The 144,179-nt window shown below is 44.4% G+C and overlaps 1 protein-coding gene and 1 pseudogene across 2 annotated transcripts; both read right to left on the reverse strand.

The window, feature by feature from the left end:
- Positions 1-10,761: 10,761 nt before the first annotated feature.
- On the reverse strand, positions 10,762-109,753 carry LOC120017569 (echinoderm microtubule-associated protein-like 4). 2 transcript variants are annotated; one of them, XM_038960411.1, is made up of 24 exons: positions 109,202-109,753; positions 42,800-42,982; positions 30,687-30,828; positions 29,823-30,044; positions 27,287-27,427; positions 26,901-26,926; positions 26,501-26,536; positions 24,735-24,858; positions 24,302-24,451; positions 23,517-23,586; positions 22,315-22,425; positions 21,343-21,438; positions 21,076-21,210; positions 20,621-20,756; positions 18,262-18,413; positions 17,896-18,021; positions 17,109-17,240; positions 16,819-16,886; positions 16,608-16,696; positions 16,382-16,479; positions 14,073-14,160; positions 13,768-13,866; positions 12,243-12,373; positions 10,762-11,917 (listed from the first exon to the last, which is right to left on the reverse strand). In XM_038960411.1, the coding sequence occupies exons 1-24, from the start codon at positions 109,224-109,226 to the stop codon at positions 11,390-11,392; spliced, it is 3,108 nt and encodes a 1,035-aa protein (XP_038816339.1). In that variant the 5' UTR covers positions 109,227-109,753; the 3' UTR covers positions 10,762-11,389. The 2 variants fall into 2 exon arrangements, with proteins under 2 accessions (XP_038816339.1, XP_038816338.1); XM_038960410.1 differs by lacking the exon at positions 109,202-109,753 and adding an exon at positions 64,909-65,402.
- Positions 65,532-76,018, reverse strand: LOC120017874 (annotated as a pseudogene).
- Positions 109,754-144,179: the final 34,426 nt, after the last annotated feature.

Raw genomic sequence — 144,179 nt, forward strand, 5'->3', positions numbered from 1 at the left:
ATAGTTGAATTCAAGAAGTTTAACTTCTACTTGGTACTCATCCCGGATCCGGGAGCATCCTCATCAGTAAAAAGCTGACTAGCATAGCCTAGCATAGCGCCACAAGTAAATACTAGCATATAAATATCATGAAATCACAAGTCCAAGACACCAAATGAAAGATACACATCTTGTGAATCTAGCCATCATTTCCGATTTTTAAAATGTTTTACAGCGAAAACACAATATGTATTTCTATTAGCTAACCACAATAGCAAAAGACTCAACCGCATATTTTCACAATTTTTTTACCGCATAGGTAGCTATCACAAAACCGACCAAATAGAGATATAATTAGTCACTAACCAAGAAACAACTTCATCAGATGACAGTCTTATAACATGTTATACAATAAATCTATGTTTTGTTCGAAAATGTGCATATTTGAGGTATAAAATCATAGTTTTACATTGCAGCTACAATCACCAATAGCACCGAAGCAGCAAGAATAATTACAGAGAGCAACGTGAAATACCTAAATACTCATCATAAAACATTTATGAAAAATACATGGTGTACAGCAAATGAAAGATAAACATCTTTTGAATCCAGCCAATATTTCAGATTTTTTAAGTGTTTTACAGCGAAAACACAATATAGCATTATATTAGCTTACCACAATAGCCAAACACACAACCGCATTCATTCACCGCAAAGGTAGCGATCGCAAAAAAACAGCAAAAGATATAAAATTATTCACTAACCTTGACCAACTTCATCAGATGACAGTCCTATAACATCAGGTTATACAATACACTTATGTTTTGTTCGAAAATGTGCATATTTTGAGCTGAAAACCGTGGTTATACATTGTGAAAATGTAGCAACATTTTCCCAGAATCTCCGGATATATTTCTGACACTCACCTAATCTGACCAAATAACTCATCATAAACTTTACTAAAAAATACATGTTGGACAGCAAATGAAAGATACACTAGTTCTTAATGCAATCGCCGTGTTAGATTTTTAAAAATAACTTTACCATAACAAACAGCTTACGTTATAGCGAGACAGCGCCCGCAATAAGGGCGGAAAATAGAACTAAACATTTTCCACAGAAATACGAAATAACATCATAAATGGTTCCTACTTTTGCTGAGCTTCCATCAGAATCTTGTACAAGGAGTCCTTGGTCCAGAATAATCGTTGTTTGGTTTTAGAATGTCCTCCTCTCCTGTCGAATTAGCAACCATAGCTAGCCATGTGGCGCAAACGTGCCCAACTTCACCTCACGCAAAGAAAAGAAAATTCCAAAACTCGCAATTAACGTTCAATAAACTGATACAACTCGGTTGAAAAAAACTACTTTATGATGTTTTTATCACATCTATCAAATAAAATCAGAGCCGGAGATATCTACCGTGTATACCGAAAGCTTTTCAGAAGGCAATCTGGAGTTCCTTCTCGCGCCTTCGAAGACAATGAAATTTCCAGACACGTCATTCCAAAAGCTCTTGTTCGACCTCAGATCAAGCTAGACACCCCATTCCACCTCCCACTGCCTGTTGACATCTAGTGGAAGGCGTATGAAGTGCATGTATATCCATAGATTTCAAGCAAATTAATAGGAAGGCCCTGGAACAGAGACTCGATTTCAGATTTTTCACTTCCTGTCAGGAAGTTTGCTGCAAAATGAGTTCTGTTTTACTCACAGATATAATTCAAACGGTTTTAGAAACTTGACAGTGTTTTCTATCCAATAGTAATAATAATATGCATATTGTACGAGCTAGAATAGAGTACGAGGCAGTTTAATTTGGGCACGATTTTTTACAAAGTGAAAACAGCGCCCCCCTATTGAGAAAAGGTTTTAAGCTGCCTATCAATCATTGTTTTTGAAACCAGTGGACAGCCAGTGAAAAATGCGCTCTTCAACAGTTGCGTAGTGCGGATCCCATTCTATGGGGAAAAAAGTAGGTATTTTATTGCTCAATCTAATTCAGTCTGGTAAAAAATAAATCCATAGACGTAATGGACACAAGCTCAAAAGGCAATCTGTAGTTGCTACATCCATTTTTGGACTTATAAATTATATATATAATATCCATTGATTCTTGAAGAATATAACTTATGTCTTATGAGCTTAGTTCAACTGTCACGCTCCATGAAAACCCAAAATATAGGCTTGTTTAACTCCAATGTTTGTAAACATTGTAATGTAAACAAACAATGTATAGCCTCATAACATGGTTAAAACAATAATTGTGATATCATGGATGGTCAGTCCTTGCATCCATAGCTCTGTCTGTTAATCCGAGAGTGGTTACATTTCTCTAGGCCCATCACTCTTTACCAAAACAGAGGCGGGGAAATCGTTTTGTTTTATCTGTGGATTTGCCCTTTAAACAGCTGCATATTGTCAAGATATCAAAGTGTCACCAACAAAAAGGTAACAATAGGCCTATAGTAAATGTAGCATATGACATTCATTTTTCATACGTAAATAGCACTTTTCAGTAGTGCTCAAACATGCCATTCCATGAGAGCAGCATTTATTTTTCAACTGGAATCAATGAGTCCAATCAGTCCTCCATGACAACAAAATCTTAAACAACAGAGTAGGGATGGCTAATAAGTCCTTAGATTTGAGGTTATGCTTAAGTAAAACAATTTGGCTAATCTAGACTTCCATATTTACAAGTCATATTCTTTAAGATCAAGGGGTATAACATTTATTGGAATGACTGGAATTCTGACAGACTTTGGCTTTTAATGTGAAGATATAATGTAATCATATTATTTTATGTAGTAGAAAGTTATGGATTAGAAGAAGCCTAAATTACCAACCAATAAAGTAAAATTGAACATCCATATACGGCCAGCTATGTAAACTTTAACATTGATTTATCACGCAATAGATGTCATTGAATTGGTAACATACATTGTCTTCTTCTAAGGGGAAAGTAATCTAAAAGTAACTTAATGTAATCAGATTACGTTACTGAGTCTGGGTAATCTAAAAGTGACGTTACTGATTACAATTTTGGACAGGTAACTAACGGATAACGTTTAGAAAGTAACCTATCCAACCCTGCACTTCTCAAACCGGCCTAATGTTCTGTTTTTCATCCACCACCATCCTATAGTATAGGTGGATGTGATTGAACACTTCCTGGTGTTGACCAACATTATCCTGAGGTAGCTTTTACACTCTCTTAGGTCTCCTTTCTTCTGTATTTTGAGGTCTAACACACAACCCAAAGACACACACACACACACACACACACACACACACACACACACACACACACACACACACACACACACACACACACACACACACACACACACACACACACACACACACACACACACACACACGCACACTCCCATTACTGAAGTCCTGCTCTGCATCATTCATAACTGTGCTGGCAAGAGATTGAAGTACTTCCTCAGACCACATCATTATGCCATTGCGTTTGCTGTCTCCAGTGATCTGTGAACCAGCCCAAAACATACCTTGGTCATTGATGAGATGTAACCCTGACCCTCTTCCCTCTCCCTTGTCATAGCCGACTACAACATTGAGTGTTACGGCGAGGACTTCCTGATGCTGAGGAACCAGGTCCTACAGTGCTCAAGCAAAACACAGCAGGCCTGCTACACCAGGAGTGAGTATCACCACCAATAGTCCTTCACTTGGCTCCTGCTACACAAGGGCCGTGTTCATCCCTCTCTCTCATGAGCTCATTGGAGAGGAGAGAAAGGGCCCTCCCCTCGGACTTCCTTCACCAATAACCTTTCGAAAGGGAGGCGAGGAATTCGGAAACGAGGACGGAGGAATCAAGTATTTGACAGCTAGTCACGTTTTCAGACAGCCCAGGACTGAGCAATATGACTTGTTCTTGGCAAGGCTGGTTCTCTGGATCAATTGGTAGATTGATGACATTAACTGTCACACATTCCCATAATTACGTACAATGATAGTAAAATCATTGATCCTAGTACATCTTCTGATAAAGACCTTCATCCTACTACATCTCCTAATGTTTTGTGTCTCCTCTACAGAGACCGGGGAGAAGGGCTGTGCTAGGCTGGAGTTTTGCTCTCGACCAGGCTGGAAGTGCTGCTATCAGGACCGCTGCAATGCCTAGAACTGATTCCAGCGGACACTAACCCCACGGCCCAGGACAGGCAGGGGAAGAAGAGCAGGACAGATGAGAAATGATCTGTGATATCAGCTGACAGTGACCTGCTGTTTAACACTTGGTGATTGAATGTGTTTGTATAAATAACTTTAATTTGATGTAAAATCACATGAAATAAAGTCCTACGATATTGTAACCATCTATCTCGAGTCTGAAATGCTGCTATAGTATACATCATTTCATCAGTGTTTTGTTTTGTAAGCATGGAGAACTATTCAAACAGGTTTTACAGGGTCACTTTACTCAAGTTATTCTTTCAAATGTGGGATGCTGAGTCATGCTGCTCATAGGGACACTCATGCATTTTTCCCTTTGCGGTACAGACGGACAGAATTTTCTCCTGTGTGTGTGTGGTGCCTGGCAGTCTGGGACTTTCTATCTATGTGGCAGTCAGTCAGCAAGATCTGCTGAATCAGAATGACACCACTCCTTGGTTTACCTACAGTCTAATACCACAGTCAGAGACCTCTGTCCACTGTTTACTCACAATATGTAATACCACAGAGACCTCTGTCCACTGTTTACTCACAATATGTAATACCACAGAGACCTCTGTCCACTGTTTACTCACAATATGTAATACCACAGAGACCTCTGTCCACTGTTTACTCACAATGTCTAATACCACAGAGACCTCTGTCCACTGTTTACTCACAATATGTAATACCACAGAGACCTCTGTCCACTGTTTACTCACAATGTCTAATACCACAGAGACCTCTGTCCACTGTTTACTCACAATGTCTAATACCACAGAGACCTCTGTCCACTGTTTACTCACAATGTCTAATACCACAGAGACCTCTGTCCACTGTTTACTCACAATGTCTAATACCACGGTCAGAGACCTCTGTCCACTGTTTACTCACAATATATAATACCACAGAGACCTCTGTCCACTGTTTACTCACAATATGTAATACCACAGAAACCTCTGTCCACTGTTTACTCACAATGTCTAATACCACAGAGACCTCTGTCCGCTGTTAACCCACAAAGTCAAATACCACGGTCAGAGACCTCTGTCCACTGTTTACTCACAATGTCTAATACCACAGAGACCTCTGTCCACTGTTTACTCACAATGTCTAATACCACAGAGACCTCTGTCCACTGTTTACTCACAATGTCTAATACCACGGTCAGAGACCTCTGTCCACTGTTTACTCACAATGTCTAATACCACAGAGACCTCTGTCCACTGTTTACTCACAATGTCTAACACCACAGCCAGAGACCTCTGTCCACTGTTTACTCACAATGTCTAATACCACGGCCAGAGACCTCTGTCCACTGTTTACTCACAATGTCTAATACCACAGAGACCTCTGTCCACTGTTTACTCACAATGTCTAATACCACAGAGACCTCTGTCCACTGTTTACTCACAATGTCAAATACCACAGAGACCTCTGTCCACTGTTTACTCACAATGTCAAATACCACAGAGACCTCTGTCCACTGTTTACTCACAATGTCTAATACCACGGCCAGAGACCTCTGTCCACTGTTTACTCACAATGTCTAATACCACAGCCAGAGACCTCTGTCCACTGTTTACTCACAATGTCTAATACCACAGAGACCTCTGTCCACTGTTTACTCACAATGTCTAATACCACAGAGACCTCTGTCCACTGTTTACTCACAATGTCTAATACCACGGTCAGAGACCTCTGTCCACTGTTTACTCACAATGTCTAATACCACAGAGACCTCTGTCCACTGTTTACTCACAATGTCTAACACCACAGCCAGAGACCTCTGTCCACTGTTTACTCACAATGTCTAATACCACGGCCAGAGACCTCTGTCCACTGTTTACTCACAATGTCTAATACCACAGAGACCTCTGTCCACTGTTTACTCACAATGTCTAATACCACAGAGACCTCTGTCCACTGTTTACTCACAATGTCTAATACCACAGAGACCTCTGTCCACTGTTTACTCACAATGTCAAATACCACAGAGACCTCTGTCCACTGTTTACTCACAATGTCTAATACCACGGCCAGAGACCTCTGTCCACTGTTTACTCACAATGTCTAATACCACAGCCAGAGACCTCTGTCCACTGTTTACTCACAATGTCTAATACCACGGCCAGAGACCTCTGTCCACTGTTTACTCACAATGTCTAATACCACGGTCAGAGACCTCTGTCCACTGTTTACTCACAATGTCTAATACCACAGAGACCTCTGTCCACTGTTTACTCACAATGTCTAATACCACGGTCAGAGACCTCTGTCCACTGTTTACTCACAATGTCTAATACCACGGCCAGAGATCTCTGTCCACTGTTTACTCACAATGTCTAATACCACGGTCAGAGACCTCTGTCCACTGTTTACTCACAATGTCTAGTACCACAGAGACCTCTGTCCACTGTTTACTCAATGTCTAATACCACGGCCAGAGACCTCTGTCCACTGTTTACTCACAATGTCTAATACCACGGTCAGAGACCTGTCCACTGTTTACTCACAATGTCTAATACCACAGAGACCTCTGTCCACTGTTTACTCACAATGTCTAATACCACGGTCAGAGACCTCTGTCCACTGTTTACTCACAATGTGTAATACCACAGAGACCTCTGTCCACTGTTTACTCACAATATCTAATACCACAGAGACCTCTGTCCACTGTTTACTCACAATGTCTAATACCACAGCCAGAGATCTCTGTCCACTGTTTACTCACAGTGTCTAATACCACAGAGACCTCTGTCCACTGTTTACTCACAGTGTCTAATACCACAGAGACCTCTGTCCACTGTTTACTCACAGTGTCTAATACCACAGTCAGAGACCTCTGTCCACTGTTTACTCACAGTGTCTAATACCACAGAGACCTCTGTCCACTGTTTACTCACAGTGTCTAATACCACAGTCAGAGACCTCTGTCCACTGTTTACTCACAATGTCTAATACCACGGTCAGAGACCTCTGTCCACTGTTTACTCACAATGTCTAATACCACGGTCAGAGACCTCTGTCCACTGTTTACTCACAATGTCTAATACCACAGAGACCTCTGTCCACTGTTTACTCACAATGTCTAATACCACGGCCAGAGACCTCTGTCCACTGTTTACTCACAATGTCTAATACCACAGAGACCTCTGTCCACTGTTTACTCACAGTGTCTAATACCACGGCCAGAGACCTCTGTCCACTGTTTACTCACAATGTCTAATACCACAGAGACCTCTGTCCACTGTTTACTCACAATGTCTAATACCACGGTCAGAGACCTCTGTCCACTGTTTACTCACAATGTCTAATACCACGGCCAGAGACCTCTGTCCACTGTTTACTCACAATGTCTAATACCACAGAGACCTCTGTCCACTGTTTACTCACAGTGTCTAATACCACAGAGACCTCTGTCCACTGTTTACTCACAATGTCTAATACCACAGCCAGAGAACTGTCCACTTAACGGACCCAACTAGAGACTGAAACATCCAGAATTGACTAGGGAAGACCGTGAAATGAATAACCTCTCCACTATACAGACACACACATACACATGGACGCATGCGTGCGTGCCCACATACACACTCAGCAGGTCAGGTATCAGAGGATTCAGATTGACACAAAATCTCGTCACAGTTTGGTTTTCAGTGACTCAGTGACTTGTCGCCAGAGCTTGACAAAGTCCACATTTAATCCTTCCTCAAACATCTATGTCCCTGAGCCTGTTTCAGGGACATAGAGATGTTTGAGGAAGGATTAAAAGGTGGACTTTGTCACGCTCCGTCAACAACTCAATGTTCCTGAAAACACAACAGTGACTCAATGTAAACTGAAATGATGTATTGAAGCAAACCCTTTCATACCACAAAACATGCAGAGCAAGATCAACACATAGATCAGTGGAAATACTCAAACATCACAGCTTCTCTCTGTTTTAAAATGTTTATTTGCATTTTTTTATTTTTTTTAAATCTTCAGTATTTTTCTAGAGACAGAGCGTCTCAAACATTGTCACATGAAACATGTTTTTTCGTTGTTGTCATTCATACAGTATCTCATCACCATCAAATCATTTCAACATTTTATCAGCATCCCCGTCATCGTGGATGGTCATAATCATGTTTATTTTGAATATCGCAAAAGGTTGTACATGTCTGTGCCCCCCCCCCCCCACGCTCCTTTATGCCCTCCCCCATTCCAACCACGGTGTCACAGCTGTTTTGTTCAAGGAGTGTTGGTGAGACAACCCCAATGTACCCATCTCCCTACCTCCCCCATTCCCGCCCCAGGACACTTAGACATTCATTCACAAGGCTGAGGTTTCAGACCAGTCAAGGAGCTTTGTGTTTTCAACTCACTTCTCTCCTTCCCTTTTTCCTTTGTGTGTTTTGGATACTAGCCATCTAACTCAAAAACATGATTCTATACAAGCCCTTCAGAAAAACTTCTCCTACAAATATGGTTGAATAGAAATAATGGCCCTCTACCTCTCAAAATCCTTAGATCCTTGTCAGGGCCCAGTACACGGGATGCCCTGGTGTCCAAATCCTCCACACCTTACTAATCCGCCCTATCTTAAAAAACATTTTCCCTCCCTTTAACCAACACAGGCAAAACCTACCGAACCCCCACCCCTGAACCCCTCTCAACGTGGACACTAAGTCAAGGCCATTCGTCAGAGCAACATTCAAAGTACATAACGGCTGTAGGCCCCCGATTGGTAGACCACTAACCAAGTCTACATGGGCGAGGTGATTGGCCATGAATACACTGTAAAAACAAGAGGTGTGACACCCCCAGAAAGCCAGTTCACTGTCCCCCACCATAACAACCTGTCATGGTAAGAAGAGCACATTATGCGGACTCGAGAGAGACATTATTTCACACTGTATTGTACGTGCATGGCCTGTGGATGAGCTGGAGGAGTGTGCCCCCTAGTGGTAAAAGAAAGCAATGACAAATGGTTCAGAGGGTCTATCTATATCTCAAGATGAAGAGACCAGATATATACACACAGGCATACCATTATATACATAAAGTAGCCACACCTGAAAGTACAAAATAAATGAGTATGGGAGGGGAAGATCTAGCAAGACCACATGCCCCCCGGGAAAACTGCTTTGTAGCGTTCAGGAAAGACTCCAGATATCGTAAGGTACGAGTTAGTTTATAGATTGACACCTGTCATTGTACGGGGTTCAAAAAGTGTGTTCACGTTCCATGCACTCAGCATTCTGGGAAGGAAATCCCATGTTCACTACAACTACAGAACCACAGGGGGAAAAACTACAGGACAAACTACAGAGAGAAAATCTACCGATAGTAAAGCATTCCCAAGAAGGAAAAAAACTGTTGATTTGCAAGGACAAAAGAAATCTGAAAATACTCATAATATAAAAAGAGAAAGAGGTTCTTTGTGGGCCAGCTGGAAGTCTACATATTTGAGGACAACGCTAGAATAACATCAGCATAACATCGACACAACCATGCCCTCATGCAGTCTTTCACTACGATTGATAACGTCTCTAACCTCTTCACTACAACCCTGTCAATGCCACATTACCGACCTTAGTACACCATCACCGACATGCACCTTACCTCCACAGTCCCGTGTTCACGACAACTACACCTTTCTACACCACATACCTTTTTACAAAGTCCTCTCTCTTCCTTCTGATAATGACAAACCTGGACAATTACTATACTTACTATCAAAGTCTTTACTGTGCATTGCCACATATGCCTTAGTCATGGGTATACATATCCCTTCTATCGTCCTTCAAGCTTCCTTGCTGTAGAAAGCCTCCACTTTCTCTCTCTAGTCACGGACGGACAATTAAAAAGCAATCTCTCAATTCTCTATCCTCTACTTCCAGCCGATAAACAGAAGAGAGTCTCGCTCTCTCTCTAGATGTACCAGCACATTCCCACCGACGGGAGACAGAGAGGGTTGTATAGAAGAAGACAGAGGGGGCTCTCTCCCTCCCTCTGCTGGCTGCGTATTCCTGTGAGAGTGATCCAGTCCTGATTTCTGCAGAAGGGGGGGGGGGGGGGGGGGGGATGACACAAATGTAGAAAACGGCCTAGCAGACACTTAAGACTTTTTTTTTTTCTTTTTTTTTTTCTTCTTAAAAACATCTCAGTCCATTCCAGCAGAGAAGGAACAGTCCCCAGGATAAGATTTTAAAAGGTATAAATCCAAAAGGGAAATAAAAAAAAACAGAAAAAAATGGCAGCATGTTATTGTAGGGCGAGCAGGTGAGAGTCTGCTGGGTACTGGTGGCTGGTGGTTCAGTGCGGTCACTGTGTCCATGGCCACAGGATATCCTATGGCTCATTATTAACCTTTCTGGCCGTTACAACGAGGCTGGATGGATGAGTTTCCTGCAGGGACTCTGGTAGAGAGAACAGCTTATTGCCATGGAAAGGCCGTCTGCACGCACGCACGCACGCACACACACACGCACACACACACACACACACGTCTTGCGCAGCTAACTTTGTTGGGACATACAATTCAGTCCCATTCAAAATCCAATTTTCCTTAACCCCTAACCCTAACCTGTTCCCTTACCTTAACCCAAAAACCTAACCTTAACCCTAACCTAACCCTAGCTGCTACCTCTAAACCTAATTCTAACCCTGACACTAATTCTAACCTTAACCCCCCCACACACACATGTTTGAAAGCCCAGAGTGATGGAGTATGTTTTCATCAGCTGTATGTGATGGTGTGTTACTGGTTGTGTGTGGTCGCAAATGATGCTATGGTGTGTTATTGCAGGTTGTTGCATTATGGAGTAAGGATTAGATTAGTATATACGTTTCTATGGCAACATAGTTTAGACATGTGATCAATATTGAATAAGGGCTGGACTGAGGAGTGAGCATTAGCAGGCACGACTTAACCGTATGAACCAGAACAACACAACGTTCTCTCCTCACGCTCTCACAACGTTGGCTGATCATTTTAAAAACAACATAAACCACTAATATCACTGCCTTGTCTCACGTACATCCTCCATTCTTTTCCAAATAACGCAGACATCAAAAAGAAACAAAAAGAAGAGCATGAAGACACACTAAAACTGAAAACAAAAAGAGACCTGGACAGAGATGGAACCCCCCCGAGAGACGCAGCGACATCGAGGCGCCTCCAGGGGGAGTGCTGAGCAGGAGCGAGAGCGCTGGGCTGCATCACAACCGAGGCTCTTCACAAGGGTGGGGTGAAAGGGCGGCCCTCGTCGCTAGGCGTGGCCGTGTCGTCGCTGGGGTCCAGGCTGTCCTTGAGGCTCAGCGTGCTGTCAGAGGGGGGCGGGGTTAGCTCGGCGGGGGGAGGGGTTTCGGGGGAGCTCTCCTGCCGTCCGTTGGTCGTGGGGGAGGTTGGTGTGGGGGGAGGTGTGACAAGAGCCACTCCCCCGCAGTGCGCCGCTGTGGGGTCAGAGGTCAGGTCGAGGACGGTGGGCGGGGTAGGGGTTGCGGTTGGCGTCGGGGCTGGCTCGGTGGGGGTGGGCGTCAGAGGCACCGCTGGGATGGCGGCACGGAGGATGGAGTTATGTAGGAGCCCCTCCCCTAGAGAGAGGGAGGAGTCACTGGGGACCAATGAGGGGGTCTTCTCCACCAGACGCCACTGCATGACACTGGTATCCTTCCCGCCCGTGGACACCAGGTGACTGTCGTTGTGCATGAAGGTCACATTGGTCACGTGACTGCTGTGGGCGCTGTATTTGTGGCTAGGTGCCTGTGGAGGAAGGAGACATGTGAGCACATTATATTAGGATTTGAAGCTAATATTACAGAAGGCTATACTATATACAGTATGTATACCACAGGAGGTTGGTGGTACCTTAATTGGGGAGAACGGGCTTGACGTAATGGCTGGAGTGGAATGGAATAAATTACATCAAACACACGGTTTCCATTATTTGATGCCACGCCATTCGCTCCGTTCCAGCCATTATTATGAGCCGTCCTCCCCCCACCAGCCTCCACAGATGTATACCGGGACAGTATTGTTGAGCAGTAAGCGGACTCTGCTGGTGCTCAGGGGCCAGGGTCCGGCTTACCTTGGGTCTTGCGCAGGGGTACTGGAAGAGGTGCACTTTGCAGAAGTCATCAGCCAGAGCGATCACCTTCCTGTTGTGGGACCTAATCAGGGCGTTGATGTCTGTACCATCGGAACCCTCAGGCCACACTCCTGGAAGACACACACACACACTGGTTGTTTTGCCCTGCTATCATAGCAGTGAAACCTGCCCTGAACTTTAGCTCCTGTTACTAGCCAGCTATCAACCGGTACTCTACCCTGCACCTTAGAGACTGCTGCCATATGTACATAGTCATTGAACACTGGTCACTTTGATAGTGTTTACATACTGTTTTACCCACTTTATATGTAAATACTGTGTTCTAGTCCAGTGTTATCCTATATAACTACTGCTGTACACAGATTTTCTATTCATGTACTGTCCCTACTGTCTATACACACACCATCATATACATTTATATTCAGGACTTTGACATTTTAATATGTGTATATTTCTTATTTCCTTTCTTACATTTTGGGGGATTTGCGTGTATTGTTTTGTATTGTTAGGTATTACTTTTATTATTACACTGTCGGAGAACATAAACATTTCACAACACCCAAAATAAGTGTACACAACCAATTGGATTTGATTTCGTGTCCTATCCACATGTTCAAGTACGTGAAGCCGTGTGAAAAGCATACCACCAGGGGGCAGACCAACACTATAGGGGCCTTCAGCCACACTAACGTGCACAGTACACACTCCCTATCTTACCTTCTCTCTCTCTCACAGGGAGATATAGGCACATAGAAATGAATAGTGATCACTTCACACACACATGCGATCTCCATTCCCCTGGGTCTTATCAGTTCCAGCCTAGGCGAGGGACAATCTACTGGCTGAGAACTGAGGAATCTGAAAGTCGAGAGAGAACTATTTTTCCAGACTCCTAAAGAACTAAAATATGTGGAGTCGGGGGCTGATGTTGGGCTCTATTTTTTCTGGGCCTGTCCCTCCCGAGACAATGAGAGAAGAACGGGGCAGGGAGCGACAGAAAGAGATGGACAGAGAGAGAAAAAAGAAAGAGGGAGGGAGACAAATAAAGACGGAGATAGAGAGAGATGTGGGGAAGCACTGCAGATACCACGACATGCCGTACTGCAGTGGGACAAAACCAGTAGTGAAACAGAGCAGGGTCAATATTGGGTAGCAGAGTTCAAATGGAAAGGACATGCGTTGCTGTTACGCGCCCGTTACAAACTTGCGTAATACGGATGACATTTTTTTTTTTTTTTTAAGATTGAGAAAGAGAGCAGAGAAAGACAGGATGAATGAGGGAGGGGGAAGAAGAAAAAAAATAGGGAAAGGCGGAAAGTCAAGAGTGCGTAGGACGAGTCCCAAACCACACGTTCTGTTCAGTAGCAGGTCTCACACCCACAGAGGCTTTATACACCCACAGCAGTGGAAATAAAAACCCACTCTACACAGATCCGGCATAGCACAGCCACGAACAGAGCCAAAGCATTCCCGCCATATCCCTATTGCCCAAGTAGATACTGACCGAAGACATGGTAGCCTAGCACACAGGTATAGGTGGTCCAGTCGATGTCCTTACACTCGGAGCGGTTACGGATGTACTTGCAGCCGTTTGGAATGTCCCCTGCAAAGAGGATAGAACCAGGGCATAGGTTAAGGAAATACTTCACAACAGCAGTGTCGGCTATTACGCAGGTTGTTTAAGAAAAAGTGAATGAAATAATGATTTGTCTGATTGCTAAACATCTGTAATTCAGCGCCATGCTCCATCAATGAAGCTGCTGCAACCTTACTACGACACGACACTCATTCGAAGGTGTGTTTACGCACAGTAGAGGATCTCGTAGTCTCCTGAGTTGGACATGATGAACTTGTTGTCGGGGGACCAGTCAAGATGTGTGATGTAGCTGGAATGTCCCTGTTAAACCACACAGAGTCAGAAGGCTGGGCAGGTGATTTAGGAGGAGAGATGAAACAGTTCACAGGTACATTCATGGAGCTAGTGACAGGCACAGCATGTACAGCGCGGGCTAGCTTCGTTTGGCTAATCGTTTCAGAGGAGATCGTTGCCTTTATTAAAACTAGCCCACGCAGCGGTTAAGGGCACTATCCCGGGAGCGAGCTCCAGTCTTCCATCACAGCCCATTGGAGGAGACACTGTGTGTGTCTGTCCTCCCCCTACACTCAGAGTCAGGGAGGGAATCTATGTTTGCCTATCTTGGCACTTTGTTTGATTTCCTTCAGGTCTGCAGGCTTCCATCCAACACACAGACCCATACACACATGCAATCATATCATACACACAACATGGAATCATACATACATACACACACACACACACACACACACACACACACACACACACACACACACACACACACACACACACACACACACACACACACACACACACACACACACACACACACACACGTCTCTGACATCCTGCCAAGTTAAGGCTAGTCACTCCAGAGCTGCTGAGCTCACTTTCTCACACAAACGCATACAAATCTGAATCCCATACTGAACGAAAACACACACACAAAAAGTAGATGTATTTCTGTCTTTATGCATTTCCCTAATTATACACACAATCCTAGGCACTTCCTTATCTGAACAAGAGGACTCGTATACATATTTGCATGTGTCCCTAGAAATCCCTACAAATAAATTCATATACTTATACTGTATATCAGCGTGTCTCGCTGCTTTGCTGTGGAGCTGTGGTTACAGACAGGGGCCCAGTCCTCTGCCAACGCCAATAAAACCTCAAACCAACCTTCCCACAATGTCTTTATTCCCTCTGGCGCCCTGAGCCTTTGAACCGTACCAAATGAGAATCTGGCTTTTAATACTCTCTCATGCAACCCCAAGCTTGTTTTTCAAACATCTCAAATGTAACTGCTGTGCTTCTGATCTCTGATCTGTTATTAAACTACCCAACCCAACGCACTATACCGCCGCATGCTCTGCTGTGGCTGCCAGGCTATGTACGGTAAGTTGCCTGTGGGTTAACATTGGTAACGTTTAGGGTACCAAGACCATAGTGGTCAAGCACCAGAAGCAATGACCGTGACCACAACCTGAGCACCGTGGTCCTGGCCATTGGCATCCAACGCACAGTTGACCAGAGCTCCACAGGCATGGTGGGAAGAGAGAGAGAGAGCGAGAGAGAAAGAGCGAGAGAGTGCGAGAGAGGAGAACGAGTTAGACGGACGAAAAGAGAGACGACATGAATGAGAGGGACATGAAAGAGGGGGAGAAGAGTGAAACGGGGGAGAAAGAGAGTAAGAGAGAGGCGGGAGCCACGAGTGAGAGACACTACATACAGAGAAAGAGAGAGGGAGACAACATTGAAAGAGAAACAGAGAGATCGCAGACTGAGCAGCAGCCAAGCGGAGGCCAAAGGAGGTGTAAAACACCAGTGTGTTTAACAGTGGAGTGATTCACACTGGCCCTGTGGGTCTCCAGTTGACCTATTGGAGTCACAACACAGCGTACCGATCACTCTCTGTATACAGCTACCTCTACCCTGCTGGGGTCGCGTCTTTCTCTCGGTGTATGTCTCGCTCTCCTTTCAAAACAATTCAAGTCAATTAAAACGAGCTTCGTTGGCGTAAAAGGAGCAAGCCGACCGGTGCCAAGGCAATACAAAATGTATTAATAATTCACTCTCTCTCTCCCTCTCGGTTTCTCTCCTGTTGCTTTTCCTGTGATTAATACACTGTGAAAGCACTGATCATATCCATCTCTCCAGCTGCAGGGAGACAGCACTCCCTAGGGCCTCCCACACACATACACACACACACACACATCATTCAACACACCACAGCAGTCTGCATAACTCACTTGGATGAAATGCCTTTACTATGGCTATATTTCTACGCTAAAGGCCTCTTCCCGTGCTGGGTACTGAACTGCTCCCTTTCCTGTCATCACAGGTTCACTGAGGAGGTCAAATATACAGTCAGTAGACAAAGACAGAGTCTCTTTAAGGACAATTATCTTCACACATGCATATAGGCACACACACACACACACACACACACACACACACACACACACACACACACACACACACACACACACACACACACACACACACACACACACACACACACAAATGGTGCTGTACTCACAATGCACTTCCCGCATCTGGTGTACTTGCGGCCTTTCTCCGACACGGTGTGGAGGTAAATGAAGTTGTCATGCGATCCCACTGCCAGCAGGGTGCCATCTGAGGAGGGAGTGAACAGGATTGTGGGTAAATGATCCACCGCGTTCTATTCTGTGTTGAATGAACACAGCGCTTCCATCAAATCCAATTCCACGGTCTGGATAGGGTGTAAGACCAGCTCCACCCACCTACGGAGAAGCGCATGACTGACAGCTGCTCGTTGCCGTCGGTGTGAATGGCCACCAGGTCTCTGGTCTCTGCATCCAGAGCGTACCACCTGGGACACACGGGGAGGGGAGAGAACAACACAGGATTCATAAGAATGGACTTTTCCCATACAGGAGGGAGAGATGGGACAGATCGACACTGAGTTAGAGAAGGGGGTTCTGCTGAACTTACTTTCCCGAGTGAGTACCGATGGCCACAACAGCACCACTGGGGTGAAAGTCCGCACAGTGGCCATGCTCCTGAGAGAAAAAAAGAGCAAGGGAGAGAGAGATTCGCTAAATAAATGTATGTTTGAAATGTAAGGCCTGATTCCTAACTTGAGATTTGTTTGCATCTCAACTGGAGAACTTGGATCAACATTTCAATTTTGTCTGTTAATAAAACCGAAAGGTTAGTGGATGAGTGTGGATTCTTAATCTGCTGTATAGAATAGTTCCCGAAAGGGAGGTATTAGTTCTTACATCCAGGAGCCTGGTCCATTCCAGGGAGTGATCCACAGAGTTCCACAGGCACACCTGCCTGTCCTGGGCACAGGTTAGGAACAGGTCCTTGAAGGGGTGCGACGCCAGCCCCCATAGCTCGTCTGTGTGACCCTGGGGCAAAAGGTCAGAGGTTAGAATATAATGCTGATGGGGTTATGCTTTCATTTTGAACAAACTGACACGACCTACTGAGTAGTAAACGCATATTCTGTATATTCTGTACGTTGCCCATTTAAAGTGGGAATCAAAACCCAGAACTCCAGCGTTTACAATGAAAGTACCCTGCTCGAACCCACTGAGCCATTGGAAACACACCACCAAAAATCTCAGATGACCTCCTTCACACGGGGCTAGCGCGCCTCAGAGGACAGAAGAGGGTGGGATCAGTTGGGCACCCTCAAAAGACGGGAGAAATACCTCCGCCCGGCTGTTTATACAGCGTTCAAATCACCGGGGGAAAATGAAGCCAGTTATACAACACGGGCTCTCTGGAAAATAGCAGCGTCTCGCCCGCTCTGCTCTCCCTCACAGGGAGGAAAGGATTGGGAAAGCAGCTAGTGAGGGGGCCGACACTGGCATCCTTACAACAGGGCTGATCTGGCAGGGCCCTGCAGTCCTGAGATGCCTTTAGCCATGTAGCTGACCCCCCTGGATGTTTCCCCCCTGGATGTTTCACACCAGGAATATTTAGCGGTGGTGGTCAGCTAGTCAGCAGTGAGAGAGAGAGAGAGAGGACGAGAGAGCGACATAGAGTGAAACCTCTCACCTGCACTTCCACCTGGAAACCGTCATTAAACGTCCCCCGCAGGATGAAGTTACGTGAAGTGCCCACCAGAAACTGCTCCCCTTTGCCCTCGGCCACAGCGCGAATGGTTCCATATTGATCGGGGACCTGCAGTGGAACAGATACATTGAGATGTATAACAAACATCTTCCCAAAACAGTTCCAAAATCTGATCAACATTGAATGCTAGGTTTATCATCCTATTGAACATGTGATATTTGACATATATGATACACAGTATATCAGTAAGTGTATATGTCTGTGCATGGTGTACTGGTGTATATGTGCCTGTGTCGTATTCTGTATGGCTGTGACTGGCAGCATTATGTTCTGTATGGCCCACTGCACCTCTATGTCCCTCTCTGGGTTGAGGTCGTGGTCCCAAAGAATGATCTTGTGGTCCTTGCCCCCTCCGGTCAGCAGGGTCCCGTTCCTCATCTGACACAGAGTGAACACACTGCCGTCATGGGCCTTGATCTGACGGCTGATCTGGTACGCACCTACAGGGGGAACGAACAGAGGGGAGGGGAGGGGAGAGAGAGAGAGAGAGAGAGGAGAAAGAGAATTGCCCAGAAGGAAAGAAGAGGGAGAGAGGAATGAGAAAGGGAGTGGGTGGTCGTAAAACAGCTCACAGCGGAGATTTCTGGGAATAGGATACAACAGATATTTGACATTTGCTAATGTACTTTATGTGCCACGGTACAGGCCAACTCGTTGTTCCCTCAGGGGAGCATTTGAGGTGGAAGTGAGAGAGAGAGTGCGTGTCTGTGTGTGTGTGTGTGTGTGTGTGTGTGTGTGTGTGTGTGTGTGTGTGTGTGTGTGTGTGTGTGTGTGTGTTAGCACAATTACAGTACAATCGAGTAACTGACGATTATGGATGAAGAACGTCACTAAACTAAAATAACGGTTTCATTATTATTTATTTTTTTGGAACTAACAGCTGACTGAAGCTGGGACGGCCGGGCATTCGTGCGGTTGAGTCCGTTTCCGCAGTAACATGGACTCTTTACAACGTGATAAAACTCAGTTGCTCCTTGCCGAACCAAGCAAGGTGTTGTAGCAAATGCCCAAATGCATAGTGCCGTCTGTAAAGTTTGGTGGAGGAGGAATAATGTCTGGGGCTGTTTTTCATGGTTCGGCTTAGGCTCCTTAGTTCCAGTGAAGGGAAATCTTAATGCTACAGCATACAATGACATTCTAGACTATTCTGTGATTCCAACTTTGTGGCAACAGTTTGGGGAATGCCCTTTCCTGTTTCAGCATGACAATGCCCCTGTGCACAAAGCGAGGTCAATACAGAAATGGTTTGTCGAGATAGGTGTGGAAGAACTTGACTGGCCTGCACAGAGCCCTGACTTCAACCCAATCAAACACCTTTGGGAAAAATTGTAAGGCAGACTGAGAGCCAGGCCTAATCGCCCAACATCAGTGCCCAACCTCACTAATGCTCGAGGCTGAATGGAAGCAAGTCGCCGCAGCAATGTTCCAACATCTAGTGGAAAGCCTTCCCAGAAGAGTGGAGGCTGTTATAGCAGCAAAGGGGGACCAACTCCATAATAATGCTTGACGAGCAGGTGTCCACATACTTTTGTAGTGTACTTGCAGATTATCACTCCTCCTGTAATAATACTAAATTCTATGCTAATAACACAGACAGATGCACAGCAAGAGGCCCATTCCTCAAGGCTAGCCAGACTGAACCTGAGGCAGTGGAATTCTCAATGGAGGTAATATTGAGTGGCAGAGGGAGGGTATGTGTTAGAATGAATATGCATCAGATGGCGTTTCTGTCTCTGTATCGCTTCTGCTCCCCCACATTGGCATGACCTCCATCCCTGCAGAGCTCAGACAGATGTGGACACACACGCACACAAGCGTTCACACATGCACGCTCAAGCAGATGCACACACACAAACACTCCCACCATCTAACCAGCAGGGGGCACTGTGGCCCAGCTCCACCACAGCAACTTGAGAGCAGAGCAGGTAAATAAAGAGATGAACAGTTTATCCCTGGCATCTGGCCAAAGTTCTGTTCATCCAGTTCGGTAGCATGCCAAGCAAAACCATTACTGCTCAAAACCCCAACACCGTCCCCCCCAGGCACTCTGGCCTGCCAACAATCACACCCACTATTCCTCTTCTCTGCTCCACTTTTCTTTCTACTTTTCTTCCCCGTCTTTCTCTTTCTGTGTCTTCCCGTGTCTCCTTCGAGGCGGTTTTCTTCTCTCCGGTCTCGAATCGCCTCTTTCAGTTGCTCTTCTCTGTGTCTTTGAGACTCACTGAGAAGGTAAGCGCTTGGGATTACTCATTTGGGTATGGCTGATACGGTCAGACGGTTTACCCAAAGTGACTAAGTTTAACACACAAATATTCATATATACGTGGATCATGAGGGACAGCACCATGGTCCAACCAACTGTGCCATCAGTAGCACTATACGGGCGGGTGAAGGGATTGTGTGAGGTATAAAGTACATTGTATTGTGTAAGATGCTGGCTCCACTACGGGTTGGCTCCATTAGAGGCCTGTTTGTGAGGTTTAAAGGTCCAATGCAGCCATTTTTATCTCAATATCAAATCATTTATGGGTAACAATTCAGTACCTTACTGTGATTTATTTCTATTTTATTACAATGATAAACATAAATAGCTTCTTAGCTAAGAGCAATTTCTCAAGCTAGAAGGTATACAAGGTGTGTAGTGTACCTTTGGGTCCCTTCCCTGGGGTCGGCTCCACTGTGCTCCTGCTCCATATCAACATGATGCCTCCAGAGTCTCCCGTCAGGATGTCCCCGTTGTTGAGGAAGGCCAGACACTGAACAAACTTGGGTTTTTCATATTTCTGAGCAGGAAGACAAGTTGAACGAGTTATTTGGTAATAATTGCATTGTGGATGTGTTTAAGGGAGACTAGAGAAAGAGCAGGTGCACGTGTATGGGTAATGTTAAATTACGTAAAGGATACATCATTTTTTGACATCACACCATTATTCAAGGCACTTAAGGTGACACGGTTATTGTGACGCCAATGTGTAAAAACAACCATTAAGTGCACTTCTCTGTTTTGCTTGGCTCAAGCAGATCTTTACACGCTTTTAAGTCCTGAACAAGTGAAGTACTTTACAAGTCCTTTTAAAAGAGTATTACGGTGTGTGTCCTCACCCCGAAGATGCCCTGCTTGCGTGCCAGTGAGGTGCCAGCCCAGGTCCAGAAGAAGATGTGGGACTTGCCACAGGTTACTATGGTGTTGGCATCAGTAGGGTGGAACTCTACCGCAAGCACCACCTCATTTGTAGACTAGAGGAGGTGAAACGGAGATCATATACAGTTAAAAAGAAGATCCCTTTTTATAACCCAATCGTCAAAAGGCAATGATTTACGTATTTTACGCAGAATTACACAGTATAAAACACCCCAGGTATCTCTGACCTTGATTTCAGCGATCTTGGATTTCTTCTGCCAGTCCCAGACAGTCAACATGTGGTCGTTACAATCATCAATCACCGCCAGGTGTGTGCCCGAGTCCTGTAGGAGACACCCAGGAGGAAGCAAGGTGTCTTCATGTCAGTAAAGCTTGTATGAAACACAGATCCTATTGTCTGCAATTCAATAAATCTGCCATAACATAATTCCAGTTTATGCCTGCTATTCTTTGATAGTGCATATTAACTGTTATATACTGTAGGTCGATGAGAGGGCATGGAAAATTCTAAACATGAATCAACCTGTTGCATAAATGGCCATAAAGCTAGCAGGAATAACCAATAAACTTCTAAGCGGTTAGCCATTAAGTCGACTTGGCATATGGTATCAGCAACGACATACGATGATGTGTCATCATCCTTCATTCGGGATGTACTCATCTTTAATAAAGCAAATCCACTGCTTAGCTAGACCTCTGATAGCATAAGAGGATAATGATTCACTTAACCTAGAATGCGTGTGTGTGTGCTCGTTTTTATGGAAATGGGTCATGGCGTATGTGTGTGAGTGTGTGCGTGCGTAGTTCGCTTGTGAAGGGAGCCAGACAGTAAAAGCAGAGTTCTGGAATGTGCTAACGGAAGACAGGGAGAGAATAGTAACGGTAAACTACTACTGATTAGAGAGCATATGAGGTGCTCAACACCACGACGACACCACTCGGGACCCGAGAGCCTGATCACGAAAGGGCTCGGTTCAGAAACACACAGCACCTAGAACCCCATACCTGATTCTAGAACATCTTATCTAGACTCACTAACCACTGGCTGCGATGTGATTACGTAGAACACTAATATGTAGGATCTGTACACTTCCCAGGATGGGGTCTCACATGAATTACTACACTATAGTACCCATATTTCCCATAATGACTAAAACGTCCTGGATTATATCATTAGAGGTGTTAGGAGGGGTGCCCACCGCTTTGGAGAAGGCCAGGGAGCCCACCCCTCTCTCGAAGGTGCCCAGGCCGATGACCTGCAGGGTGGACAGGCTGACCGAATCCCACACTCTCACATGGGGCTGCAGTGGCTGCAGGGGGAGAAGAAGAGAACACGTCATTGAACTCTCAGCGTAGCCAAACTCAGACACTATGGTTGCATTTACAGTGTATTCTTCTTGACAGCATCCTTTCCTTGTTTCCTTCCCTTCACAATCAGTGGCAGATGAGGAGAGGCTAACACAACATTTGACCGGCTCTCAGCTTTTCACTGTGTTTCCTAACCAGAAACGTGCATGTCTGTGTCTCGGTTGGGTCGCGATACTCTTTTCCAACTTCCTTTGCTTGTCTCCTCGTCTTCACAAGCACTGGTAGACAAAATAACTAGATTGAATCCCACCCAATTGCTTTTTACCTATCGCATCCTCTAAAGATCAGTGATCATTAAGGAAAAGGGGAAGGAGGTGAGGAAAAGAAGCCATTTTGAAGACTTGAGAAAGCATTCAACAGTTATAGTCAGTAAGTTGTAAAATATCTGGCTCACTGACAGACAGGATCCTCTTCTACGGACTCATTTCGAGGAAGGTTAGAGCCAGTTTGACATGTTTGCAACCAGAGAGCTTAAATATAATGAGTTGCATTAGAGTATGGATTATTGGTATGCTTGAGTAAATATGAGGCACCGGTGTCTGGATGTGCCTGTCAAAGACATGAGTGAGCCTGATTGTGCAACGCAAGCAGAAATACTCATACTGTACACAAGAAGAGACATTGTGCAAACAAGGATTATGCTTTTATAACCACAGATAGTCATGTCATTCTGTATTTGGCAGGCTGGTATAAGAGGACTTAAAGGAAAACTCTCACTTATTTTGGTATTTGTTTCGTTAGTCCGTTGTTGACATAGTCCCAAAACATTTTGGGACTATGTCAACAACGGACTAACGGAACAAATACCAAAATATCGTTTTTGAGGTGGAGTTTTCCTTTAAGTTCCTTGGAAAACCCCTTGGTGTCACCTATGTGACATTTGAAGCCCTGTGACTTGCCCAGTTGCCTGTGTGGATGTATGACGGGGAAGAAAACAGGTTGAACAAACATGAAATGTCACACCGCCGATCATATTATTAAAAGATTTGGCTAGCAGAAAGTTGAGGGGTGAGGAGGTGGGACAGTGACTCACCCGCCCATCCTTATCCACTCCTGCAATCTGTCCCGTGGCAATGCGGATCTTATCAGGGTGAACAGCAAGGCTGAGAGAGACACAAAGAGAACGAGATCAAAAAACAATGAAACGTGTCTGGTGCGTAGGAAACTACCTCCCTACTGAAAACACCTACAGTCAGCAACAATCCGTAGTAATAAGTGGAGTATGTCAGGTGTGAAACGAAGCTAGATGAGAGGTAGCTGTTTGACTGAGCAGGCCTGTGTGCATGTCTGGCCCACGGCCTGGTGGGAAGAAGTGAGGCGTATCGTTTCAAACATAATACAGGTTTGAGTCAGCACGCCGCTATCGCACAGACTCATTTGACTCTCCCACTTCTCGCTCACCTAAACAGAAGACATTTACATCTCATTTGCATAGTATGTTGATCTTAAGAGGCTCCTGAGTGGATGGAAGCCGGAGACAGTTGAGCGGGAGATGTCAGTTACACGGCGGTTAGTGTAGGAACCATTGTGTCTGTGACAAGTATTTGCTTAATCCGGATGAAAGGTTTTGTATGAAGTGTTATATACAGTATTCAGACACTTGGGGACATATTATACTACCTTCTGTATCTAGTGTATCTTATCTACTATCTCCACGATACACAGCCCATGGTACTGCGTAGGTTACCGTATGAAATCAACACCATACTACACAACCAAGTCTGACCAAAACTCCCAGTTGCCACCAACTCACCGTTTTGTGTAAAACAATAAATACAAAACAAAACAAAATGACAGTAGAACAGGATACCAGCTCACCATTTGACACTGTCTGTGTGGCCGAGGTAGTGGCGCTGTGTCCTCTCCTCATAGTTGAAGAGCACTACCACAGAGGCAATAAAGTAAACACTCTCCCCTGTCGGGAGCAGGTACACGTTGGCTCGGCAGTCTTTCCCCCTGTAGCCATACCTGACATTGGGAGTCAAGGAAACACAACAGAACACACAGAAGGAAACCCATTGGGGGAAACACAAGAGACCTCAAACGGGACCTCTTAATAGTATAACTGGCTCATTCTACCAGTCTCTTTTTCTTCATCTGCAATGTGAAAACAACTGGAAAGGTGAAAGTGAAGACCTAGAAGACATCCACCATTTTGCTTTGCTCCACAGACAGACAACAGAAGGACCGAGGTCAGGGACATACAGAGTGAGAGCGTTCGGGACCAGGCCCTGCTGAGACGAAAGGATACACCCACTCCAGTTTGAGTCTCTCTGGAGGAAGCTCTGTACGCACGTCCTCGTAGTTCTCCACGTCCGCGGGGATGAACATGGTGATGGGTCGACCTCGCATGAACATCTTGATGTAGTCTCCCTCTGCGGAGGAGACCGACAAAAGAAAGTCGCTAGCTTGCTAAATCACGATCGCCATTTTGACTTGTTATATACAGAGGAGATCTGTTGGATACTAAACCCATGCTTTTGCACACACATTCAACATTCAGTATCGGCACAGGGTAAACATATTAGCAGGGGCAGACCTGGGTTCAAATACTATCAGAAATGATTGAAAATACTTTTTAAGTATTCAGGCAGGCGAGAGCAAACACTCAAATAAGTATTTGTACCCAGGTTGGGGTAGTATTTCTCACACAAGAAAACCCTGTTAAGGTAATAAAGGTTAATATGTCATGAGACTGAGACTGTATGACATGAGTTTAGTCCATTAACAGAAGAATTTCAGCAGCCTGACTGCTCACCACCCTCCCCACCGGCACACATAATCACTTGCTTTGAGAACACTTTTTTTTTTTTTACATAAACACCTCAAAAATCCTAGAAAAGCCTTATGAGTTTGGTTGATTTATTTTTTGTATTATTATTGTATATACTGTTCAGTTAGTGTGCTGCACATGCTTTCCACTCGTCGAGGGATGAGATACTGTACAGACAGACGAGGAGACAGACATGGACAGACTGAGAGAAGCGTTGGGTGCCGTGCACCGGCGCAAAGCAGTGAGTCAGCAACACCAAACCCAGCTGAAATAAGAAAACGTGATAGGGGCATAGAAGAACGAAGAGAAGAGGAGGAAGAGAGAGAGAGAGCAAAAAGAGGGGGGAGGTAAGATTTGTGGGAGACTGGGATCAGTGGAATGTGTGCGTTTCCCTCGTCCGCTCTTCCAGCGCTGTGGGTTTAGGGCTCTACTCTCCAAGTGAGAAGACAATAGGGGGAGAGGGAGATTTGGTGGAGAGGCACAGAATTTCAACATTGCTCATAAAATAGTGAGGGCTTTCTTCCAGTTTTCTCAAATTGAGGGGGAGGATACAGTAGATCCCAGCACTGAAAGTTCAGAATCCATCACAGGAATTACGTAGCTATGACTAGCTAGCATTTACTGGTACAAAGGGACACAAATAAGTGCCTTGTGGACACAAATAAGTGTAGCCATGGTCTGCAATATTCTTATTTAACTGATGGTCCCCCTCTATATCTGTGTCAATTAATGCTGGTAAAAGGCCCGAATTAGCTGAATTTTAGTCCTAAGTGTCGGTCTGTCTGTGGAGCTAATCGAGTTAGCTAGCGCCCCGCCCAGCCATCTCGGAACCAACCACATTCCTCACATGACCTGCCTGAGCCAAGAGAAGGACACTTTTAGCCGGACGACACTATGTTAAGTGGCAACGGGGCACAGTGGGGCGTGGCATACTGGCAAAGCTATGCCCTTTATTTAGGCTGGGCATCGCCTGAGGACAATGGCATGGAGGAGGGTGAGAAGGTATGGGGGGGGGGGGGGGGGTATTTCTGTATTTGAGGGAGTGATAGAGGACAGAGAATGATGGAGAGAAATAGGCGGGTGAGGGTGCAGAGGGGAGAGAAAGATCATGTCTGTACTTGACCCGATGAAGGGAGCGGCAAAGAAAGATAGATAGAGGAAGAGGTAAATCAGCCGAAAAAAGCGGAGGGTTGAGAAGCGCTCGCTCCAAGGCTGCTAGCTCTCGCTCTCTGTTGTCAACTTACCAGCTTGGCTGTTTTTCTCACGGGTTGACATTTTGGCTGGTCATGAGACAGAAACAACATCACTCAAAACACACGCGCACACAATGACAGTACACGGGGGCGAAGATGAATGATCTGAAGAAGACAACGCTGACTAGTTGGGTCGACACAATAGGATGAGGACACGTTGGAAAGAGCCACAAGAGGCACTCTAAAACAGAAATACTACAGTGTCGCATTTTCATAAAGGCCAATGAGAACATACTTTAGTTTACGTTGTATCATATTGTACAAAGTTCCAATTGTTCCAAAAAGGGCCAAGTATGTGGCTATACTACAGTGCATAGGTCTAGTGGTTCTATTATGTGGTGGTGGATGGTTTACATGGAAAAGACAGTAAACGATATGGGAGTGTGTTCACCTTGGCTGATCACTGGGTCTTTGTGCCTGGAAGAGAATGGAGAAATAGCAATTAGGTCAGCCCGTGACTTGTGTCGACAAAAACAAAGTGACAGGTTGACAGTCTGACAGTTGGGTCAATTTAGCAGCATCCTATATTAGGGAGGGACTTTGGATGAAAACAATATAGGGAATTAAGGGGTTGTCATAGTGATTGGAGGATAGTGTCATGTCTGAAAGGTACAGTACTCTCATATACCCCATAACACGTATGCAGGCCAGTTTCAGCTCTTAATTCAAAACAGAAGCAGAATTCAATTCTGATGTACCACTGTATCTGGATTACACTGCCACTCAGACGTTTACACTGTATAAGAGTTGCGAAGGTGGGTCCCATCAGCCACTCACTTGTCTGCGTTCTTCACCACCTTGGCCAGCAGCTTGGAGGTGGAAGCAGCCTTCACCAGCTTGTTCCTGCTCTCCTCGCCACTCTCCCACGTGCTGCTCTGAGAACGCTCTATCCCCGTGCCCCGCTTCGCACTGTGACCCCTACACACACACACGGAGGAACGCACATGAAAAACAAAACAGGTGTATACCACACAGATGGATCAAGAGAGGAAGAGAGTTAGCTAGACAGAGAGAAAATAAGGAGTATGGAGAAGTGCCATGGTGATAAGGGAGACTGCTTTGAATTGGCTATTATTACTAATTTTCGATATGTTCAACTGGAAAAAGTGCATTGGAAGTGTGTAACTGTGTTATTTTTTGCAATCTACATTATAGTTACGGCCCAGAGTTTAAACTTGACCAGGCCACCATGTAAACCTGACAAGGAAAAACTCTGTACCCTTAATGAACATTCATTTCACCCATGGCAACCCTCCTGTTGGGTTAATCTGGACCTGAAGCACACACACACACACACACACACAGAGATATTGTGCCTCAAAGAGCCACCCAGGTGAGCAGTACGCATTACGCAACCCCTCAGTGCCACAGTCACTGCACCCCAAGCACAGGTTAGTACACATTGGCTGGCCGTCCAACTCAAGCCCCAGGGTTCAGGAGACAGAGAAGGCCGAAATGTTAAGAACCACACTGCAAGCGTGAAGTTATAGGAGGAGGAGGTTGGGTAACATTGCAGAATGAAAGGTTTTGGAGAATGGCTCGAGAAGAGAAGAAAGAGGGAGAGAGAGAGAGAGAGTGAAGAATACCACTCCTCGTGCGAAGCTGTGAGACGGAAGGGTTATTTGCGAGACGTAATGTTTTGGATCACCTCTGCGTGGCGGCTGCTCAACCTCCAGGGGGCAGTCGTGACGCTGAGGGGCAGACGGTTGGGGGGAGGGCTGGTTTAATGATGCGTTACACCGCCACTTTTACAGAGTCTGTACTCTGTCCTTATCTACAACACAATATACGTGATTCAGCAGCCGATTTGATCCAAAGAGACTTACAGTCATGCGTGCATACATTTTACATACGGGTGGTCCCGGGAATCAAACCCACTACAAGCACTATGCTCTACCAACTGAGCTATAGAGGACCCTGGAGACGGAGTGACAGGGACGGCGAGGGAAAGACACCTAGGGATCCTCTGCTGATTTTAACTGCCTGCGTGGAATTTGACAGGAAAAGAACAGCCTAGACTGAACAGAAGTGATCCATAACCCCACCACAAACACGCGCACACACACACACACACACACAAAGGCCTGGGGAGGGCAAGAAGAGCACACACAGGGTTAAACACATAGACCCCAGCACCAGCCTGCTGGGGCCCTCAGGAGAGGAGTGAGGGGCGAGCGAGAGGAAAGCTAACAGTCCCACGACTGTGGTATAGTATCATTGCTATACAGCACATACGTAACGTTGGTTAAAAGCCCTGAATGGTGCACTCACTGCATCTCAAGACTTTATTCCAGCTAAGTGAGTGTGAATTCAAGCCTGTTTGAGACTCCCATGCTATCCATTCCCCTGGTTAGATTGGAAAGGGACCATTTAATAGGTAAAAACCACCCTATAATACTCGCATGCCTCTCCTGCCCTGCATGTGCACTGCGCTGCTCAGAAGCCTGGTCCATTTCATATTGGGTGGACACACGCACAATTGCTAGCAGATGAGTTTTCCAGCAAATGTGTCTGGCACGTCAGCGGTCCTGACTAATAACCTGATACTGCCTAGTCTAATGAGCAGGGATGTGTCACCGGGGTGCTCTTTGTGAAACTGAATTGATTTTCAATGTTTCTGAGAATAATTGATGTTGATCTATGGTATGGGCCATGAGTGTGAGGCTGACCAGTGCTTTGATTAGTGAGTGCAGTCGATCTGTGGGCTGGAGCGTGTGTGTGTGTGTGTGTGTGTGTGTGTGTGTGTGTGTGTGTGTGTGTGTGTGTGTGTGTGTGTGTGTGTGTGTGTGTGTGTGTGTGTGTGTGTGTGTGTGTGTGTGTGTGTGTGTGTGTGTGTGTGTGTGTGTGTGTGTGTGTGTGCAGAATGAGTCTCAATGCTCAATGAGTCACAATGCTCACAGCTGGTACATGACAGACGGGGCCTCCTATCCCTAACGATACAGTGAGAGGCCTCACACTGTTGCGGATGAGTGCAGAAGGGACATCTGCAAACCGTTCCACTCCTCTCTTCTACTTTCCTCTCGTCTCGTCTGAATGAAAGGGCTGTGCTACAAGTAGCCTAAAAGGAAAAAAGGTAAGTAGTGTTGAGAGCAGGTCGAGAAGCGAAGGTCTGCAGTGGCGGGGTCTGTACGTGGAAAGATAGCTGAACGTACAGGTGAGAGACGGCGACAGACGGGAGGCGGTTAATAATGTGAGTGATCTGAGAAGCAGGCCAACCCCGCCCACAGTGAAAGGTAAGCTAGGGGCAAGAGCGTTCAGAGTGTCGGCAGAGCATTGGGTTGGTAAGGGAGATCAAAGTGTGCGTCGGCGGAACCTTTTGGCTGGGGAAGTGCCCTTGCTCTCCGGGGCCTGCCTTTGGGACTGAGGGGGGTGTGGGGAGAGGGGGTGGCTGGAGCTGGAGGGGGACGGCGAGGACTGCATGGGGCGGGCAGGGGGGGCTTTATCGTTAGCCTGGTTGGGCTGGGAGGGCCCCTCCTGCTTCTCCTTGATGCCCTCCATCGGAGGGGTGTCCTTTTTCCTCTCTGCTGTCTGACCGCTGTGGAGACAACCAGGGGGTTAACAAAACAGGGGGACACAACCAGTGAAGACAGGGGGACAGAAACAATTCTAAGAGGACAAGCTGGTCCTAACTCTGTGCCTATGCGAGCAACTTCACTACTGCGAAGACTTGCAAAGCCCCGACTTCCTCAATAGGCAGTGCAAAGCCGACTCAGCATATTTGATTAATGTCTAGTTAGTCATTGAGGAAGTGCTCAGCAATGCTTAGCCATAGGCGTACATACAGGCTGTGACATGTACCCCATCACAACATTAAAGTCCTGAAAGAACCAGGGTAAATTTACAAGCTTTATTCTGTTGAATCACTGCAAGCTGGAAGGTAGAAAGTTAAACACGTGATGAACATTAAAACAGGTTGAAACATTAAACACATTAAAACAGGTTGACAAATGAGATGAATGTGGCGTTTCAGAGCAAAACCTCATGTCAACACAGGCAATGGCTGCCGATCAGATATGAGCAGGTCTAGAGTTGAGCAATGACTGTTTTTGAATGGGAAGTGTGTGTGTGTGTGTGTGTGTGTGTGTGTGTGTGTGTGTGTGTGTGTGTGTGTGTGTGTGTGTGTGTGTGTGTGTGTGTGTGTGTGTGTGTGTGTGTGTGTGTGTGTGTGGTACAGTACCTCTTGGCTGCTGAGGAGAAGGTATCCTTCCTGGCGACGGACACTGTGGAGCTCTCTCGGTCTCTATGGCTGGGCTTACGGCTGCTGGAGCTGCCGTTGGGGATGCAGGACATCGAGTAGGCCTCGCGCAGGGGATTATGGCCTACAGGGAGCAGGAGAGAGCACATTCAGAAGGGACAACTATAAGATATACACTGAGTGTACAAAACATTATGCTCTTTGCATGACGAGACATCAAAATTGGCCAGCATCGCTATGGAACGCATTCGACACCTTGTAGAGTCCATGCCCAGACGAACTGATAGCTGTCCTGAAGGCAAGGGGAGGGGGGTGTCAAGGGGTCAGAATGTTTCATTGCTAGGTGTTACTGCACTGTTGGAGCTAGAAACACAAACATTTCCCTGCAATAACATCCGCAAATCTGTGTATACGACCGATAAACATTGATTTTGATTTGAGCAAAGGGGAGATGAGTATAGGGGACGGGGAGGGGTTGAACAAGGGAGCATGACTGCTTGACAGACAGACAAACAAACAAGGGTTACGAGTCTGATCCGAGGGAGGACAAAGGAAGGATTAGGGAGGGCAGATTCCTGGCTAATCCCATCTCACCCCCCTCCCTCACCCCGTTAACCAGACAGCCTAATTGGATAAGGAGGGAAGAGGGAGCTCATAAGACAGAGAGTAGGCGTCTCGTTGAGATAAACCATCGATTAACGGTCCTCATGCAGAGAGCCGGAACACACGCTAGATACACCATAAACAGCAGTATGGGCACCATGATGCAACACACCGTAGGAAACACACTCATATGAGTTTCATAAGTAAAGTGAATGATGAGTATTTGAGTCAATACAGCCAAGATTCTAATGGATGATGACACAAACAAATGCTGTGCCATCTTGGAGAGAAGATTAGATGAATGCACTCTTCTATGCTTGGGTTTTAATTTAACAAATACACTCAGTCCTTTCTAAGCACTTCTGTAAGAAGTACTGTGTGTAGAGTAAGTCTGTGCACTGACTGGATGGACGGGTGAGGGGCGGAGTTATGTTTGGGGGCGCGTGGTGTCCCAGGAGAGGCCAGATCCCGTGTCGGAGACACATGGCCCAGTTTCACGGCCCATTACCCCCCCAGTTCAAACACACACAGCATGGTGGAGGATCTGGTCTCCCTCTGCAGGGCCGGGTTGGGGGATACCCCATCCACCAACACCCCCACCGCCACCTCCCTGCTCTCTCCTGTCTCATCCCCTCCCCCATCATTATCAAGGCAGAAGACAGCTGGAGACTAATTAGGAGAAGACTGGCAATGCTGGTACACAAGGCCTGAGGGAGAGTCAATGAGTCTGACGAATAAATAGTCAAGCAAAATCAATCCTGTCCTATTCTAAGGGCTTTGTATTAATAATGATTTATGCCTTGCAAGAGGCAGAGTCTTCCTCCATCAACCTGGCTTCCTGATCGTATAGGCCTATTTATCTCTCCCATCGAACTGCTGTGATTGACAGGTGTGTGTGTGTGTGTGTGTGTGTGTGTGTGTGTGTGTGTGTGTGTGTGTGTGTGTGTGTGTGTGTGTGTGTGTGTGTGTGTGTGTGTGTGTGTGTGTGTGTGTGTGTGTGTGTGTGTGTAGAATGAGTCTCAATGCTCACACAGTCTTACAACATGACAATCTCCCTATGGATTAGCTTCCTCATTCCTGATAATAAATGATTTGGAAAAGAGGAAGAAAGGGTGGGAAAAAAACTGGAGCTGGAAAGTTAAAGATAAGAGGCAGGAAAAAGAGAAAAGTGAATGAGAGAAAGGGATACAGTGCTGAGCAGATCAATCAATCAAATGTATTTATAAAGCCCTTCTTACATCAGCGGATGTCACAAAGTGCTGTACAGAAACCCAGCCTAAAACCCCAAAAGATGTCAGATTATCAGATGTCTGATAAAAACCCAAGACTGTACGAAGTAGAGGGGAAAGAAAGACTGAACAAGAGACAGAAAGAGAGGAAGAGATTTCTGGTAGTTGAGTAAGGAAACGGGGGTCTCAGGAGCAGGAAGGGGCCCTGTTTGGGGGGGGGGGGGGGGGGTGCCTGCTCCAAGTGTGTGTATGTGGGGCGGAGGTGGTTTGCAGACTCTCTGCAGAGTTGGCCTTGCAGTCAGAGCATGGGTGTCTGAAGAGAAACTGAACTGAACCATGTGATTTCCTTTGCTTCCTGTCTGCTTCAGTCCCGGATTACTGCCCACGTCACTGAGAGAGCAGGACAACAGAGCTAAAATATTCAAAGCACCACCGTTGTATGTGTCAAACTGCCAGTGCTGTAACACATCAGCTCAATAACCTCTTAATTGCATCCATGTCAATTTCCCAGGAGTGCTGACTAACCCACTACAATAGGACGCACACACACACACACACACACACACACACACACACACACACACACACACACACACACACACACACACACACACACACACACACACACACACACACACACACACACACACACACACACACACAGCAGGGGTTGCCAGGAGCCATCGCTATGGCAATAGATGGAATTAAATAGGAGAGTGATGTCATAATGAGATAAAAAGGTGACCAGCCGAATGGAAAGATGACCGGAACGAGGGATCAGAGGGTGTGAGAGGGAGGAGAGACGGATGATGGATAGAGGGATGTGTAACGAAAAGGCTAAGCAAGGGTGACACAGGGAGAGCACTTCAATTAGGGCTGTGGCGGTCATTACATTATGTCAGCCGGTTATTGTCATGCAAAAGCCTGCCGGCCTCACGGTAACTGATCGTTAATTAGCATTAACACGTTTAGCATCTCCAGGCCTCCCCACATACAAGCCGCTGATGCGTGCCTTTGGAACATCTATACTGAACCAAAATAGAAAACGCAACATGTAAAGTGTTGGCCCCATGTTTCATGAGCTGAAATAAAAGATCCCAGAAATGTTGCATACGCACAAAAAACGTATTTCTCTCAGGTGTGGCATATCAAGAAGCTGATTAAAGAGCATGATCATTACACAGGTGCACCTTGTGCTGGGGACGAGAAAAAGGCCACTCTAAAATGTGCCGTTTTGTCACACAATACAATACCGCAGATGCCTCATGTTTTGAGGGAGCGTGCAATTGGCATGCTGACTGCAGGAATGTCCACCAGAGCTGTTGCCAGAGAATATTATGTCAATTTCTCTACCATAGGCCGCCTCCAATGTCGTTTTAGAGAATTTGGCAGTATGTCCAACCGGTCTCACAACCGCAGCCCACTTGTAACCACACCAGCCCATGTCCTGGCTCCCAAGAGATGGCTTCGCCCTTGTCCTGTCATGTAAAATCCACAAAGGTCCTATTTTCTAGATTTAGAGTTATTTGGCAACTTTAGTTGTGAGTGATACAAACCTCAGAATGTCTTAGAAATCAAAACATATATGGGCTGCATGGTGAGACTACAGTCTATTGAGGATTTGGGCAAGTAGCAAAAAAAAAAAGCTTCCGCTCCGTTCCTCGCCTCAGGCTGCACAGCTGTTCTCTCATCAAGTGATCATATTTTCACCCATCAGACTATTCTCAATTTAATCTTGTCCTCACTAATATGAACAATTAGTTTTAATTTAGAATGACCATTATTAAATGGGCAGGAACAGGGACAGGAGAAAAAAATACTTGTCCTCTGTACAGTGCATTCAGAAAATATTCAGACCCCTTGACTTTCCCCACATTTTGTTATGTTACAGACTTATTCTAAAATTGATTAAATCGGGTTTATTTCTCGCTCATCCATCTACACACAATACCCCATAATGACAAAGCAAAAACAGGTTTCTATACATTTTTGCACATTTATAAAAATGCAAAACTTAAATATAACATTTACATAATTATTCAGACTCTTTCCTGAGCACTTTATTGAAGCACCTTTGGCAGCAATTACAGCCTCAAGTCTTCTTGGGTATGACACTACAAGCTTGGCACACCTGGATTTGGGGAGTTTCTACCATTCTTCTATGCAGATCCTCTCAAGCTCTGTCAGGTGGATGGGGAGCGTCGCTGCACAGCTATTTTCAGGCCTCTCCAGAGATGTTCGATCGGGTTCAAGTCCGGGCTCTGGCTGGGCCACTCGAGGACATTCAGATACTTGTCCCGAAGCCACTCCAGCATTGTCTTGGCTGTGTGCTTAGGATCGCTGTCCTGTTGGAAGGTGAACCTTCGCCCCAGTCTGAGGTCCTGAGTGCTCTGGAGCAGGTTTTCATCAAGGCTCTCTCTGTTCTTTGCTTCGTTCATCATTCCCTTGACCCTGACTAGTCTCCCATTCCCTGCCACTTTTTATTTTTTATTTACTTAACCTTTATTTAACCAGACAAGTCAGTTAAGAACAAATTCTTATTTACAATGACCGCCTACACTGAAGAACATCCCCACAGCATGATGCTGCCACCACCATGCTTTACCGTAGGCATGGTGCCAGGTTTCCTCCAGACGCATTCTGGCGAAAGAGTTCAATCTTGGTTTTTATTCAGACCAGAGAATCATGTTTCTCATGGTCTGAGTCCTTTAGGTGCCTTTTGGAAAACTCCAAGTGGGCTATCGTGTGTCTTATATTCAGGAGTATCTTTCGTCTGGCCACTCTACAATAAAGGCCTGGTTGGTGGAGTGCTGCAGAGATGGTTGTCCTTCTTGAAAGTTCTCCCATCTCCACAGAGGAACTCTGGAGCTCTTTCAGAGTGACCACCGGTTTCTTGGTCACCTCCCTAACCAAGGCCCTTCTCCCCCAATTGCTCAGTTTGGCCAGGCGGCCAGCTCTAGGAAGAGTCTTGGTGGTTCCAAACATCTTCCACTGAAGAAGGATGGAGGCCACTGTGTTCTTGGGGAACCTTCAATGCTGCAGAAATGTGTTGGTACTCTTCCCCAGATCTGTGCCTCAACACAATCCTGTCTCAGAGCTCTACGGACAATTCCTTCAACCTCATGGCTTGTATTTTGCTCTGACATGCACTGTCAACTGTGGGACCTTATATAGACAGGTGTGTGCCTTTCCAGATCATGTCCAATCAATTGAATTTACCACGGGTGGACTCCAATCAAGTTGTAGAAACATCAAGGATGATCAATGGAAACAGGATGCACCGGAGCTCAATTTTGCGTCTCATAGCAAAGGGTCTGAATACTTATGTAAATAAGGTTTTTCTTTTTTTATACATTTGCATGCCATGGGCTCTCAGACCTTGTTCCTGTACCTACCCAGTGCTTAATTTGGGAGACAAGTGAAATCTGTTCCTGAACATCAATAGTAACGTTTTCGCAACGACACATATTTCACTAAACTGTTGACAGCCCGTCTACGCACTGAAGAAAGGAATATAGGAGAGAGAGGAGATGGAAATGCATGGTGGTGAGATATTCTGCACAGATGAAGGAAATGTGTCACTCACTTCATTACGAAAATATGAAACAAATCCTGATTACTAGGATATTCAAAATCAAATGCAAATTCACTAACTGTAGGCAAACTGTAAGCCGCCCTGCATAATCAATGAAGCAACAGCATCGCCTAGGGCTATATGACCTCTCCCAGACTCATGGATAGAACGTTTGGGGTGTAGCATAAGGTAACCAGTCCATCCAGTATGCATAATAATAAAGTCCACACTCAACTGCGATTACTTGAGTTTGTTTACTTTTGGAGTATAGGTTAGACCAAGTATGTACCAAAGACATCTTAAATCAGTTTTGTTTTACGTTTTTCTTCCATGGATAATATGCGGTAGGCAATGTATTGTATAACGGCACAACCATCCTTCTAATTCAGGGTTTTTTCAGGCTTGGGCTCATAAGCATTTTGATTGAATCATCACCGTAGAAAGCGCTGTCCATTTCGTTGTGTTAGGCTTTAAAACAGCATCCACCACAACCATGTTTTACACTGCCTTAAAAGTATGATAGACCTACTGTTCTGATGATAACTGTTTGATGTGATTTTCCATTGTATTTGCATTGATGTTAGTGGTTAGAGGGACAATAGAGCCCTGAGTACCAGGCCATTAGGACCTGATGGTAACAATAGAGCCCTGAGTATCAGGCCATTAGGACCTGGTGGTAACAATAGAGCTCTGAGTACCAGGCCATTAGGACCTGATGGTAACAATAGAGCCCTGACTACCAGACCATTAGGACCTGATGGTAACAATAGAGCCCTGACTACCAGACCATTAGGACCTGATGGTAACAATAGAGCCCTGAGTATCAGGCCATTAGGACCTGATGGTAACAATAGAGCTCTGAGTACCAGGCCATTAGGACCTGATGTTAACAATAGAGCCCTGACTACCAGACCATTAGGACCTGATGGTAACAATAGAGCCCTGAGTACCAGGGCATTAGGACCTGATGGTAACAATAAAGCCCTGAGTACCAGGCCATTAGGACCTGATGGTAGTTAGCAAGTTGCGTACTACCAAAGCATGTCCAGAGTGCATAAAAAGGGGATTACCTTGACTCAAAGGTCACGTGGAATTTTACTGCAGTCATGGGCCGTGACTCATGACTGCCGGTGTGATGGTAATACAGTCACCACAACAGCCCTACTCCAATCCTACCATTCATACAGTAAAGGGTTCTGTTTTTTTGCCTTTTTTTATATAGTAAGGCACTTTTTAAATGCATCCTTTGTTTCCGGGTTGGGAGTCGCTGGTATATCACATATCCGTTATACATTCTGTATATTCTTTTATTGATTCCGGATTAAATACATTTTTGGCCATTGGTTCGTTTTGTGGCGCTATATTACTTATTATATATATATATATACACTGCTCAAAAAAATAAAGGGAACACTTAAACAACACAATGTAACTCCAAGTCAATCACACTTCTGTGAAATCAAACTGTCCACTTAGGAAGCAACACTGATTGACAATAAATTTCACATGCTGTTGTGCAAATGGAATAGACAAAAGGTGGAAATTATAGGCAATTAGCAAGACACCCCCAATAAAGGAGTGATTCTGCAGGTGGTGACCACAGACCACTTCTCAGTTCCTATGCTTCCTGGCTGATGTTTTGGTCACTTTTGAATGCTGGCGGTGCTCTCACTCTAGTGGTAGCATGAGACGGAGTCTACAACCCACACAAGTGGCTCAGGTAGTGCAGTTCATCCAGGATGGCACATCAATGCGAGCTGTGGCAAAAAGGTTTGCTGTGTCTGTCAGCGTAGTGTCCAGAGCATGGAGGCGCTACCAGGAGACAGGCCAGTACATCAGGAGACGTGGAGGAGGCCGTAGGAGGGCAACAACCCAGCAGCAGGACCGCTACCTCCGCCTTTCTGCAAGGAGGTGCACTGCCAGCGCCCTGCAAAATGACCTCCAGCAGGCCACAAATGTGCATGTGTCAGCATATGGTCTCACAAGGGGTCTGAGGATCTCATCTCGGTACCTAATGGCAGTCAGGCTACCTCTGGCGAGCACATGGAGGGCTGTGCGGCCCCACAAAGAAATGCCACCCCACACCATGACTGACCCATCGCCAAACCGGTCATGCTGGAGGATGTTGCAGGCAGCAGAACGTTCTCCACGGCGTCTCCAGACTCTGTCACGTCTGTCACATGTGCTCATGTGCTCAGTGTGAACCTGCTTTCATCTGTGAAGAGCACAGGGCGCCAGTGGCGAATTTGCCAATCTTGGTGTTCTCTGGCAAATGCCAAACGTCCTGCACGGTGTTGGGCTGTAAGCAGAACCCCCACCTGTGGACGTCGGGCCCTCATACCACCCTCATGGAGTCTGTTTCTGACCGTTTGAGCAGACACATGCACATTTGTGGCCTGCTGGAGGTCATTTTGCAGGGCGCTGGCAGTGCACCTCCTTGCACAAAGGCGGAGGTAGCGGTCCTGCTGCTGGGTTGTTGCCCTCCTACGGCCTCCTCCACGTCTCCTGATGTACTGGCCCCCCTTTGTTCAGGGACACATTATTCCATTTCTGTTAGTCACGTCTGTGGAACTTGTTCAGTTCATGTCTCAGTTGTTGAATCTTGTTATGTTCAGACAAATATTTACACAAGTTTGCTGAAAATAACCGCAGTGAGAGGACGTTTCTTTTTATGCTGAGTTTATATTTAATATAAGTAGACATGCACTCATAATTGACTGTTGCGCATATAAAGCACACACAAGTTACCGGTGGCTGAAAACACAATCATCGCGGGATGAACGAGTGACCAATTTCCAGCCAAGGGTGGTCCATTTAAAAATCATTCCTTCCTCCCTCGCCCCGCAAGTGTATACTCGTCAGACATCATGATATGTCATTTGAGGGCTGAGGGGATAGGGTGTGTATTTTAAGTGTTTGGCCCGCAACAAAGAAGATATAGAAGACGAAGAAGCCGATGAAGAAGGAGACGAAGAAGAAAACGAAGAAGACGAAGAGGACGAATGTCAGAAATAAAGTATTTCTGATGAGGTGCACATCAAAGACGCACAATTCTTTCCCAGTTACTGAGTGTTGGTCCCATTAGCCAATCGGAGGGAATGCAAGGGGAGGGAGCAGTGTTGCCAACTTAGCGACTTCGTCGCTATATTTAGCGAGTATTCAGACCCCTCTAGCGACACATTCAAAAAACCGACTAGCAACAAATCTAGCGACTTTCTCTGGTGTTATTGGAGACTTGGAGACTCTGTGGGCCCCACCCCTGTCCCAAAGCACTCACAGGCTGCCCAGTCCTCGCGCAGCAGTCCCTCCCAGCTGCAGTCAGAGCAGGAGATGTTCACCCCTCCGCGTCCTGACTGCAAATGAATCGCGCATGCGGGAAGACGCCGCTGGCTGATCCCGCCCTGGCTTACATTAAAACAAAACAATTAACCTGAATTAGGGCCAGACTAGTTACCATAATTTTCTCACATTGCCATTGACAGTTTTTTCATTGTCTCTTTTTTTGTCCATTTAGATTGTTAATGTAGATTTTATACAAATTTTTATTTTTTTTTGGTTAAAAATGTTCATGTTTTACTGTGACTTATTGTAGGCTCCTAAGTGGACCAAAAGGTCCAAATTAAGAAAAATAATTTAAAAAAATTAAAAACTAAGTAACTCCACCAGTGTGTCTCTTTTGGGTCACTTTTGCCGGTCTCAAGCCCGGATAAAGGAGGAGGGTTGGAATTGTGACATAAAAACAAACAAGAATCGACAGAAGAAAGTTCATTTGTAGTTATAAACATATTTAGGGTGTTTCTTTACTTACTTTTTGTCTCTCCCACGACATTATTCCTCTCTCCTACAGCGTCCATCACAATTACGTGCACATAGCCAATTATGCAAATTAGGCGATGACGTCATTTAGCGACTTCTAGCGACTTTTAGGACAGCCAATAGCTACTTTCCTTACTGAGGAGTTGCCAACACTGGGAGGGAGCGGGACGAATACGGATAGCCAAGGGAAGGAAGTTGGAGCTCAGGAGAATTTGAGTGTGAGGCAAAGGCGAACGCAAACCTTTGTACATATATTTTTAAACAATCCCCCAATTGTTTAATTTTCCAACCTTACTAGCCGGAGTTGGTTAGTTGTGTGCACTATTTAGTAGGAAGTGATCGTTGATGTAAAGTTGAGTGTGTGAGTTGTAGTTCTCTCGTGAGTTGTCATTTGCTAGCTAGCCTGTCAGTAAACTAGCTAAATTGGACGGGTAGCTATCACCAGCGGGTTGTTTTCCGCGAGGACTGCGTGCATCAAACCATTTATCCCTCTACGAGCTAGCTAGGTAGTGTAAGTAATCTCAGTAGTTTCTATATTTGGGACTTGTAGCCAACTGTCGGTAACCGCTTCCTCTATACATTTTTCACAAGGAGACCAGTTAGATAGCGTCCACATCCCTGCACGCTGATTGGGTTCCTCTGAACAGAAGGGAGTTTTTCCTTTGGAGATCAGATAGCCACGGCCCCGCGAGCAGCTAGGTTTCTCTGATCAGAAGAAATGTAACATTGTGAGTGAGGAGCATGTGTCAGTGCGTATCTTGTTTTTGGTGGGCTGCGTTCAGCCCGACTACTTCACCAGTAAAGTCAGGTCTGCAACGTTAAAGGGGTATACCAACAACTTTGTATTGGTACTTTTCTTTCGGTTCTTTTACACGGAGCTCAACGGGGGTTTCAATTGTGTATTTCTCATTGTGATTTTATAGTGTACTATTCCTGATTAGTATCAGTAAGGTGATAATTATCTGCAAGAGTATACCAGTTCAACTGTATTTATCAACTTTGATAATGTCTTTTAGATAGATGTTCACCACGGGCAACAATAACTGGCGACTCATTCTCTGGCAACTCGTTTTCAGACAAATATGTTCAACTCGTCATTAGTTGATCCACTAACCACTGCATTTAGACTCATTAAAGTCCTTTAACGGTTTTGAGAAAAACAATTGTTGCTGCGTTCAAATATCGCCGCACTGTACCCGTCACTGTGTCATCCTGTGAACCCCATCAATGCTGCTCGCAGCTATATTTATGAAAGACGTTCTCTTCATGGTGACATATCCTGAATAGGTAGAGAAATGGGGACGGGATCTCTCTTTATCAAGGAGCCATGGCTTCCCAGCCAAGACACTTCCCGAAGAGAGAGACTTCCACATGATCATACAGTAACTGGTTTCATTAGAGAAAGTGAAATGTCAGGACAAGGCTGCCCAGTCACCACACACACACACAGATAATGTTCGACTTCCCACAATTAGGTGCACGCACGTGCATGGCCACAAACACACACACGGGCTCACACACACACGGGCCCGCACGCACACACACACACACACACACACACAGGGGCACACACACGGGCAAACACACACACACGGGCAAACACACACACACACACACACACGGGCGCACACACACACACACACGGGCGCACACACACACAGAGCGCACACACACGGAGCACACACACACACACAGGCCCAGGAGACAGATGGTCTTATTGTGTGCAGATGGACAGCTCTGGAGTCAGTTAGCCAGGCTACGGGTGAGTGGGTGGTGGTTATTACTGAAGCGTGATTACAGAACCCAGACGCTCGCCAATGACTCTGGGCGCAACACATTTTATCTCTCTCCTTCTCCCTCTCTCTCTCTGAGAATGTAATCTCTTTCTCTGCCTCTCTCTGAGAGTGCATTCAATCTCCCTCAGTCTTTCTCGCTCCCTCTTTCTCTCTTGCCCAGCCGGGGAATGATATTCCTGACAGGGACAGCCACAGGAATTCCCTCCCCCTACTGCTGGCTGGGCATATGAGCCTCTACTTTGTCACCGAGCTCAGAGAGGACCTCAGTTGGTTATAGTGTGAAAGAATGGAGCGGTATTTATACCCCCATGGACAGATTTCATTCACAGTGAGAGACTGGATTGTGATTATGTTCCTGTGCTAGACTGTGATTGAATTGAGTGTGCCAGCACGTGTTGTGAAGGTGTGTGAAGGTAAAATAAGCACGTTCCTTGCTGTGCCTCTCTGGTAGACGGTGTTAACCGTGGCATAGCAACACTCCAAACTGGCCCTTCCGCTAGCCCCAAGCACGCACTCACACACACGCATAGGCCTACACTGCTGCGATCTGAATGGAAACGCTTTGCACCGAGAGTCAAGGTCGGAGTGAAACTGTTAACAGATCCAGGTTCTGGCGCCGCTCCTGAACTTCCTTTGTGTAAACACAAGCGGAGGAACACAAGATAGCTGACTCTCACAACTACGTCCTGGCGAAGAAATCCAAGGGAGAGGGGCTAAACGAGCCATTGGGAAAGTGGAGATGAATGGAATTTACAGTGCTAGAGCACAGGTATGGTAAGTTGTACAGAAGCGAGTGCAGATGGATTTGACAGTGCGTGATCGGCTTACGGTGGAGAGATGATGTTTAAAACTGCCCCGTTGTAGGGTTTTTCTAGAGGGTTTAAAAATTGTAGAATCGTGAGAGCACATGGGATGGTGATTATGATGGTGACTGGTGGTTTCGGTGAGAGTTCAGGGGGGGGGGGGGCCTGAGGTGACTGGTGGTTTTGGTGAGAGTTCAGGGGGGGGTCTGAGGTGACTGGTGGTTTTGGTGAGAGTTCGGGGGGGGGGGGGGGGGTGTCTGAGGTGACTGACTACCTTTGGTGCTGGTCTGTTTTTTGCCGGTGGCGGCCGTGTCCTCGGAGAGCGCCAGGCGTCGCAGCACGTCGGCCAGCGCCGCCTTCATCACGGTGATCTCATCCTCCTGCTGTTGGACACGCAGCTCCAACGACGACAGACGATCCTGCACGTCAGACGCACTTGCCGCCGAGATGCTGTCATCTACACAGAGAGAGAGGAGACTGTGTTAGATACTGTAGACAACAGACATTTAGATATCTACCCAGCAAAGAGACCCACGCCCGCAAACACCAGAGAAGCATGAACAGTAAGGCTGGGACGATACCAGTATCACAAAAAAAATTCCATGCCAAAAATGGAAACATGAAGCAGGCCAAACTTTTGGTCCTTTAAAAACCTGCTGTATGTAAAATATTGCCCGCTATTGTTTGGAAAATAAATAAATGTGTCTCTGGATGACAACATAATGATGTTTCTTTCCAACATTAGGGCTGTTTTCCTAATGAAGTTAAATCTGCTTCGTGTTTTGCTTCCTTGCCACGGTACTAACGAGCATTAAGATGCTGGTATGTATATATGCACCAAACACACACAGGCTGTGATAAAACGTCCATGGGTGAATTCTGAACACTGGAGTGTTTCACTGTATAGGCCTACTGTCGTAAACTGGTGACTTCCCGAACACCCTATTGTGAAACAGAATGGGAAGTGAGAAAGAGTGCAAAATACAGGCATGATACTGTAAGCAACAGAATCTACATTTACATTTACATTTAAGTCATTTAGCAGACGCTCTTATCCAGAGCGACTTACAAATTGGAAAGTTCATACATATTCATCCTGGTCCCCCCGTGGGGAATGAACCCACAACCCTGGCGTTGCAAGCGCCATGCTCTACCAACTGAGCCACACGGGACCAATCTACTGGACTCTGATTTCTTACTGGACAGTGTGTGTGGGGGGGGGGGGGCTCTACCTCTACGTCTAAATACAGGGCACATGTTCAACTGCTCAAAGTATTCGTGGGTTGGGGCTGCTGCCAAGCCTAGCTGTGGTTTAGGGCCTGATTGCTGGACGGGATGGGGGTAATTTGGCAGTGGAGAGAGTGAGGGGGCCTCAAAGCCAATGTTGGCCTGTTAAAGGGGTGCTGACAAACCCCCCCTCTCCCTTTCCCCAGAAGACCCCCGTCAGAGGAGTTTGAACCCCCTTCCCACATGACACAAAAAACAAGCATCAGACACACTCACAATTTAAGAGTGGCAAAGAGAAAACAGACCGTCATAATAGTTCAGATCAAACTATTAACAAGTTAAACATTTTTCTGTCTAACAGCTCAAGCCATGAGAGCACTTAACCCCGAACTCAAAAGTGGATTATGTTTGTGGCACTAACAGATCAAGCTAACTTTCACTGTAAGCCCAAAGCACCGTTTCTGGCCAACAAAGTTAATGTTTTTTTTTTTTATATTGTGGCTGTAAGGAAATGCCTCACCCCTTGACTATGTGCAGAGAATGATAGTAATATGGCACATGCCTGCGTACGTAAACAAGCCTGTGCAAGCACACAGTCAAGGGGTGAGGCATTTCCTTACAGCACCAAGAGGTCAGTGAGGGCAGAGGTGTGAGGCAGTGCCTGATAGCATGCCCCGGATGGCTGGGCAGCAGTAGACCGGAGGGAGGGAGGGAGGGAGGGAGGGAGAGAGAGAGAGAGAGCGCCCAGGGGAAGACTTAACCCACCACTCTCTCCCTAAGCACACACACACCACAAACAACACCACACTACAGAACAATGGGCCTCTGTACACTGAGGAGACCTGAGCCAGGAAAACTAGCCCAGCACAGAACCAATCTACTTCTACAGGGAATGTAAATCAAACACAAAGCCATCAGGAAAAAGGATAACTCCACCACTTTTAACATTTGGGTTGTTATTATTAGGTATTTTATTAGGATCCCCATTAGCTGTTGCGAAAGCAGCAGCTACTGTTCCTGGGATCCACGCAAAGCATGAAACATGACGTAATACAGAACATTAATAGATAAGAACAGCTCAAGGACAGAACTGCAACAATTTAAAAAAAGAAGAAGCTATGCACTCGTAGCCAACGTGTCGAAAGCGTTCCACAGGCAGACTGACCAACGTTGACTCCAATGCTTCCCACAGTCGTGTCAAGTTGGCCAGATGTCCTTTGGGTGGATTCCTGATACACACGGGGAAACTGTTGGCGTGAAAAACCCAGCAGCGTTGAAGTTCTTAACACACTCAAACCGGTGCGTCTGGCACCTCCTACCATACCCCAGTTCAAAATCACTTCAATCTTTTGTCTTGCCCATTCACCCTCTGAATGGCACTCATACACAATACACGTCTCAATCATCTCAAGGCTTAAAAATCCTTCTTTAACCTGTCTCCTTCCCCTTCATCTACACTGACTGAAGTGGATTTAAGAGGTGACATCAATACGGGACCATAGCTTTCATGTAGATTCACCTGATCAGTCTATACATTGGAAAGGTGTTCCTTATGTTTTGTACACTCAGTGTATATTTAGATTAAGCTTTGTCTGGGCTTGATAGCCAACTAAGCTGCAGGCTAACTGGGCTGAGCATTGCATCATGGGAGACTAAATACACCCTGGGAATCATATTATGCTGTAGAAGAGGGCAATAGAGAAGTTTCAGCAACACTTACTTGACACACAGCGCCATAACACGGTCATAACCATGTCATAGCAGCTGACATAAGCTGTCATAATATGGCGATAATACTGCCCCGAAACATATTTAGACATGTTATGACATATATTGCTCTATTTTATGGCTGGTTATGACACCTACATAAGAGTGTCAAAACCCACAAACCCTACCACACAAGGCAAACCATTCCATTACACCATAGCCTACTTGTCAACAGTATGTTTGTTATATAACCTTTTCTGAAATTGAACATAATAAAGTATAATTGTAATTGTGCACACATTGATGTCAGACATGCACCTACCCCAATGCTCTGTTTGGGATGACTGGGATGTATGCAGGAGCATATTTAGCAGCAGGACAAGACATCTTTTTGACTGATGACTGACATAAGGGCATGTACGTGATAGGTCTATCTGGCTCATATGATTATGATGGTTATAATGCTTCATGACAGTGTCATGAAGTGTAGGTTCTACAAGTTATTTAAAATATGATGAAATGTGACTGTAAAGAATTCATTACAACAACAAAGGACTTCAGGACCTAAAGGAAACTTCTTGGCAGGGAAAAAACACATTTGAATAAATGTGGGTTTTGAGATGTCGTCACCAGCCATAAAACTATACAACATATGTCACAACAGGTTGGTCATGACAGTGTTATGACATATGACATGGTTATGACCGTGTCATAACGTGTTATGACGCTGGATGTCTAGTAATGCGTTACTAAAAGTTTCACAATCACAAAAACAAGGATTCGTGCAGCATGACTAACAAAAACAACACGTCAAAATGTATATCAAATCTTACAGTTGTGCACATATACTAACAGCATAATAACTGGCCAGAAAGTGGTTTGACTGTCCCTTAAAAGCCTTAGTACATAACTGTCAATCAACTGACTGTCAGACAGAGCCAGGAAAAGTAGGCCAGCACAGAGCTATCAACCAGACCGCTATTACAGAGACTAGCTGAGCGCCGAGCCGCCACCCACCAGAACACCCAACTCAGGGAGTCCAATCAATACACAGACTCCGGATGTAGTGTCCCGAAGCTAGCAGGTGCCCAGACTCAAACACGCACATAAGCGCACACACACACGGTTGTGATAAGAGTTCAGTGGGCGAATCCTAGGCACAGAAGAGCTTTGTCTGTCTCTCTCTCGCTTTCTCTCTCGCGGTCTGTCTGATAATACTGTACTGTTAAAACATGTGTCCCTCTCTCCTCGGGTCTCTTGTAATACACAATGAAATGCACATGGAGGACAGACAGTGGTGACTTACAGACTGGTGACTTACAGACAGCAGGCCTCAGTGTTGGCTGCTTGCAGTGTGAAAGGCTTTGCCTTCATAATACAGGACATAAGTCTATCCAGAGTTACTGAATCACTGCTTAGATGTGACACAGGGCTGGGGGAAGCAGCCAGAGGGTGTGAGTGTCTGTAAGATTGTAGGCTACAGTGTATTCTCTAGCCTTCCTTTGATACTGACTCCTGACTTTGATGTGAAACGAAAGCATGTACTACAGCACTGAGCAGGTGGCACACAACACACATAGAGAGGGAACAAACCCCCTAACACACACACAAACCACACAGACAGATTGTTCGAGCAACTTCATTGGGGGGGGGGGGGGGAGTACGTTTGAAATTCTTTTTACATTTGAATCATACCATTTTGGAGAAAATCATGATGAAAGTGGCCATCGTAGTCCCTTTTTAGACCTATACATGCCTCCTGTAAGACATTAATCGTACATGATACAGACAAACATCTTGGTGTCATACTATTTAGAGTGTGATTCTGAAATACATTTTTCACATTTATTTATTCATTTACATTAATTAAAAGTACCCTTTTTGATTTTGTTCATTTTAAAGACATAGAGTATATTGCTCCAAACAGTATACACTACAAGTACATAACATTTCCAGAGTGGACTCTACTAATTATGAAGGTATGATACATGTTATGAGTACCACCAACACACTGAATGGGAAAATGGATTCAAAGGAAACCCCCTTTGCTGGTGACAGGCTGAATGTGCAATCCTAAAGGAGGGCTGTGATTGGTTAATAACCTGTTATGTCAATTTCTATGTATAAACTGGGTCATATCATTAAAAGTACCAGAGAGCCCACTGGAAATTTGACATGTTTTGAAGAGTATATTGTTACAAACAATATGTATAAATATAAGCAAAATCTAAAAGGATCGTTTTATTATATTCATATTGTTAAAGTTGCATAAATGAATGTGAACATTTGTTTTTTCAGAATCTATACATAGTCCATATGTATGGTTCACAGATCATAGGGTCTTACAGGAGGCATGTATAAAAAAAACCTAAAATGGGTCATTTCATCATGATTTACCCCTCAGAAATGGTGATACAAATGCAAAAAGCAAGTTAAACATCCTTCCTCTAAATGAAGTTCCTATGTGAGAATTGCCAGAACAATTTGAGATACCAAACATATTTTACACTCCCACTGGCATGGAATCGCCCTACACCCAGACTCTGCTGTCAATCACTGACATCCTGTTAATAACGAAACACCACAGTTACACCAATACCTTTATCACATATATTTATAGATCAAAGACACAAACTAGAAATGCAAGACAAAAAAGGTAGAGATGTGCCTTGTTGGCTAACTAACAGGATACAAGAAGCAACATATCAGTCACACCGAGTTCACAGTGATGAAACCATGAGCTCATTTGTCCTCCCCGACTCTGCCCTTTTGTTTCTTTCGCCTCAATTTCCCCTCAGCTAAGTCGAGCTTCAATAATGTAATCTTATCATAACTCTCCACAGCTTGACGAAACGCTCCCTTGAGAAAGGAACACAGTAGAGCTGCACTCTGCAAGGCAACGTTCAGGTGCATGAGTAAGTCAGTGTGTGTGGGGAGGTTGCGTGACTCGGGTACTTTGATTTGTGTAATAGAATATAAAATCAGACAAGAAGTGGCATTAGGTTACTGTTTGATTGAATGTTAGAATGGGCAAAACGAGTGACCTAAGCGACTTTGAGCGTAGTATGATCGGTGTCAGGCGCACCAGTTCCGGTATCTCGGAAATGTCCGGCCTTCTGTGCTTTCACGCACAACAGCGTCCAGGGTTTACCAAGAATGGTGCAACAAACAACAAATATCCAGTCAGTGGCAATCCTGTGGGCGAAAACAGCTCGTTGGTGAGAGGTCGAAGGAGAATGGCAAGAATCGTGTAAGCCAACAGGCGGCCATAAACAGGAAAAGAATGGCACCGTACAACAGTGGTCGGCAGGACGGCATCTCAGAACTCACAACTCGTCGGTCCTTGTCATGGATGGGCTATTGCAGCAGACGACCACACCGGGTTCCACTCCTATCAGCTAAAAACAAGAAGCGGCTCCAGTGGGCACGAGTTCACCAATACTGGACAATTGAGGAGAGGAAAAATATTGCCTGGTCCGACGAATCCCAGTTCCTGTTGCGTCATGCTGATAGTGGAGTCAGGATTTGACGTAAGCAGCATTAGTTCATGGCCCCATCCTGCCTGGTGTCAGCCGTACAGGCTGGTGGAGGTGGTGTAATGGTGTGGGGAATGTTTTCCTAGCACACGTTAGATCCCTTGATACCAATTGAGCAATGTTTCCATGCCCCGAAGAATTCAGGGTGTCCTGGAGGCAAAGGGGGTCCCAGTACTAGACGGTGTACCTAATAAACTGTGTATATATGTAATAGAATAGGGTAGAGCAGGGTGATAAATTGCCTGAATTAGTGCGATAACGATAAATAGAACGATACGTTTATAACATTAAAAGTGCACTACAGTTTAAATGTATTTCTTATCCTTTAAACCAATACAACTAGGGTTGGGCAGTCGATTGTATATAACGGTATCCCAGGGTATTTTTGAAATACTCTTGGTATGATTTTCCAATACAGTAAATAAAATAACTTGTGCACTAGGTAATTGATAAAGCAGTTCACGTTCATTATTTCGCCTGTTAGATCATTTTTCATTATAAAGTTTACCGGTTTCCAAAAACAGCTGTTTGAGGCATTTGTTTACAAAGAAACATAACGAGCAAAACAGGGGCTTGGTGAGGTGAGTCACTCCTGCGGAAGCGCAACTTAACACTAGAACCGCCATAGGCCAACAGCCACTGACGTTCGATTTTGTAAATAAAAAAAATATCTGTCCCAAAATTTAAAAAAGGTATGTCCTGACTTTTCATAAAATGTTTGTATTTTACATTGCTCATTTGTCAGAAAAAAACAGAAACGTTTTTTTTTTTTCTCACAACTATTCCGAATTTAACCCGCTAAGAGAAAGTGCTGTAGGACGTTGGTACCCAGCCAGACGCTATTGCATCTCTCTGTACCCACTGAGTGAATGAAAATGAATGGCCGATAATTGTGCCCCTTACTTCATAACTGAATTTAGTGACAATATTAGGCCTATCAGTTGTCAAATTGTACATGAAGACGTGGGCGTATTTTTTAATTGACAGATGCAGGGAAAAGGGGAATCACATTATCAAATACTCCTTCAGAGTTACATGAAGGTACATTTTGACTTCTATATAGTATCAGAAAGAGCATATTCTGCCGTTTCTATGACACTTACCTTTGTCAAATAAAAGGTGCAGCTCTATTTCCAGATTTCACTTTTTCCAAGAATAACCGTGCTGTCCATGCATTCAGCACGACTGGGAAATGCAACTTTTAAATTGACACATTACTTGTTAGCAAAGGTGTCAGCTAGAGACGATGTGCAGGAGCTTGCAGGGATATGTAGTTTTGCATGTCTACTTTGATGCTAATTAGCATTTTCGAATCTGAGAGTAAATAGAGCCGAATATATTGATAAAAGTCACCTTTTCTTAGAGAGTTTTACACAGTTATCAAAATGTCACGCCAGGGTAAGCCTACACGAATCACAGCCCATATTTTAAGTTTTTCTAAAATCCCCTATGGGAAAAATGAATGGTGGAAAAACGATTGGAACAATTTCCCTGTTTGACCGCTAGGTTTTACGGGTATTATGACTCGTACTGTGGTAGTCTATACAGTGTCTGATACAATCAACAAATGACTGTTTTATATCTTATCATGAATATATTTCCACTAATATTTCATTAAGGAATTCATCCTTTTCAATTGTTCATGCACAAATAAAGTTGATGAAATGGATTACACTGTAATGTTTTTATTGCAAGGGAAACGAAAAGAGACTACTAGGCCTATGTATTTTCTAGGACTTCGTAGAATTATACAAAACATGTCGTTGACTCTAACAAATAACTATTCTTTTTTTTTTTTTTTTTTTTTTTTATCCCCTTTTCTCCCCAATTTTTCATGGTATCCAATCGCTAGTAATTACTATCTTGTCTCATCGCTACAACTCCCGTACGGGCTCGGGAGAGACGAAGGTCGAAAGCCATGCGTCCTCCGAAGCACAACCCAACCAAGCCGCACTGCTTCTTAACACAGCGCGCCTCCAACCCGGAAGCCAGCCGCACCAATGTGTCGGAGGAAACACTGTGCACCCGCCCCCCTCGGTTAGCGCGCACTGCGCCCGGCCCGCCACAGGAGTCGCTGGAGCGCGATGAGACAAGGATATCCCTACCGGCCAAACCCTCCCTAACCCGGACGACGCTAAGCCAATTGTGCGTCGCCCCACAGACCTCTCGGTCGCGGCCGGCTGCGACAGAGCCTGGGCGCGAACCCAGAGACTCTGGTGGCGCAGCTAGCACTGCGATGCAGTGCTCTAGACCAATGCGCCACCCGGGAGGCCTAACTATTCTTTTTATTAACAATTCTTCAAGCAATTCATCCATTACAAAAGTTGATGCAAGGTGATCAAGTTACACTTGAATGAAATTCAATGTTTGCCAGCCATTTATATACAGTTGAAGTCAGAAGTTTACATACACCTTAGCCAAATACATTTACACTCAGTTTTTCACAATTCCTGATGTTTTATCCTAGTAACATTCCCTGTCTTATGTCAGTTAGGATCAACACTTTATTTTAAGAATGTGAAATGTCAAAATAATAGCAGAGAGAATGATTTATTTCAGCTTTTATTTCTTTCATCACATTCCCAGTGGGTCAGAAGTTTACATACACTCAATTAGTATTTGGTAGCATTGCCTTCAAATTGTTTAACTTGGGTCAAACGTTTCGGGTAGCCTTACACAAGCTCCCCAAAATAAGTTGGGTGAATTTTGGCCCATTCCTCCTGACAGAGCTGGTGTAACCGAGTCAGGAGGACTCCTTGCTCGAAAACACTTTTTCAGTTCTGCCCACAAATACTCTATAGGATTGAGGTCAGGGCTTTGTGAAGGCCACTCCAATACCTTGACTTTGTTGTCCTTAAGCCATTTTGCCACAACTTTGGAAGTATGCTTGGGGTCATTGTCCATTTGGAAGACCCATTTGCAACCAAGCTTTAACTTCCTGACTGATGTCTTGAGATGTTGCTTCAATATATCCACATAATTGTCCTCCCTCATGAAGCCATCTATTTTGTGAAGTGCACCAGTCCCTCCTGCAGCAAAGCACCCCCACAACATGATGCTGCCACCCCCGTGCTTCACGGTTGGGATGGTGTTCTTCGGCTTGCAAGCCTCCCACTTTTTCCTACAAACATAACGATGGTCATTATGGCCAAACAGTTCTATTTTTGTTTCATCAGACCAGAGGACATTTCTCCAAAAAGTACGATCTTTGTCCCCATGTGCAGTTGCAAACCGTAGTCTGGCTTTTTTATGATGGTTTTGGGGCAGTGGCTTCTTCCTTGCTAAGCGGCCTTTCAGGTTATGTCGATATAGGACTCGTTTTACTGTGGATATGGATACTTTTGTACCGGTTTCCTCCAGCATCTTCACAAGGTCCTTTGCTGTTCTTCTGGGATTGATTTGCACTTTTCGCACCAAAGTACGTTCATCTCTAGGAGACAGAACGCGTCTCCTTCCTGAGCGGTATGACGGCTGCGTGGTCCCATGGTGTTTATACTTGAGTACTATTGTTTGACCGATGAACGTGGTACCTTCAAGTGTTTGGAAATTGCTCCCAAGGATGAACCAGACTTGGGGAGGTCCACAATTTTTTCTGAGGTCTTGGCTGATTTCTTTTGATTTTCCCATGATGTCAAGCAAATAGGCACCGAGTTTGAAGGTAGGCCTTGAAATACATCCACAGCTACACCTCCAATTGACTCAAATGATGTCAATTAGCCTATCAGAAGCTTCTACAGCCATGACATAATTTTCTGGAATTTTCCAAGCTGTTTAAAGGCACAGTCAACTTAGTGTATGTAAACTTCTGACCCACTAGAATTGTGATACAGTGAATTATAAGTGAAATAATCTGTCTGTAAACAATTGTTGGAAAAATTACTTGTGTCATGCACAAAGTAGATGTCCTAACCGACTTGCCAAAACTATAGTCTGTTAACAAGAAATTTGTGGAGTGGTTGAAAAACAAGTTTTAATGACTCTAACCGAAGTGTATGTAAACTTCTGACTTAAACTGTATATATATATATATATGGTTGAAAAACAAGTTTTAATGACTCCAACCTAAGTGTATGTAAACTTCTGACTTAAACTGTATATATATATATATATATATATATATATATATATATATATATATATATATATATATATATGCATCTTATAACTATTAAGTTAAATAGCTAAGAAATTCTCTACATCTGGGTTTTACTAAGAGCACTGCTGTCTAATATATGTATTGTGTGTGCCGCACACTAGGTTCTGAGATAGCTACTTGCATAAATTTATGAGCTGGGTTGTCCGTCTTAGTAAATGTTCACATGCGCTTGTTAGCATTTACCTAGCAACCAACCATGGGAATTGCTTAGCATTCTGGTAACTGAGATTTTGGGGTATTTTTTGGGGGGGGTGTGTAAAAAAATAAATAGCCAGTGATATTGTATATCCCAGGATGGCACAGACACGGTATGAAGGTATGTAAATCTGGATACCGCCAAACCCTAAGTACTACTAGTTTGATGGTTGTAACCATCAATTGTTCCATTAACAATCACCCATATTAGCAAACGTATTTCATTTCAAACATAACAGTTCCTCTAGTATAGGCTACTGCAAAATGCCTGTGATATGTGATTGGTATGGTCGGTGTCGATTCATTTTGGTTTATCGTCCCAGCTGTAAAGTATATATCAATCAAATTAAAATAAATACAATGTATAGGATGGGCTGAATTTGCATTCATTGATACAGAAAGGTTTTAAGGCCCTGTGTGAACCCCCAGCCTAGCCTAGGAAGGAGGAAACCCTGAGAATATGGTGAAAGAGGCCGGATGTGAATGGTGATATCCTTCTCAGTAATAGATGCCACAATTTACTGTGTAACCCACTCCAGCACGATAACACCCTTGTTGTTATCAGTAGAGCATTGCAAAAACTCTAAAGACTGATTGGAGGATAAGCAGACTATTACCCAACACCCTGTCAAAACATATCGTAGAGAAAATGTGCAATTCAAAACCTGACTCCTCTGCTAACTATCCTGTTGTAGTCTGTGTGTTGAGAACACATTTAGTGTTCTCAAGTCATGTGAATGTAATAACTGAGTAATAAGCACATGAGAAGTGAGTAATTGCACTTCCGAATATCTTTGTGAATGTTTTCCGTGGGATGATATGTTCAGTGTGTGAGTGTGAAAAGTTGTTTAGAGGCTGAGGGACTAGAGAGCACAGATGCGGCTAAAGGACAAGGACACTAGCTGGGACCTGCTGGAAGTGACATCACAAAGGAAGTGAGGACACACAGGAAGTGAGATCACACAGGCTATAATCAAAGCTGGAGAAAGAAGGAGAAGAGTGAAGCAATCAGCAGACTGAAATAAGGATTTCTTAAGAGGGAGCATAATCACAAAACACACATCCTGTCAAACAGGAAGCAACACTATACAATTAATCAGAGTTGTTTTGGTTTGAACACTGAATGGCTGCTCGAATGGTTGGTGTTGACACTAAAAACCAACCAGGCTCTTTCCAATGCTTGCCTCATTACTGATGCCTTCCTCAACTACAGTAGACGGCTGTGTTTCCAGACATGCTCCAGGGCCCATATTCAAAAACTGTAGGAGTGCTGATCTAGGATCAGTCCTCACCCCCCTGCCCATATAATCTTATTGACAATCATCTAAAATGCAAAACGTATCCTATATCAGCATTTATAACTGAGACACTTCATGAACACGGCCTTATGAATATGGTCTCCCTCTAACTGAGTAAGCCTGTATTTATCCATGTTAGCCCCATTGGCAGGAGGTTTAATACAGCTCAACACTTCACCCAGGAGGTCATCATCTCCAGTGAAGGTCTTACTGGGAAGACTGGTTCCAGTTCCCTTCAGCTGCACATACTGACTTTGCAGGGCAAAGGGTCATGACATCTGCTCTCCCAGCCTAGGTCACCGTCCTGTCAGTGTTTGACAAACAGGTTGCTACTGGAGGTACACACTCATCTCCCTCGACCTCCCCTTCTTCCACATCTTCATCAAAATCCTTCTCACAGGTTTTAATGAAGGAGGCACAGCAATGCTGTATTTATGTGTGCTTCTGTCCCCTGGGGTATATCTGCATGAGTACAGACACATACACAGATTGTGTTAAGACAGTGGCAGAGATCAGTACCTGTTCTAAAAATGGGACTGGGTTAGAGAAACCACACTGCGCAATGTGTTAAAAGACTCATGCATTCACACGCACACATGAGCACACACAGGAGCCATTTCAGGCTTATTTCCTGTCCTCACACACTCTGGAGGCCTGGTTAATCAGATTTATTACAGCAACTCCCTCCATCAATACTTAATCACCATTACTGATGCCCGGTCTGTAGTATCTAATCCTGTTAATGAACAAAGACACACTCTCTCATACACACACACACACACACACACCAAGGAGAGGCAATAGGAGTGTTTAAAAAAAAGTAAAACAAATATTTAACCTTTATTTAACTAGGCAAGTCAGTTAAGAACAAATTATTTTTTACAATGATGGCCTACTGGGGAACAGTGGGTTAACTGCCTTGTTCAGGGGCAAAACGACAGATTTTTACCTTGTCAGCTTGGGGATTTGATCCAGCAACCTTTCGGTTACTGGCCCAACGCTCTAACCGCTAGGCTACCTGACCCCCCGGCCAAACCCTCCCCTAATCCGGACAACACTGGGGCAATTGTGAGCCGCCCTATATGACTCCCAATCACGGCTGGTTGTGATACAGCCCGGGATCGAACCCAGGTCTGTGGTGACGCGTCCACAACTGCGATGCAATGCCTTAGACCACTGCGCCACTCTGAAAGCATAGTATCATGTGTAATGTACTGATTTATGACCCCAGTCTCCGGCAGTATATAGTATCGCACTAAGACGCATGCAAAAACACAGACAAGCTAGCATGCACGTACGTACACACACACTTAAGTCTGAGGTTTTAGCCTCCATAATGAAATGTGGAGCACAGCCATGCTTTGACAAGGTCTATCATCACTCTCCTCTCATCTCTCACTCTCCTGCACTTAGTCCCTTTCTTTAAGCCTTGCCACTTGCTCTCTCACACTCCTCATGTTTGGATGGTATCCATTGATGACATACATTCATGTAGTGATCAAAAACGTCTTATTTTTGCACACTAACTCTATGCTATGTGTATGAGCAAACAAACAAAAACACATTTTATGAATTTATGGGCAAGTACAGTGCCTTCAGAAAGTATTCAAACCCCTTGACTTTTTCCACATTTTGTTACGTTACAGCTTTATTCTAAAATGTATTAAAAAGTTGTTTTCCCCCTCATCAATTTACACACAATACCCCATAATGACGAAGCAAAACAGGTTTTTTGAACAGGAAATATCACATTTACGTAATTATTCAGACTCTTTACTCAGTCCTTTGTTGAAGGACCTTTGGCAGCAATTACAGCCTCGGGTCTTCTTGGGTATGACGCTACAAGTTTGGCACACCTATATTTGGGGAGTTTCTCCCATTCTTCTCTGCAGATCCTCTCAAGCTGTCAGGTTCACAGGGGAGTGTTGCTGCACAGCTATTTTCAGGTCACTCCAGAGATGTTCGATCGGGTTCAAGTCCGGGCTCTGGCTGGGCCACAAGGACATTCAGAGTCTTGTCCAGAAGCCACTCCGGGGGTGTCTTGGCTGTGTGCTTAGGGTCGTTGTCCTGTTGGAAGGTAAACCATCACCCCAGTCTGAAGTTCTGTGCACTCTGGAGCAGGTTTTCATCAAGGATCTCTCTGTAATTTGCACCGTTCATCTTTGCCTCGATCCTGACTAGTCTCCCAGTCCCTGCCGCTGAAAAACACCCCGACAGCATGATGCTGCCACCTCCATGCTTCACGGTAAGTATGTTGCCAGGTTTCCTCCAGACGTGACGATTGGCATTCAGGCCAAAGAGTTTAATCTTGGTTTCATCAGACCAGAGAATCTGGTTTCTCATGGTCTGAGTCCTTTAGGTGCCTTTTGGCAAACTCCAAGCGGGCTGTCATGTGTCTTTTACTGAGGAGTGGCTTCCGTCTGGCCCCTCTACCATAAAGGCCTGATTGGTGGAGTGCTGCATGGTTGTCCTTCTGGAAGGTTCTCCCATCTCACAGAGGAACTCTGGAACTCTGTCAGAGTGACCATCAGGTTCTTTATCACCTCTCTGATTGCTCAGTTTGGCCGGGCAGCCAGCTCTAGGAAGTCTTCTTCCATTTAAGAATGATGTAGGCCACTGTGTTCTTGGGGACCTTCAGTGCTGCAGAAATTTTTTGGTACCCTTCCCCAGATCTGTGCCTCGACACAATCCTGTCTCAGAGGTATACGGACAATTCCTTCGACCTCATGGCTTGGTTTTTGCTCTGACATGCACTGCCAATTGTGGGACCTTATATAGACAGGTATGTGCCTTTCCAAATCATGTCCAATCAATTGAATTTACCACAGGTGGACTACAATTAAGTTATAGAAATACCTCAAGGATGATCAATGGAAATAGGATGCACCTGAGCTAAATTGAGTCTCATAGCAAAAGGTCTGAATACTTACGTAAATAAGGTATCTGTTTTTTTCTTTTAATAAATTTGCAAAAATTTCTAAAAACCTGTTTCGCTTTGTCAATATGGGGTATTGTGTGTAGATTGCTGATGATAATAAAAAATATATATATTTTAGAATAAGGCTGTAACGTTACAAAATGTGGAAAAAGTGAAGGGGTCTGAATACTTTCCGAATGCACTGTATGTGTGTGCACACAACAGCGTATATGTACAAGAGTGTGTGTGTATAAGTGGCGTGTAAATCGTAATGGTGCTCAGATTCCTGCGGGCTGCTCGTAGGGGCTTTAAATTGTTTTCTGCATGCGGCGACATGTTTGTTGTAAGACATTAGGCTGTGCGGCCAGGCCAAGTGTGTGTGTGGGGAGAGGGGGGGGAAGAGAGAGAGAGAGAGAGAGAGAGAGAGAGAGAGAGAGAGAGAGAGAGAGAAAGAGAGAGAGAAAGAGAGAGAAAGAGAGAGAAAGAGAGAGAGAGAAAGAGAGAGAAAGAGAGAGAAAGAGAGAGAAAGAGAGAGAGAGAAAGAGAGAGAAAGAGAGAGAAAGAGAGAGAAAGAGAGAGAAAGAGAGAGAGAGAGAGGGAGAGAGAGAGAGAGAGGGAGAGAGAGGGAGAGAGAGGGAGAGAGAGGGAGAGAGAAGAGAGAGAGAGAGAGAGAGAGAGAGAGAGAGAGAGAGAGAGAGAGAGAGAGAGAGAGAGAGAGAGTGACAGAAGCAGGGATCTGATGATGGATGAGATTGGATTAGCAGAGAGAAGCTGCACACACAGCCCAGCGCTCAACTGTAATTTACAACTCTATCACTGTAATACACACTGTGTTACTAAAAGACACACGTTACAGCCTTGTCAAAGGACACTGCGTATTCACTATGCACCTACATACTTCACGGCTCGATCAGAAAATTCTATACACTCGCTAGTTGCTATAAACACACACTTTACAGCTCTTTCAGTGCACAAACACAAACACACACTGGAGAAAGAACTGTAAAGCTCGAATCAGGCCATCTGTGAATGCTCTCAGAGTGGTGATTCTCCCAGATGGCAGAGAACCTAACACACAGCACCTCCTGTTCTATTAAACCCTAATTCTTATACACCACACAGATACATAGTGTGTGTGTGTGTGTGTGTGTGTGTGTGTATGTCTATAGACCTGTATCTGCATGTAGTATATGTATATGTCAGAACATATGTCTGCCTATTAGTATGCATGTGTAAATCTGTGTGTACGATATAGAGTGAGAGAGGAGAAGAGAGAAAGACAGAGGTAAAGTTTGTATCTGTAATTGTTGACTGCCTTTGTGTTTTCTTCTGCCTCTCGCTCACTCAGGGAGGAGGGTGTGTGCTTTGAAGGAAGGTGGCATGGGGAGGGGAGTACGAAGAGAGACAGAGCGAGAGGAGAGCGAGAGCGAGTGTGAGAGTCATAATTTGCCCAAATGAAGTGTTCCTACATCTCCCACAGCCCTAAAGGCATCCACATGCTTCCAGATCTAAAACATTTCGGAACAGTTTGTGCATATATTATGACAACTTTTTGTGCCGTTTTTGTTTGTTTTGGTTTATTGCTGTTTTTTTAGGACTGTTCGTGCACACAAAATGTTTTCTTGAGGCAAGCCGAAGTCTGTAGCTGAAGTCTAAACTAGGGATGCACGATATATCGGTGAACATATCGGAATCGGCCGATATTAGCTAAAAATGCCAACGTCGGCATCGGCCCGATGTCTAGTTTAACGCCGATGTGCAAAACCGATGTCAAAGCTGACGTGCATACCCATATAACGTAGGTAGATGCAGCATTCCTAACCTAGCCCACAATGTCTGCTGTGTGGATCGAGCAGTCAACAAGACGAGCAGTCATTTAAAAGAGTAAGAAAATTTCAGCCAGACACCTCAAAGGTCGAAATCCATTAACGCCAAGATAATGGAATTCATTGCCCTTGACAATCAACCATTCTTTGTCGTGGGTGATGTTGGCTTTCGCCGACTGGTAGAGCAACAGTACACATGTGCGAGTGCACCAAGTCCGCTATTCTTCAGATGTTGCCCTACCGGAGTTACATAGTAATAGCGTCACTGCTATTAGCTTCACGACTGACATTTGGACCAGCGATATCAGCCCCATGAGCATGCGGAGTCTGACAGCACAGTGAGTCGTCGAGGATTTCGTACTGAGGAAAGTTGTATTGCATGCTCATAAATGTGCTGGTTGTCATACCGCTGCTTCCATTTCAATGGCATTTGAGAGCATGTTTGAAACTTGGAAACATGAACACACTAGCTAGCTCCATTCGAACAACTGACTCTAGAAATAAGCTCATCAACTGCGCCTGCAGCAGACGTGATACCCTCTGTCATGGCATTGAAACGCCTGCTCCACAAAACTGCCGACACAGGCTGTGAACAAGCGATTCGGTGGCATTCTCTCTTTACTGTGTCACCACCATGCTCGACACTAGGTACAAGGACGGCTACTTCGATGCAGACAAAAAACAGGGTTTATGTGAAATGTTACATACACAGCTGGACAAGATGGAAACGGACACAGTGACAGTGTGCACCAAGGAAGAGGCCACGGACAGACAGAGCTGAAACTTCACTGCTTGACATGTATGATGAATTCCTGGTTGAGATTGAAACGACTGAACAAATGAACAACGAAACAGCACTACCAAAAAGTGAAAGAAATAGTATTGATTATTTTTTTTACTGGTAACGGGGACATACGTAAATGCCAACAAAATAACTTTTTGGTCAGTGTGGTGGTCGACCGATTATGACCAAAAAAAACGATACCGATTAAAAATCGGCATATTTTTATATATATATTTGTAATAATGACAATTACAACAATACTGAATGAACAATGAACCCTTCTTTTAACTTAATATAATACATAAATAAAATCTATTTAGTCTCAAATAAATAAACATGTTCAATTTGGTTTAAATAATGGAAAAACACAGTGTTGGAGAAGAAAGTAAAAGTGCAATATGTGCCATGTAAAAAAGCTAACGTATAAGTTCCTTGCTGAGAACATATGAAAGCTGGTGGTTCAATATTCCCAGTTAAGAGGTTTTGGGTTGTAGTTATTATAGGAATAATGACGCGTCGACTATTTCTCTCTATACCATTTGTATTTCATATACCTTTGACTATTGGATGTTCTTATAGGCACTATAGTATTGCCAGCCTAATCTCGGGAGTTGATAGGCTTGAAGTCATAAACAGTGCTGTGCCTCAAGCATTGCAAAGAGCTGCTCGCAAACACAATAAAGTGCTGTTTGAATGAATGCTTACGAGCTTGCTGCTGCCTACCACCGCTCAGTCAGACTGCTCTATAAAATATCAAATCATAGACTTAATTATATAATAAACACACAGAAATACGAGCCTTTGATCATTAATATAGTCAAATCAGTGAAATACGGAACCATTCCGTATTTTGTAGAACGTGTGGCAACCCTAAGTCTAAATATTGCTGTTACATTGCACAACTTTCAATGTTATGTCATAATTATGTAAAATTCTGGCAAATTAATTACGGTCTTTGTTTGGATGAAACACAGTTTGCAACGAGCCAGGCGGCTCAAACTGTTGCATATACCCTGACTCTGCTTGCACTGAACGCAAGAGAAATGACACAATTTCCATAGTTAATATTGCCTGCTAACATGCATTTATTTTAACTAAATATGCAGGTTTAAAAATATATACTTCTGTGATTTTAAGAAAGGCATTGATGTTTATGGTTAGGTACATTTGTGCAACGAATGTGCATTTTTCGCAAATGCACCTTTGTTAAATCATTACCCGTTTGGCAAAGTTGATGTAGGCTGTGATTCGATGATAAATTAACAGGCACCGCATTGATTATACGCAACGCAGAACAAGCTAGTTAACCTAGTAATATCATCAACCATGTGTAGTCGTTTTGAACCATGGCCAAATGGCATAAGAAATGTCCAAATGCCATACAGTGGGGCAAAAAAGTATTTAGTCAGCCACCAATTGTGCAAGTTCTCCCACTTAAAAAGATGAGAGAGGCCTGTAATTTTCATCATAGGTACACTTCAACTATGACAGACAAAATGAGAAAAAAAATCCAGAAATTCACATTGTAGGATTTTTAATGAATTTATTTGCAAATTATGGTGGAAAATAAGTATTTGGTCACCTACAAACAAGCAAGATTTCTGGCTCTCACAGACCTGTAACTTCTTCTTTAAGAGGCTCCTCTGTCCTCCACTCGTTACCTGTATTAATGGCACCTGTTTGAACTTGTTATCAGTATAAAAGACACCTGTCCACAAGCTCAAACAGTCACACTCCAAACTCCACTATGGGCAAGACCAAAGAGCTGTCAAAGGACACCAGAAACAAAATTGTAGACCTGCACCAGGCTGGGAAGACTGAATCTGCAATAGGTAAGCAGCTTGGTTTGAAGAAATCAACTGTGGGAGCAATTATTAGGAAATGGAAGACATACAAGACCACTGATAATCTCCCTCGATCTGGGGCTCCACGCAAGATCTCACCCCGTGGGGTCAAAATGATCACAAGAACGGTGAGCAAAAATCCCAGAACCACACGGGGGGACCTAGTGAATGACCTGCAGAGAGCTGGGACCAATGTAACAAAGCCTACCAGCAGTAACACACTACGCCGCCAGGGACTCAAATCCTGCAGTGCCAGACGTGTACTGGCTTAAGCAGGGGGACATGTCCAGGCCCGTCTGAAGTTTGCTAGAGAGCATTTGGATGATCCAGAAGAAGATTGGGAGAATGTCATATGGTCAGATGAAACCAAAATAGAACTTTTTGGTAAAAACTCAACTCGTCGTGTTTGGAGGACAAAGAATGCTGAGTTGCATCCAAAGAACACCATACCTACTGTGAAGCATGGGGGTGGAAACATCATGCTTTGGGGCTGTTTTTCTGCAAAGGGACCAGGACGACTGATCCGTGTAAAGGAAAGAATGAATGGGGCCATGTATCGTGAGATTTTGAGTGAAAACCTCCTTCCATCAGCAAGGGCATTGAAGATGAAACGTGGCTGGGTCTTTCAGCATGACAATGATCCCAAACACACCGCCCGTGCAACGAAGGAGTGGCTTCGTAAGAAGCATTTCAAGGTCCTGGAGTGGCCTAGCCAGTCTCCAGATCTCAACCCCATAGAAAATCTTTGGAGGGAGTTGAAAGTCTGTGTTGCCCAGCAACAACCCCAAAACATCACTGCTCTAGAGGAGATCTGCATGGAGGAATGGGCCAAAATACCAGCAACAGTGTGTGAAAACCTTGTGAAGACTTACAGAAAATGTTTGACCTCTGTCATTGTCAACAAAGGGTATATAATAAAGTATTGAGAAACTTTTGTTATTGACCAAATACTTATTTTCCACCATAATTTGCAAATAAATTCATTAAAAATCCTACAATGTGATTTTCAGGATTTTTTTTCTCATTTTGTCTGTCATAGTTGAAGTGTACCTATGATGAAAATTACAGGCCTCTCTCATCTTTTTAAGTGGGACAACTTGCACAATTGGTGGCTGACTAAATACTTTTTTGCCCCACTGTATAGAGTAACATTCAAAAGTTTTATAACACCAAATCATTCAAGGGTTTTTCCCTTATTGTTACTATTTTATACATTGTAGAATAATAGCGAAGACATCAAAACTATGAAATAACACATGGAATCATGTAGTAACCAAAAAAAGTGTTAAACAAATCAAAATCTATTTTATATTTGAGATTCTTCAAAGTAGCCACCCTTTGTCTTGACAGCTTTGCATACTTTTTTGGTTACTACATGATTCCATTTGTTATATCATAGTGTTGATGTCTTCACTATTATTCTACAATGTAGAAAATAGTAAAAATAAAGAAAAACCCTTAAATTAATAGGTGTCCGAAATTTTGGATGTAAAAAAAGTCTATCAAAAGTGTGCAAGTTTGAGCATGTGTCCATTAGGACTATTGATTTTATCAGCATGAATTAGATTGAGCAATAAAAGCCCCAATTTTATTCCATAGGATGGGATCCGCACTATGCAGCTGTTTCAAGAGAGCATTTTACACTGGCTGTCCACTGGTTTTAAAAACAATGATTGATAGGCAGCTTAAACTTCTTGAATTCAACCATTGGGTTCAAATACACATTTAGATTTACGAACAGCCATCCACAACAACCACAAAATCCGCAAATAGCTAAATGAGAGCAGCAGTGTGATTCACATCAATGCGCTATGTAGATATGAATAATAAGTGATCGCCGTAGACTAGACCACTGCTGTTATCCTTACCAAGCGTTTATTCCAGTTGGATAACATTAGGATGCCGACAGCAGTCGCACCATTGGAAGACATAGCTTGGACTGTAGCCTAAAAAAGCCTATTTACTCCTGCTCTTTCCCGCGATCCATCAAAGTAGTGGTAGTGGTCATAGTGGTCTCTGACTTGTGGTCAGACTCGCTCAGGTGGAACAAACTTAAAAACTTGCACCTTTTTTCAAAGCTGATTGAATGTCATTGAGAAAACATCCTTTCTGAATTTAAAAGTAATCCTCAAAGTAATTATCTAGTTTTCCAAAAGTATCTAATCCGATTACGATATTTTTGTAATCCCTTACATGTAATCCGTTACTCCCCAACCCTGGGCACACCGCTGTGATCTACGACACTCCCCTCCTTCTCTCTACCTAACTCAGTCACACTCCATCTACAGCCACGTGTTCTCTCGCTCTCTCACTCTTCTCTCTCGGATTCATATCCTCCCTGCTATAAAGACAGACATCTAGATGGCTCTACTTTCTCAGACCTGTCCTCGGGTCAATCAGAAGCAGTCTCACTGGGGTGTGCTCTCTGAATAAATAGTGAATGGTCATACTGGTCCAAACACAGACCATCGGGCTTGCAGCGGTAATCGTATGAATGAGCAGCCAGTCACACAGACCGGTAAACAGCCGCACAACACAGGGGAACTACAGCGGGTCGTGAAATGGGCTATTCTCCTTCACAGTAATCTACATTATACAACTATCTACCTACCTACTTCTATAGTTTCACTATGACCCACACAAGCTAAGAAAGTCATAAAGGTAATGTCTGTTAAAACCACTTGCATGTCATTTCTGGTAAACCACACAGATGGTATTGCAGTAGAGAGATTCGGCAGCAAACTCCACTTCAAGTGCATAGCTGGGGGAAACCCCATAGAGCGCACACACACGCGCCAATGAACCACATGGAGCTGGCACCCCATTAACCTCCAAACATCTCTCTCTGGAACAGTACTGAAAGCAATTCTACGGTTATAGTACAGTACATTACCGGCACAGTGGTTGTTGAGCAAGGCGTTGGTGGTTGTAGAGTTGCATGCTGGGGCCACAGACAACAAGCCCTCCTCCATTCTCCTCTCACTGCCGACACACACACACACGCCCGCAGACGGATACACACACCTCTCCCTTGACAAGATCCAGGCAGCTTCCTGCCTTTTTTGTACTGTCCGAGAGTGTGTGAGTGAGTACCCTCGCTGCTACACGCCTGCTGTGTTTGTGACTGTGTATACGTGTGTGTGTGATAGACTATTATTTTCGTCGTCTCAGGCAGTCCTGTTTTTCCTCGCTCTCTCTCTCTTTTTCTAGAGTCTATTTCCTTTCCTTCTTCCTTTCGATCTGGTTCTAGTCTTCCTCGACTGCAGTCAGAAGGATTTCTGGTTGTCTGTGTGCAAACAGAATGCTTTTATAGTCTCCCCCTATTTCTCTCTCGTTTGTGTCTGCTCTCTCTGGCATACACTCACACACAGTGCCACCACTGCACGCTCACACAAAGCCCGGAGCGAATGAGTGAGCGAGAGAGCGAGGCAGGAGGAGGAGATCAATATTTTTTATTTTTTTATCCTTGGCTGGCTCAGGGAGTGGCTAACGCCGAGCTGCACTGCTGCTGTTGGCTCACAGATCTTTAACCCCTGGAATGCCGATAGCAATAAGGCTCCTGTCAACATAGAGAGAGAACGAGGAAGAGGAGGAGGAAAAAGGGGGAGGGGAGAGCGCGTAGAGGTGACATTATAGCGCGAAGAGAATAGTTCCTGCTCCACTTCCTCATTGATTTCTAGAGCTGTCTGGGCCCCTCGTTCGCCCCTCGCGAAGCTGTTAGTCACCCTCCCTGCCAAAAACACATTCATTAGATTTCAGAGAGACAAAGTCAGAATCCTTTAAAGAATATATATTATTATTCGATTTTTTGTTGTTGTTCTGGATTATTATTATTATTTTAAACATTCAGGGATGTATGTGGTAAGACCAAGACATCTCTAAGGCAAAAATAAAACAGAGGAATGAGGAAGAAGTTAAAAAAAGAAAAAACAATATTTTCAAAAAGTACTTTTCTTTATTTAGTAAATGATGTATAACTAAACAATATCTTAGTGATCCAGCAGAATGCCATCCAACACAGTGAGCGAGCCACAGTAACAGTGGGACAGTCCGGCACAGCATCGGAGTGAGACACTAAAAAAAGGAATAATCAAAACAGAATGATTGAGGTTTTGTGTGAAGGCCATCGCATATAGAACCAATACAAATGCTAGAACCTGATTGTGGGTGGAGTTTGTTGCCTGGGCTGTCAAGCCTTTCTATTTGCTGGTCATTTGCATACTCCTCCCCCATAGTGGACAGCACAGAGACCATGATATCCTCAGAGGTGGCAAACCTCTGCTCTATTTCCTTGCCCAGGTCTGAATCACTCGCCATTGTCACTCATGAGGGACATGAACCCATCAATGATGTTCAACAGCTGGAAAGCGTTCCTCTTGACATGGGGCACATCCACGTTGTGGGTGGAGGGACACAAGTCCTCATACTTCTTGTTGGTGAAGATGTCAATGCCCATCATGTTGTCACGATCGTCATAATAAGCGGACCAAGGCGCAGCGGGATATGAGGACATCTTCTTTTATTAGAGATGACGAAACACGAAACAAACACTTTTACAAAACAAAACAACAAACGACCGTGAAGCTACAAACGTTAGTGCATACACAAGCTACAAACGTTCAAAATAGACAATTACCCACAAACACCTAAAGCTTATGGCTGCCTTAAATATGGCTCCCAATCAGAGACAACAATAAACAGCTGTCTCTGATTGAGAACCAAATCAGGCAACCATAGACTTTCCTAAACACCTACACTGAACACAACCCCATACATACTACAAAACCCCCTAAACAATACACACACCCTAAACTAGACAAAACACACAAACATCCCCCATGTCACACCCTGACCTAACTAAACTAATCAAGAAAATATATATAACAAAGGCCAGGGTGTGACACATGTTAACCTTGGCCTGTCCGTGCTTTCCGGTCTTGGAGGTGGACAATCTTGCAAGGGTGTCTCTTCAGCAGCACAAAGCGGTTCTTTCGCAGGGCAGGGCACTGCATAGGAAAAGGGGGGGAGGCACCAGAATCTCCAGTGGTGAAGTCAGTGAAGTCAGTTGGTGTCTGCCATGGTGTGACAGATTTAAGAGCACTTCCAAGAGAAAGAGGAACGGGACTGCGCAAGCGTGACCAATTTTGCTCGCAAAGTCAGATTACACAGCCACGATCTGCCTCACAGATGATGTCATTGCTATCTTAAAGAGACAGCGCACAATTTTATAAAAATAGATTTTGCTTCTTTCTGCGCAAATGCTGTTGATCAGTACAATAAAGGAATACGTTCTCCTAGCAGTTGCCAATAAAATAAGTCCTAAATAGAAGGGATTGTTTGTCATCTGTAGCCCTGTGATATCAGCGTAAACAAGCTCACCTCTATGCACCCGTTCCTTTTGAATAATATCCATTCATCTGTATTGTGAAGAGTCCTAGGCTACATCTTGATTTACCCAGTTCATCAATAGAGATGTACCATTCAAATAAATGATTACCATTTTTGTTGTTTTTTTGTAGTTCAATTGATACAAACAAAGTCAAATTGACCGTATGATTGATTCATTAATGCATACATTGCTGTCTCAAAGGAATTGAGGTAAAAAATTTCAAATGTGATGATATTGAACTCAAGAGATGGCCAACGATTGAACAGAGCAGGAAGCGGAGTCCGTCTGGATCAAGTGCCATTCTGGGACTTTAGCTCATACTTTTTTCTTCTGCGGTATCGTTTTTGGAATTGAGTATCATGATGGTGTCGAGTATCACGATACGAAACCTGGTATCGAAGTCGGAATTCTCGTATCGTGACAACACGAATACTCACGTCAAGGTTATAACATCACTCTAGAATGACAATGGTCTTCTATGGCTGCCCTACAGTGTAGTCTCTGGCTTTGTTGTGAAAGAGATAAATGTTCCTTGTTGTGATGAAACAAAAATACATTTTAACTGTCTAATCTAAACTCTATGATCAGCACCTGGTCTGGTCGAAATGAAACGAAATGAAACCCACTGTTCCACACATGACTCCAGGAGCACAGCCAAAACACTGGGCCTGAGGGGGGAGACAGAGAGCACAATGGCAGAAATACACATTCTGTAAAACACACATTCTCACTAAGATTTTAGCAAAGTATGTATGTAGATAGGTATTCTGTTGATGTGCATGAGGCTCTTTAAGACTGCACATGTGTGCATAGGCTACTCCTGCTGGATACTTAGCCGACAGTTGAAACTGGACCCTCTGCCCTGTGCTAGTATTATCTATTGTTTTAAATCTGAGGCTCAGAGGGAGAGCAGGTCCCAGCCGATGGCAGGGATTTCAACCAGAGTGGACCGTTTTACTCTCCACGGTTTGAGAAAGACCGAGAAAGCGAGCAAGCGAGAGAGAAAGATAGAGAAAGGGAGCGAGCGAGACAGCAAATTATTTTAAGGCAGCACTCTACCAAGTTGGAAGGAAAAACCTAAACAGAAAGGGGACTAGTGACTACCCAGGAGGAAGAGATGGGGGGGGGGGGGGGGGGGGGGGGGGGGAGAACGAGGAGAAGCCATTGCCACCATACTGTACATCTACAATGGGCTCTACAATGACTCATGGTATGGGCAGTGAAGTCCAGTACGGTTAGCTGAAGCCCAATATGGCGACCAGAGTATGGGCGTGTCGAAAGGAGTGGGTGTACGGAAAGTGAATCAGCTATGTGGGCAGATTTGTTGCCACTCGATATCGTTTTGCGAGGCTGAAAGGGCTGTACTACTGCGGTAGCTATGTGGCAATTCTTTTCTCTCACATCGTTTTATTTCAAGTAGGATAGCAGCCTACACAATAAATAATATTCTTCACCATGTAGATGTCACCTTGATACATACGGTCTACTACTCAACGGGGAGGGAATGAACGGCAACAGCACCAGGACACAGCACCCTTCGCTCCCGCTTGACAAGCACTACTGTCCGGCAACGGCGTGGAAAGTAGCCGCCTAGTAGCTAATTAGGGTGACAGTCGCAGTAAACACTCGCATACAACGCACGAAACATAAAAAATAAACAATCGTCAGTTTTATAACTGAAAATGTACAATTATTTGGGTAAAACTAACAATGAAACACGACTCGGACTCATCCTCTGGCTTAAAAACAGAAGTCCAAACTCTTGTGGACAGTAGCTCAATTCACGGCAGTTGCATGGTAAGAAACGGAAGGGGAAAAAACAACTGTGACACAACTCTCATCATGCTTGGTGAGAGAGATGAGGTGTTGTGATCTAGTTCACAGTCACCCCCCCCCCACACCCCCCCCCCCAAAGAAAAATGAAAATATGTGTTCCTGCTCTCTACTGAAAACCCCTGGTGTGGCACGAGCGTTAACTGCCATCTGAAGGAAGACGAAACCTAGATGATACACCCTGTGTAGAGAGGAATTGCAGTGGAGTCACAAAAATAGAGCTGACAGGAAAGAGGAGGGTGGCAGGAAAGCAGACAGGGCCTGACACACACTTAAAACTGAAACTCTGCAATCAGAACACTAACGGTACTCTGCTACTCTCTCGAACAAAACTCTTCACCATGTCGGAGGATAAAATCTTCTGAAACAGGGACGTCTTAAGGGGTGACTGGTGGTGTAAAAACAGCCTCTTCGGTCCTCATAGAGTTAAAGGGAGATTTGGGGATTTTGGCAATGACGCCTCCAATCTACTTCCCCAGAGTCAGATGAAATCGTGGATACCATTTTTATGTCTCTGTGTCCAGAATGAAGGAAGTTAGAGGTAGTTTTGCAAGCCAAGGCTAACTAGTGTTAGCACAATTAACAGAAGGCTAAGGGTGTCTGCTAGCGGTCTGGAGAAGTTACAGGAGGAACGGTCCCATAGCCACAGAGGCATATATATCTTATTTGAGAGGTACTAGTGCCAGATTTTAAATACCTCAAATTAGAATTTGGTTGGGTAAAAAACTAGCAAAGGCGCTGAAAAACGCTAAACTACACCATCTCCTCCTCTTTAAACCAATTCTTCTAGCGTTCTTGTTATTTTATCTCTCCTGATTCGCCCGCTCTCCTCCTCTTTTCTCTCCTGCTCTCCCTCATCCACGCGTCTTAATCTGCCTAATGGTTTTTTCGACGGGGCATGTCGGGGCATACCGGAGGAATAAAATACTATCTGCTAATCTTCCTCGGTAACATTGTGTTACTTAAGAGGAAATCCCTGCCAGTGCCAGTCTGATGAGTTACCCAACCTGCGGGCTCTATTCTGGCTCTATGTGGTACCAGGGAGCGGCGCCAGTTTCCCTATCTCCCACCCAGGCTGCATTATAAGAGGACAGAGTGCAGCGCCTTGGTTCAATGAAGTGTCATGGTGCCCTTTCAAGTGACACACTCAAGTGCAGAATAGGAAGCACCTGGCATGGAGTCACGGTACTGACGTCCATCAACTACCCCATGGATAAGGTACTGTATACTACCATTTATGTGTGAGAGTGAACCTGCTTCTTTTCTGTATTAAAGTCAGCAGCCAGTGTTTACACTTGTGCATGTTTCAGACAGTAATACTACACAGAAAACAAAAGGGGAAATCACATACTAGACAGTGTGAGGGAAAACAGGGGCGGTGAAGAAAGGCGAGCGAGATGAAAAGACACACAGAGAGACAGACAGATGGTGTCTGAGGCAGACACAGGACGGCTCCCTAAGGAAGGAAAGTGGACAGAGGTTAGGGTCGCAGGAGGGAAGGATGAAGGGAGGAAGAGTGGGCGGAGAGAGGAAGGGGAGGAATGTGTGTTGAAAACCACAGAGCAACGTGTTGGACAGACTGAGACACGTTCTTAGGAGGCCAGCCACATGCTAGGAGCGAACATGTCTGTCTGTCTGTCTGCCTGACTTGCAGGATTCCACACGTTGACAGACAGCAAGCCAAGCATAACAGCATTATATAATATACACAGTGTTCTACAACCCAACACGATGCAGCACAATGCGCTGCAGTACGACACATTAAATGACGCAGCGCAGCGAAGCAGAGTGACTGCTACCAGGAACAACAATGGAAGGTAATGTAGAACTAATCAGCATCTTGCCCTCATGACTCTCAGCCTTGGTTCTCTAGTGTGCAGCTCCCTTCAGGCACCCAGCCACTCTCTAACTCTGTGTTAACAGAGATGGCAGAAGGTATATATTGATGTGAGACATCACAACAGGGTAGAGTAGGAAACACACAGTTTGACGAGCCGTGCGTAAGGGGTTTGTATCTAATGTTGGGGTTATTCGAGGCTCGACTATGCTTGAAATGTGAAATGTGTGTGTGTGTGTGTGTAGGAGGTAGACATAGCTGATACTGTTGTGTTATTCTAAACCCCTGTTCAGTAGTGTTAAGCCCAAACTCTCTGACCCCCTCTGGTACCCCAGCAACAGATGGATGGGGGGGGGGGGGGGGGGGGGTGTAGTAGTGGCCCTCCTTGCCTGCGCCCACCACTCCTGGCCCTTGGCAGCTTCGCCCACATTCCTCACCGCCCTGTTTGCAATTAAACTGGCACTGGACCCTCAGACTGCGGGAGCCATGACGACCTGCCAGCTAACGCAACCACGCACTCATGGTACAACAGAGTACCTACACCCGTGGTACAGAGAAACCTACACACTCAACCGCTCAGGATACCTAGCTACTTTAAAAGCTACATTGTATACAGCACACAGCCATGCACTGATGGTACAGAACACCTACTGGAAACCTACACACATCAACAATTGCAACATATGTCAATTGTGGTACACCACTAAGGTCATTTCCACGTAAAAGGGCCCATGAGCACCAGCATGTGAAGTTCATAGGAGTATGTCAAATCTGGTGTCAAATGAAAGATGAGTCTATATTTTCTATAAGCATTTTTAAAATACATTCTCTATCCTAAATATTAGGAATAAGCAAACAGACAGAAAAGGGGTCTTAGAAAAAGTCTTAAAAAGGTATTTGAAATATATCAAAAACAGAATAATGTTGATGAAAAAACCCCTACCAACTAATATCAACACTTATATTTCGTTTTTTTGAAAATATTTGCCTTGTGTAGTAAGTTTAAGAAACATTGCCCTGTGCCTTGAAATTCTGTTACCCAAAACCCTGAAATCATTCAGATATTTTATCATTTCTCTCCCTCATGAGGGAGGAAAATGACAGTTGACAGAAGTGACAAGGTAGAACTACCAATTCATTATTGTAATTTTACTGTTATCTATTTGGATTATGAATTATTAAGGGATTAAAACTCAAAATTACCAAATTGGTAACCTCATCACCAGGCTATTGTTCACAGTGCATATAAGCCTGGGACATCAATGATTCAAGGTTGGCCTTAGTGGGAGTGACAATAGAATTCTATGCGAGTGACCTTACTGTGCTTCTATCTTTGTGGCACCAGTTTGGGGAATGCCCTTTCCTGTTTCAGCATAATGCCCCTGTGCACACCGCAAGGTCCATACAGAAATGGTTTGTCGAGATCAGTGTGGAAGAACTTGACTGGCCTGCATAAAGCCCTGACCTCATGGGCCTAATCTCCCAACATCAGTACCCGACCTCACTAATGCTCTTGTGGCTGTCCCCGCAGCAATGTTCCAACATCTAGTGGAAAGCCTTCCCAGAAGAGTGGAGGCTGTTATAGCAGCAAAGGATGGACCAACTCCATATTAATGCCCATGATTTTGGAATGAGATCGTCGATGAGCATGTGTCCACATACTTTTGATCATTAAGTGTACTTTACTCAGAACTGTCTATAATGTCATTGTATGCTGTAGCATTAAGATTTCCCTTCACTGGAACTAAGGGGCCTGGCCCAAACCATGAAAAACAGCCCCAGACCATTATTCCTCATTCACAGAACTTCACAGTTGGCATTATGCATTGGGGCAGGTAGCGTTCTAGGCATCCGCCAAACCCAGATTAGTCCGTCACACTGCCAGATGGTGAAGCGTGATTCATCACTCCGGAGAACGCGTTTCCACTGCTCCAGAGTCAAATGGCGGCGAGCTTTATGCCACTCCAGTCGACGCTTAGCATTGCGCATGGTGATCTTAGGCTTGTGTGCGGGTGCTCGGCCATGGAAACCCATTTCATGAAGCTCCCGACGAACAGTTATTGTGTTGACGTTGCTTCCAGAGGCAGTTTGGAACTCTGAAGTGAGTGTTGCAACCAAGAAGATACGATTTTTGCGCGCTAAGCTCTTCAGTAATCGGCGGTCCCATTCCGTGAACTTGTGTGGCCTACCACTTTGCGGCTGAGCCGTTGTTGCTCCTAGACATTTACAACTTCATAATAACAGCACATACAGTTGACCGGGGCAGCTCTAGCAGGGCAGAAATTTGACAAACTGACTTGTTGGAAAAAAGGCATCCTATGACCATGCCACGTTGAAAGTCACTGAGCTCTTCAGTAAGGCCATTCTACTGCCAATGTTTGTCTATGGAGATTGCACTGACGTGTCCTCGATTTTATACACCTGTCTGCAACGGGTGTGGCTGAAATAGCCGAATCCACTAATTTGAAGGGGTGTCCACATACTTTTGTATATACTGTATTTCTCATCATTTAATTTTTGCCAATCACACAACTGTGAGGCGTGGTTCCATAAAAAGGTGCACAATTTTTTTTTACATTTAACCTTTATTTATCTGGACAAGTCAGTTATGAACAAATTCTTATTTGCAATGACGGTCTACACCGGCCAAACCCAGACGACGCTGGGCCAATTGTGCGCCACCCTATGGGACTCCCAATCACTGCCGGTTGTGACACAGCCAGGAATCGAACCAGGGTGTCTGTTGTGACACCTCTAGCACTGAGATGTAGTGCCTTGGACAGCTGTGCCACTCGGGAGGCCCGAGACACGTTCGGGGAGGTTTAGCGGGGAGCTGTTGTGGGATATAATTGGTTGGTAGACTAAGCCGATTAAACCAATGCTTCGGGAGTTTCTCCCAGTCTTTCTGTATTGGCTAACGAAGGCCAAGTTTGACAGGTTGGTCCACCAGTCACTTCATGCATTTGGGGAACGAGTCTGGGAACGAGATTACCAAATTGGTAACAGAATTTAATTGGCTACAATGGGAAATAATAGTAGACACAAACCACAGTTGAGTCACCTGCTACAGTCCTCCATTCCACTGGCATACTGTTACGTTCTACTCATAATTGTTTTCTTTCTGTCATCTGGTGGTCACAGCCAGTGTGAAATCTCTTCCTCCCTCTCCATCTGTTCTCACTAACACCTACCCATGAGCCCCCTGTCTCTCCATGTACTGTAACCAGCATCCTTACCCACTGAGCACCGAACGACACCAGACATCCAGGGACGTTAAAAAGAAGTTGAAATGTGATTGATTTCAACGTCTACATACAGTTGAAATCGGAAGTTTACTTACACCTTAGCCAAATACATTTCAACTCAGTTTTTCACAATTCCTGACATTTAATCCTAGTAACAATTCTCTGTCTTAGGTCAGTTAGGATCACCACTTTACTTTAAGAAGGTGAAATGTCAGAATAATAGTGGAGAGAATGATTTATTTCAGCTTTTATTTATTTCATCACATTTCCAGTAGGGTCAGAAGTTTACATACACTCAATTCGTTTTTGGAAGCATTGCCTTTAAATTGTTTAACTTAGGTCAAACGTTTCAGGTAGCCTTCCACAAGCTTCCCACAATAAGTTGGGTGAATTTTGGCCCATTCCGCCTGACAGAGCTGGTGTAACTGAGTCAGGTTTGTAGGCCCCCTTGCTCGCACATGCTTTTTCAGTTCTGCCCAAATCAAATTTTATTGGTCACATACACAAAACAAAATACTGCATAGTTTCCTAAGAAACCATCTCTGTCGGCGCCGGATGTACTCGTGCCCACAAGTGCCCATTGTACTTTACTATACTCTACTCTACTGTACTAAACTGTACTAAACGTTTTAAAACTTTACTTAACTGTATTGTACTTTACTGTACAATAATCTGCTCAACTTTTAAAAAACACTTTACTGTACTCTACTGTGGTGTTCTGTCTTCCACACATCAAATTAAATCAAATAACATTTTATTGGTCACATACACATGGTTAGGAGATGTTAATGTGAGTGTAGCGAAATGCTTGTGCTTCTAGTTCTGACCGTGCAGTAATATCAAACAAGTAATCTAACAATTTCACAACTACCTTATACACACAAGTGTAAAGGAATGAATAAGAATATGTACATTAAAAAAATATATGGATGAACGATTGCCGAATGGCATAGGCAAGATGCAGTAGATGGTATAGAGTACAGTATATACATATGAGATGAGTAATGTAGGGTATGTAAACATTATATAAAGTGGCATTGTTTAAAGTGACTAATGATACATTTATTACATCCAATTTTGTGGCTAGAGATTTGAGTCAGTATGTTGGCAGCAGCCACTCAATTTCAGTGATGTATGTTTAACAGTCTGATGGCCTTCAGATAGAAACAGTTTTTCAGTCTCTCGCTCCCAGCTTTGATGCATATGTACTGACCTCCTCTTCTGGATGATAGCGGGGTGAACAGGCAGTGGCTCGGGTGGTTGTTGTCCTTGACGATCTTTTTGGCCTTCCTGTGACATCGGGTGGTGTAGGTGTCCTGGAGGGCAGGTAGTTTGCATCCGGTGATGCATTGTGCAGACCGCACCACCCTCTGGAGAGCCTTACGGTTGTGGGCGGAGCAGTTGCCGTTCCAGGCGGTGATACAGCCCGACAGGATGCTCTCGATTGAGCATCTGTAAAAGTTTGAGTGTTTTTGGTGACACGCCAAATTTCTTCAGCCTCCTGAGGTTGAAGAGGCGCTGTTGCGCATTCTTAACCACGCTCTCTGTGTGGGTGGACCATTTCAATTTGTCCGTGATGTGTACACTGAGGAACTTAAAAACTTTCCACCTTCTCCACTACTGTCCCGTCGATGTGGATGGCGGGGTGCTCCCTCCGCTGTTTCCTGAAGTCCACGATCACCTCCTTTGTTTTGTGCATGTTGAGTGTGAGGTTATTTTCCTGACACCACACTCCGAGGGCCCTCACCTCCTCCCTGTAGGCCGTCTCGTCGTTATTGGTAATCAAGACTACCACTGTAGTGTCATCTGCAAACTTGATGATTGAGTTGGAGGCGTGCATGGCCACGCAGTCATGGGTGAACAGGGAGTACAGGAGAGGGCTGAGAACGCACCCTTGTGGGGCCCCAGTGTTTAGGATCAGCGGGGTGGAGATGTTGTTTCCTACCCTCACCACCTGGGGGCGCCCCGTGAGAAAGTCCAGGACCCAGTTGCACAGGGCAGGGTCGAGACCCAGGGTCTCGAGCTTAATGGCGAGTTTGGAGGGTACTATGGTGTTAAATGCTGAGCTGTAATCGATGAACAGCATTCTTACATAGGTATTCCTCTTGTCCAGATGGATTAGGGCAGTGTGATTGCGTCGTCTGTGTACCTATTGGGGCGGGAAGCAAATTTGAGTGGGTCTAGGGTGTCAGGTAGGGTGGAGGTGACATGATCCTTGACTAGTCTCTCAAACCACTTCATGATGACGGAAGTGAGTGCTATGGGGCAATAGTTGTTTAGCTCAGTTACCTTAGCTTTCTTTGGAACAGGAACAAATGGTGGCCCTCTTGAAGCATGTGGGAACAGCAGACTTGGATAGGGATTGATTGAGTATGTCCATAAACACACCAGCCAGCTGGTCTGCGCATGCTCTGAGGACGCGGCTAGGGATGTCGTCTGGGCCGGCAGCCTGGCGAGGGTAAAATGTTTAAATGTTTTACTCACGTTGGCTGCGGTAAAGGAGAGCCCGCAGGTTTTGGTAGCGGGCCATGTCAGTGGCACTGTATTGTCCTCAAAGCAAGCAAAGAAGTTGTTTAGTTTGTCTGGGAGCAAGACGTCGGTGTCAGCGACGGGGCTGGTTTTCTTTTTTAATCCGGGATTGACTTTAGACCCTGCCACATACGTCTCGTGTTTAAACCGTTGAATTGCGACTCTACTTTGTCTCTATACTGGCGCTTAGCTTGTTTGATTGCCTTGCGGAGGGAAAGGTGGGCGAAGGAGGGCTTTGTATGCGTTGTGGAAGTTAGAGTAGCAATGATCCAGAATTTTGCCAGCCCGGGTCGCACATTCGATATACTGATAAAATGTATGGAACCTTGTTTTCAGATTAGCCTTGTGAAAATCTCCAGCTACAATAAATGCAGCCTCAGGATATGTGCTTTCCAGTTTACATAGAGTCCAATGAAGTTCTTTCAGGGCAGTCGAGGTGTCTGCTTGGGGGGGGGGGGGGGGATATACACAGCTGTGATTATAATCGAGGAGAATTCTCTTGGTAGATAATGCAGTCGGCATTTGATGGTAAGGAATTCTAGGTCAGGTGAACAAAAGGACTTGAGTTCCTGTATGTTGTTATGATCACACCACGACTCTTTAATTATAAGGCATACACCCCTGCCCTTCTTCTTACCAGAGAGATGTCTGTTTCTGTCGGCACGATGCGTGAAGAAACCGGGTGGCTGTACCTACTCTGATAAGGTATCCCAAGTGAGCCATGTTTCCGTGAAACAGAGAATGTTACAATCTCTGATGTCTCTCTGGAAGGCAACCCTTGCTTGGATTTCATCTACCTTGTTGTCAAGAGACTGGACATTGGCGAGTAGTATACTCGGGAGCGGTGAGTGATGTGCCCGTCTATGGAGCCTGACCAGAAGACCGCTTCGTCTGCCCCGCCGTTGTTTTGGGTCGCCTACTGGGATCCGATCCATTGTCCTGGTTGGTGGTCCAAACAGAGGATCCGCTTCGGGAAAGTTTCATTCCTGGTCGTAATGTTGGTAAGTTGACGTTGCTCTTATATCCAATAGTAATAAGACTTAAGATTTCCTGGGGTAACAGTGTAAGAAATAATACAGAAAAAAAGAACGTGAAGCGAGGCGACCATTTCTGTCGGCACCATCCTGAAGCAAGTGAAACATAAGAATAAACGTCTATGATTGGTTCAGGCCAAAAATCAACATACAGTTGACGTCGGAAGTTTACATACACTTAGGTTGGAGTCATTAAAACTTGTTTTTCAACCACTCCACAAATGTATTGTTAACAAACTATAGTTTTGGCAAGTCGGTAAGGACATCTACTTCGTGCATGACACAAGTAATTCTTCCAACAATTGTTTAAAGACAGATTATTTCACTGTATCACAATTCCCGTGGGTCAGAAGTTTACATACACTAAGTTGACTGTGCCTTTAAACAGCTTGGGAAATTCCATAAAATGACGTCATGGCTTTAGAAGCTTCTGCTAGGCTAACTGACATCATTTGAGTCAATAGGTGGTGTACCTGTGGATGTATTTCAAGGCCTACCTTCAAACTCAGTGGCTCTTTGCTTGACATCATGGGAAAATCTAAATAAATTAGCCAAGACCTCAGAAAAAATTTGAGGACCTCCACACAAGTCTGGTTCATCCTTGGGAGCAATTTCCAAATGCCTGAAGGTGCCACGTTCATCTGTACAAACAATAGTACGCAAGTATAAACACCATGGGACCACGCAGCCGTCATACTGCTCAGAGATGAAGGTACTGTGGTGCAAAAGGTGCAAATCATTCCCAGAACTACAGCAAAGGACCTTGTGAAGATGCTGGAGGAAACCGGTACAAAAGTATCTATGTCCACAGTAAAAAGAGTCCTATATCAACATAGACTGAAAGGCCACTCAGCAAGGAAGAAGCCCCTGCTCCAAAACTGCCATAAAAAAAGCCAGACTACGATTTGCAACTGCACATGGGGACAAAGATCATACCTTTTGGAGAAATGTCCTCTGGTCTGATGAAACAAAAATAGAACTGTTTGGCCATAATGACCATCGTTATGTTTGGAGGAAAAAGGGGGAGGCTTGCAAGCCGAAGAACACCATCCCAACCGTGAAGAACGGGGGTGGCAGCATCATGTTGTGGGGGTGCTTTGCTGCAGGAGGGACTGGTGCACTTCACAAAATAGGAGGGAAAAGTAAGTGGATATATTGAAACAAGATCTCAAGACATCAGTCAGGAAGTTAAAGCTTGGCCGCAAATGGGTCTTCCAAATGGACAATGACCCCAAGCATACTTCCAAAGTTGTGGCAAAATGGCTTAAGGACAACAAAGTCAAGGTTTTGGAGTGGCCATCACAAAGCCCTGACCTCTATCCTATGGAAAATTTGTGGGCAGAATTGAAAAAGCGTGTGCGAGCAAGGAGGCCTACCAACCTGAATCAGTTACACCAGCTCTGTCAGGAGGAATGGGCCGAAATTCACACAACTTATTGTGGGAAGCTTGTGGAAGCCTACCCGAAACGTTTGACCTAAGTTAAACAATTTAAAGGCAATGCTACCAAATACTAATTGAGTGTATGTAAACTTCTGACCCACTGGGAATGTGATGAAAGAAATAAAAGCTGAAATAAATCATTCTCTCTACTATTATTCTGACATTTCACATTCTTAAAACTGACCTAAGACAGGGAATCTTTAATAGGATTAAATGTCAGGAATTGTGAAAAACTGAGTTGAAATGTATTTGGCTAAGGTGTAAGTAAACTTCCGACTTCAACTGTATATAATAATAGTAGACACAAATCACAGTTGATATATAAAAAAATAAAAAATAAAAAAAAAAAAAAAAATTTATATATATATATATATATATATATATATATATATATATATATATATATATATATAAATAAAACAATTAAAAAGCCAGCTACATTTCAAAATGGTTTGCTTGAAGTTAATCTTCCATTTTACTAGAGAAAACTGAAGAACAGTAGCTACACATCAGTCAGAGCGTGGTCTGCTGATAGAATGCCGTTTGTGAATTCTCATCCAAGTAGAGAAGTGCAACTGAAGCACAGAAGTTGTCTGATGCTGAGCAGAAATGACAATAACAAGCATTTTAGAGCTGCGTTTACAAAACGCAGCAGGATATTTCTTATGCATATATATTATTATTTTTATGCGCGAAAAAGGCAACCCCTGGTACACTATCATTTACTGTATTGTATTTTTCTTTATTGTACTGTACTATACTGTACTCTACTGAGCTGTACCTTGATGTCCAAACTTGTGAAACATACGTCTATGATTGGTTCAGATTTGGTCTGGTCTCGTCCGGACCAATCAAATTTGGTCATTATGATAATAGCCAGTGTGTATGTGGTCACAAATGTGGTCACAGAAAACTCAAGGAGATTTTACAAAACTTTGCATCTGCACAGTTCTTCCAGTAAATGTGTTTTTGTACAATTTTCTGTGGAAACTGTTAAAAGTAGTTATTGTGCAATGAGTTGCATGGTTTATTAAACTTAGAAATCAAATGGTTTTTATAGTGAAATCTGAGTCTCAGCGCAATTCTGTTACTGTGAAATTGCCCCCAAAAAACGTGGGATGCATTCCAGCAAAGCCATTACACAACACTAAACAATACATGAATTGCACTACACCACTGCTACACCTGGCTATCAGCGGAGCCTTGTCTGGCAGCGAAACAGTTCATTCAGCCTCATTTACTGCCTTTAAAAAAAACATAGCTGATATGGCTGACTGCTTAAACAAATGTGGATTCTACTGACAATTGAGATATACAAACTACGGCATAAGGGGACGACAAGCGGATCAAAAGCAATCCGTAATTTCGATTAAGACATTAATGAGCGAGCTAGGATGGACGTAGTCAATACAACTATTTGTTCAGCACTTTTGAAATGTACAGCGACATAATTCAGAACATGGGCCGTTCTTACAGTATTCTCCCTGTACACCAAGTCAGAACCATAGGATAAATAAAGGGGGCATATAAGCAGACAATGAAAGCTCTTACAATATTCAATGATTACATAACTAAATAAACAGGTTGCAGGCTACATGTGCACCACCAAGTCAGAACAGTAGGTGAAATTAAGTGAATTAAGTGAAAAAAATACCAAATTATTAGGGTGAGGCACATGGGCTACTAACACAACATACACTTAGTATTACCTTCTTAGCTACAGTATACATATCTCCCTGGCATTTTACATAATTTATGCAACAGCATACAAGACATTTTTGGACTCACCTTGTGCTGTGCTCACTTGAACAGGAATGTGGCGCGGCGGTCCTTCGTGGGCAAATTTTGTCAAACTTTGTCAAAGTCTGGCATTCTCTGGATTTATGATGTGTTCAAGACAGCTGGGAACTTCAACAAAAAAAAGTGAATCATGATGACGTCAGTGATCTTCAGGTCATAGCTCTAGAAAGAGGCCTGAGTTTCCGATTTACAATTCTGAGTTGAATGAAAGTTCAAAACGTATTTTCCCAGTCGTAGTTCATTTTTCCCCGAGTTCCCAGTTGTTTTGTACTCACTAAAGTCAGATTTTGCAGTTCCAAGTTAACAGTTGTTTTGAGCGTGGCACAAATCATGCTTCATTGACAGTGTGGCAAATGTTGAATGTTTTTCATTTTAAACTAGGAAGAGAGACCCTTAATCTTAGACTTGGGACCACACAGCCACAGCGACTCCACTGAATAGAAGGCTAATGATTGCTTTGCAATGCTTGCAGTTAGCCACTGATTCCTTCCAAACTACTCTTTGTTGAATTTGCAAATTCCAACTTGTGTAATCTTTATGTCCAATGGCCGATGAGCACAGATGTTTTATCTAGAATTTATCTTCATATAACAGGGCTCCCGAGTGGTGCAGCAGTCTAAGGCACTGCATCTCAGCGCTAGAGGTGTCACTACAGACACCTTGGTTCGGATCCAGGCTGTATCACAACCGGCAGTGATTGGGAGTCCCATAGGGCGGCGCACAATTGGCCCAGCGTCGTCCGGCTTTGGCCGGTGTAGGCCAAATTTTCAAAGTCTACCCTTAGACTTGGCGGTGACGTAGTGTCCCCATGAGTGACAGAACACTCAGCTAATCACGGCGCAAGCGCCGTATTTTCTGCTGGCTTGCCCCACCACCACAGAAAGCACTGAGCTAGGCTGAAACACCTGCATTTGAGCTGATTTACTCAAGAAAACAAAAAAAGAGACCATGTTTGTTTGCGGCTTTATTAAGTCAATTATATATTTTTTTAAATGACATTGTTTGCAAACTGTGTGACACGTATTAATGCCAAAATAACATGCAAAACAGGCAAGCCCCCACTTCCCCCAAAAAAACAGTCTCTGCCCCACCTGCCTGGAAATTGCCCATACCATACTTTAGGGCCTCATGCTATCTATTGTTATATTGAACCCACAGGTGCATTGCAACAGTTTTATTTGCAGTTTTACGTTACAGCTATATCTTGCTTTGACATTCCCGCCATGCACACAAAGAGGTAGACTCACCACAGCTCTGTGCCTAAAATAACAGGCCCCATCCCTGCCCGTGCCCCCTGGCCCTGCCTGAGCCAAATCACAGGTGTAGAACCATTGTGTGTCTGAGTCAGGGGGAAACCGATTGAATGAGCCTGCTGAACGCAAATCTGAGCAAACAAATGAAATACTGAGGAAATGAAACTGGAAACATGCCAATGTTGGCAGACTCATAAAACAGCCATGGAGTATATTGTTCTGTGGAATCGCTCCATTGATTATTATACAGTGCTGTGTAATTGTTGATTTTGACCTCCTGATGCTAGCCCGGGTGTCTGAGTCTCAACCCTTATTATCAATGTGCAGAGGGCATTGAGTCTCGATCACAACGGCAAACTACAAAGTTTGCAAAACATATGGTAGATGTGATTTCATGTCCTTGTGAGTATGTCTGGTCTTTGAGTAGTGCGGGTGCTTACAATACACAATGAAGTTAATCATTAACTTTGAATAAGGCCCATAAAATCCCTCCTTTTGTTAAACTATCACAGGCAGCTGAAAATGGGTTTTACTATCCCTCACTAAGATAACGCAGTTTCACTACACACACGCACACAGTCCAGTGCTCGCATATCCTGTCATGGCACAATTCCACACACACACATGGTTGGAAGTGCACACACACACACACACACACACACACACACACACACACAGGGTCCACCAAGAAATCAAAGCCGCCACAATGTAATTGTAGTAAGTAGAAATTCATGTATAAATGTAAAAACTGTGTGTAAGACAGTGAGGGAGGTCTTGATCAAATCCAGGGATTCCTCACAAAACCCAGACTAAAGAAAACCATGATTTGGGGGATTTTCATGAAATGTAATCCATTATTTATAAAACATGGAAAATACTGTATATGGACTATTCTATGGATTACATTTTGTGAAAATCCCCCAAATCACGGTTTTCTTTTTGTCTGGGTTTGGTGAGTAAACACTCTTCTATAACGAGGTTGTTCTGAGTCTGAGCCTTATTTTTCGGTTACAGTATGGTTTTAGACCACCCTGCAATTGGCTGAAACACACATACACACATGCTGGGTCTGTTTATCAGTACGCATGAACATATGCATGAACGTACATAAGCAGGCGTGTGAGAATATTAGATGGTGTGTGTGTGTGTGTATGTGCTTGCAGGAGTTTGTGCGTCTGTGACTTCAGAGGGCCCTATATCACAGCCTTTTAAAAGCAGCAGGAGCCTGGATTCAGGCCTGCAGTACAACTGAAACATCACTAACTGACACTTACTGACAAGCCAACACTCATCCGTCGCTGACTGACTGCAGCACGCACACACCAGCTTTTTCACCTAGTTTAACTGCCGGAATCTTGAGCCTTTGTGCCTTTCCAACCCCAGTAATAAATAAAAAACAAGGGGAAAAACAACAATTACGCTAAAAACCTGGGCAGGGAACGGAAGAGAGAAGCAGGGATCTGGAAGCTGTGTGTTCCTGCTTGCCTCCCATTCCCGGAAAAGCAGCATCTGGACCTAGGGAGCTTGGAGAGGGAGGGAAGGAGAGGGGTGGTTGAGGTCGCATGGACGACCGAACATCAGAAAAACAGCCAAAGTAAGACAAGGGCTCCACAGAGAGAAAGAGATCTCTTCTCCTAGCCTGAAGAGTTGCTTGTGAGTGCTATGACACCCTCCATAACTCTACCAAAAACAGCTGAATATCTGCAATAAGCCCATTAAAACACGAACGTGTGTAAACATTATTTAAACACGATGTAAAGAAGCAATTCCCCCTTGCCTATGGCCACAACACCAACGTGCCACAGTATTTCTGGGTTAAACAGAGGCACAGGCATGGTCTTTTTTCCAAGATCCAAGCTGAAGAATGTGTTTTAAATGTTAAAGCCAACTGACTGTTGCAAGTAATGGATATAATACCAGACTGCTTTTCAAAGTACTCGAAAAACTATTTGTTCACTTTAAAATGCATAGCATGGGTTATATCCGTCCAAGGTCACTTCATGGGACAAATAGAGATCTAAATGCTAAGTTTTAGGTAGTTTGAACCCCTAAGGCCTCCAAAACCAGCTCTGTATCCTTAACCATAGAACTTTAGCACCTATTTCAACCTCTCCACAATATGTTGAGACACTCCACAGGCCCCAAGCTATCAGTCAGTGAGACAGCACCCCCTATCTGCCAACCAATGACACTCCACCATTGCACTCCTCAGGACTAGGCAGAAAACCTCCACTGTGGTTGGGTGGGTGACAAGAAGACACACACCCTTCCCCCACACTGCTCACCTGGTCATAATGTAAATACCTCTCTCGTTCTCTTGTCTGTCTGCCCAGTTGTCTTTGAAAAGTACCATAGGAAAGTTAGGCTTACTGCAGCAGAGGTCTCCCCCCTCTTCTCTCGGTCTGTCTCTGAAATATTCCCCATTCTGACTCAGCATCACTGCACTGAGCAGGAAGACAGAACCGGTTAAATCACTGTGGGGCAGAATAAGGTCATCACCCTGCACCACTCTACCGCAGGGCGCCGCCGCATTGGGTTCTAACACAGCAGAATCAGTTGTACTAGTGGTGTACCATGGTCCTGTATCTAGTGTTAATAGACTGAAACTGTATATTCATGTATAGTCTATTCAAATGTTGAGTGAGTGCTAGGCAGTGTTGGGGTAAATGCACTACGCAGTACATTCATCATTTGTAGGTGATAAAAGCTCATAAGCAACTCCAATTTTTCACATTAAAATATCCCTCTGTTTTTTATGCAACCATGTTTAAAACTCTTAAATATCTGCTTCTGAAATAAGAGGCAAAGATGGCTGCAGAAAGAATGGGGCATGAGCTATGACATGACACCTGGAGTTTGAAAACATCTCTTTTGGTTATTGAGTGGGAATTACACCTGGTAACATAATTACATTATGGGTCCCTGATCTGTACCACACAGAAATCCATAATTATGGATATGAATTGTAATTATCTTAATGGTGATGTATCCTGAATAGGTATACAAAGGTAGAGATTTGCAATATCATATACAGTACCAGTCAAAAGCTTGGACACACCTACTCATTTATTTTTACTATTTTCTACATTGTAGAATAACAGTGAAGACATCAAAACTATGAAATAACACATATGGAATCATGTCGTAAACAAACAAAAAAAGTGTTAAACAAATCAAAATATATTTTATATTTGAGATTCTTCAAAGTAAACACCCTTTGCCTTGATTACAGCTTTGCACACTCTTGAAATTCTCTCAACCAGCTTCACCTGGAATGCTTTTCCAACAGTCTTGAAGGAGTCCTCACATATGCTGAGCACTTGTTGGCTACTTTTCCTTCACTCTGTGGTCCAACTCTTCCCAAACCCAAACAATTGGGTTGAGGTCGGGTGATTGTGGAGGCCAGGTCATCTGAGGTCGGGTGATTGACCTTAGCCCGGACAACTCTTGCCAGTCTGCACAGCGTGATTCAAACCAGAGCATATCAGACTTATTTTTCTCCATATCTCTGGATTCCTACCGCAAGCTCTGAACCTTTTCACCTGGATCATCGCAGCTAGCTAGCTGCTATCCGAGTGGCCACTCCTGGCTAACGTCTCTGTCCCGAAGTAAGCACCAATTAGTCTGGAGCTAGCCTATTCAAGGCCCATCTCCCGGCTAGCTGAAGAGGTCCATCAGCCACTTTTTGGGCTACAATACCTATTTTGCCAATTGGCCTGGAACCCTTTTACTGCCGATACGGAGCCCCGCCGATCCATCACGACTAGACTACCGACGGAATCTGCCCGAGTGGTTTTTTCAACTGGCTCCTCCATCGCGACGTCCCCTGAATGCTCATCTGCTAGCCTGCTAGCCACGGCCCTCTAGCTGTCTAGAGCATATTGGACTGTTAGCTGAAGAGGCCCATTGGCCAATTTCTTGGGCCACTATACCTATTTTGCCAATTGGCCTGGACCCTTTTACTAGCTGTCTGAATCGCCGTGTCTCCAGCCCGCCTAGCTACTCACTGGACCCCTATGATCACTCGGCTACACATGCCTCTCCCTAATGTCAATATGCCTTGTCCATTGCTGTTTTGGTTAGTGATTATTGCCTTATTTCACTGTAGAGCCTCTAGCCCTACTCAATACGCCTTAACTAACCCTTTAGTTCCACCTCCACACATGCGGTGACCTCACCTGGTTTCAATTATGTTTCTAGAGACAATATCTCTCTCATCGTCACTCAATGCATAGGTTTACCTCCACTGTCTTCGCATCCTACCATACCCTTGTCTGTACATTATGCCTTGAATCTATTCTACCGTGCCCAGAACCCTGCTCCTTTTACTCTCTGTTCCGAAAGTATTAGACGACCAGTTCTTATAGCCTTTCGCCGTACCCTTATCCTACTCCTCCTGTTCCTCTGGTGATGTAGAGGTTAATCCAGGCCCTGCAGTGCCTAGCTCCACTCCCATTCCCCAGGCTCTCTCATTTGTTGACTTCTGTAACTGTAAAAGCCTTTGTTTCATGCATGTTAACATTAGAAGCCTCCTCCCTAAGTTTGTTTTATTCACTGCTTTAGCACACTCTGCCAAACCGGATGTCCTAACCGTATCTGAATCCTGGCTTAGGAAGACCACCAAAAACCCTGAAATTTCCATCCCAAACTATAACATTTTCCGACAAGATAGAACTGCCAAAGGTGGCGGAATTGCAATCTACTGTAGAGATAGCCTGCAGAGTTCTGTCTTACTATCCAGGTCTGTGCCCAAACAATTTGAGCTTCTACTTTTAAAACTCCACCTTTCCAGAAACAAGTCTCTCACCATTGCCGCTTGCTATAGACCATTTTCTGCCCCCAGCTGTGCCCAGGACACCATATGTGAATTGATTGCCCCCCATCTATCTTCAGAGCTCGTGCTGTTAGGTGACCTAAACTGGGACATGCTTAACACCCCAGCCATCCTACAATCTAAGCTTGATGCCCTCAATCTCAAGCAAATTATCAATGAACCTACCAGGTACAACCCCAAATCCGTAAACACGGGCACCCTCATAGATATCATCCTAACCAACCTGCCCTCCAAATACACCTATGCTGTCTTCAACCAAGATCTCAGCAATCACTGCCTCATTGCCTGCATCCATAATGGGTCTGCGGTCAAACGACCACCCCTCATCACTGTCAAACGCTCCCTAAAACAGGCCTTTCTAATCGACCTGGCATCCTGGAAGGATATTGACCTCATTCCGTCAGTAGAGGATGCCTGGTTATTCTTTAAAAGTGCTTTCCTCACCATCTTAAATAAGCATGCCCCATTCAAAAAATGTAGAACCAGGAACAGATATAGCCCTTGGTTCACTCCAGACTTGACTGCCCTTGACCAGCACAAAAAACTCCTGTGGCATTCTGCATTCGCATCGAATAACCCCCGCGATATGGAACTTTTCAGGGAAGTCAGGAACCAATATACACAGGCAGTTAGGAAAGCAAAGGCTAGCTTTTTCAAACAGAAATTTGCATCCTGTAGCACAAACTTCAAAAAATTATGGGACACTGTAAAGTCCATGGAGAATAAGAGCACCTCCTCCCAGCTGCCCACTGCACTGAGGCTAGGAAACACTGTCACCACCGATAAATCCACGATAATTGAGAATTTCAATAAGCATTTTTCTACGGCTGGCCATGCTTTCCACCTGGCTACCCCTACCCCGGTCAACAGCCCTTCACCACTCACAGCAACTTGCCCAAGCCTCCCCCATTTCTCCTTCACCCAAATACAGATAGCTGATGTTCTGAAAGAGCTGCAAAATCTGGACCCCTACAAATCAGCCGGGCTAGACGATCTGGACTCTCTCTTTCTAAAATGATCTGCCAAAATTGTTGCAACCCCCATTACTAGCCTGTTCAACCTCTCTTTTGTATCATCTGAGATCCCCAAAGATTGGAAAGCTGCCGCGGTCATCCCCCTCTTCCAAGGGGGAGACACTCTAGACCCAAACTGCTACAGACCTATATCTATCCTACCCTGCCTTTCTAAGGTCTTCGAAAGGCAAGTTAAGAAGTTGGAGGTCTTCTCTGTCTGCATTAACAAGGACAACACACAGGTCTTTCCATCATTGTATGATTTATTTTGTGTGCAAATGAACTCAAGCTTACGGACAATGTCAAATGTGATATAGCGAAGTACCTGAGTGAGTTTGGTGCACAACTACGCAGGTACTTTCCCGAAACGGATGACAGAAACAACTGGATTCGTTATCCCACCATGCTCTGCCTCCAGTCCACTTACCGATATCTGAACAAGAGAGCCTCATCGAAATTGCAACAAGCTGTTCTGTGAAAATTGAATTTAATCAGAAGCCACTGCTAGATTTCTGGATAGGGCTGCACTCAGAGTATCCTGCCTTGGCAAATCGTGCTGTTAAGACACTGATGCCCTTTGCAACCACGTACCTGTGTGAGAGTGGATTCTCGGCCCTCACGAGCATGAAAACTAAATACAGGCACAGACTGTGTGTGGGAAATGATTTAAGACAGACTCATTTCAAGCACACCCTTCTCATGGACCTGTGGCGAGTTATTCACAATGAACCAATAAAGTTTTATATGTAAGATGGCTAAATAAAGAGTAAAAAGATTGATTATTATTATTATTTGTGCCCTAGTCCTATAAGAGCTCTTTGTCACTTCCCACGAGCCGGGTTGTGACAATAACTCACACTCATTCTTATGTTTAATAAATGTATCGTATAGTGTGTGTGTGGCAGGCTTACAATGATGGCAAAAAACAACATTTGAGAGTGCACTGACCCTGGTGCTAGAGGGGGTACGCAGCTGGAGGTTGAATGTTCGAAGGGGTACGGGACTATAGAAAGTTTGGGAACCACTGTTCTAAGGTAACTTTAATACGGTAGCTAGTGTACGCCTAAGAGCTCCCATCTAGCTATGGTTCAGCTAAACATCAACACGTTAATGTGAAGAAAAGGTGAAAATTCTATGTGAAAAATCCTATGAGAAACAGTGATACACACTCTGAATGAGGAAAAATTATAAATCCCATATTAGTTTTACACATTCAGGCCAACTCACAAGCTGTATTGGGCAAGTAGGCCTACTATTGAAACAGATAAATGAGTCAGAAATTCACAGGTTTCAGATTTTTTCCCGTGTTTTTGCTCTCAAAGTTACACTTTTGAGGTTACCCTTTAATTCAAGTGCACAGGCACCTAGCACTGTTTGCAGTAGAGGCTGCTGAAGAGAGGACAGCTCATCATTTTTTTTAAATTTAACTAGACAAGTCAGTTAAGAACAAATTCTTATTTACAATGACGGCCTACCCCGGCCAAACGCGGATGACACTGGGCCAATTGTACGCCGCCCTATGGAACTCCCAATCCCGGCCGGTCGTGATACAGCCTGGAATCGGGGGGTCTGTAGTGACACCTCTAACATTGAAATGCAGTGCCTTAGACTGCTGTGCCACTCGGGAGCCCAATAATAATAGCTGGAACGGAGCATTTTAAAACAGTGTTTTCCCGCAAATTGCGTTTTGGAGCATTTGCACATGTGAAGAAATAATAGTTTATCAACATTTCAAGCTAAACATTCTGATCTGTTCCACCATTTCCACGACGTTGAAATGCATCGTGGGGATTAAGAAGTGAGTATACGCAATGCCCACTGATAAATAAGTAGGTATACGCCATGTACCTGTGTATACCCTCCACTACACCACTGGGTTGTGCCTACTGGCTTGTGGCTACTGTGATATTTACGTTCAATTTGAGCTGCGGACCGAAAATGACACATTGCCAGCCAAGGATGTGAATTGAAAAGTAGAACTGTTCACCATTCCGTTCCTCAGACTCTCTCGTCGTGCAAATAGGGCCTTACACCCACACTGTTAACTGCTCTAACCGTCAGTCACACACTAATATAGTTGACACCCAGGCCGCCGCGGGGTGCCAGAATGCTCTCTGGTTCGCTGGTACATAAAGTGTTGTCTAATCCTGGATAAATGGCTTTTAGGATTGCCCTGCTTCGTCTGGATGCACAGAATTACTGATACAAAACAGGAGCACAGGGAACACCAGAAACCACTGCAGCACCGCCATCAGGGCAAACGGACAGTAGAAGAGTTATGAATGGGCCGACCCAGTGCGGTACTGAGGAGGTTTGTAACCTACTTTCAGCCTAGTGGATTGATGACCTCAAAGAGCTGCACACACACTCACGAGTGCACACGCACACAGCGTGGAATTAATTGAATGACCTAACAAATAATATCAGTGTAATGATGTTAATCCTAATGTCTAATGTGCATTTACGGTAACCATATGGAAAATGATCTCCATTACTGGAAACAGAGAAACATAATACAATTATTGATGTAGTATCATTTTCACATGATTAAAACTCGAATTAATGCCTTCAATGGTGAATACTACTGATACTGTACACTAATGTATACTGTTGTCTTACCCTAACCCCCTTTCCTGTAACCCCAAAACCCATGCATCGCCCCTTATCCTGCAGCCCTCCCTGTGATCTGGCTCCTCTAATCCTACCCCCCTTTCTGTTATCTGCACACACACACAGCTCCCTCCTCCACTAGCATCACATCCCTGCCTAATCCTGATAAGAGATACCCCACAGGGAGTCACCATGCGCCCCTCAAACACATAACCTGCCTGCACCCCTCTACCCTTCCCATCTACCCTCCCTCCATCCCAGCCCCTCCCATACCCTTCTCCCTGCTCTCGGTCCTGTCCCCTCCTCCGCTTCCTGGCTGGTCTTGCAAGTAACTGAGGGGATCAGAACCTCAAGGCCGCATTAAGAGGGGGACTGGGGAGACGTATATCCAGGGCTTTAAAGTAAACATTTTCATTGGTAGCACTGATGCTCCTAACTTAGAAAAGTTAGGAGTACCACGAAATGTAGGAGCACCAATAAGATAGATGTTTTAATATTGCAATTTCACCTGCAATACAGATTTTTAAAAACTTAGGTGAACTGTTGGAATTATATAAATAGAAAGATAATTCTAATTCTATGGTTGGTGTTGTTTGGCATGACAACAAATGAAACGGTCAGGTAGGAGTTATGAAAGGGTAGGAACATAAGTGTTGGTCAGTTTTTCCCATCGGACCCTTTTTAATTTTTTTATCTAACCTTTATTTAACTAGGCAAGTCAGTTAAGAATTCTTATTTACAATGACAAACCCGGACAACGCTGGGCCAATTGTGCGCCACCCTATGGGACTCCCAATCACGGCCGGTTGTGATAAAGCCTGGATTCAAACCAGGGTGTCGGTAGTGACGCCTCTAGCACTGAGATGCAGTGCCTTGGACCGCTGCGCCAATCGGGAGATAGATGTTGCATTTAGGCAAAGATTTTAAAATAGTCCATCTTGATTCATATTTAGAAGCAATGTGGAAAGCAGTATTGTTCTTGTTGAGTGCGTGAATTGACAGCTTGTTGAGAGAATAAAGAATAACAGAGAATAACAGTGGTAGGCCTGATCACCGACAACGACGAGACAGCCTATAGGGAGGTGGTCAGAGACCTGGCCGTGTGGTTCCAGGACAACAACCTTCTCCCCCAACGTGATCAAGACAAAGGAGATGATTGTGGACTACAGGAAAAAGAGGACCGAGCACGCCCCCATTCTCATCGATGGGGCTGCAGTGGAGCAGGTTGATAGCTTCAAGTTCCTTGGTGTCCACATCACCAACAAACTATCATGGTCCAAGCACACCAAGACAGTTGTGAAGAGGGAATGACAAAACCTATTCCCCCTCAGGAGACTGAAAAGATTTGGCATGCGTCCTCAGATCCTCAAAAGGTTCTACAGCTGCACCATCGAAAGCATCCTGACTGGTTGCATCACTGCCTGGTATGGACACTGCTCGGCCTCCAACCGCAAGGTACTACAGAGGGTAGCGCGTACAGCCCAGTACATCACTGGGACCAAGCTTCCTGCCATCCAGGACCTCTATACCAGGCGGTGTCAGAGGAAGGCCCTAAAAATTGTCAAAGACTCCAGCCACCCTAGTCATAGCCTGTTCTCTCTGCTACCGTATGATAAGCGGTACCAGAGCAAAGTCTAGGTCCAAGAGGCTTCTAAACAGCTTCTAACCCCAAGCCATAAGTCTCCTGAACATCTAGTCAAATGGCTACCCAGACTATTTGCAGTGCCCCCCCCCCCCCCCATCACACCACTGCTACTCTCTGTTGTCATCTATGCATAGTCACTTCAGTAACTCTACCTACATGTACATACTACCTCAACTAACCCAGTGCCCCCGCACATTGCCTCTTTACCGGTACCCCCCTGTACATAGTCTCACTATTGTTGTTTTACTGCTGCTCTTTAATTACTTGTTACTTTTATCTCTTATTCTTATCAGTTTTATTTTTTAACTGCATTGTTGGTTGGGGGCTCATAAGTAAGCATTTCACTGTAAAGTCTACACCTGTTGTATTCGGCGCACGTGACTAATACCATTTGATTTGATTTGCTGCCTGCCTGAGTGACGGGGGCGGGGCTTGGTGTGTGTGACCAAGGAACTTTTATTGGATTTTGTGTCTTGGTGTCTGTGTCTTGGTTCTTCTATCCTTGTGGGGACCTAAAATCCCCAAAAGGACAATAAAAGAAGGACAATTCTCCCTCGTTGGGACATTTCCCACCTTCCCATGACTACAAAGCCTATTTTAAGCTTAGGGGTTAGATTTAGGGTTACAATTAGGGTTAATGGTTTGATTTTAGGTCCCCACGAGGATAGAATAACAAAATGTGTGTGTGTGCGCATGCATTAGTTTGTGAGTATATCCCTGGTGAACTGTGGGCAGGAAATCTGCACTAGATGCCAATGGGGGAAAATCGCTCTACTTCCTGGTTCTGGTTGTACCTTGTGATCACTGGAGGATATGCAGTACCACTAATGAGCAAATTACACACACACACACACACACACACACACACACACAAGCGAGAGATAGCCTATAGGGAGGTGGTGAGGGCCCTCGGAGTGTGGTGTCAGGAAAATAACCTCACACTCAATGTCAGCAAAACAAAAGAGATGATCGTGGACTTCAGGAAACAGCAAAGGGAGCACCCCCTATCCACATCGACGGGACAGCAGTGGAGAAGGTGGAACGTTTTAAGTTCCTCGGTGTACATATCACCGACAAACTGAAAATGGTCCACGCACACAGACAGTGTGGTGAAGGGGGCGCAACAGTGGTACCGCATATCCTCCAGTGATCACTAGGTACTACGAGAACCAGGAAATTTAGCTTGTCACCGAAAACCCGCATTCTGACGCGCTGTATCACCGCCTGGTATGGCTACTGCACCACCCACAACCGCAGGGCTCTCCAGAGGGTGGTGCTGTCTGCACAACGCATCACTGGGGACAAACGACCTGCCCTACAGGACACCTACAACACCCGATGTCACAGGAAGGCAAAAAAGTTAAATCAAGGACATCAACCCCCCAAGCCACTGCCTGTTCACCCCGCTTCCATCCAGAAGGCGAGGTCAGTACAGGTGCATCAAAGCTGGGACAGAGAGAGATTGAAAAACAGCATCTATCTCAAGGCCATCAGATTGTTAAACAGCCATCACTAGCACAGAGAGGCGGATGCCTACCTACAGACATGATATCATTGGCCACTTTAAAAGAAAATGGAACACTAGTCACTTTAATAATGCCACTTATGAATGTTTACATATCTCGCATTACTCATCTCATATGTACAGTTGAAGACGGAAGTTTACTTACACCTTAGCCAAATACATTTAAACTCAGTCTTTCAATTCCTGACATTTAATCTTAGTAAAAGTTCCCTGTCTTAGGTCAGTTAGGATCACCACTTTATTTTAAGAATGTGAAATGTCAGAATAATCGTAGAGAGAATGATTTATTTCAGCTTTTATTTCTTTCATCACATTCCCAGTGGGTCAGAAGTTTACATACAATCAATTAGTATTTGGTAGCATTGCCTTTAAATTGTTTAACTTAGGTCAAACGTTTCGGGTAGCCTTACACAAGCTTCCCACAATAAGTTGGGTGAATTTTGGCCCATTCCTCCTGACAGAGCTGGTGTAACTGAGTCAGGTTTGTAGGCCTCCTTGCTCGCAAACGCTTTTTCAATTCTGCCCACAAATTTTCCATAGGATAGAGGTCAGGGGCTTTGTGATGGCCACTCCAATACCTTGACTTTGTTGTCCTTAAGCCATTTTGCCACAACTTTGGAAGTATGCTTGGGGTCATTGTCCATTTGCAAGCCACCCCCTTTTTCCTCCAAACATAACAATGGTCATTATGGCCAAACAGTTCTATTTTTGTTTCATCAGACCAGAGGTTTCATCAGACCAGAGCATCTTCACAAGGTCCTTTGCTGTTGTTCTGGGATTGATTTTTGCACCAAAGTACATTCATCTCTAGGAGACAGAACTCGTCTCCTTCCTGAGCGGTATGACGGCTGCGTGGTCTCATGGTGTTTATACTTGCGTACGATTGTTTGTGCAGATGAACGTGGTACCTTAAGGCATTTGGAAATTGCTCCCAAGGATGAACCAGACTTGTGACGGTCTTGTCTGATTTCTTTAGATTTTCCCGTGATGTCAAGCAAAGAGGCACCGAGTTTGAAGCTAGGCCTTAAAATACATCCACAGGTACATCTCCAATTGACTCAAATGATGTCAATTAGCCTATCAGAAGCTTCTAAAGCCATGACATCATTTTCTGGAATTTCCCAAGCTGTTTAAAGGCACAGTCAACTTAGTGTATCATCCATATATATTTATATATTCTCATCCCATTCCTTTACTAGATTGTGTGTATTAGGTTTTCTTGTGGAATTGTTAGATATTACCTGTTAGATACTGTTGCACTGTCAGATCTAGAAGCATAAGCATTTCACTACACTCGCAATAACATCTGCTAACCATGTGTATGTGACCAACAAAATTTGATTTGACACACACACACACACGTGCAACTTTTAGTAAAACAAAGAACAAACGCCCAGCAGTCAGTCTCTGGGAAGCACTCCAAGCTGTCCCTCCTTCCTCCTTTCCCTCCCTCCATCTTTCCCCTCCTCCTCCATCATCTGTTCACAGTAAGAGCGGAGACATGTTGAAAGAAAGGCAGAATCAAAGGCTGTGCAGGTCTCCCATTCATCTGCACAGATGTTTACAAACACCCAGCACATGTACCACGCCACACACATACACACAAGACACACAACCCCTGTAACAGACAGGACCTCCAACACGTGCCCTGCAGCTGCATAAACAAATACATATGCACACAATCAAGTTAGAAAATACCACAAAAACATCCTCCATGGCTAAGAACACCATATACACAAAAGTATGTGGACGCTTCAAATTTGAGGATTTGTCGATTTCAGCCACACCCGTTGCTGACAGGTGTATATTTATTTTTTTGCGCAAACAGCCATGCAATCTCCATAGACAAACATTGGCAGCAGAATGGCCTTACTGAAGAGCTCAGTGACTTTCAACATTGCACTATCCTAGGATGCCACCTTTCCAACCTGTCAGTTCATCAAATGTCTGTCCTGCTAGAGCTGCCCCGTTCAACTGCATGTCCATTTGGTGGTAGTATCTGTCTGCCTTTATGTAGTGCAGACAAGTCTGGGGCAACTGACTGAGTGTCTGTCCGTCCACACTGCTCTCGGTCTCATATAACCACTCAAAGCCATGACAAGGTTGAGCGGGAGAGTCTTATTTATTTTAATTCCAGCAGTAATGTAATACATTGTTATGGAGAGGGAAAAATGTGGGAAGTTGGGAGGCGACATTCCTGCATCTGGAACCGCTCTGGAGTATGTGGAACCGCTCTGGAGTATGTGCATCCCGCTCCGGATCTTTGCTCCCTCTCCCTCCTTCTTTCTCTCCTTTCTCTTTCTCTCCCCCTCTCCACTTTCACCAGGAAGGAATTCTGTAACCTGATCCTCTGGTTGTCTTTAGTGCAGCGACCAAACACACAACGATCGGCGGCACACACACACGGGTTCAGTGTAGTGGGGCAGTGAGCAATGCCCCACTGACCCATACTCACTCAGAGGGAAAATATTTGATATATTATATTTTACACTGTAGGTGTAAACATAGATACCACAAGTACAGCAAATGTCAAGAACACACAAGCAGTGCTGATTTTGTCCCAAAATATGGTCTTAACATTCACATAATAGATTTTCCCAAACACAAACACTAGTCAGCAGCATGTGAATGGGACAGGGGGCAGGGTGCATGGGGTAGGTACTGGGCAAAGGAGCAGGGAGTGAACACTAGCACCTGGCTCCTGGAGGTTCCACATTTAACCTCTTATTTGACAGTAAAAGTTCTGATTAGGTGCAGAAGGGTATCAGAGTAGCGGCAAGGGCACTCTGATGCCATCCCAGCTCCCTTTCAGGCCTACTGTCACGGTAGTCATGGGAAGAAGTGGACCAAAGCGCAGCGTGGTACATGTTCATTCTATTTATTTATTAACTGAACACCGACAACAACAAAACAAAAATACGAACGTGACGTTCTGCAGGGCAAAATAACAACCAGCGCAAAATTAAGAACCCACAAATGAAAGAGGGAAAAAGGACTGCCTAAGTATGATTCCCAATCAGAGACAACGATAGACAGCTGCCTCTGATTGGAAACCACACTCGGCCAAAAACAAAGAAATAGAAAACATAGAAATAAAGAAACTAGAATGCCTACCCTAGTCACACCCTATCCTAACCAAAATAGAGAATAAAAACCTCTCTATGGCCAGGGCGTGACAGTACCCCCCCCAAAGGTGTGGACTCCGGCCGCAAAACCTGACTCTAAAGGGGAGGGTCCGGGTGGGCATCCCTTACGGCGGCGGCTCCGGTGCGGGACGTAGACCACCCTCCACCCGCAGATCCCTCCGCTTTGGTGGCGGCCCTGGTGCATGGACCTTCACTGGAGGAACCGGGCCGCAGATCATCGCCGGAGGAACCAGACCACCGATCGTCGCTGGAGGCTCCGGACTGGGGACCGTCGCTGGAGGCTCCGGACTGGGGACCGTCGCTGGAGGCTCCGGACTGGGGACCGTCGCTGGAGGCTCCGGACTGGCCAGGCTGGGGAGACACACTGCAGGCCTGGTGCGTGGAGCAGGCATAGGACTCACCAGGCTGGAGAGACACACAGGAGACCTGGTCCGTGGAGCAGGCACAGGACTCACCGGGCTGGAGAGACACACTGGAGGCCTGGTTTGTGGAGCAGGCACAGGAGTCACCAGGCTGGAGAGACACACTGGAGGCCTGGTTCGGGGAGCAGGCACAACCCGTACTGACTGGATACCCACTTCAATCCAGCAAGTGGGGGCACCAGCACAGGACGCACTGGGCTGTGAAAGCACACTGGAGGTCTTGAGCTTAGGGCTGGCACAACCCCTCCTGGCTGAATCACCACTTTAGCCCGGCACATTCGAGGCGCTGACACAGGACGCTCTGGGCTGTGCAGGCGCACTGGAGACACCTTGCGCAGAGCCAGCGCAGGATATCCCGGTCCGAGGAGGCGCACTGGAGACCAGGAGCGCTGAGCCGGCACCACCGTTCCTGGCTGGATACCCCTCTTTACGCGGCAGGTACGAAGAGCATGTACTGCATGCACCGGGCTGTGACTTTGCACTGAAGGCACGGTGCGTAAAACATGGCACTGGAACCGTGACCAACTCCGCTCGCCAACCCGTGTGCCCCCCCCCCCCAAAAAAAATTGGGGTTGCCTCTCGTGCTCCTGTCTCTGCCGTAACTCCTGATCTCTCCGCTCCTCTCTATCTGCCTCCGCCTGTTTCCATGGCAGGCTTTTGTCGCCTGCCATGATCTCCTCCCATGTCCACGATGTCCTAAACTCCCTTCTCTCCCGTGCCCAGGATCCCTTCTCCTCCTGGCCACGCTGCTTGGTCCTTTTGTGGTGGGTTCTTCTGTCACGGTAGTCATGGGAAGAAGTGGACCAAAGCGCAGCATGGTACGTGTTCATTCTATTTATTTATTTATTAACTGAACACCGACAACAACAAAACAAAAATACGAACGTGACGTTCTGCAGGGCAAAATAACAACCAGTGCAAAATTAAGAACAAACAAATGAAAGAGGGAAAAAGGACTGCCTAAGTATGATTCCATATCAGAGACAACGATAGACAGCTGCTTCTGACTGGGAACCACACTCGGCAAAAAAAAGAAATAGAAAACATAGAAATAAAGAAACTAGGGCCTCCCGGGTGGCGCAGTGGTCTAGGGCACTGCATCGCAGCGCTAGCTGTGCCACCAGAGATTCTGGGTTAGCGCCCCCATCTCTGTCGCAGCCGGCCGCGACCGGGAGGTCCGTGGGGCGACGCACAATTGCATCGTCCGGGTTAGGGAGGGTTTGGCCGGTAGGGATATCCTTGTCCCATCGCGCACCAGCGACTCCTGTGGCGGGCCGGGCGCAGTGCGCGCTAACCAAGGTTGCCAGGTGCACGGTGTTTCCTCCGACACATTGGTGCGGCTGGCTTCCGGGTTGGATGCGCGCTGTGTTAAGAAGCAGTGCGGCTTGGTTGGGTTGTGTTTCGGAGGACGCATGGCTTTCGACCTTCGCCTCTCCCGAGTTGCAGCAATGAGGCAAGACAGTAACTACTACCAATTGGGGAGAAAAAGGGGGTGAAAACATAATAATAATAAACTTTTTCGGCAAGACAGATCTTCCAAAGGTGGGGGAGTGGCAATCTTTACCAAGGATCACCTTCAGTGCTCTGTTGTCTCTACCAAGTCTGTCCCCAAACAATTTGATTTGCTGGTTTTAAGCAATTATTTAAACTTTCAAATAGCTCTTTGTTGACAGTTGCTGGGTGCCATCGTCCACCATCAGCACCGGCCTGTACCCTACCTGCCCTAAGCTCTCTCCTGGCCCCTTACACTAAGTCTGAATTTGTCCTGCTAGGTGACCTAAACTGGGACATACTTAAAACCACCTGACCAAGTCCTAAAGCAATGGGACTCCCTAAATCTCTCAGATTATTACCAATCCCACAAGGTGTGACTCCAAACACCCAGAAAAGGCTACTCTCCTTGCTGTTATCCTCACAAATAATACTGATAGGTATCAGTCGTGTTTTCTGTAATGACCTTTGTGATCACTGTTTTACAGCCTGTGTTCGTAATGGCTGCTCAGTGACATGACCTGTCCTGATTTGTCATAGACGCTTGCTAAAAAACTTCAATGAGCAAGCCTTCCTTCATGAACTGGCCTCTGTCAAAAGGTATAGAATCAGCTTGATCCCCTCTGTCAAAGACACTTGGATCTTCCTTTTTTATATCTCCAGTGGTATTGTTAACAAATACGCCCCCATAAAGAAAATGATAATTAAACTGGTTTACCCCCTGGTTCAACCGTGATCTTGCAGAGTTACTCCACCTCAAGAATTGTATTTGGCAAATCGCTCGGCACATGCATACTCAATCTGGCTGGCTCTCGTTCAGGCAAATGAGAAATAAGTGCACTCAGGCTATCCGGAAGGCCAAAGTTAGTTACTTTCAGAAGCAGTTCTCTCTCTGGGTCTAACCCCAAGAAGTTCTAGAAAACTGTTAAAGATCTGGAGAATAAACCCTCCTTCTCACAGCTGTCCCTTAATGTTAATGATGTGGTTGTTACTGACAAGAAGCACATGGCTGAGCTCTTTAATCACCACTTCATTAAGTCAGGATTCCTATTTGTTTCAGCCATGACTCCTTGCCAGTCCAACATTTCTTCATCTCCCATCCCTTCTAATGCGACTATCCCCGATGCTCCTCCCTATTTTTCCCCCGCTACAAAGTTTCTCCCTGCAGGCGGTCACTGAGTCCGAGGTGCTAAAGGAGCTCCTGAAACTTGACCCCAAAAAAACATCTGGGTCAGATGGTTGACCCTTTCTTCTTTAAGGTTGCTACCCCTATCATCACCAAGCCTGTCTCACCTTTTCTGGGGAGGTTCCCATTGATTGGAAGGCAGCCACGGTTCGTCCTTTAAATAAAGGGGGAGATCAAGCTGATCCTAATTGTTATAGGCCTATTTCTATTTTGCCCTGTTTATCAAAAGTGTAAAAAACTTGTCAATCAACTGACTGGCTATCTTGATGGCTATAGTATTCTCTCAGGTATGCAATCTGGTTTCCGCTCAGGTTATGGATGTGTCACTGCAACCTTAAAGGTCCTCAATGATGTCACCATTGCCCTTGATTCTAAGCAATGTTGTGCTGCTATTTTTATTGACTTGGCCAACACTTTTGATACAGCTGGCTAAGGAGATTTGATGTCTCTGAGGGGTCTTTGGCACACAGCAGACAACACAGGAGTGGCTTCAGGACAAGTCTCTGAATGTCCTTGAGTGGCCCAGCCAGAGGCCGGACTTGAACCCGATCGAACATCTCTGGAGAGACCAGAAAATAGCTGTGCAACACTCCCCATCCAACCTGGCAGAGCTTGAGAGGATCTGCCGAGAAGAATGGAAAAACTCCCCAAATACAGGTGTGTAAAGCTTGTAGCATCATACCCAAGAAGACTTGAGTGTGTAATTGTTGCCAAAGGAACTTCAACAAAGTATTGTGTAAAGGGTCTGAATACTCATGTAAATGGGATATTTCATTATTTTTATACATTTGCAAAAAAATAAAATCTACATATTTTTACTTTGTCATTATGGTATGGTCGGGGCGAACACATCCCATCACCTAGTACCACTATTCAAATTTCCAAGCATGGTGGTGGTTGCATCATGTTATGGGTATGCTTGTAATAGGTTTATAAAAAATAAACAGAATGACACTAAGCACAGGCCAAATCCTAGAGGTAAACCTGGTTCAGTCTGCTTTCCAACAGACACTGGGAGAAAAATGCACTTTTCAGCAGGACAATAAACACAAGGCCAAATATACACTGGAATTGATTACCAAGATGACATTGGATGTTCCTGAGTGGCCTAGTTACAGTATTGACTTAAATTGGCTTAAAATCTGTTGGAAGAGTTGAAAATAGCTGTCTAGCAATGATCAACAAACCAACATGACAGAGCTTGGAGAATTAAAAAAAAAATTTTTTTTACTAAACATTGTACAATCCAGGTGTGCAAAGCTCGTAGAGACTTACCCAGAAAGACTCACACATGTAATCGCTGCCAAATGTGATGACATGCATTGACTCAGGGGTGTGGATACTTATGTAAATTTGATATTTCTGTATTTCATTTTGACTTCACTAGCAAAAAAAATCTAAAAACATGTATTTACTTTGCAACATTGTTGCTGAGGTCTGATTGGCAAACAGCACGGTTCATACAAACCTGTGCTGTTGCTAAGTAAATGCTACTGTAGCTAGAATGAGAAAAATAAGGAAAAAATGTCTTTCATAAAAGCAGACACTCTTAAAAACTTCTTGGGGATATAGGGGGTGCTGTTTCGACTTAGCGAAAATTGGTCTCCAATTAAACTGCCTAGTACTCAATTCTTGCTCGTACAATATGCATATTATTGTTATTATTGGATAGAAAACACTCTCTAGTTTCTATAGCCGTTTGAATTATGTCTCTGAGTGGAACAGAACTCATTCTACAGCACTTTTCCTGACAGGGAGTGAGATTTCAGAAATCTTGGCCTCTGGTCCCAGGTCAGTTTTAATGTCCCTGTAAATGCTATGAGGATACAAACACTGCCCACGCCTTCCTCTAGATGTCAGTAAGAGGTGACAATTTGAATGGAGTCGATTGCGCAATCAGGGCCTGTATAAAAGAGCACAAGGCGGAAGTGGCTTTCTTTTCCTGCTGCGCCTGACGCACGATGGACGTCGGACTGGCTCTCTTTCCAAGCTTTGGTTTAGCCACTTATATATCGCCGGTCATGTTTTTACTCGTTATAGGTGTTAAAAACATCATAAGGTAGTTAATTTAAACCGTTTTATAGCAATTTATATCCGTTTAGTGCGATTTTGAGGCATTTCTTTGTGATGCACTTTGAAGCGCCGGGCACGTTTCCAGTACCGGTCGAACGTTAGTGGCCATTTCGACGGACAAGAGGACATCTTTCGACCAAAAGACGATTAGACCGGAGAAAGGATACATTGCCCAAGATTCTGATGGAAGATCAGCTCATAGTAAGAAATATTTAAGATGATAAATCGTTGTTCTGTAGAAAAATGTTAAACGCATATTCCGCCATTTTTTTTGGTATAGCTTCGCTTGGCGAACCCTGTATTGCACAGTAAGGATAATTTTAGAAATGTAATTCAGCGATTGCATTAAGAACTAATTTGTCTTTCGATAGCTGTCCAACTTATATTTTTTTAGTCAAGTTTATGAATAGTTATTCATTAGACAAGATCACTGTCAATGATGGCGCCCGACATTTTCAGGCCAGTTTTGCTAGTATTCTCATTGTATAACCACGTTTTTTTGTGGCTAAATATGCACATTTTCGAACAAACTCTATATGTATGTTGTAATATGATGTTACAGGAGTGTCATCGGAAGAATTCTGAGAAGGTTAGTGAAAAAATTAATATATTTTGGCGATGATAACGTTATCGCTCTCTTTGGCTTGAATCAATGCTCGGGTAACGTTTGCACATGTGGTATGCTAATATAACGATTTATTGTGTTTTCGCTGTAAAACACTTAGAGAATCTGAAATATTGTCTGAATTCACAAGATCTGTGTCTTTCCATTACTATGCGCTGTGTATTTTTAAGAAATGTTTTATGATGAGTAAATTGGTAATACACGTTGCTCTCTGTAGTAATTCTAGTCGCTTTGGTGAGATTTGTGATGGTGGCTGCAATGGCAAACTATGATTTATACCTGAAATATGCACATTTTTCTAACAAAACCTATGCTATACAATAAATATGTTATCAGACTGGCATCTGATGAAGTTTTTTCTTGGTTAGTGGCTATTTATATCTTTATTTGGTCGAATTTGTGATAGCACCTGATGGAGTAAGAAACTGGAGTTAGAAAAGTGGTGTCTTTTGCTAACGTGGTTAGCTAATAGATTTACATATTTTGTCTTCCCTGTAAAACATTTTAAAAATCAGAAATGATGGCTTTATTCACAAGATCTGTATCTTTCATTTGGTGTCTTGGACTTGTGATTTAATGATATTTAGATGCTACTATTTAATTGTGACGCTATGCTAGCGATGCTAATCAGTGGGGGGTGGGTGGGGGGTGCTCCCCAAGTGGGACGCAAGCGTCCCACAGTCCCAGAGAGGTTAAACCCTTTTTCCATCAAAAATAATCCGCTAGAACTGATGTACGTCAACAAAATAACAGCGACAAACGCACTGGAAAACCGTTTAAATCAACGTTGGGCGCACTAGAGCGCATTAGACAAATTCACTTGGAAGAGGTATGCCAACTTTGCTTATGGAAAACCGTATCAAGCGAGTTAAGGGATTTGCGCATGCTCAGTTGTTGGGTCTTGAGCGGAAATTTGAAATGGAACTCCTTTGCGTGCTTCTGTTATGGGAAGAGTTCACAATGAAACTGACATTAAAATGTAGAGAATGATACATTTGCATCTCTGCTATTGTAGGCTACTGTGGCCTGCATTTGACACAATATGTTGATAGCACTGGAGTCCTTGCAAATCAATTTGTGCCACTTGTGTAGACTACATGGAGCTGGCAAACAGATTTAATAAATAAGCAATAACTTCAGTTTATTGCTGCTGTAGCCTTTATTAATGTTTAGTTAATTAAATTGGAAGTTATGAGTTGTGATCATGGTCACAGCTTACCGCAATTGCGATCAGCTGTTGTTAGAATGGCTGCATTAGATTGTTGGTAACAGTCCGTCAGATTAGGCTACAAGCTTATTCAGTTCATGTTATTAATATTTGATTCAGTGATTGAAATTACGACCGCATCCTCAGTAGCCGATTCCAGCATGAACCTATAAGCTATTGGGCAACACAAACACTTCTTACCTCGAAATTGCCTCAAGTTGAAGAAATGACAAGTCAATCCCCCAAATAGGCCTAACCATTTACATTATCCATTTAGAACGGTTTGTTTAACATCTGGCAGAAAATAACATTTTCGTCTTTGAAGCTCATCAAAGTGTTTCCTGCACCTAGAATTCGAGATCCAGTCCAACTTTCATTACTCAAACTCTCCATGCGCAAAATGTATTTATTTACAAATCGATAGCAGTCAAACGAGTTAATGTTCCATCAATGGATGTTGATTTATCTGGAGTTTAATAAGGGCAACGTATATTTTCTCGTGACATATGCAAATTCCTCTATTACTTCACGTTAGCTCGCAATAAAAATTATTTTGATGGAAAAACGAGTTTTGCTTCTTACGTCGCGTTAAGTCAACATTCTTATTTAATTCAGTCTAACATTATGGAAAAAGGGTTTTAGGTTTAAAAAAAGGGGTTCTATATAGAACCTCTTGGATTGGTCAAATCCAAATTTTACTGCCATTGCGACTCAAACCAACCAATCCATTCCAGCATGATGATGCAAGAGGACGGTGGTTGAACCAACTTGCAAGTAGTTTAACAATAAGCACATTATTTTTCTATGTATTAACCCTCCTGCTGTGTTCCGGTCGTAGTTCATTTAATCTGATTGTCATAAGGTTCCATGACTTTGTCCACAAAGGGCATCTGAACACACAAAATACTTTTTGATGACTTTCATTCAATTTTGGGTGTTTTATTTAACTTTTGTACACCTGTTGTGTTCCCTGTCAAAAATGACCGTTCATTAAAAATGAATGGGTGAGACTACAATTAGTGCATAAAATTGAGTTCAGGCACATGCCCATTCATCAGATGGACACACTTCCTCTCCCAGACCCCCACATGCATGTGTGTTTGAGCACACACCTCACTCCCCTTCTTGGCTTCCATGGAAACCCCCACGGAAACCTTTCCCCAATAGAATCTTTCCCCCGGGAACCACACCTGTTGGCATTCTCATAAACAATCGCAACATTGTTTCAATAATATATAGAACTTTTCTAGCAGCTCTGGTATATAAAGCTTTTTTGAGGCCTTGCTCACAATTCATTCTGTGGCAGCACAATGACCAAACGATATACTGTGTGTGAGGCTCTTGATCATATCTTTGATCATGACACTGGTGAGGAGGAGAGAGTCCTTGTAGACTGTGATAAATAGCACAATGTTTTATCTGAGCATTTGTTATAGTCAATAATCCATTCATTATGCTTTCTTTACTCAAAAAGGAGTTGTATGAGCTCAGGTCAATGAGGCCTACAGGCCATGAATAGCAAATAGAAGTTTGAAACTTGTAATGTTCACGAACTTAAGTTGATAAAAAGATCTAACACAACATTAGGTGATAATATACGTATTATTATGGATTTATAATCAGCTATAAATGGGGCAGTCATTTTGGAACGGGAACACAGAATGAATTAACACAGGAGGGTTAAGTTAAGCAAAGTTGATTATTTAATTCAAATATGACAAAGCAATATGATAAAACTATAGGCTAGATAAATAGTTAAAACATGATGAGAATTTGAGCATGTTAGTAAGCTTGCTAGCTAAACAGGCTACTTTTAATCCACCACTTTACAAGCTAGCCAGGTAATTCTTTCAAATATTTGTATATTTTTTATTACAGGATATCCCAAATAGAGCTACAGACTGACATTGGCAATTAGCTCATTTGTTTATTTCATTTCAGTATTTCAGTGTGGAGTCAATTGAGGGGACTAGCCTGTTTCATGAAGCCACTAGAAGACTGTTGCTGATTTGAGAAGAGGTATGAATTATTGATAATAAATGATGTATAATAAGTCTTGGTGATTCAATAGCCTAGTTAATCATGACATTACTTTTTACACACTATCCTAACATTAAGAACAGCTGCTCTTTCTATGACAGACTGACTAGTTGAATCCAGGTGAAAGCCATGATCCCTTATTGAAACGGCTCAAAACTTCATGCAAGTTCTTCTTCTCCATCATAATAATGACATGTCTACATAGCTTTTTCTCTTCAATTTGGCAGATAAATGTATTATTTCTTAACATGAACTCATGGTTTTGCTCCTTTTGCAACCAGTCAAGCAGGTAGCCCATCGGCTAAGGAGTTGGACCTGTGGCCGGTTCAAATCCCGGGCAGGGTGGGGTTTTTTATTTCATTTTTTATCTGACAACTGGAGGGCTGCTGGGTTCATACCCTCAAAACATTCCCCTACCGTTGGGCCCTTGAGCAAGGCCCTTGCTCAAGGGGTTGAGAATGGAGAAGAAACACAGTTGGTGTTCACTGTAACTAATGGAAAAAGTATATTGTATTGTAAAGAAGTCAGCCAGAGTTGACGTGGGCCTTCATTCAAACACAGTGCATATTTCCAAACTGTTTGCATATAATTACAATAAATTCAAAAACTATGCTGATATTCTTTTGTCCTTTATTCAATTATATTCTAAGATCAATATTACTATTTAACAGTAGTAGCAACAATTCATAAATGGCATCATGTAGGGTTCTATATGGAACCATTTTGGTTCAGTAAAGAAGAACCTCTAGGGTTCTGATCAAAGAACCCTATAAAAGGGTTATTTGATTCTATAAGGAACCTTTTTTCTAAAAGTGTAGGAGCCCTGTTAACTGCCTTGGCATTGGCCTGGCACAGTGGCACTGCCATCCACTCACACGCAGTACATACAACCACATGAATCAACTGACATGAAGTACTACTGAAGTACATTTATGATGCTGCTTATATCAATAACTAAGTCCTCTGACTTTATGGGTTTACAACAAAGGTTACCAACCAGAGCTTGACCCTATTTTAGCAGTGGTGTGAATCTTTAATTTAATTCAACAATATGACACACTATCAATACCCAGGGAAACAATACCTTACAGCTGCACCCATATCTATCACTGCAATGCCCCAGCAAACCTGGTGCTCTGTCACTTCTGTTTACAAATGTCACAGTCAATTATTGTGCAAGAGATCCTTCCTATGCAGAAAGAAAAAAAAAATCCCATAAAGTAACATTACATATGTTTGAAAGGGTCAAGCAGATACAAGTTTCTTTACACTGTGGCGTATATATGTTACATATGGTGTGTTGCTTATGCCCGGAGGGCAGTATGTATATGAAACTACGTGGCATGTCTGTCTCTACTGTAAATATATCATAAGTGATTGCATAATAGTACTCTATGTAAAGCAATGTGTGTGTGTGTGTGTGTGTGTGTGTGTGTGTGTGTGTGTGTGTGTGTGTGTGTGTGTGTGTGTGTGTGTGTGTGTGTGTGTGTGTGTGTGTGTGTGTGTTGCACTGAGTAATTCAGCACTACGGTAAGTGTTGAGGTGATGAGAACAGGCTGGCACAGCATACGGACACTGCAGAGCGGGTATGATGACTGGGCATGTATGCCGTGGCGTGCTATGCACCCAAAGCCTCATAGGCTGCGTGGGCACCCTCTCTCACACACTCTCCTCCTCTGCAGTGCTCTAGGGCTTGGCTAAAGTCTGCATCCTTTAACTTTACTGCATTCAAACGTGAAGGTTGAGGGAAGGAATGAGACGCTCTCTCTCTCTGTCTCTCTCTCTCTCACACACACACACACACACACACACACACACACACACACACACACACACACAGAGAGAGAGAGATAGACTTACCGCATTTGAATGGGAAGGACAAGGACAGAATGACACTACCACCACTCACTCTATATCAAGCATGCATAAACACACACACCGACATAATTGCCTGTGGCATCGCCAAGGCAACACAAAAAGACGAACTATGCACATGTGTAGCACAACAACAGCAAGAATTTAAGTGACATTGAGAGCAACCGACGCCATGCATGGTCCATCATCGCTGTAAAGAGAAACACTGTCGGAAGTCACCTGCAGTTAACTCTGAGAGGTGTTTTATAGACCATCTGTGACTATATTTCCTATGGGGTGTGCAATTTACAGAATTGACAGTATTCTGTAGGATATTGCATTATTGTTTACATTGCCGATCAGTCTTTGAGATTCATAAAAATGTTATAATAAGGAAGTATTTGTGCATATTCTAATCATGTACAGTCCTTTGGGACAGTCACCTGCCTGGTACCTAAAGAGGAAGTTTAAGTCATTTTGTTAGAATATCAGTCAGTTGTAATGTCATTGTGTAGGGCTATATTAGAACCTTTGGAAGGCCCCCTTCTTGGACTGCCACTCATCTGACACGTCCCCTTGCTCTCTCTGTCTGTCTCTCCCTCTGTCTGTCTGTCTCCGGCTCCCCACACACACACACACACACACGATCCTACGCGCACTGGCAGACTGACTGGATAAATAAATAATTTCCTGTCGAATCGTTTCTTCGACCCACAAGTCTTTGTTTCGGGCGGTTTCAAAGAACTCCTTGCCATAGCAATAAATGGCAATTGACGTAGATACAGCATGAACGCACAACCGAGTGCGTATGAGAGAATAGCACAATATCTCTCGCATTGTTTAGAACACTATTGCGGTATTTGGTAGCCTATGTCAAGTGAAGCCTACTTGTGATATCCAGCACAGAAAAGCAAAGCAATAAAATAAGGACACTCATATAACGTTAATGTTTTGCACTTTAACACATTGCAGGCAACCTCTGTCTGGATGTCAGAATTCCGGTTGTTACAACGTTAACATCAGATGTTACAACGTTAACTCCATTGGTTTAATAAAGAACTGACACGTGTAGCCTGTACATTATGATAGTCTATAATACATTTCAGTCTGCTATGTGAATTCTATTAATAGGCTAGAGTTCGTCTTTAACTTACCCAAACTGCCGGCGAAACCGTCCATTTCTGGGAGAAATAGCCGAGCAGACGCCGATAAATATTCCTGTTATGACGGGTCCTATTCTGCAGTCGTTTCCAGTCCTGTATTCGGCAAGTAGCGGGATGTCGGCCTCTATGCGGGCTATCCAGACAGGCGGTCAAGGCGGAGAGTTCTCTAGCCAACTGTTCTCGCAGTGGTCGCGGCCGTCTCGTAGCAAACTTGGGCTCTGCCGAGTCGCAGTGAATTCTCAGTCCGGAGCCACACCGTGGTTCTCTGGCCAGTTAATCACGCTCTCTTCTTGCTTGACTCCACGATCGTACACCTCCGCCGGGGGAGGGAGGATAGGGTTTCCACTAGTTACCACCGTCGCAACGTCAGTATTGTCCGTTAGGCTATCGTAAAAATTCATCAAAAACTAAAATGAGTTTTTTGGTCTTAATTCAAGGTTAGGGTGTGGTTATCAGTGTGGTTAGGTTTAAAATCACATTTTAAGAAGATACGTTTTAGAAATAAACGAGGTTTATGACCTTCTGGCTGTGGTAACTAGGAACGACCGGAGGATAGGCAGAGCTTTTCAGACTCCGCCCGCTTTGGCACGGCTTGCTTCCCTTCCAGACCGGAGCTGAGTGGCTAACTGGCGCGCCTCAATTTGACACACAGCTGAGTGTAATACTGTTTGTGTAAGGCCGTTTTTCTCAATCGCATACAAGCGTTTTTTTAGGTCGGTGATGGTCAACTGGCGGGCCGACCTCCCATTTCTTTTTTTCCTACCCGGTCAGGGTCTCAATATACTGTTGGCAGTGGAGGCTGCTGAGTGTAGAACGGCTCATAATAATGCCGGGAACAGAACAAATGGGAATGGCATCAAACACCTGGAAACCATGTGTTTGATGTATTTGATACCATTCCACTAATTCCGCTCCAGTCGTTACCACGAGCCCGTTCTCCCCCAATTATGGTGCCACCAACCTCATGTGCTGTTGAGAGTGAGAAAAGTACGATACAACAAGGTGCAATTGAGACATTTCGGTTGTTGCTGAGGAGCTAGAAGCAGAGCTGCCATATCTGTCGGCGCCATCTAAAACCTGGTTGTGTATCAGCAGTTTTTCTCTTGTTATTTCAGTCACTGACAGTCACTCAATTAGCCACTCAATTAGCCATGTCAGCTAACATTTTTTCGATTGGTAAGTTAGTCTTGGCAGCTATCTAAACGTGTAATAATCATGGTTGAATCACCGACCAGGGACCCCCCCCCACATAGATTTATTTTAGTCACTCGTTTATCTCCATCCTATGGCAAAATGTATAGAATTGCATGAAATTAGCTATAAAACTGCAAAATCTCTCCGCCCCATAGCAAAATGTGTCGATTACAGCTAAATGCTTTATAACTGCAACATTTTCTCAACATCTCATGGCAGAATGTGTAGAATTGCAGGACATTGCAAGAAACAAAATGTCGCTTAGGACCCCCAAAAGGCTAGGGATCCCCATTAGCTTTTGCAGAAGCAGCAGCTACTCTTTCTGGGTCCACAAATGTGTGGGTATGGATGTGGGTACGCAGAAATGTGTGGGTATCTTTGTGGCCACCATCCCCATCAAAGTTACCCATCCCTGTTTTAGATCAATGTTGTCGATTTTCAAAACAGTGTTCTCAAGACACAGAACTCTGTGGCCTTTTACAAAACAGTAAATTCATTCAACAAAGCTATATGATACGATCACAATTGATAATACATTCCTCAAAAGAACAGGACTGTCTGCAAAAAGATGAACACTTACATTTATTTGGAGTCTAAACTGACAAAGTAAGTTAGTCTATCATTTTAAAAATCCCAGTGATCAAAATATTTTCTTTGCAGTCACAATTCTCTCTTTCTCTCTTTCTTTCTCTCTCTCGGAGGACCTGAGCCCTAGGACCATGCCTCAGGACTACCTGGCATGATGACTCCTTGCTGTCCCCAGTCCACCTGGCCGTGCTGCTGCTCCAGTTTCAACTGTTCTGCCTGCGGCTATGGAACCCTGACCTGTTCACCGGACGTGCTACCTGTCCCAGACCTGCTGTTTTCAACTCTCTAGAGACAGCAGGAGCGGTAGAGATACTCTTAATGATCGGCTATGAAAAGCCAACTGACATTTACTCCTGAGGTGCTGACTTGCTGCACCCTCGACAACTACTGTGATTATTATTATTTGACCATGCTGGTCATTTATGAACATTTGAACATCTTGGCCATGTTCTGTTATAATCTCCACCCGGCACAGCCAGAAGAGGATTGGCCACCCCTCATAGCCTGGTTCCTCTCTAGGTTTCTTCCTAGGTTTTGGCCTTTCTAGGGAGTTTTTCCTAGCCACCGTGCTTCTACACCTGCATTGCTTGCTGTTTGTGGTTTTAGGCTGGGTTTCTGTACAGCACTTTGAGATATCAGCTGATGTAAGAAGGGCTATATAAATAAATTTGATTTGATTTGATCACCCAACTCCGTTTTCACCCACCCTGAAACCACATATGGATTAGCCAAAAGACAGGGGTCCAATTTCTCCAAAAAGTTTACTTCTACCGTCACAGACTCAGCTTCATCCTGACCATCGGCGCAGGCCTCGGGCTTCGAAAACTTCACCAAACCTGCCACCTCCGATTGTCACGCACTAGAGAGGCCATAGAGAGGCTTTTATTCTCTATTTTGGTTAGGCCAGGGTGTGACGAGGGTGGGCATTCTAGTTTCTTTATTTCTATGTTTTCTATTTCTTTGTGTTTGGCCGGGTTTGGTTCTCAATCAGAGACAGCAGTCTATCGTTGTCTCTGATTGAGAACCATACTTAGGTAGCCCTTTTTTCTACCTGTCTTTGTGGGAAGTTTACTTTGTTTAGGGCACATAGCTTTTGAGCTTCACAGTTTGTTTTTGTAGTGTTTATTGTTTTGTTCGGCGTCATTTTTTATAAAATAAAATAAAATGTACGCTCACCACGCTGCACTTTGGTCCTCTTCCTTTAACGGACGTGACACCGATACGTCGCCCTCATTCACTTCCATTTCGTCTCCAGATCTCATTCGGTTCACTCTGCTTACACTTTCACCATTCTTCTTCGACAAACCATCTCCCATCTTCAACCGATTCAAGCTCACCCTCTACCTCCCTCACTCTCTTCGACCTCCTCCGCATCTCTTTCTTTCTCCATTCCTCCTCCGTATTCCAAGTATACGTGTCCTTATGATCATATTACACTTCTCCTAACATACATCTCATTCTTGCCCTCTCAAAGGACGCCATGTTTTTCCCATCAGCACCCAACATGTGCAACTCTCTTATCCACACGATTTCTTGCTAGCTGATCACTCCATCCCTTGTGTCATTCATCCTGATTCTTCACGACGCACTGTCACATGATGTCAGTGTCAACAGAAAATTGTGAGCACGATTCAGGTCGTCTTTATTTCAATGGCGTTTCGCAGAATATAAAAAGGTGGGGGAATTTATCTGAAACCAGCCAACCACACCAATAATATGGTTTGAGATCTTCAGATGAGGCCTTCATTCCTCGAATAAATAAGTGTACTGATGCATCATCACGGTTTCAAACGTGGGGAAAACACATCATGGGAGTTGACCATTGGTCTGAAAACCAACCATTTCTATTCATGACACAGAGCAACAATGCATTACACCCAAAAGTGAGAAAATAACTATTGTTTACCTGTGCAACCATTGAAAATAAGGTTGCATGATGATACATGAGGGTTCAATATTAAACGCATTTGTACGTGCATTTATAAATGGTTAATAGCTGGAGGTAAATAGTGGCTCAATATTTGGCAAGCCTGACTAGCTATCACACTATTTTGACTAATTTGTTATAACCGATTGATTAATGGTTTATAATGCATTTACACATGATTAAATACTCGTTAATAACGTAATTACAAACCCTTTATACATAATTTACAAATGGAACCTTATTGTAAAATATTACCATTGTGGGCACAGTTTTGAAAAAGCAGGTCTAAAATATGCAATGGAGGTCCAAAGGCAGGAAAATTATCAAACATTCTGCAAATGTATTTAAGCATTGACCAAAAAAAGCCTGTACGCGATAGAGAAAAACTGTAACATAGCTTTGGTATGAATATAGTGCCACCCTGCACTGTAATCTGAGGAGAACATCTAGGCTACAGCAATGCGTTCAGAATCTAGGAGAAATACATGGCACTGTTGATTTAATAGGTTAGGTAGATAAAGGAGATGTGAGTACCCACCTGTGTGGACACCCACCTGTCTTGAAGTAAGGTAAATTATTGCAAATGCCCATTGCTGTGTCCATTGGCATATTTATTATGTTCTCACACACATCATAGATTCAGATTTCTAGAGGAAGCCTTGACGGAGACAGCAGTATGGAGCCATTACTGATTTGTCTCAGCCTACAAAGAGATATAGAGTTCTAGAGGAATGTCTACAGTGCAGGACAAAACAAAACAAACATGGCATAAACTTGAAAGTGATGTGCTACATGACCATGTTTCCCATGGTCTGCCATAAGGAGCTCTACTTCAGCCCTTCTGTAGCTGTAGAACCTCCTACAGAGACAAACCAAAGATAGTTAACCCCATCAAACAACAGAGTCAAAATGACAAGTGACATCATAAGGGACGTTTAATCAAAGTAGGCCTAAAAAAGTATAGACGTAATGGTACTCTACAGGGTGCCGTGAAGCCGTGCATGAGAAGAAGAAAACAAAAAAGAAAGAAACATTGTGTGGACTGACATATAGGCCTACAAGTGCTTGGACTTTTCACAATTGACAATTACAATCCAAGATCTGTGGTTAATTGGTGGTTGTCCTTTCCCAGTAGAAGTCATGAGAATGACATCACCACATCTCAGTCTGGCGCCAGACACTGACCCATCTGACCTTCTGACCAGAAGACACTTGTTCCATCCCACTGACTAGCCGGCAACATCAGGAGGTAAGCCCTCAACCTTTGACAGAGCCAGTCAACCAAATGCTAGAGTAGAGAGAGATGTCATAGTGAGAAACTGAGTGGGCTAACTCTGACAGGACAGAGTGAAGACTGTTTACAGGACCACAAGCCAATGAAACCTTTCTCTCTCCACATGCTCTGTTAGCAGATATAGGTCATGACGTGCGCGTGTGTGTGTGTGTGTGCCAGTAAGGAATCCTGTCGGCAGATTCTAGCTCAGTGGCGTAAATGAGTCTCAGCAAACACCCACCCTCTTACCCCTTCATCCACTCTTTCCTGGCAGTGTGTGCTCCCACCCCCCCACCCGCCGTGCTCAAACACACCTACCACAAAGCCCCCCTTTCTTCTGCTTTTCTAAAGGATGGAGGGAGAGAGGAGAAGGGACAGGACCCATCATTCATCCTCTTTCAGGGTCCAGAGGGAATTGACACTTGGAGCCTGTCTGTGGTTTCTCCAGTGGGGTAATGATTGTGGGGCTACTTTGAAGGCAGACAGATGATGAGTCATCACAAAGCCAGCCTGGCAGGCTGCACAACCAGCTTCTTCACTTTGGCTTGATTGGAACTGACAGGGGCCGTGTTAAATGTTTGAACATTTACGATGAGTCACTCAATGCATTGTACTACTTTTGGCCCAGTTATTTTTGCTGTCACATATATTTTAGAGGCACATTCATAGTAACTAATACTCTAAAGTAGGCTAAACTGTAGTAGGCTATACTGTACAGTATGTGGAAATGTCAAATACAAGTTCAGTGGGTCTGTAGCTGCAACTGGTATACATGCTGAGGTCTTAGTGGAGGTTTTGAGACAGAATATGGGGCAGATGGGATTCACCCTGTCTGTGCTTAAGGTTTCTGCTCAGAGAGAGAGAGAGAGAGAGAGAGAGAGAGAGACGCAAGTCATGACCTATATCTGCTAACAGAGCATGTGGAGAGAGAAAGGTTTCATTGGCTTGTGGTCCTGTAAACAGTCTTCACTCTGTCCTGTCTCTCTCTCTCTCTCTCTCTCTCTCTCTCTCTCTCTCTCTCTCTCTCTCTCTCTCTCTCTCTCTCTCTCTCTCTCTCTCTCTCTCTCTCTCTCTCTCAATTCAATTCAATTCAATTCAAGGGGCTTTATTGGCATGGGAAACATGTGTTAACATTGCCAAAGCAAGTGAGGTAGATATTATACAAAAGTGAAATAAACAATACAAATTAACAGTAAACATTACACATACAGAAGTTTCAAAACAATAAAGACATTACAAATGTTATATTATATATATACAGTGTTGTAACAATGTACAAATGGTTAAAGCACACAAGTTAAAATAAATAAGCATAAATATGGGTTGTATTTACAATGGTGTTTGTTCTTCACTGGTTGCCCTTTTCTTGTGGCAACAGGTCACAAATCTTGCTGCTGTGATGGCACACTGTGGAATTTCTCCCAGTAGATATGGGAGTTTATCAAAATTGGATTTGTTTTCAAATTCTTTGTGGATCTGTGTAATCTGAGGGAAATATGTCTCTCTAATATGGTCATACATTGGGCAGGAGGTTAGGAAGTGCAGCTCAGTTTCCACCTCATTTTGTGGGCAGTGTGCACATAGCCTGTCTTCTCTTGAGAGCCATGTCTGCCTACGGCGGCCTTTCTCAATAGCAAGGCTATGCTCACTGAGTCTGTACATAGTCAAAGCTTTCCTTAAGTTTGGGTCAGTCACAGTGGTCAGGTATTCTGCCACTGTGTACTCTCTGTTTAGGGCCAAATAGCATTCTAGTTTGCTCTGTTTTTTTGTTAATTCTTTCCAATGTGTCAAGTAATTATCTTTTTGTTTTCTCATGATTTGGTTGGGTCTAATTGTGCTGTTGTCCTGGGGCTCTGTGGGGTGTGTTTGTGTTTGTGAACAGAGCCCTAGGACCAGCTTGCTTAGGGGACTCTTCTCCAGGTTCATCTCTCTGTAGGTGATGGCTTTGTTATGGAAGGTTTGGGAATCGCTTCCTTTTAGGTGGTTGTAGAATTTAACGGCTCTTTTCTGGATTTTGATAATTAGTGGGTATCGGCCTAATTCTGCTCTGCATGTATTATTTGGTGTTCTACGTTGTACACGGAGGATATTTTTGCAGAATTCTGCATGCAGAGTCTCAATTTGGTGTTTGTCCCATTTTGTGAAATCTTGGTTGGTGAGCGGACCCCAGACCCCCCTCTCTCTCTCTCTCTCTCTCTCTCTCTCTCTCTCTCTCTCTCTCTCTCTCTCTCTCTCTCTCGCTCGCTCTCTCTCTCTCTCTCTCTCTCTCTCTCTCTCTCTCTCTCTCTCTCTCTCTCTCTCTCTCTCTCTCTCTCTCTCTCTCTCTCTCTCTCTGAGCAGAAACCTTAAGCACAGACAGGGTGAATCCCATCTGCCCCATAACAAAAAGGCAGAGAGAGAGAGAGTCTCTCCCAAGGATAAATATTTGGCACTTTTTCAATTCACAGTAAATCTATAATCCACTAGGTGGCCCTACTCCACACGCTATTGTTTTTGATAATGAGTCAGTAAATCACTGCAAGTAAGACAATTACAGTGGCAAGAAAAAGTATGTGAACCCTTTGGAATTACCTGGATTTCTGCATACATTTGACACACATTTGATCTGATCTTCATCTAAGTCACAACAATAGACAAACACAGTGTGCTTAAACTAATAACACACAACTGATTGTATTTTTCTTGTCTATATTGAATACATAATTTAAACATTCACAGTGTAAGTTGGAAAAAGTATGTGAACCCCTAGGCTAATGACTTCTCCAAAGCGTATTGGAGTCATGAGTCAGCTAACCTGGAGTCGAATCAATGAGACAAGATTAGAGATGTTGGTTAGAGCTGCCTTACCCCACAAAAAACACTCACAAAATTTGAGTTTGCTATTCACAAGAAGCATTGCCTGATGTGAACCATGCTTTGAACAAAAGAGATCCCAGAAGACCTAAGATTAAGAATTGTTGCCTTGCATGAAGCTGGAAAGGGTATCAAAGGTATCTATAAAAGTCCACGGTAAGACAAATTGTCTATAAATGGAGAAATTTCAGCACTGTTGCTGCTCTCCCTAGGAATGACCGTCCTGCAAAGATGACTGCAAGAGCACAGTGCAGAACGCTCAATGAGGTCAGTAAGAATCCTAGAGTGTCAGCTAAAGACTTACAGAAGTTTCTGGAAGATGCTAACATCTCTGTTGACGAGTCTACAATAAGTATAACACTAAACATGAATGGTGTTCATGGGAGGACACCGCGGAAGAAGCCACTGCTGTCCAAAAAAAAACCAGTGCTGCAGGTCTGAAGTTCGCAAAAGAGCACCTGGATGTTCCACAGCGCTACTGGAAAAATATTCTGTGGACAGATGAAACTACAGTTGTGTTGTTTGGAAGGAACACAACACAATGTGTAGAGAGAAAAAGGCACAGCACACCAACATCAAAACCTCATCCCAACTGTAAAGTATGGTGGAGGGAGCATCAAGGTTTGGGGCTGCTTTGCTGCCTCAGGGCCTGGACTGCTTGCTATAATTGACGGGGAAAATGAATTCCCAAGTTTATCAAGACATTTTGCAAGAGAATGTAAGGCTATCTGTCCATCAATTGAAGCTCAACAGAAGTTAGGTGAATCAACAGGACAACGACCCAAAAGACAGAAGTAAATCAACAACAGAATGGCTTGAACAGAAGAAATTAAGCCTTCTGGAGTGGCCCAGTCAGTCCTGACCTCAACCCGATTGAGAAGCTGTGGCATGACCTCAAGAGAGCGGTTCACACCAGACATCCCAAGAATATTGTGGAACTGAAACAGTTTTGTAAAGAGGAATGGTCAAATTCCTCCTGACCGTTGTGCAGGTCTGATCCGCAACTACAGAAAACGTTTGGTTGGGGTTATTGCTTCCAAAGGAGGGTCAACCAGTTATTAAATCCAAGGGTTCACATATTTTTTTCCAACCTGCACTGGGAACGTTTACACAGTGTGTACAATAAAGAAAGTCAAAAATTATAATTGTTTGTGTGTTATTGGTTTAAGCAGATTGTGTTTGTCTATTGTTGTGACTCAGATGAAGATCAGATAAAATGTTATTGTCACGCCCTGACTGTAACGTCCTGACCAGAGTTCTTATGTGTTTTGCTTGTTTAGTGTTGGTCAGGACGTGAGCTGGGTGGGAATTCTATGTTGTGTGTCTAGTTTGTCTGTATCTGTGTCCAGCCTAATATGGTTCTCAATCAGAGGCAGCTGTCAATCGTTGTTCCTGATTGAGAATCATATATAGGAGGCTTGTTTTGTGTTGGGATTTTGTGGGTGATTGTTTCCTGTCTCTGTGTTTGTGTTCTGCACCAGATAGGACTGTCTCGGTTTTCACATTTGTTATTTGGTTATTTGTATAGTGTTACCGTTTATTCGTCTGATTAAACATGTTGAACACTAGCCGCGCTGCATTTTGGTCCTCTCTTTCATCCCAGGAAGAAAGCCGTGACACTGACCATAGAGAGCCCTTGGATCCTCTAAAGTGGTTTAGGTCAGGGTGTGACTAGGGGGGTGTTCCAGAATGTGTATTTCTATGTTGGTGGTTTTGTATGGTTCCCAATTAGAGGCCGCTGGTAATCGTTGCCTCTAATTGGGGATCATATTTAGGAAGCCCTATCTCCCACCTGCTTTGTGGGATATTGTTTGTGTGTGTGCTAGTTGCACCACTTATGCTACGTTTCGTTGCTTGTTTTTTTTGTTTAAAGTTCACTAAATAAAGATGTGGAACTCAGAACACGCTGCGCCTTGGTCCGTCTCTCCTCACAATCGTGACAGTTATGACCAATTTATGCAGAAATCCAGGTAAATCTAAAGGGTTCACATACTTTTTCTTCCCACTGTACAATATATTCCTCATAGATGTTTTATATTGCCAATTTGTGTATTATTATGAAATGTGTTTTTAGTGTAGATTGGTTAAAGCCTGCAGAGAATATATTAATGTACAATAGTACTCATATACAGCCTGTTGAGATGTTCTGATCAACATTTACTTGAGCAGTGGCTCGCTCTAGTGGTTGTTGTAGATACTTTCACTGAAAGAACTTCCAGTACTTAGAAATGTTAGTTTGGCTTACTGTGTAGTCTCCCTAGGCAGACGGGTTGCCTCACACAAAGTTCTTAGATTTTCAAAACTTACTGTGGCATTTCAATCGGGCTGAGAGTGTGTGATTGCAGCCATTCTGATCCATCAGTAGGTCTATGATCTATGATCTCTATGTTAAATAACTTACAACTGCAACTTTAACCATTATACAGTGCATTCGGAAAGTATTCAGACCCCTTTACTTTTTCCACATATTGTTACGTTAAAGCCTTATTCTAAAATGGTTTAAATAGTTTTTCCCCCCTTATCAATCTACACACAATACCCCATAATGACAAAGTAAAAACAGGTTTTTAGATATTTTTGCAAATGTATTAAAAATAAAAACTGAAATAATACATTACCCCCCCCCCCCCCCCCCCCCCTCAGTACTTTGAAACACCTTTGGCAGCGATTACAGCCTCGAGTCTTCTTGGGTATGACACTACAAGCTTGGCACACCTGTATTTGTGGATTTTCTCCCATTCTTCTCTGCAGATCCTCTCAAGCTCTGTCAGGTTGGATGGGGAGCGTCGCTTCACATCTATTTTCAGGTCTCTCCAGAGATTTTCGATTGGGTTCAAGTCCGGGCTCTGGCTGGGCCACTCAAGGACATTCAGAGACTTGTCTCGAAGACACTCCTGTGTTGTGTGCTTAAGGTTGTTGTCCTGTTGTAAAGTTAACCTTTGCCCCAGTCTGAGGTCCTGAGTGTTCTGGAGCAGGTTTTCATCAAGGATCTCTCTGTACTTTGCTCCATTCATCTTTCCTTCGATCCTCACTATTCTCCCAGTCCTTGCCGCTAAAAACATCCCCATAGCATGATGCTGCCACCACCATGCTTCACCGTAGGGATGGTGCCAGGTTTCCTCCAGACGTGACGCTTGGCATTCAGGCCAAAGAGTTCAATCTTGGTTTCATCAAACCAGAGATTCTTGTTTCTCATGGTCTGAGAGTCCTTTAGGTGCCTTTTTGCAAATTCCAAGTGGCTTGTCATGTGCCTTTAACTGAGGAGTGGCTTCTGTCTGGCCACTCTACCATAAAGGCCTGATTGGTGGAGTGCTGCAAAGATGGTTGTCCTTCTGGAAGGTTCTCCCATCTCCACAGAGAACCTCTGGAGCTCTGCCAGAGTGACCATCAGGTTCTTGGTCACCTCCCTGAACAAGGCCCTTCTCCCCCGATTGCTCAGTTTGGCCGGGCGGCCAGCTCTAGGAAGAATCTTGGTGGTTCCTGAAGGCCACTGTGTTCTTGGGGACCTTCAATGCTGCAGAAATGTTTTGGTACCATTTCCTAGATCTGTGCCTTGACACAATCATGTCTCAGAGCTCTACAGACAAATCCCTCGACCTCATGGCTTGGCTTTTTCTCTGACATGCACTGTCTACTGTTGGACCTTACACAATCAGGTCCATAAATACTTTGATCAAGTTATTATTATTTTAGCTGTCTACCACAGCATATTGGAGTTGAAATTAAATAATGAATATGAGCTGAAAGTGCAGACTTTCAGATTTATTGACTTTTATATGTAGTCCTGCTCAGCTGCTCAGCTGTTCCATTGCCAAGTGTGTGTTATTCCCTCGTTAGTTCATTTACAAGTAGGCAGATAAAAGGCCCAGAGTTGATTTCAAGTGTGGCATTTGCATTTGGAATCTGTTGCTGTTAACCAAAGTCCAAAGAGCTGTCATTGCCAGTGAAGCAAGCCATCATTAGGCTGAAAAATCAAAACAAACCCATCAAAGAGATAGCAAAAACATTAGGTGTGGCCAAATCAACTATTTGATACATTCTTAAAACAAAAAATGCACTGGTGAGCTCAGGAACACCAAAAGGCCCGGAAGACCACGGAAAACAACTGTGGTGGATGACAGAAGAATTCTTTCCCTGGTGAAGAAAAACCCCTTCACAACAGTTGCCCAGATCAAGAACACCCTCCAGTAGGTAGGCGTATCTGTGTCAACAATCAGAATACAGAGAGTTTACCACAAGATGTAAACCATTGTTAAGCCTCAAAAACAGGAAGACCAGATTTAGAATTTGCCCAAAAAACATCTGGACAGACAAAGATCAACTTGTACCAGAATAATGGGAAGAGAAGAGGATGGAGAAGGGAATGAACTGCTCATGATCCGAAGTGTACCACCTCATCTGTGAAGCATGGTGGAGGTAGTGTTATGGCGTCGGCATGTATGGCTGCCAATGGAACTGGTTCTCTTGTATTTATTGATGATGTGACAGCAGGATAAATTCTGAAGTGTTTAAGGCTATATTATCTGCTCAGATTCAGCCAAATGCTGCAAAACTCATTGGAAGGCTCTTCGCAGTGCAGATGGACAATGACCCGAAGCATACTGCGAAAGCAACCCAATACTTTTTTTAGGCAAAGAAGTGGAATGTTCTGCAATGGCCAAGTCAATCACCTGACCTGAATCCAATTGAGCACGGATTTCAAAACGCCTCAAGAACAAGCAAGAACTGAAGACAGCTGCAGTAAAGGCCTGGAATAAAATGAATTACTTTTGAGCCCCTAAAATGGGGGGGGGGGGGGGGGGGGTGCTATGTATAAAAATGGTTGTAATTCCTCTACGGTTCATACAATAATATTGACAAAACCCTTAAATTAAAGATGAAAGTCTACACTTAAAGCACATCTGGATTGTTTCGTTTCCAATCCATTGTGGTGCTGTACAGAGCCAAAATGATGCAAACTGTGTCACTGTCCAAATACATGACTGTATAGTCAGGTGTGTGCCTTTCCAAATCATGTCCAATCAATTGAATTTACCACAGGTGGACTCCAATCAGGTTGGAGAAACATCTCAAGGATGATCAATGGAAACCGGATGCACCTGAGCTCAATTTCGAGTCTCATAGCAAATGATCTGAATACTTATGTAAATAAGGTATTTCTGTTTTTTGTTTTTAATACATTTGCAAAAATATCTAAAAAACAGTTTTTACTTTGTCAATATGGGATCTTTTATGTGGATATAAGGTGAATGCACCAATTTGTAAGTCGCTCTGGATAAGAGCGTCTGCTAAATGACTTAAATGTAAATGTAAATGTAGATTGATGAGGAAAATATTTTATTTAATCCATTTTAGAATAAGGCTACAATGTAACAAAATGTGGAAAAAGGGAAGGGGTCTGAATACTTTCTGAATGCACTGTATGATTTTCTATCCTAACCCCCCACCACCCACCCACACACCAATGTGTACCTCCTCGTACATACATACCCAGCTCTAATATGTAGTCTACACTAGTTCCTTCTATGGGAAAACTAATCTCCTCCAAACGCTATTGCCATGCTACTCTGAATGTAAAGTTACCACGGGACTGATGCTTTACCATAATAATAACATCAATACGGATGATAATGATGATTACCGTGGACGTGGCAGCCAGTTGCGCTGTGCTGAAAGGCCTGTTTATGCGGTGGGCCCCTCATTAGCCATGTTTTCATAACCTTCTTATAACGTAATATTTCTTACGCTGTTTTAATTGCCCCAGAGTTGGGCTGCTGAGAGATCGGGATAGTTGTCCACGCTGCTATAACTCTATGGTGTGAGGGAATGTAGAGGCAGTAACCTACATAAAGCACAGCAGGCAGAGGAGAGGAGGGGGGCAGTGAAGGGGCTTTTCTCCTATCCTGATAGAGCTCATGCAAATGTGTTTTATTTATCTCTGGCTCAGGCCCTATTTACACTTAACATCTAACACTGATTCTGCACTGACTGTCAATGGATCTGGTTTTGACACTATATTGTATCTCTTGCACTGATATGTATTGTTCCTTTGTTACTGAGTGTATGATTTAAGTAGACGACAGTCGCCGCCGATTCTAGGTATGTGGTCTTTTTCTGGTGTTTTAGTTATTGTCTACTGTGTCTATTGTATGGTAACTTAACAGTAAACACTCTTTTCGGTTTGAGTGTTGGTACAATGCCCACTGGAAAAATAACTGGTTGAATCATTTCAACCCCAAAAATCTATGTGATGACATTGAATCAACATGGAAAACTGATTAGATTTGCAGAAAGTCATCAACATAGGGACATTTCGTATTTTTTTCACCCAACTTTTAACCTGAATCCAATGACATGGTGACATTTGTTGTTGATTTCACATTGAATTCAAGTTAGTTGGTAACTCAACCAAATGTAAATCAAAACTAGACGTTGAACTGACGTCTGTGCCCATTGGGTGAGCTCAGTATTCGGGTTAGAGTTGAGGCTAGCATGGTGTGTACCTCAGTGTCACACAGAGAGCCCAGGCCCATGTTAGTAGAGCTGGGAGACCCCTGGCCAGGTTTCCTGCTCTCATCACTCTCTCCCCCCACTTTCCATCTCTTCAAAGTTCATACTCCCTCTACACCCTATGTACCCCCCCCCCCCCCCCCCCCCAGACCCCATGGTCTCCATGTGCGACAGCAGCCCCATGACCCCCACTCTCAACCAGTACCCACACTCCCCTCTCTATTCTCCCCTCTGTCAGAGAGTGCAGTGAAGGGAAATGCCGACGTCAAGTCCGAGAGAGAAAGCAAAGCACGATCACTTTCCCAAGTCTCTGTTATTCCACTTTCCCCACATCCCTCTCTTCCCCCTGCCCTCCTCTTCTCCTGCCCTTCTCCCTCGCTCAGCGGGCCTGTTGAGAGAGTTACATTAGCGAGCCAAGAGATGGAGTGCAGATAAACTCACGCTGGCAGAATGGAGTCATTAAGGAAGTGTTGATGGAGGGGGGACTGAATTGCAGTGAGGAGGAGGGCTGGAGGAGGGGAGGAGAAGAGGAGGAGAGGGAAGTGCCAGGAGCCTCATTCACAGCTTTTTACACTTCGGTTTATGTACATAATGTACATTTCACAGGGTTTTTACCATTGAGGGCTCATGATGTGAATGAACAGAGCCTGTCTCTGTGTGCCCCGCGCTTTCACTTTCAATAAATACTGTCGACATTGAAATATTCAATTACTGCTCTTCACTCACTCTGAGTCCCAGAACACAGCAGACTGTCTGAGGCCCTCTGGGCCTTGTGAGGGGCGACAGGAGACTACATACTCATTCACGCAAGTCCCCTTTGACAATAAGATAATAAAAGGTCAGTGAGGGAGCATGAATTTTGTTACTCTATCAAAGAGCATGGATTGGATTATTGATAGACAGGATATTGTGTGTGAAATTGCAGTTGGGTAGGAGGCGGTATAGCTATTCTTGCGAGCCAGCCCTTTTGGATAAGCTGAATCACCAAGGCATTGGCGAGAAATGCAACCACTCTGTCATGCTCTGCCTGGCACACACAGCCCTTTCCCTCTCCCTACCAGCCTGTCTTGTCTGTCTGAGACACTGTCAACCCTCTGGATTACAGCAGGGAGCTGACAAACCACAGAGAACTGGGAGAGCTCCACTTCCCTTTCCATCTGAACAAACCCACAGGGTGGGAGAGTGGGTAGACAAATCCACACACACACACACACACGGACACACGCATATGCATGTTCGCATACACATGCACACACACTCCACAGCTCGTTGCTCTGATATATACATTATTCCTATAAATATTTTATAATGCATGTAATGGAACATACCAAAGCTAGGAATTATTTTCTCCTCCATTCCCACTTGATGTGAGAAAAGCTAGACCCAGGAGTGGTGTAGCGTGACGTCTCTCCACTAGATGGCGAGAGGGGGCTGTATAGTTAACCATTATTGCAGGGTAGGCGTGTGTGAATGTGTGTGTTGTGTTTTGGGTTCTGCTGCTCTGTATTAAGTCCTAGTCCTAAATACCCCTACCATCCCAGACCTCAACTCACACCCTCAGGGACAGAGCAACTACCTTCACCACCCCCTCTCCCACCCTCCGTCCCATACCAACAAGGTTCTTATAGTTTTGTGTTTTTATGAGTTTTTATTTCTATTTGTTTTAAAATGTGTATTTGAAATTCTGATTAGTTTCAGTTAGTTTTCAGATTTGATTTAGTCTTTTATTTCATTTGAGTTTCATAAAAACATTTTCTATCGTTTCAGTTTTAGTTTTAGTGTTAGGGACAGAAACTAGCCTCTGCGTAGAAGGCTGGGAGCCATTTATGTGTTGTAGGCCTAAAGCTTGTGTTTTATGCGGATGACACTTCATGCCACTGGTGATGGTCATAGGTTTGGTTAGGCTTAAATTCTAAATCAATCTTAGGCTACATTCCAGAGCTTAGACTTTGATTACACCTGACAGATCTTACAATGCCTGGATAGGTATTTCAAGTATCAGCTAACCACATCATATGTTATAGCAATCTGTCAGTCAATGACACAGTCGATGACGTGGCACGCAACCATTGGTTGATGCATGCAACGTCCGAGCAGGGGAACGCAACCATTGTCTGCTTATTTCCCCCGCAGTGCCAAGATGGTGCCCCAGAGCGAATCATCTCACTGGAAAATTCAGCTTATTGCCCCTGCCGCGACCAGAAAAAAATTGCCAGTGAGTTGTTTTGCTCTTGGGCGCCCCCGTCACCGGACTAGAGTGGCCCCGCCACAATCAGAAAAAAATGTGACAGCAAAGATGATCAATTATATTAACAAGTGACTGCTCTAACATTGAAAATACATGTCATCAAAGACGGAAGGCAGGCGGCAGGAGACAAGATCAGGTGGGACCATTCTATCCAATGAGAGGGCAGATACGCGTGTGAACAACAGTCACAACTAAGTTGTTTTTCTCAATGTTGCCGAATGCCACATGCATACACCTACATCAGTGCATTTGTAACAATCGAAACATGACTGTTTGATCAAATGAGCCTCAAGTAATTTGACACTCTCTCATAGGTCTTCTTATCTCACGGGGACAGATTCTGGGCGGAGGTAATCCTCTCGCTTCGCCTCTTCCTCTCCGGTGATAGCTAGCCATAGTGACGCACAAGGTTTAACAATGCTTTTTTTTGTTTCATTTTTGTTCGTTTTGCAGTCTAAGATAATAGTGTAGTGCAGATGGCCTAGCCCTTGTTCCCACCATGTGTTCCACGGTGCAGGTTCTGTGTGCATGGTAGCCGCTCATTGGTTAACGGGTGTGCCATGTTTAGGTTAGCCAGTTGTCTAGTTTTCCCCACAGTTGGAAGTTTTGCTGGCATGTTCATGGCACATGGACGTGGACATCGTTCTGTGCCCGAGCAAGAGAGCCTAGACAGAGCATGTGTTATCACCATTTGTATAAGAACATATCCTGAAGGCCAGTATCTTCATGTGAATCCCCATCATCGTTATACTATATCATTTGAGAAGATCTTGTTGTCGTGGCCCTTCTTCACCCACGCATCAGTAGCTAGGAAGAGCTATATCCACTAACACCACAATAGTTTTCTTCATTATTTTACTTCATTAAAGGTTTTGTTTTAGTTGACAATGATAACCTTGCATACCAGATCCCTCTACACTAGCTACCCCTCGCTCCCTCTCTGTCGACCTCTCAGACATACGTTCTCATTCTCTCTCCTCTGCTTCACCCCCCTAACCATCAGTCAAGCACAATATGCCAAGATGTGCGAACAGCCCATGCCAACTTTTTCCCCCCCCCATGATAATCTGAAAAATTGAAATTTCCACCACAAACATTTCAGATTATTGTCTAACTGCTCCCAGCTGTGTTGTCGAGGCGGTGGTCCGGTGCTGCACGGCGTTGACAACTGGTTGAACTGAGAGAAATGAATTAGCAGGCCTGTTTATAAGTTAAAGATGTGACCCTACCAACAGAATACAGTACAGAACTATCAGCACTGAGCCTGGAAAGCCACAGCATGCCTGTAGTTGATAGCCACCCTGTTAGACAGCTCTGATAGCTAATTATAAACTGGGTAGTTCGAGCCCTGCTCTAATTACGTTGGTAACAAGTTTATAATAGCAATTGAAACCTCTGGGGTTTGCTGTATATTGACAATATACCATGGCTAAGGGCTGTATCCAGGCACTCCACGTTGAGCCGTGCCTAAGAACAGCCCTTAGCCATGGTATATTAGCCATATACCACACCCCCTCGGGCCTTATTGCTTAAATATACAGTAGTCAGTAGCATGCATCAACAGCAACTTAATCCTATTGTTAATGTACAGTAGAATTACATTGCGGGTCATTCTACTGGTGTGGTGTGGTTTGGGTTGGAGAGGTGCCCTGCCAATTAATCATGGAGGAGTTGAAATGTGTCTGTCTAGTGTAACTGTCCAGATTTCTGATATACTATGTGTGCGTTTACCACACTGACCATTTGTGATCAGGAGACCTTGGCATCACATTAACCTTCCCCGTGACCCAACATCCCCTAGCCCCCCTGTCCACCCACCACGCAGGATGCACCAGGAAATGAGGAGTATGCCGATGTGTGTGGAGAGATGAGGGGCTGCAGGCTGCTGGCAAGGGCTGCTACATGCTGCAGAAGGGTGTGGTGCTGGACCCACATGGGCGATCACACAGCCACCCCTCCGGACCCCCACCCCACACCCCTCCCCAGACCCCTGATCAAAGACCTGGCTCACCCCTGGCTGCCGTGACAAAGTGCCCCCAACATAAACAGGAAGGCCTGAGTACATAAAAACATTGAATCATTTTCCATTTTTCTCCCCGAACAGCCAGTGGAGCAGACACTACTCTTAGGCTCACTACAATCATCAGCTTGTACTTAGAAGTGTTGAGTTAGTGTTTACAGGTCGTGCATATGTTACTTCCTCAGTGTCTTCATTTGAATATAATGAGGGTCATTTCAGCAGTGCGATTATTGTCATTTAATGAAAGTTTCCACTTTCTTCACGATACTTATATAGGAGATTATTAGTTGTGGAGGAAAATGCATTGACATCAATCTAACGATCTGTACTCTACTGTACCCTTTAAATCACTTTCCCAGGCTCGCTTAAAGTCGGCGGCAGTAAAAAAGGATGTCAAAGTATTTGTGGTCAATCTTGGCTAGACATGAGGGACCAGATCAGATGAGCAGTAACAGGTCGGATTATCACACTAAAGCAGGGGGTTTTCAAAAGTAACATCTGAGAGAGGGTAGGATGAGAGAGATAGACTAAAAGCAACATACAGACAGTGCCTGGTCTATCTCAGAACGGAGAGTGTGTGGGTTGTTGATCAGGTTCCCAGTTATAGAGACAGAACTACTGTATAATTTCTTCATTATATCACAGACCCACCAGAGGCCTGGAGAGGGGATCAGGTCCAAATCCACAAATGGATTTGGCCACTCTGCAGTAATCAGGCAGGCTTAAATCCTTCCCAAGTGTGTGTGGAGATAATGTACAGCATCGTATCATGGCATTTTATCAAATTCTCTCCGCTAATTCAGCAAATGTACCTGAGAAAGCAAACACAGCCACAAATCAAAAGCCAGTGTGACAGCATTTGGGGGTGGTTTCATGGAGCTTGTCCCATGTGTGTGTAAGTGAGAGACACACACACACACACACACACACACACACACACACACACACACACACACACACACACACAAACCCTGTATTGAAACTAAATATGCTTGGCTTTAGGAAAATACAATAAACTTTCCCTGGATTGGAGTGCTTCCACTAAGCAGGAATTGAGCATGAGCCCAGTGTTTAGGTGTTGAGTCTGGACTGAACCTCTGTCCAAAACCTGCTGTTCACATTATTGGGCTCCGAACCCCTGACTGTCACAGTTAAAAGCAGGGCCGGACTACCGCTTTTGGGGCCCCGGGGCATCGACCTCCAGATTTTCTGAGGGGAAACAGCCAACTTCCTGCATTTCAACATGTGTGTAGAAAAGAAAATGCAATTTTAAAGTAAATTTCCTAAAATTCTACACTTTTTGCCATGGGACAAAGAGAAAATGTGCTATTTTATAGCTCATCTCATGCTATTGTTCACATTTTGCCATGAGGCTGAGAGAAAATGTTGCTGAGCTCATATCCCGCAATTAATTTTTTTTCTCTCATTTGGCTGAGAGATCATTTTACCCTTTTAAAGCTAATTTCCTGCAATTCTACATATTTTGCTATTATATTCCGCAACTCCCATAATCATAATACTAATTTTGGTTGGGGGGACCCCTGAAGGTCGGGGCACGTGCCCTGTAAACCGGCCCTGGTCAAAAGCCCACTAACAGTTTTATAAAAGCTTGTGTTGCAACACTTTTGGCCTGATGTAGTTTTTAATTTGTTATTAGTTGTGGAGATAGTTCTGTGGATCTCCGAAATTCAAAGAAACATGCCATTGAATACACCAAAGAGGCCTTGAATTGGAGTAGCGATAAGGGTGGAGACTGGTTTATAAGGTACTACACACAGAGGGGAGGATGGATCGGGTTTGTGTGAGATGAATAAACAAGATGAACGGGGGATAGACAGAAGGCCACCCAGTGGACATAAATAAAGGAATAAAACAGGCCAAGGAAGAGACATGGAGGGAAGGGAAAAAATGATACAGACAAGAAGATATAAAAGCCACTGCTGGACTTGCTACTGGAAACATACTCCCACTCCAAGCGATATACCAGTAATTGCGCCGGAGGGGATGGCTGCCGTTTTACAGGCTCCTAAAAGCTTCTTAGGGATAGCACCCTTTTATTCAATTTTCGCCTAAAATGGCATACCCAAATCTAACTGCCTGTAGCTCAGGCCCTGAAGCAAGGATATGCATATTCTTGGTACCATTTGAAAGGAAACACTTTGAAGTTTGTGGAAATGTGAATTGAATGTAGGAAAATATAACACAATAGATCTGGTAGAAGAAAATACAAAGAAAAAATGGTAACTTGAAGTATGAGCAAACTACATGACATTTAGTGTGAAATCACCCAGGTACATTTGGGCAAATCACGAAGGAGACTTTTGCATTCATATTACATTTTTCTGCAAGAATATCATAAAATCTGTATACTTGGACTTTAGGAAAAGGAGGGCCAAACAGACCCCCCTTAACATCGATGTGGCTGAAGTGGAGCGGTCGACAGTTTCAAGTTCCTTGGTGTCCACATCACCAACGAACTATCATGGTCCAAACACACCAAGACAGTTGTGAAGAGGGCAAGACATCACCTTTTCCCCCCCAGGAGACTGAAAAGATTTGGCATGGGTCCCCAGATCCAGTTATACAGCTGCACCGTCGAGAGCATCGTGACCGGTTGCATCACCGCCTGGTATGGCAACTGCTCAGCATCTGACGGTAAGGCGCTACAGAGGGTAGTGCGTACGGCCCAGTGCATCACTGGGGCCAAGCTTCCTGACATCCAGGACCTATATACTAGGCCGTGTCAGAGGAAGGCCCACAAAGTTGTAAAAGACTCCAGTCACCCAAGTCATAGACTGTCATAGACTGTTCTCTCAAGCAGTACCTGAGCACCAAGTCTAGGACCAAAAGGCTCCTTAACAGCTTCTACCCCCAAGCCATAAGACTGCTGAACAATTAACCAAATGGCCACCCTGACTATTTACATTGACCCCCCCCCCCCCCCCCCCCCCCCCCCCCTGTTTTTACACTGCTGCTACTCGCTGTTTATTATCTATGCGTAGTCACTTTACAAATTACCTCGACTAACCTGTACCCCAGCACATTGACTCAGTACCGGTATCGTCGATGTATAGACTCGTTATTGTTATGTCATTTTCTTGTGTTACTTTTTGATTTTATTTTTTTAAATTTAGTTTATTTAGTAAATATTTTCTTAACTCTATTTCTTGAACTACATTGTTGGTTAAGGGCTTGTAAGTAAGCATTTCACGGTAAGGTCTACACCTGTTGTATTCGGCGCATGTGACAAATAAACTTGCATTTTCTTTTATTTGATGTTGGCATGTTCTGAGCCCGAGTGAGTGGACGTCTCTTTCCCTGCCTAGTGGTGGGGAGTAGGAGGCTCCAGAGGCTGCAGCCAGAGCCGTGTGCTGTGGGCCTTCCTTATTACAGCTTTTCCAATGGCTACAGTACAGCATACTAAACTCAGGCTGACTCCACCGAAGTCCCAGATTCCACTCTCCCTGCCCTGGAGCGGACCACTGTGTCTCCCCAGACTGTGCATGGCCCACAGATCGTACCAACCCGACCTGCGGAGGAGAAAGGGAGGGTGGGTGATAATTAAACCAGCCAACATTCCAACACTATCTCACTACTGTGGTGGGTGAAGCTGTCTATCTATGAGCAAAGACAGAGCACTTGATGATTAAATATCTTTGACTATGAATATGCTTACCGAAATATTACCTCCTTGTAGAGCCAGGGATATATACTGAACAAAAATATAAACGCAACATGCAACAATTTCAAACATATTACTGAGTTACAGTTCATATAAGGAAATCATCAATTCAAATTCATTTCACGACAGGGAAATGAGTGGATCAGTGGATCAGAAAACCAGTCAGTATCTGGTGTGACTACCATTTGCATCACGCAGCGCCACACATCTCCTTTGCATAGAGTTGTGTCAGCGTTCCATCATTGTTAGAACCTTTTCCATAGTCTAACCATCTGCACTGTTCAACTGAACCAGTCTGAGCACCTAGCGAGACTGTTGACATCTGCTCTCTCCTTCATGCTAGGCGTTTTTGTTGCCACGTTTAAAAGCCGTATCTGACAGTGGCCACAGCAAAGGCAGTAAAAAAAAATACAACACACAAATGCTAGATTGAATTTCACGTAAAGAGACGATCTCGCATTGAAATGCATTTCCATTGGCAGGTCTTTCTGCTGTCAGTCCACTTCTGGTTGTGTAAGAGCCAGTTAAGCACTTTAACATATGGGGAGAGAGGAGAAGTCTGTCAGTGGCTGACACTTTTAATACCTGCTCTTAAAACTTTACACCGGAGAGGACAGAACGTATTAGAGAGAGGCACAAAGTACACATCAAACTGATCCTAAACATGTCCTCTCATCTTTGTCTGTTCCTCTCTTTAGGAGACTCTGAAATGATCATGGTGGTGCAGGTGATTTGTTTTCATGCATGCTGTACCCAGTGGTGCTCTGTGATGTCAAAATATTTTGGGTAATTCAAATGTCTCACTTTTGTCTGAAGCAGGAAAGATCATGGACAAATGATATAAGAGGACAATGAAATATTGTCTTTGCCGTAACATTTTCACAGAAGATGCTGCTGTGTACACCGCAGTTTACTCAACTGTAATCTGAGTTTACAGCAAACACATATAGCAAACCTCAACAACACTGCTCCGTACTTTCTCTTAACTCTTAAACGTTGCCTTCAGGGTTGAACTCACTGTAGTTAAACCGCCCCGTGTTTCCTGAGCCTCCAGACGTCAGCTAGACAGGTCGGCCATATTTTTAGAGGATGAAACAAACCCAAATCGTCATTATGAACATATTTCAGTGGCAGGATTAAACTATTAGGCCTGTCTCTAGGGCATTGTCGTGTTGGTTTGAAAGACGGCTGCGTCTGCTGTGAGTCAATCATGGGGGTGTTCTCTGTGGCTTCGCCGGGAGGCCTGAAAGGCGTGTAAAATAGCAGCACGCAAAGCAGCAAACCTCCCGCCCATCTGTCTGTCTCAGAACTCATCGACTACGAGCTCTTCATTATTCTAAATTTAGTTTGAATAGAAGGAATAAGGAAAGCTCTATTCTACCTTAATGTCAACGTACTAGATACATCTGTCAGGGTCTAAAATCAACTGGCATCGGTTGTTGTGTTTTTCATGAAAGCGTTTCCCTTTATGTATGTTTGACTTAGAGGCTTTGTGTGTGCATGTTTTGTGCCTTTTCGCTTGCGTGCACGTGTGCATGTGGGAACGGCTGTGTCTGGGTGCGCGAATGTTTGTTTTATATGTGTGTGCGTGTGTGCGTGCGTCTGTATGTGTGTCTGGCGATGTGTTAGTACAGCATGGCAGTAATTAGTGTGTATAGGAGGGGTTTTACTGTGGTGTGATGTCACCCCTCCAGAGGAGGCTCCCAGGCTTCTACCAGGGAGAAGGCCTGACTCAAGGAACTGCTACTCCTGGAATTGTAATGGAATCTTTCATGTGGGGAGTAGAGGCCTTGCAGACTGGTAACCACTGAACAGCCAGCACACAGCAGAAGACATAGAACTCACAGGTACCACACTGGGATCCCATACTGGAGTCAGAGAACTGAGACGGTTTTGAGATTGCATCCAAAAGATGTAAGTTAGTGTGTGTTTCTCGCATTAATAAACCCGTATTCTTCTTGGAATGGGCAGAGCAGACCTAACACTGCCGACAAATTTCTGTATACTGTTGTTGACAATATCAACAAGGAAGAGGACAGTACATTTAAGGCCCTATCCCCTGTAGTAACTCTTCTGATGGAGGCATTGATCCATCAAATGCCATGGTGGACCAGTAAGCCAGTGTCTCACACTCTCTCCCCATCTGGGTCAAGGTTCAGTTCAGAGGGGCCGGCCTCTCTCTCTGTCTGTGTGCCAGGCTCCAACCTCTAGAGTGTGCTCTGCTCTGCACACATGTGTTGGCCTGGAGTAGCTATATCCATCACAGTCACAGCAGAACCATGCCGGGCTGCTCTGGTGAGCCTTAGGGGGGGGGGGGGGGGGGGGGGGGGGGGTGGCGATCTGTCAGGAGCCTGGCTCACATCAAAACAGCCAAAAAGTGAAACTAGCTCAAAGGGCATCGTCATGGCAACATGACAGTAACCAATGCTCTAGGTCAAAGGTTGAGTGTCTGGAGGTGAAGCTTGAAAGGCCAGAGGAAAGCCATGGTTTTACTCCCACACCTCATGCATTAGTGTTGAGCATAGAGCTGTGTTTAGATGTATAGATCAGCAGGAGTTGTATTTCCTATGAGGCTACCTTATATGGCCCCTTAATGTCTGGTTATGCTTTTCTGTATGTCCAACCAAACTCCCCTATCTGTCGTTTTCACTTGATCTCTTAATTGATCAGTGGGCTTGAACTTCCATTGCTCAATTGATGTCATCCATCTCCCCTACTGATAATGATTTACAGGGATTGAAAAGGCATACTTCTGGTTACTTTCATGTCACTTCCAGAGGGATCAATGTGAAAGTCATTGCTTGAGAAATTTTGTGAAAATATTGGCCTCGTATTTGTCATTCAATATGTTTATACACAGGCATGGGTGCACACACACACACACACACACACGAAGCCTCACCTCGTCTCAGCAGTACAGCTTATTTTCTGCTACATTAGGAGCTCTCCAGCAGTATCTGTCTTGCAGATGGACTGCATTAGGATCAACCAGCCCTCTGCTGCACTATCTGCCTCTTGCCCCAAATGTACACAGCATATGGCCCATAAGCAAATCATTTTCCCTTCTGTGGTGGGACCTGGGAGAGGGGAGCAGGATGGAGGGGGGAGGCTTGGGTGTGGGCTAAGACAGACCATCTGAAGCAGCTCCCTCACTCAGAGAGCTAAGCTGCTCTCCTCGTCTGATCTGGGCTGTGGCCTGTCGGATCTCACTGAAGTTTTATATCACCTTTTAGCCAGAATACTGAGAAGGAGAGAGAGAGCAGAGCCCTCCGGCATCTCCATTTGAAAATGGCAACACCTGGAAAATAAACAGATGAGAAGGACCTTTGTTTGTTTTATTTCTTCCCTAATCTTGATGGTTAATTACAGAACATGAAATAAGGGGGAGGAGAGTGTTGACAGCAGTCAGCGTTGTATAGAGACCACACCACAGTAAACAACACTTGAGGTTTGACATGAGCTGCAATTTACAGAGAGAGAGAGAGAGAGAGAGAGATTTGGCACTGTTTTAATTCACAGTAAATCTATAATCCACTAGGTGGCCCTATTCCACACACTATTGTTTTTGATAATGAGTCAGTAAATCACTGATGATATCAATGTTTGTTGAGATGTTCAGATCAACACTGTGTCTGTCCCACATTGACGTTATTAGCCACATTAGTGTCCTGATTATCAGTGGAATTCACCCAGGAAGTGACCTTTTGAAGTTTCTTGCTGGACCAGATGTAGTTTGCGGCTGTCTGTCCTCAAAATGGCCGTTATCAGAAGGGCCGGTCTGCGTCTAGACTGAACTGAAGGAGCAGACAAGCATTCTCAGACAGATGATGAGACAACTCTGAGAGTTAGAAGTGGAGCGACTTCGCAGTCTTGAATTGATCAGATAAGAGCGAGCTGTTAGGTGTGCCATTCTTTTTGCTGACATGGCTTTTGTTCCCTATACAGATCGAGGACATCAGAAAAGATTAAAACCAGATTTAAAAGTGATCACCAAATAGCATAATATTTGAGTGAGGCTAAGAACAAATGGTCGGAGTAGGAGCAGCAGAAAGAGCATTGGAAACAGTACCAGTGTAGCACTAAGGTAGTACAGTAGAGAGTGCGTTAGCAAGATCCTCTCAGCGAGGCAGGGCTCCTAGGACGTGTTCCCTTGTGCTCAGGAGTAGACATTCCCCTTGCATGCAGTCTCTGTGTGTGGAGCTCTCTGTGATCCTACCTGCCCCAGCAGTGGAAACATAAAACAGTGCTGCCCTGCGTAGCCCCGCGCAACATGACACACGATTCTGCCTGCCGTTTAGAAAACCCCAATTAAGCTCTAAGTAAACTCAGGTGGATTATCGATTGGAACCAAAAACAAATGGTTGTTTCTTCACACATTCGCCTATGGTCCTGCTGCACACACTGGCACACACTGACTTGATTACTGTGGATTAGAGAGGTGACATGAGGATTACAGCACAGCGGACCCTTTTTCCCTTGTCTCTTTCACGACACATTGCACAGGGATATCTTGGACAGGTGTTCTGCATTGAAGAGAGGCCTACGGTAATCTGCAACATTGCCCTTTTACCCAGACTCTTCTCTGCTACTCCTTATATGTTTGTTCAGGCAACCGCACTCTCTTCCTTGACTTTCTCCCCCTTTTAATCTCTCTCTCTCTCTCTCTCTCAATATCTATTTTCTCTATCTCTGTCTCACTGGCTCGCTCGCTCTCTCCCTCCCTCTCTCTCTCTCTTTCTTTCTCTCTCTCCATCCCTGCCTCTCTTTTTCTCTCCACCTCTGTCCTCTCTCCCTCCTCTGTCATCTCCAATAGAAATATTTCTAATGACGTTGAGTGATCCCGGGTCATAATTAGCAGAGTATTTATTGGAGGGTGGGGAGGTCAGGGGTCAGTATTTAGACAGGCTCTCGTTACTCCCTGATATTAAGGCTAATCGAGACGATTCTGTGTGCTGCTCTGTCCTTCTCTCCCTGGTGCCGGCTGGTCTTTGGCCCGTGAGCCTGATTGCTCCCAGCTCATTCCCAGCCGGGATCATGGTGCAGTCAGTCAGTCATTATGGAGCTATTTGAAATAGGGTGGGTCATCAAGAGGATACAAGATGACTGCTGGGGTTATGTGTGACTGAGAGGGAGAGGATTCAGTGGTGGTGCTTTTAAAGAAGTAGAATAGACTTTTGTGTATTCCAGCGTGATGTGGATGGTTTTTGGTTCCAATTGTATGTGGATATTTGGTATTTGTCATTGATTGACATCAATGCTGATGAGAGACTTGACGTGATGCCTCAAGTAGAGAAGACCCCTCCTCATCTCCAACAATGTTATTCCGTAGACTCCTTTCTGTCAAATTGGTGTCAAAGCAATGTATTTTACTCATTCAGACTTGTCTTACTTTCCCAGGGAGGACAGGACGGTTAAAGGGGACAGACAGTGCCCAGTGTGACCACTAGAGGGCAGACCCAGTATGGCAAGCAGACTGGCAGATGGCCTACTCACTCACCACTCACCATACCTGTACCAGACCTGTTCCACTGGCTTCACCTGGGACTACAGATATTTTTAGTTCACATTTTCCCAATTTGTATAAAATGGCCCGTTTAGTCAAGTTGGTGTTCCCCTCGAAACCCATCTAAGGCAGGGAGCCATTGGCCTCTCATTCTGTCTACACTTGCATGGTGGTGAACATAGCTCAAAGAGGTAACACATTTCTCCATGTGATTTTGAAAATGTGATTTGGATGAACAAGCTTTACCCAGATGCTGAAAACATGCAGAAACAGGACGCGACAGAGTTGACGACAATGTCATTTTCGGCTGAACAACATTCAGCCTCGTTCTCTGTGGAATGTTTCTAGAGATTAGAGGAGCGCGGGGTGGGATGGGGGCTGGCGCTCTGAATGGAGACTGTGTTTCAGACAACCATCCATCTCTGATGTAGCTAATAAAGTTACACGCTGTCATTTACAGGGGCCTGCTTTGATGTTGTTCTAACCGTCAGGAACGATTGAGTCATCTCCAGGGGCAACAGACTCTGTCCAAGCTTGATATAGTCAGGTGACATAGGAGTAACACTTTCACCAACATCCAATGGAATAGAATAGAAAAACTGCATTGTCCACACAATGTGGAAATAATCGAGTCAGTCACAATGAATCGCCGTTGCATTTTCTTCTATGCGAGTGTATCTCTATAAATCCGTCATTTAGGACTATGGCTCATGATCTCGGACCCGCCGTGGCCCCAGTATGTGTTTGATCACTTGTCTGCTGCAGCTCTGAAAGGACATGGCTTGACGATGCTCTTCGAAGTTGGCTGAAGTTTTTTTTTTAAGTTTAAAAAACCCAACGAAGACCACATCAGAACGTCTCTCTGTCTGTCTGTGGACCAGGAAAGACCTGCTTCATGTCATGGTCAATTACAGGCCAGTCTCCATAGCTTGCCCCCTTTAATTAAAGAGGTTGCTCACGCACACAGGAAGCCTTTTTTGTTCTTCTCTGGGTGAGGCTTACGGTCAAAGGTTTGGACGCCATTGCATGGTCAGTTCCCTGTTGTTGCTCTCCTTACGCCTGGGATGGAAAGTCTCACCCCTGACGTCATCATTTCCTCTGCTCACCTCCATCTTTGTCTTCATTGGTAGCCCTTGCTTTTATACCAAAGGTGCTGGTGTGGCCGGTTCCCCTATACAAGCCCCTGATATGTACATAGCTACCTCAATTACCTCGCACCCCTGCACATCGACTCGGTACGACCCTGTGTATATAGCCAAGTTATCGTTACTCATTGTGTGTTAATTCCTTGTATTATAATTGTTCTATATTCTTCTCTCTCGTTTGTTGGGAAGGACCCGTAAGGAAGCGCTTCACTGTTAGACTACACCTGTTGTTTACGGAGCATGTGTCAAAGAAAATGATATTCTGTCTTTGTATTTGACTTGATCTTCTGTCTTGCGAGGCAGGTCTTTGAGACAGGAGGCTGCCGTCTCAGTGCTGCTCAGCGCACACACACACACACACATCTGTTATTCCTCCAGCTGTCACCACGGCAACAGAGCTGGACTGTTTCAAGGTTCTGAAGGTTCCAGGTGAAAATAAACAAAGTCCAGGAGCAGAATCGACCGGAGGGGAGGGAGAGCGAGAGGGAGGGAGGAGAAGTTCTTAGTTCTCACCATGCCAAGGATTCTCCTACCATACATCATACGTTATCTACCATATTGTCATGCATTCCCTTATAACAATAGTTCTCTCTTTCATTCCATCTACCGTTTCAGGTGCAACAAATGAGCTGTGTCCCTGGTCCTCCCAGATCCAGAGTGTGTTTGCCCCGCGTCTCAGTAGCCTGAGCTGATTACTGGGGAGCCTATGAAACACTCAGCAGACCTCCCCGTGTTGACAATACCGGTCTTTGTGGTTCGTCCCTGGCTGGAGTCAGAGCCTTCTGTAACCAGAGCAGAGCGGTGGAGGCCATCTGGCCCGTTTAGCCCTACATTGAGCAGACGGCATATACAGCACAGCACTACAGTCGGCTGTGTCAGGGGATGGATGCCCTGCCCTGGGTTCTCTGCGTGTGTGTGTGTGTGTGTGCGTCTGTGCGTGTGCGCATGCACGTGCGTGTGCACGTGCATTTGTGTGTGTGTGCGCGCATGTGGGATCAAACGCACAGTGATAAATTCATTACAGTGAGGCTGTTACTGTAAAAAGAACACAGGACCAGAATATAGCCTACAGTAAACACACAAAGCCACAGACACTCAAATACACAGAAAAAGAGAGAGCGAGAGAGTTAGAAAAAATGCTGTCGCTTCTGGATTTCATTTACAATAATCCTCAAGCCTAGTAAATTCATCGCTTTTATACGCTCTCATATTTTTCACTCCAATGTAGCATAGCCTATTAAAAAAATGACTCTGGTAGACAAAATGCATTTATTACGTGTATCATGAGGAAGGAGTAGTTGTGGGTTTCCTCTATTTTAGTCTAAACTTTTATTCGGTTCTAGGCGCTTTTGTTAATACTCCGCCCTGCGCAGCTCCTCATCGCGGGCCCGGAAGATAACCCCCAACAAAGTTAGATACAGGAGGTATCTATGATATTGGCTAGTCTAAGCGGGGCTTTTGAGCAACGACTGTACATATGAATAGAAAAAAGCCATCGATCACGTGACACCATTCCTTCCTATGGGAAGACTCAACGGCGCATTGAATTACAAATGAAGTCGGTTAAGATGGCTAAGACATAACATGAGTAGGTTGAGCTACTCCAGGAAGTGGCGGTGCAGGCTAGCTCAGTGCTGCCCCCTCTCACTAAGTAACTCAAGTTGAAGGCCGACCGGGGTACTGCACGCTGCCATTAGCAGCTAAATGATCCTTAGAACTTCTTCTGTGTGCGATTTTAAAATAATCGGTTCAAGGACATATGTCTTTTGTATTAGAAGCAATTATTTGTACCATGATTGTCTTAGTATTTTTTTTATGTACACGAAGATTGACCACAACCATTTTTTCATTCACTATAATGGGGTATTGTGTTTTCTGCAAACAATGCCTGCAGTACCGCGGTCAGCATTGGAGTCGAAGGGAGTTCGTAGTAGTTCTCCCCTGCTTTTGTGTCATTGGCAGTGTCCCCGACCAGTCATAGAGCTATACATACACTGAGTATACCAAACATAAGGAGAGGATTCAGTGGTGGTGCTTTTAAAGAAGTAGAATATAACTTTTTTTATTCCAGCGTTATGTGGATGGTTTTTGGTCCCAATTGTATGTGGATAACAGGTACAATTGGAACCATTTGCCCTCAAAACGTCGGGGCATGGACTCTACTTTGGTGTCGAAAGTGTTCCACAGGGATACTGGCCCATGTTGACTCCAATGCTTCCCACAGTTGTGTCAAGTTGGCTGGATGTCCTTTGGGTGGTGGACCATTCTTGATACACACGGGGAAACTGTTAAGCATGAAAAACCCAACAGCTTTGCAGTTCTTGACACAAACCGGTGCACCTACTACCATAACCTGTTCAAAGGCACTTCAATCTATTGTCTTGCCCATTCACCCTTTGAATGGCACACACACACAATCCATGTCTCAATCGTCTCAAGGCTTGAAAACCCTTCTTTAACCTGTCTCCTCCCCTTCATCTATACTGATTTGAAGCGGCTTTAACAGGTGACATCAAAAAGGGATCATAGCTTTCACCTGGAAAGAGCAGGTGTTCTTAATGTTTTGTATACTCAGTGTATACTTACCTCATCCGTGTTGATGTTCAGTGCTGTATCACTATGCGTGCCTTATTTCCCCACATATTACTGCGCTTGCTGTGTAATCACTGAGGGTCTTGCTCCACGTACTGAATATATCAGGAGATTGCTGTGGATCACATATTGTTTCCAGTGTCTAATCACTGTATGCTCTCTTGTAGGCTGGTATGCCTCCCCCCTCTTGACTGATTTGAACCTGTAACCAAATGATTGTAATAAAGGAAAAGCATATGAACTGCCATTGTAGTCTGCTTGGTTCATGGCCAATGGTTGCTACCCAAATCTAAGAACCAGAGGTTATTTTTACACATGCGTGCATCTCATCCAAAACAGATATTGTAAATCAAGAAATCGTTTCAATAAAGAAAATCGTCAGGCTATTAGTGTGTCTGTGTCTGTGGGTCTGTTTTTCCTCTTCAATTCCCAGGTTATTTCTCGCCTTAGCTTGAAGCGGTATTTCCCTGATCACTCAGAGGTCAGACTGGCCCGCTGCCAGGTTGTAGACATGACGATAGAGTATAAAACACAGCCCTTAGGACACCAAGAAGAGGTGGGCGTGTGTGCATGCGTGCGTGCGTGTGTGTATATGCAGGTTAAATGAAAATAAAAAATAAGAGATTGTCCATTCCTGCACGCCAGTGAGTGTGTGTGTCCAATTAGTTATCTGCAATGATAAATGCCTGTATGGATAAGCTGGGCCTAGCAAGATGACTGCTATCTGTGTAGTGGATGATGTCCAGGAGGCAGGATAGCAGGGTGTTTGTGTGGACAGCTGCTGACTCCTTAGTTTGTGATTTATGTCTCCGTGTTGCAGAGAGCTCTCTCTCTCTCTCTCTCTCTCTCTCTCTCTCTCTCTCTCTCTCTCTCTCTCTCTCTCTCTCTCTCTCTCTCTCTCTCTCTCTCTCTCTCTCTCTCTCTCTCTCTCTCTCTCTCTCTCTCTCTCTCTCTCTCTCTCTCTCTCTCTCTCTCTCTCTCTCTCTCTCTCTCTCTCTCTCTCTCTCTCTCTCTCTCTCTCTCTCTCTCTCTCTCTCTCTCTCTCTGGCTGTGCTGCATCATAAATCAAACAACCCCCTCTCTCCCAAACCGAAAAATCTCCTCTGTCACTTTTTACATTTTGGATGAAGTGTTCTTTATGCCACGTTATGCTCGCTACAGTTCCCATCCATCTGAATCTTGAATCTTGACACAGTGCTAACTCAGTACATTTGACATAATTTGCATTTTTATAGCGTAGGAATGAACAAATAAAACTATGAGGAGTGATCATACATACAGCCACGTCTGAACAGGGCTTTGAAAGGTTCACATTCAGTAAATGGATGCTGTGAAATAGTCAAATGACTGTGCTTCGTGGTCTATTGATTATTTGACATCCGCTGTATGTCAGTGCATTTTGTTTTGGTGTAAACGCACCCATAGGTCATCATTTCCCAGGCAACAGAAGGAGAGAACTGAGAAAGTCCATTGCAGTTGGACAATTGGACAGCGCTTTCATGGACAGTGTTTTCCTCGTTGAAACAAATTGCCTACATATGTGGGATCTTAATTTGACCGGTTTCGTCGCAGCTCTAAAATAATCCTGCAGCAGGAGGATTTGATTATTCAAAAAATAAGTGAGAATTTCTAACATTAAATTAGTTTTGATACAGTGCGCTATAGTTTGGATGTAGTCTACGGCTGTATTTCAGATACACTTGTATGTCGTAGTGTTATTAAGCTATATAAAATGACAGTTGTTGATGTGTAGGGCTGCATTTCAGATACATGTTTGAACAATTGAATGTCACATTAGTAGCAGCTACTGTAGTAGGACATGTATTATGTCTGGTTCTTTAGTGTTTGAGCGAGTGAGAGAGAAAGAGAACTGGTTCAATTGAATTTCCTGCGGAAAATTCTCATCGACAACAGAGTGATCAAATTAAGATACTATATCTGTAAGTCAGTTACTGTGTCTGGCTCTCTAATATTGATTTAGCGAACATCCTGTTCTTTGTGGAGTTGTTGTGTGGTTAATGAGGACATTTTGTATTAAGGGGACTGAAAGTGGCTAGCAGGCCAGATTCCCCTTACACCCGGCGCTGCTAACATGCCTGACTGAGCGGGTAGAGACCAGAGCCTTTGGCATGAGGCCGATGTGGGCTAGGCTAGGCTATGTGTTACGAGGACCACAGATGTTCCTGTAATCTAGTGGCTGTCCTGCCCTTCGCATAGTGAGAGCCCTTAACAGGACATGAAGCAAGATGAAATGAAACAGATGTCTAGCTGTTGCCTGTGAGAGGGGAAGAGCGTGGACACACACACACACACACACACACACACACACACACACACACACACACACACACACACACACACACACACACACACACACACACACACACACACAGGTCCATCATCACAAACACAGACATGTCTCTCTCTCTCTTTCAACCACACACACACAAAATGTGTTTTTACAATAACACTTTATATCACCAGCAAACTTCCTCCTGGAGCTGTGTTGGCATGAGACAGGAAGTCGCCGTGCTGATATACAAGTGATATTCAAGGATAGAAAAGAGGTGGCATGGCGGGGTGAGAAGGCTATCCCAGGTGCCCCAGCTGCCCTGGAGATTAGAGAGAGATTAACAAAGGGGTCACAGCGCTGGCGTGGGACACACAGCTGGGGAGACAGACTCCGGCTGGCCTGGAAGGGCGGCAGTTTGGATAGTACTATTATGACATTACTGCATTTGATGTAAGGGGAACAATTGTACCAGTTCATGCATCTGATTTGGAGAGACATACTTTACTTTTGAAAGTAATTGTTTATCCGTGGATTTGGCGTAATTCCATCAACCACTTACAAATTTAACATCAAACGCTTCAGCTGCTGGATACTTCCTCACATCCTCCTTGGACAGACTCCTTTGCACCCTCTCTCCTTCTTCCCCCTTTCACTCTCTCTCTCGTCTCCGTTCCCTCTCACACACATCCCTTCTGTGGGGTGGTCAGTCTCGGGCTTCTGTTTCCTGGGGCATGCGTATCACGGACAGACTTCCTCTCACTGTCAGTCACAAATCACAGACAGAACACACGGGTCAAAATCACACTGTTTTATTATTACACTGCGGCCCTGTTTGGCACTGGTGCTAAATGTTTGGGCCATCAACTGAAGACTTGGTCTGTAAGAATAAGATGTTCAAAAGAAATGACAAACATAGCTTGCAGTAGAACAGTTGGTCATTTTTGATGAATTCATTTGCATAGGAGCAGGACTAAGGCAGAATTCTTCCTCCATGGTAAATAGACAAGAGGAGGACATAAGAAACCAGCCAGTTTATCCAGAGCCCATTCACTCCTAGTTGAGTTGTTTGCTGCAGTCATCTGATCGAAGGCCTCCTACGGCACAACCCACACACACTCACAAAGAACTCCATTCACCATTG

This window comes from Salvelinus namaycush, chromosome 22 (genome assembly GCF_016432855.1).
Source record: "Salvelinus namaycush isolate Seneca chromosome 22, SaNama_1.0, whole genome shotgun sequence".
Lineage (NCBI taxonomy): Eukaryota > Metazoa > Chordata > Actinopteri > Salmoniformes > Salmonidae > Salvelinus > Salvelinus namaycush.

Coding starts and splice junctions, on each gene's coding strand:
- LOC120017569 (XM_038960410.1), bottom strand. CDS start 64,987: ATGGAGGAGGGCTTGTTGTCTGTGGCCCCAGCATGCAACTCTACAACC. Junction 26,537..26,900: donor AGACCCAGTGATCAGCCAAG/GTGAACACACTC, acceptor TCTCATGACCAG/CCAAAATGTCAACCCGTGAG. Junction 18,414..20,620: donor CCCAGGGAAGGGACCCAAAG/GTACACTACACA, acceptor TTCCCCCTGTAG/GTGCGTACCAGATCAGCCGT.